The following is a 103670-nucleotide window of genomic DNA, read 5'->3' as shown; positions in this document are numbered from 1 at the left end:
TTCTATTATAAATCAGTGAGATGAATTTTAGCTGTTTTTAAAATTCTTATATTGAGAGATTTTTCTGTGCAAGATTAAATTTACAGTGGTGCTTGAAAGTTTGTGAGCCCTTTAGACTGTTCTAGACTTCTGCATAAATATGTCCTAAAACATCATCAGATTTTCACACAAGTCCTAAAAGTAGATAAAGAGAACCCAGTTAAACAAATGAGACAAAAATATTATACTTGGTCATTTATTTATTGAGGAAAATGATCCAATATTACATATCTGTGAGTGGCAAAAGTATGTGAACCTTTCCCTGCAAACAGGGGGGTTTTTTCTTTAAATTTTTCCCCTCGATTTGTCCCATATGGTACAATACACTAACATATCTTGAGTTTTGATTATTTCTGTATATTTCATTTTTTTCGTTAATTTTACTATTTTTGTTTTTTTTTTCTCATTTCTCATGACTTTTTTTTTTCTCTTTTTTTCTTTTTAATAGGGTGTCCTCCAGCCACACAAATGTAAATAATACTATTGGATGTATATAGTTAATTTGGCTGACAGACTATTTGTCTTTGGGGGTCACCTCGGAATCGCGTTTTGTAAATTTTATGTTCAGATATATGTGTAAATATGAATTTCGAAATAAACCATCCATTCATTCATTCATTCATTCACACATACAGTTGGGGCCCACATGGGCCTCATTTGGGCTAGGTGGGCTTTGGCACGGGCGCAGATAGAGGGGGGGACGGGGGGGATTCGTCCCATCCAGATTTAAATTCACCTCGTTCGGTCCCCCCCACTTATAGGGAGGAAAAAAGTCTATGCTGTCTTTCTTTGCATAAGGCAAACCTCACGGAAAAATCAAAAGACTAATTACCATTCGGTTTATTGAGGTGCACAGCAGTACAGACATAGTTGCAACAACTCGCATAAAACAAAAAGACTGATATTCGGTTGGTTGAGCTGCGCAGACTGCACAGGTTGCGAGCTCGAGCTTGGTTGCTATGGTTACCCACAACAAGTTTGACAGGCATATCGGGGACAGCTCCTCCTAGTTCAGGACCCCAACACAACATGATGAAGGGTGCCAAACCAAAAAGGCAGAAAATGATTGCATCATTTTTTCAAAAAACAACGACTGTAAGTAAACTGTGCCTTACTTTATCATATCACCTTGCAATTTTTTGATGGTCTGTTCAAAGTAATGTCGTAGTGAAAATAAAATCGTACGGAGTAGAGATGCCTTTCTGGTAGCCTCCTTCTTTCGGTGGCAGCCTGTAGATACAGTGCTCAGAAGGCAGTTTTAATGTTTAATCTGGCGTTCCCTGCCATAATTTCAGCGAGCATATTGTTTCATAAGGAAACTTTGCGAAGAGTTGTTGACTGACTGCTGCTCACGCAACACACAGGCATAGTTAGAAAGTCAGGATGCACTGGTTTACACTTTACACACAAACACGTAGCCCAGCCTCTCGCTATGGTTAACAGTTGGAACTTAGCGGTTTTAAAACTAGTTTTGCAGTTTCTGTGCGTGATGATAATGTGTAAACTTTGGATTTCCATAGGCTATGTTAAATGTTATCATCATCAAACAGTGTTTGCATACGGCATATGGCATGCTTGGGGAGTGATTGGAATCAGTATCAGAATCAATAAGCTTTATTTCTTTCAATGATGGGTAATTTAGTTTGACAGTCCAAGTCTCACTACATAGGATACACAGACCTAGATGCTATAGATAAATGCAAAGGGTAGACAAAACAGTCAGCAGTCATCCAGAACACACACACACACATTCAACCCACATGACATCCTGTCGTTTCAGTGGTAAATAGCACGAGAGCACCAGACATCACAGGTGTGCTCTATTCCTACGCTTTATTTATTAGTAGGCCTAAGCTAACGGTTGCAGGGATGAAGGAGTGATGTTTTTTTTTGTCTTAGCTGAGTAATGTCGCCACCCTGAGGGCATCAGAGTATATTCCTCGCACAACACATGTTGGGGGTGGGGTTGGTTTGCTGGCAGCTTTGTCCCCCCCAGTTCAAAAAAACGTATCTGCGCCCCTGGGCTTCGGCTGGGCATGGGCTTCGAGTGGGCTTTGTTGTTGGGCCCCACATGGGCAATGGGTGGGCATTAAATGGGCTAAATTAAGCATGGGCAATAAGTGGGCTTTGCTGTTGGAGCCCACATGGATAATAGGTGGGCAGTAGATGGGCTAAACTAAGATGGGCTATAAGTGGGTTCCAGCAAGGCTCCAATTCAACTCCAATTCAATTCAATTCAAAAACACAATTTTACTCTCATACCTACCAGTTGAGATGTAATAAAATAATCTTTAAAAAAACCGCGAAATTAATTACAATTAAAAATAAAATTTCTCAATTTTAGAGCATAACAGATAAAGTTTGCTATAACCTAAAAGAAAGCATGCATATTCCACTGCAAGCCCAAGGCCGTAGGCCTTGTAACAAACTGATTGGCTTTTGTTCTCTCTCACACTCTTGTAAGAACTGTTATGGTTGGCTATCATGCTCTCGCCAGCGATGTTTTGGCCAGTTACATTGTAGAAAAAAAGGCCTTATTTTTCAAAATTTTCCTGGGGGGGTATCCCTCGGGTGCCATCTTGTTTTCTGCTTTTTTTGGTGACCACCCACTCTCATCCCTGGTTAGAAGAGCGTCTGGACAAGCATGTGTTGTGTGGCTGAACAAAAGGTTGGTAAAATCATTCTGCATAATAATACGAGTATAGACTCTAGGCTTTGGCAATATCTTTTTTTACTGCATGATATGTTAACCAAAAGGACAGGAACTAACTGGCTTTAAGTGAATGTAAACGAGTGAGGTGGCTGCTAACATTGGTAATTAAACCCGGTGAAACCTTGATGTTGATTCCGATCTTTAAGTCAGTATAATTCGTGCTTATTTCAGTATCTGGTGTGACCCCCTTGTGCAGCAATAACTGCAACTAAACGTTTGCGGTAACTGTTGATCAGTCCTGCACACCGGCTTGGAGGAATTTTAGCCCGTTCCTCCATACAGAACAGCTTCAACTCTGGGATGTTGGTGGGTTTCCTCACATGAACTGCTCGCTTCAGGTCCTTCCACAACATTTCCATTGGATTAAGGTCAGGACTTTGACTTGGCCATTCCAAAACATTCACTTTATTCTTCTTTAACCATTCTTTGGTAGAACGACTTGTGTGCTTAGGGTCGTTGTCTTGCTGCATGACCCCCCTTCTCTTGAGATTCAGTTCATGGACAGATGTCCTGACATTTTCCTTTAGAATTCACTGGTATAATTCAGAATTCATTGTTCCATCAATGATGGCAAGCCGTCCTGGCCCAGATGCAGCAAAACAGGCCCAAACCATGATACTACCACCACCATGTTTCACAGATGGGATAAGGTTCTTATGCTGGAATGCAGTGTTTTCCTTTCTCCAAACATAACGCTTCTCATTTAAACCAAAAAGTTCTATTTTGGTCTCATCCGTCCACAAAACATTTTTCCAATAGCCTTCTGGCTTGTCCATGTGATCTTTAGCAAACTGCAGACGAGCAGCAATGTTCTTTTTGGAGAGCAGTGGCTTTCTCCTTGCAACCCTGCCATGCGCACCATTGTTGTTCAGTGTTCTCCTGATGGTGGACTCATTAACATTAGCCAATGTGAGAGAGGCCTTCAGTTGCTTAGAAGTTACCCTGGGGTCCTCTGTGACCTCACCAACTATTACACGCCTTGCTCTTGGACTGATCTTTGTTGGCTGACCAATCCTGGGGAGGGTAACAATGGTCTTGAATTTCCTCCATTTGTACACAATCTGTCTGACTGTGGATTGGTGGAGTCCAAACTCTTTAGAGATGGTTTTGTAACCTTTTCCAGCCTGATGAGCATCAACAACACTTTTTCTGAGGTCCTCAGAAATCTCCTTTGTTCGTGCCATGATACACTTCCACAAACATGTGTTGTGAAGATCAGACTTTGATAGATCCCTGTTCTTTAAATAAAACAGGGTGCCCACTCACACCTGATTGTCATCCCATTGATTGAAAACACCTGACACTAATTTCGCCTTCAAATTAACTGCTAATCCTAGAGGTTCACATACTTTTGCCACTCACAGATATGTACTATTGGATCATTTTCCTCAATAAATAAATGACCAAGTATAATATTTTCGTCTCATTTGTTTAACTGGGTTCTCTTTATCTACTTTTAGGACTTGTGTGAAAATCTGATGATGTTTTAGGTCATATTTATGCAGAAACATAGAAAATTATAAAGGGTTCACAAACTTTCAAGCACCACTGTAATTTATTTAACAATTAATTTAAAAAATGTATTAATTCTCTGTTTGGCTCAGAGGTGGATGGCCAGATGACTGGATGAATAAATGAACCCAGTGTCTCTGCTTTGGTCACATATTAATTATGCATTGTGTATTAAATAAATATGATAAGCGCTTTCTCCTGATGATTATGGAATTAAACCGTAAACACGTCATCAAACCTGTGTGGAGCACCTGGGTTTTAAATTTTAAAAAAGCTTAAAATAAATGTTATAATAATAATTTATTATTAATATTATTATGGCGGCATGGTGGTGTAGTGGTTAGCGCTGTCGCCTCACAGCAAGAAGGTCTGGGTTCAAGCCCCGGGGCTGGCGAGGGCCTTTCTGTGTGGAGTTTGCATGTTCTGTCCGTGTGGGTTTCCTCCGGGTGCTCCGGTTTCCCCCACAGTCCAAAGACATGCAGGTTAGGTTAACTGGTGACTCTAAATTGAGCGTAGGTGTGAGTGTGAATGGTTGTCTGTGTCTATGTGTCAGCCCTGTGATGACCTGGCGACTTGTCCAGGGTGAACCCCGCCTTTTGCCCGTAGTCAGCTGAGATAGGATCCAGCTCGCCTGCGACCCTGTAGAACAGGATAAAGCGGCTACAGATAATGAGATGAGATTATTATTAATCACTGTTGTTGAGTTTGTTGTAGTTCCTCTCACCGACCAGCAGGGGGCAGCATTCCACCCTCAGTGTGTCCTGTTGGTGTCACTGAGTTCCACGTCATCATTAAAACCCAACAGGAAGCTCCTGGAACCGTGAGGCCCCTTACTTTTAATAAATTAATATTTTTCCAGAGAGTTTTACAGCAGTGACGTGAGAGATAAAGAATTAAATACAGTGTGTGTGTGTGTGTGTGTCTTTGCTCCACTCTGCCAGAGTTCTGCGGATTTTTAGGCTTCAGTGATTTTTGTGGTTCAAACATTCAGGCTGCTGGAGTCTACTTTATGGAAAAATGTCCTGCAAAACACACACACTGCATGCCATTTTGATTATATTTCAATCTTTAATTTTCTCCCTGTCTCTCTCGTCTCTCTCTCCCCATCTCTCTCTCGCTATCTCTCTCTCCCCTGTCTCTCTCTCCCCTGTCTCTCTCTCACTGTCTCTCTCTCCCGTCTCTATCTCTCTCTCTCTGTCCCCTGTCTCTCTCTCCCATCTCTATCTCGTTCTCTCTCCCCTGTCTCTCTCCCCTGTCTCTCCCCTGTCTCTCTCTCTCCCCTGTCTATCTCCCTTGTCTCTCTCTCCCCTGTCTGTCTGTCTCTCGCGCTCTCTCTCCCCTGTCTGTCTGTCTCTCGCGCTCACTCTCCCCTGTCTGTGGTGTTTGTTCAGACTTGGTGCACTTCCTCATATTGTCTTGCAGTGACAGCAGGAATTCTGGGTAATTAAAGGCTTGGGGTTAATGGTGTGATTGTGAGTGAGGGATAAGGAGAAAGTGAGCAGGAGTGTGTTTTATGTTCAGTGTGTTCAGTAAGGATTGTGTTGTTAAGGTCATGACCCTCCCCTGTGGCGCAAGTCATTAAACTCACACTTTCACTTACTTTGGGGAAATGTAAAGCTTAGATTTAATATGCATTAAATCAGTCGTGCCCTGTCCTGTAGTCTGCTCCACCCTGAGCGTGGGGCAGCGTGGGTCGTGCCCCAGTGGGCTTCTGTTAGTGCTGGTTGTAGTTGCTGTGTTTGACCACTGGGTGGAGTCGGAGCTGTGTGGAGCTGAATGGGGAAGTGAGCCACTCCACGCTGCCACTCCAAGATGCTCTTTTTATACCCAGTCATGTTAATGACCTATTGCCAATTGACCTAATGAGTTGTAATTTGGTCCTCCAGCTGTTCCTTTTTTGTACCTTTAACTTTTCCAGCCTCTTATTGCCCCGTCCCAACTTTTTTGAGATGTGTTGCTGTCATGAAATTTCAAATGAGCCAATATTTGGCATGAAATTTCAAAATGTCTCACTTTTGACATTTGATATGTTGTCTATGTTCTATTATGAATACAGTATCAGTTTTTGAGATTTGTAAATTATTGCATTCCGTTTTTATTTACAATTTTTACTTTGTCCCAACTTCTTTGGAATCGGGGTTGTATCATCTGGAGTGAATTATGGAGATTAAGACTTGTTGAAAGACAAAGCACTGAGGCTTTTAATAACATTGTAAATACACTTCTCAAAAAAATTACAGGAACACTTTTTAATCCAAGTATAACATCAAGTCAGTTCAACTTCTGTGATATTGATCTGGTCAGTTAAGTAGCAGAGGGAGTTGTGAATCAGTTTCAGCTGCTTTGGTGTTAATGAAATTAACAGCAGGTTCACTAGAGGGGCAACAATGAGACGACCCCCAAAACAGGAATGGGGTTTACAGCTGGAGGCCACTGAAATTTTTCCCTCCCCGTCTGTTCTGACTGATTTTTCACTAGTTTTGCAGTTGGCTTGGGTCAGTGTCACTACTGGTAGCATGGTGCGGTACCTGGACCCTACAGAGGTTGCACAGGTAGTTCAACTCCTCCAAGATGGCACATCAATACGTACCATTGCCAGAAGGTTTGCTGTGTCTCCCAGCACAGTCTCAAGAGCATGGAGGAGATTCCAGGAGACAGGCAGTTACTCTAGGAGAGCTGGACAGGGCCATAGAAGGTCCTTAACCCATCAGCAGGACCAGTATCTGCTCCTTTGTGCAAGGAGGAACAGGATGAGCACTGCCAGAGCCCTACAAAATGACCTCCAGCAGGCCACTAGTGTGAATGTCTCTGACCAAACAATCAGAAACAGACTTCATGAGGGTGGCCTGAGGGCCCAACATCCTGTAGTGGGCCCTGCGCTCACTGCCTGGCACCATGGCACGATGCTGCCAGGTTGCACTTCAGACTGTCCAGGGGCTCAGTGATGCCCTGGTCCAGATCTGGGAGGAGATCCCCAGGACACCATCCGTCATCTCATTAGGAGCCTGACCCGACATCATCAGGCATGTGGGGGCCCAACAAATTACTGAGTACCATTTTGAGTTGCTGCAATGAAATTTCGGTAAAATGGAAAAGCCTGCCGCATCATTTTTTCGCTTTGATTTTTGTGGTGTCTTTGAATTTGGCAATCTGTAGGTTGATCATTTTCATTTGCATCAAATGACATGGCACTCTTTCGTTCCTAACACATTACCCAGTCCATATCAGGAAAGATATCCAGCATGATTTTTTTCCCCCATTGAGATCTGATGTGTTTTCAAAGTGTTCCTTATATTTTTTTGAGCAGTGTATAAACAGAGAGAAAAGGTTTAATGTCAGGGGAAACAGACGAGGACCCAAGAGCGCAAGTTAAATGTTGAGTTTTATTGATAACAGGGGAAAGGGAGGATGTGCGAAGTTCAGTGGCAGGAGGACTGAGAGGCAGGGATGGCTGGTGGGAGCATGGTGGTGATGTCTGTGGTCTCCCATCCAAGCACTGGCCAGGCTCAACCCTGCTTAGCTTCAGAGATCAGACAGGATCAGGTGTTGTCAGAGTAGGGAGGTTATAAGCTGACAGTACTAGGTGTTCAGGCAGTCTCCCAGCGAGCAGTCCCTCAGCGGACAGGCAGGAGTGGGGAACAGGCTGGAACACAGACTCACAGATCAGGTAGCAAGATAAGGGACAGAAATGCAGGGTCAGGTTACCAGGACTGAAGAGTTGATGGAGTCGACGCCTAGAAGACGATCTGACACTGAAGCTTGGGAGGACAGCAGCTTAAATACACACAGAGGAGGAGCAGGTGATAGGCAACAGCCAATGACAGCCACTGAGAGTTAATAAGAGGAAGTGTATGCGGGCGTGGCCGGTAATGCTGAGTGGAGAGGAGTGGAGATGTTACCTGAAGAGAGGAAACCCACAGGTAGGACCATGACAGAACCCCCCCTCAAGGGACGGCTCCAGAAGTCCCTAGCCCCAGATCCACCAAGACGGGCGGGAGGAGGGGGAATCCCGGTGGAGGGTCAGAATTCCTCTGACCGGTCAGTGTCCATAGCCTCTGCACCATCTTCACTGTCGGAAGACTCGTCATCCAAGGGCCCCCGCCCAGGATTCGGTTCAGTGTCAGGCTCAGGCACTGGAGCAGGGGCAGGGTCCGGAAGGGGATCCGCATGGTGAGAACCCCTATGTCGACCCCGTCGGATGGAGGGCTGGTCAGGGTGTAGTCGATGGAAGTCGGCGATGAGGGCCGGATCCAGAATCCTTCCAGCAGGGACCCATGCCCTCTCCTCAGGACCATAACCCTCCCAGTCTACCAAGTATTGGATGCCCCTACCCCTACGTCGTGAGCGGAGCAGTCGCCGGACCATGTAGACTGGTCCACCATCAATGAAATATTGAGGAGGAGGCGGCGGTGTTGCCGGGACCAGGGGGCTCTTGTGCACCGGTTTGAGTTTGGAGACATGGAAGGTGGGATGTATCCTCATGGTCTTGGGCAGCAGCAGCCGAACTGCCGTGGGACTGATGACCTTCTGTACGGGAAAGAGTCCGATGTAGCGAGGCGCCAATTTGTGTGACTCCACCCGTAGTGGTAGGTCTCGAGCCGACAACCATACCTTCTGGCCGACATGGTAAACAGGTGCAGGGGTCCTCCGCCGGTTAGCCCCAATAGCATAGCTGGTACTGGACTTCAGGAGTGTGGTGCAGACCTGGGCCCACGTGCGGCTGCAGCAGCGGGCGTAGGCGAGAGCAGACGGGCAGGTGGCTTCTCCCTCCTGGCTGGTAAACAGAGGTGGTTGATACCCATACACACACTGGAAGGGGGAGAGTCCGGTGGCCGAGCTGGTGAGGGAGTTGTGGGCATATTCCACCCAGAGCAGATGTTGAGCCCAGGCGTGGGGGTTGCGCGAAGCCACACACCTAAGTGCCTTCTCCAGTTCCTGATTCATGTGCTCAGTTTGGCCATTTGACTGTGGGTGAAACCCGGACGACAGACTGGCAGTGGCCCCGAGGAGGTGGCAGAATTCCCTCCAGAAACTGGCGGAGAACTGTGGGCCCCAGTCGGAAATGATATCCCTGGGCAGGCCGTGGACCCGAAAGACGTGTTCTAAGATGACCCGGGCAGTCTCCTTAGCAGTTGGCAGTTTTGGGAGAGGCACAAAGTGGGTCATCTTACTGAAGCGGTCCACGATGGTGAGGATGACCGTATTACCTTCCGATGGAGGAAGACCAGTAACAAAGTTCAGGGAGACATGGGACCAGGGACACATGGGTACTGGCAGGGGCTGGAGTAACCCAGCTGGGGGCTGCCTGGGGGACTTGTGCTGGTTGCAAGTGGGGCAGGCTCTCACAAAATCCTGGATGTCCCTCCTCATCGACGGCCACCAGAATCGCTGAGACAGCAGATGGAGGGAGCCTGTGACCCTGGGGTGACAGGCCAGGCGGGAGTCGTGTCCCCATTGAATCACCTGAGACCTCAGGTTGGCTGGGACATAGAGACGGTTGGAGGGGCAAGCGCTGGGGCCTGGCTGGTCCCTGATGGCCTCTCGAACCTGCTCCTTGATGTCCCAGGTCAGGGCAGCAATGACACAGGGGCTTGGGAGGATGGGTCTTAATTCCTCCTTGGAAGCCTCATCCCTCTGAAACATCCGGGAGAGTGCATCCGGCTTGATGTTGTGGGAGCCAGGACGGTAGGAAAGGACAAAGTTGAAGCGGGTGAAGAATAGTGACCACCGGCGCTGGCGGGAGTTTAGCCTCCTGGCTGTCCGGATATATTCCAGGTTTTTGTGGTCTGTTCAGACCACAAATGGAACCTTAGACCCCTCCAACCAGTGGCGCCACTCCTCGAGGGCGAGCTTGACCGCCAGTAGCTCGCGATTGCCGATGTCATAATTGCTCTCTGCTGGGGTCAGTCTTCAGGAGTAGAAGGCGCAGGGGTGCATTTTTCCATCCTCAGCTGCCCGCTGGGAAAGCACAGCCCCGACTCCCACATCCGAAGCATCTACCTCCACCACAAACTGCCGCTCGGCTTCAGGCATCCGGAGGATAGGAGCTGAAGTGAAGCGGGCCTTGAGGGTTTTGAAGGCTTTGTCAGCTGCTGCTGTCCATTGGAAGGGCTGTTTGATGCTGGTCAGTGCGGTGAGTGGGGCTGCCACGGTGCTGTAGCCCCGGATGAACCTCCTATAGAAGTTGGTGAACCCTAGGAACTGCTGCAGCTTCTTATGGCTCTCTGGGACCGGCCACGATGTCACTGCCGACACCTTCGCAGGGTCCATTTGTATGCTGCCCTTAGTAACCACATATCCCAGGAACAAGACAGACTGAGCGTGGAACTCGCACTTCTTGGCTTTCACAAACAACGAATTCTCAAGCAGGCGGCGCAGGACCAACTGGACGTGGTGGGTGTGTTCAGAAAGGGTTTTAGAGAAGATCAAAATGTTGTCCAAGTAAACGAAAACAAACTTGTTGAGCATGTCTTTGAGGATGTTGTTTACCAGCGCCTGGAACACTGCTGGGGCATTGGTGAGACCGAATGGCATGACCAGATATTCATAGTGTCCCGTCGGGGTGTTGAACGCAGTCTTCCACTCGTCGCCTTCTCTCACTCGCACCAGATGGTAAGCGTTCCGGAGATCTAGCTTGGTGAACACTGTGGCCCCTTGCAGTAGTTCAAAGGCGGAGGAGAGTAGTGGCAGAGGGTACCGGTTCTTAACCGTAATGTCGTTCAAGCCCCGGTAATCTATGCATGGGCGAAGAGAACCATCCTTCTTCCCCACGAAGAAAAATCCAGCTCCGGCAGGAGAGGACGATGGACGGATTAGGCTGGCAGCCAGAGAGTCGTTTATGTAGTCCTCCATGGCCTTTCTCTCCGGGGCTGACAGGGAGTAGAGACGGCCCTTAGGGGGTGCGGTGCCTGGCAGGAGGTCGATGGCGCAGTCGTATGGTCGGTGTGGGGGCAACGACGTGGCCTTGGACTTGTTGAACACCTCCCTCAGGTGGCGATAGCAAACAGGAACCTTGGATATGTCGGGGGTGGAGCTGGTGGTCTCCTGGTTGGTTGGCAGGACGGCTCCCTTCAAGCAGGTCTGATGGCAGCCCCTTCCCCACTCTCGTATGGTGCCAGTCTCCCAGTCGAGTTGGGGGTTGTGTAGACGGAGCCACGGGTACCCTAGGATGAGTGGTTGGCCGGGTGAGTGTAGGAGGTGGAATTAGATGGACTCCTGGTGGTTTCCTGACAGCAGCATTGTCACGGGGGCTGTGATGTGTGTAACTGTGCCGAGACGATGTCCACCCAGCGCTCGTACAGGAACGGGTGGAGTAAGATGGTGGCACCCCACACCCAGCTGCCATGCGAGCTCTGTGTCCATGATGTTAGCTTCGGCTCCAGAGTCCACCAGGGCGGCCAGGGCACAAGCGGTGTCAGGAAGCTGAAGGCGGAGCTGAAGCAGGGGTTTACGGATGGGGGTTAGGCGGCGCTATCGCTCCTCGGGGGTGAGGGAGGCACGGCCGATCTCCATGGGCTCAGACTGATTATGTCGACTTTGGAGCATGACAAGTGGGAACTGGGCAGCGGAAGACTCACCCCGAGTGCGGGTGGCAGGTTGACTAGGACGCCCCTTCTCTCGTCTGCGGATCTGGATACGGTGATCGATGCGTACGGCGAGGGCAATGGCCTCATCGAGTGTTGGGGGTTGCTCATGGGAAACGAGCTCATCCTTGACATAGTCCACCAAACTGTGGAGGAAGGTGTCCACCAGCGCCGCCATGTTCCACGAACTGCGCCTCGCCAGGGTGCGGAAGTCGATGGAGTAGTCTGCCACCGTCCGGTTGCCCTGACGGATACTCATCAGTGCTCGTGACGCCTCTGTTCTTGACAAGCCCAGGTCGAACACCTTTAACATTTCCTCGGCGAAGGCACTGAAGGAGGCACAGGCCGGGGTCTGCCGGTCGAATTCAGCTGTCCCCCACAGCCGAGCCCGGCCGGTCAGGTGAGTGATGACATACCCCACCTTGGCTCCCTCCGTCGAGAAGGTCCTGGGCTGCAGAGAGAACTGGATACGGCAGCTGGTCAGGAATGGCCAGACCTGGTTTGGGTCACCATTGAAACGTTCCGGATCACCGGGAGCCAGAGCAGGTGGAATATGAGCGGATGGAGTGGTGAGAACTTGCAGGACCTGGGTTAGCTGATGCTGCTGTTGTTCAAGCTGAAGCAGAGATGCAATGTCGCCGGCCATCCGGTTTATTTCTCCCTCTGTACGTTCCAGTCACTGCAGGCTCAATCACCATGCTGGTCGGGGAGGGCACTGGGTCAATGATGGTCAGATCGTTCTGTCAGGGGAAACAGACGAGGACCCAAGAACTCAAGTTAAATGTTGAGTTTTATTGATGAAAGGGAGTTGGGAGGATGTGCAAAGTTCAGTGGCAGGAGGACTGAGAGGCAGGGATGGCTGGTGGGAGCATGGTGGTGATGTCTGCAGTCTCCCATCCAAACACTGACCAGGCTCGACCCTGCTTAGCTTCAGAGATCAGACAGGATCAGGTGTTGTCAGAGTAGGGAGGCTGTAAGCTGACAGTACTAGGTGTTCAGGCAGTCTCCCAGCGAGCAGTCCCTCAGCAGACAGACAGGACAGCACAACAGGCAGGAGTGGGGAACAGGCTGGAACACAGAGTCACAGATCAGGTAGCAAGATAAGGGACAGAAATGCAGAGTCAGGTTACCAGGACTGAAGAGTTGACGGAGTCGACGCCTAGAAGTCGATCTGACACTGAAGGACAGCAGCTTAAATACACACAGAGGAGGAGCAGGTGATAGGCAACAGCCAATGACAGCCACTGAGAGTTAATAAGAGGAAGTGTATGTGGGCGTGGCCGGTAATGCTGAGTGGAGAGGAGTGGAGAAGTTACCTGAAGAGAGGAAACCCACAGGTAGGACCATGACATTTAATACATGATCAGTTTAAGAAGAAATAAATACCAAGTGTGTCACTTTATAAAAATGATGTCACAGTAGGCGGGGTTAATTCCTTAAAGCAACTCGACAACATAATAATAATAACAGAAAAAAATGTCAAAAGAAATAATGGCATTATTAGACCACAGATTTCTCTCTCTCTCTCTCACCCCCTCTTTCTTCCCCCCCATGTCTCTCTCTTCTTCATCTTTCTTCTTTTCTGTTTTGCAAAGAGTCCTGTTTCCTATTTTCCTTGACTGGGTGATGATTTGATTTCCTGTTTTCAGTTTTTCAGATTTTTTGCTCACAATGTTATTAAAGTTCATCTGTCAAATCATTGTATAGACACAGAGTGACGGTAAAGCAGGCCTGTGTGTGTGTGTGTGTGTGTGTGTGCGTGCGTGCGTGTGTGTGTGCGTGCGTGTGTGTGTGTGTGTGGACACGGTGCTTTTTCAGGTTAAATATAACCCTCTGCTTTTCCGCCTACACATTTAGAATGTCAGGAAACACATCAGTTCCTCTCTCTCTCTCTCTCTCTCTCTCTCTCTCTCTCTTTCACTTGCTTTCTCTCTCTCTCTGTCTCCCCCTCCCTGTCTCTCTCTCTTTCTCTCTCTCTCTGTCTCCCCCCTCCCCATCTCTCTCTATCTGTCTCCTCCTCCCCATCTCTCTCTCTGTCTCTCTCTCCCCCCTCCCCATCTCTCTCTCTCTTTCTTTCTCTCTGTCTCCCCCCTCCCCATCTCTGTCTCTCTCTCTCCCCTCCCCGTCTCTCTCTGTCTCCCCCTCCCCATCTCTCTCTCTGTCTCTCTCTCTCCCCCTCCCTGTCTCTCTCTCTCTCTGTCTCCCCCTCCCCATCTCTCGCTCTCTGTCTCCCCCTCCCCATCTCTCTCTGTCTCTCTCTCTCTCCCCCTCCCTCTCTCTCTCTGTCTCCCCCTCCCCATCTCTCTCTCTGTCTCTCTCTCTCCCCCTCCCCATCTCTCTCTGTCTCCCCCTCCCCATCTCTCTCTCTGTCTCTCTCTCTCTTTCTTTCTCTCTGTCTCCCCCCTCCCCATCTCTGTCTCTCTCTCTCCCCTCCCCGTCTCTCTCTGTCTCCCCCTCCCCATCTCTCTCTCTGTCTCTCTCTCTCCCCCTCCCTGTCTCTCTCTCTCTCTGTCTCCCCCTCCCCATCTCTCGCTCTCTGTCTCCCCCTCCCCATCTCTCTCTGTCTCTCTCTCTCTCCCCTCCCTCTCTCTCTCTGTCTCCCCCTCCCCATCTCTCTCTCTGTCTCTCTCTCTCCCCCTCCCCATCTCTCTCTGTCTCCCCCTCCCCATCTCTCTCTCTGTCTCTCTCTCTCCCCCTCCCCGTCTCTCTCTGTCTCCCCCTCCCCATCTCTCTCTCTGTCTCTCTCTCTCTCCCCCTCCCTGTCTCTCTCTCTCTCTCTGTCTCCCCCTCCCCGTCTCTCTCTCTGTCTCTCTGTCTCCCCCCTCCCCGTCTCTCTCTCCCCCTCTCTCTGTCTCCCCCCTCCCCGTCTCTCTCTCCCCCTCCCCATCTCTGTCTCTCTCTCTTTCTCTCTCTCTGTCTCGCTCTCCCCCTCCCCGTCTCTCTCTTTCTCTCTCTGTCTCTCTCTCCCCCCTCCCTGTCTCTCTCTTTCTCTCTCTGTCTCCCCCCTCCCCATCTCTCTCTGTCTCTCTCTCTCCCTCCCTCTCTCTCTCTCTCTGTCTCCCCCTCCCCATCTCTCTCTGTCTCTCTCTCCCCCTCCCCGTCTCTCTCTGTCTCCCCCTCCCCATCTCTCTCTCTGTCTCTCTCTCTCCCCCTCCCTGTCTCTCTCTCTCTCTCTCTGTCTCCCCCTCCCCGTCTCTCTCTCTCTCTCTCTCTCTCTCTCTCTCCCCCCTCCCCGTCTCTCTCTCCCCCCTCCCCATCTCTGTCTCTCTCTCTTTCTCTCTCTCTGTCTCGCTCTCCCCCTCCCCGTCTCTCTCTTTCTCTCTCTGTCTCTCTCTCTCCCCCCCTCCCTGTCTCTCTCTTTCTCTCTCTGTCTCCCCCCCTCTCTCTCTCTGTCTCTCTCTCTCCCCCTCCCTGTCTCTCTCTCTTTCTCTGTCTCCCCCTCCCCGTCTCTCTCTCTCTCTCTGTCTCCCCCTCCCTGTCTCTCTCTCTCCCCCCCTCCCCATCTCTGTCTCTCCCCCCTCCCCATCTCTGTCTCTCTCTCTTTCTCTCTCTCTGTCTCGCTCTCCCCCTCCCCGTCTCTCTTTTTCTCTCTCTCTCTCTCTCTCTTCCCCCTCCCCGTCTCTCTCTTTCTCTCTCTCTCTGTCTCTGTTTCTTTCTCCCCTCCCCTCTCTCTGTCTCTCTCTCTCCCCCCTCCCTGTCTCTCTCTTTCTCTCTCTCTGTCTCTGTCTCTCTCCCCCTCTCTCTGTCTCTCTCTCTGCCCCCCCTCCCTGTCTCTCTCTTTCTCTATCTCTCTCTGCCTCCCCCTCCCCCTCTCTCTATCTCTCTCTGTCCCCCTCCCTGTCTCTCTCTCTGTCTCTCTTTCCCCATCCCTGTCTCTCTATCTCTGTCTCTGTCTCTCTCCCCCTCCCCGTCTCTCTCTCTCTCTCTCTGTGTCTCTCTTTCTCTCTCTTCCCCCTCCCCGTCTCTCTCTTTCTCTCTGTCTTTCTCTCTGTCTCTCTCTCTGTCTCTCTCCCCCCTCCCCCTCCTCCCTCAGTTACAGGACATTTTGTGGTTTTGCATGTTGCTGAAACAGCACAGTTCATCTTTAGACACTCATCTGCTCAGAACACAAGCTTAATACTCTCTCTCTCTCTCTCTCTCTCTCTCTCTCTCTCTCTCTCTGACCCAGTTGTTCTGTGTGGGTTTAAGTGTATCTTAGGTTACAGCACGGCGAGACAGAGAGAGATATAGAGGTGTGTGTGTGTGTGTGTGTGTGTGTGTGTGTGTGTGTGTGTGTGTGTGTGTACAGTCTGTTGCTACATTTCCTCAACCACTGGAAATTAACTGAAGACGTTATGGTGAGATTTTATTCATCGCTGCACAGTTGCTCATGTTTCAGGTTATAATGCTTCATTAGAGTGCAGAATGAGCTTTAACAGAGCAAAGCGGCAACAAACAAACAAACAAAACATAAAGGAAATGCATTCTTTGAAAAATATATTACAGGGAGATGTAACATTATTGTACAGGTTTATAATGAAATAAATAATACAATAAAATATTATTGTTGTACATAATATAATTACCTTTTTGATCAATCAGCTGATGGACGGGTAGCAGAATATTTGAATGTTTATGGTCAGAGTTGGTGCTGTAAATATTTTCAGAATGAAGAATTGCAGATGTGTGTGTTGGAGATAACAGATTCATGTTTTTTATTTTTTCACTCATTACAGTAACAGATTGTCATCACGTGCTGGACACACACACACACACACACACACACACACACACACACACACCTGTGTTTAGGATGTGGGTTGATTCACTGCAGATGGAACAGGAAATAGTGAAGACGTTCATAAAGAGACCTGAGACAGACCAGAGACAGAAGCAGGTTAAAGCAACATATTTTTTACTGCATGACTGCTTTTCTTCAACTTTGTAATAATGTGGGTTTGTGGAGATGACTTCATGACCATGGCCCCCAACACACACACACACACACACTGAACCAGTGCCTTAAGACAGTAATCACTTCACACAGAGATGATTTCAGTGTGTTATTCTTCAGACACTTTCGATCTTCTACCTTTTACTTTCATGTCCACATCAATATTAATCCAGTCCACAGGAGGGTGGAGCTTTAAACCCTTCATTTAGCTTTATGTTCTCTCAGCATCGTTCATGAGTACTCATATATAGGTAATAATAATAATAATAATAATAATAAAGTAATCTATGTAATGGTACATAATGTTCATGTTATTGGTTTGGATCGGTCACCAAGCAGGACAAGAACAGACTGCAACGGACAATAAGGTCTGCAGAGAAAATTATTGGTGTCAGCCTGCCCTCCATCCAAGACCTGTACCTGTCCAGAGTCAGGAAACGGGCAGGTAACATCTCTGCAGACCCATCACACCCTGGTCACAAACTGTTTAAACTTCTCCCCCCGGGAGACGCTACAGATCACTGTACGCAGAAACAACCAGACACAAGAACAGTTTTTCCCTCAGGCTGTCTCTGTGATGAACAGCTAAAACCGGACTCAAATATCAGCAACATCAACTGTGAAACATCTGCACACTCATCCCGTCATTCTGTGCACACTGTATATTTATATTTACCAATTCATCCTTGCACTATGCTGTCTATGCATATATTTCCCCTCTACATGTACATAGCTTTTTGTTTTTGTCTACGCTTTTTATCTGTTTGTACTGAGAGAGCGAAGTGAAACTGGAGTCAAATTCCTCGTGTGTGTTCAGGGACGCAGATAGGATTTTTGAACTGGGGGGACTGAGCTGTCAGCAAATGATTCCATTTTGTGTAAATGCATATATATATATATATATATATATATATATATATATATATGTATGTATATATATGTATGTATATATATGTATGTATATGTATGTATGTATATATATATATATATATATATATATATATATATATATATATATATATATATATATATATAATATATATATATATGTATGTGTGTATGTATGTGTGTGTGTGTGTACTGAAGCTTCAATATACATTCGAATTGTGAGTTTTCTAACTGAATGAACATTGGTAGACAAAGGCCTACCTGGTCAACATTGCTCGGTTTTTGAAAAAACGCTGTAATTGTTTTTTGTTTTTTCATTGTTGACCCCACCAGGGATTGCCTGCAGGCCAGGAGGACAATGTTAACATCTTGAATCTCATAATTTCAGTTAACAGTTGCTGCTTACTAAAATAACATTATACATAAAAATAACAACATTAAAAGATATTCACCTACAGCCTAGAATGCTGTTATTTTACATTTAGCCTCCTTCAGGTAAGTCCAAATTCCTTCTTATTATTATCAGACGAGCTACTCAACATTACAAAACAAGTATTTGTCACATCTGGGAAAGGCAACAGGCAGAGGATATTTACATCTTTTGGTTCTTGAAACAAACGCTGTGATTTTTTTTCCCTCTTCTCTGGCTTAATGTGGCAGAAAGATCACCAGCTCGGTCATTAGACAGTTGTTTATGATCACTATGGTTACCGTGACAGGCAAAGTCCCCAGCTCCCCTTAGGACCCCGGGGTCGAGATGGTGCATTACATTTACATTGGAAGTCGGAACTTGGAGCTCCGAGCAACATAACCTCAGAACTGAGTGCTTCCCAGTTTAAAAACTGGGACATCATGGAACATGGAATTCAAAAAAATGGCCAGTTAATGAAATGAAACGAAAACCCCAACGTTTATGCTGGGAGATGCTGGATTTCAATGCTTTTCCGACTTCAAACTTCCAACTTACGAGTACAACTGAACGCACCATTAGTCGCAGCAGAAACACCGTTGCGATCAAATGGATGAGCTGTGCAGTGTTATTAACCGAGAATTATGTGGAAAATGAACACCTTGCTTTCCCAACTCTGCAAGGATCTGCTCCAGCCTACACCGGTTCAAGAAGGGGAAAATGTGGATTGATCACAGACAAGGCTGCTGCTGCTGCCATTTCAACTTTGTGCTGCAGTGTAAGTTAGTCTAACTAACGGAACATTAATCCTCACTTCTTCTACCTATGTGTGGCACCTTACGTAGGGACGGTGGGTGGGGGGGACAGATGGGGGTCACTATAAATCTGGGGGGGACATGTCCCCCCTGTCCCCCATGCCATCTGCGCCCTTGTGTGTGTTCACATACCTGACAAATAAAGTTTTATTATTATTATTATTATTATTATTATTATTATTATGTTATTGATGTAAATACTAAAAGACATTTAATTGCAATAGTTCAGATAACAGTGAAAATAAAATCAGCTAACACTCGCTGTTCTCTGGAACCAAAGGACCAAATTTTAGTTTTAAAAAATGTATTGCTGTAACTACATACACACGTCAGTGAGCTCTATAAAAATCGCAAATCAGTGTATTTATTGACGATTAACTACCAAAAATCGCAGTTCTGTCTCTCTGTATTTACATATTCAAATTACCTGCTAAGAACTTCCTGTAACTGACATCTCCATGAATGATGTGATGATCGAGTGTGTTGGACCTCCGCTGTTGAGACTCTCTCCTCATGGCTCTGGTTTACCCCCCACACCCCGGGTAAAGTCTCACCTTTCACCACTAACAGGCTTAAACAGAGTTAGCACAACTAAACAGGAATAACCATCTTCATCTTCATCAACCCGGAGATGAATTAATAAATAAAATTAATGAAGCTGAAGGTGAATAAAATAAAACATGAGTAAATCATCAAGTAGAAATGTGTCCTTTTTTTATTTCTACATTTTGCATTTATACATGGGTGTGTCTGCAGTAGGTGTCTGCAGTAGGCGTGTCTGCAGTGGGATTACCCGTGTATTTGCATTTACACATCTATCTACTGTGGCACCCTCTAGCACCACCGTTGTCACAGTACAAAATAATTATATTAATTATACACTAATTAACATCTATTATCCATCCATCCATTATCTGTAGTTGCTTATCCTGTCCTACCGGTACAGGGTCGCAGGCGAGCTGGAGCCTATCCCAGCTGACTACGGGTGAAAGGCGGGGTTCACCCTGGACAAGTCGCCAGGTCATCACAGGGCTGACACATAGACACAGACAACCATTCACACTCACATTCACACCTACGCTCAATTTAGAGTCACCAGTTAACCTAACCTGCATGTCTTTGGACTGTGGGGGAAACCGGAGCACCCGGAGGAAACCCACGCGGACACGGGGAGAACATGCAAACTCCTCACAGAAAGGCCCTCGCCGGCCACGGGGCTCGAACCCGGACCTTCTTGCTGTGAGGTGACAGCGCTAACCACTACACCACCGTGCTGCCCCCACATCTATTATAAACTTATTAATGTTAATTATAGATTTATTACAATCCCATGTTTTTTATTGTCCATTGTATGTAATTAATGTTCATTATCAACTCCTTACTGCTCATCATGCACTCATCACTAATTGTTGTACACTAATTAATATTCATTACAGACACATGAATATTCATTGTATGATCATTGATATTCACATTCTATACTAAATCTTTGAAGTGAATAGTAAGTTTATTAGTAAATTAGGAGGCGAGTCACCGCAGTGCATGATGGGTATTGTGTATCTGCTTGAGGCGCCCCTTTGTGAGCCTGAGCCCCTGCAGGGCATTGTGGGAGATTAGGAACCAGTGGAGGATGAACCCGTGCTTTTGGATAGAAATAGTAGAACTCCTTAAATAGTGCAGTATGTAGTGAGCAGGGTCGGGTTTCAGACACTTCGAGAGTCAGAGTTAAAAGTAGCCTCAACTCATTCCTCACACACACACACACACACACACACACATACACACTTTTCTCACACTTCTACTCAACACTACCTTTCCTCATCCACCCTCTGAACTTTCCTCTGTGTATTCTATCCTCTACACAAACACTGTCTCTTTTCCTCCTCCTCCCTCACTCACTTGTGCTCTCTGTCTCATACTGGTTGGGTGTGTGTGTGTGTGTGTGTGTGTGTGTGTGCAGTAGATAGAGGAAGTGTTACTCGGCGTGTCACTCTCTCTCTCTCTCTCTCTCTCTCTCTCTCTCTCTCACAGTTGTCTTCTTGTGCATGGCGACATAACCCACACTCAACGAAACAGGTCAGAGAATGGAGGTTCTTTTTAACTGTGTGTGGTGTTTGTTGATATATGTGTGTGTGTGTGTGTGTGTGTGTGTGTGTGTGTGTGTGTGTGTGTGTGTGTGTGTGAAGAAAACGTGCCACCTTTTGCTTAATGATTAGCAGAGATGAAACAAGTCTGAGTTAGTTTCTGTTTGTTCGCTCCACTTTGCCTTGTGTTCCTTCCATCCTGTCTTTGGACACTGTGTGTGTGTGTGTGTGTGTGTGTGTGTGTGTGTGTGTGTGACTTGCTGGAAGAAAGAAAGTTTGGCTAAGCAGAGAACAGAATGTCTGAGTCAGCTCTGTGTGTGTGTGTGTGTGTGTGTGTGTGTGTGTGTGTGTGTGACACATACATTTACTTCTTTCCATCATAGCGACCCCCAGCAGTGACATCATCATGCTCACATAATGGCGTTGTGGGTAAGCTCTAGTGACTGCAGCAGCATGGACTCAGCAGGTACCAGTTCTGGTTCTGAGTTTTATTCACAGTTTATAAACGTGTTATTATCACTTCTCAAATGAGTTATAACGAGATAATTAATGAATGTGAGATTTGAGAGTGTGGGTGTGTGTGACGTGTTTTCAGAAGTTGCGGCTCTCGACTCAGAAATCTACCGCAGCCTGCAGGCCATCCTGAGAGAGCTGGACACCTCACAGCCCGCGGCGAATAAAGGTAACACACACACACACACATACATACACACACACACCTGGATGGAGGAGTGGATTTCTCCCGCACTCCTACTGAACTTCTATACTCCCACTCACTGTGTGTGTGTGTGTGTGTGTGTGTGTGTGTGTGTGTGTGTGTGTGTGTGTCAGCATGGTTATGAAATGACCCTCCTGGATGTATTAGAGTGTGTACAGGGTAAACTGTGGTGTAGATGTACGTAGAGCCCACACTTACCTGGATATGTGTACGGAGAGCGTGTGTGTTCCTGAGATGTTCAGTAATGAGGAGCTGAGCGCTCGCTCCCCCTGAGTGTGGAGTAAAATGGAGCAGATGGTCATTTGGAGGATGCAGTAATTTACAGTATGTACGGATGAGGATGTGGTTACAGCCTGTAGACTTTAGAACATACACTCGCCTGGAGTACACACCTGCCGAGAGTGTGCAGTAATTGGAGTGCATACTTTTATACTGTAGTATATATTTGCCAGCATACTTACTGAAAGTATGTACCCCCTGGTGCTCCTGCCATCTCATGCTTACACACGTAAACTCGAAGTGTTCTCAGGAATACAAACTTCACAAGCTGGCCAGCAAACGTATGCTATGAGTTACAGCACAGGAACATGAGGCATCTACAAAGCTGCATATTCATGAATATTCAAAGGTCATGAGCATATCGATGATCCCAGACCTTTTGTAAATGTAGCTATGATGTTAGCGAGTGATGTTCACGGTGTGCGTGGTCTTTGTGTTAAATGAAATGATAGCGAGAGTATGTTAAACATCTCACACACCTGCAGGATAAACGATTCAGACTTTTACTGAGGAATGATGATGATCACTGTTGCAACTACACACACACACACACACACACACACACAGAGTATCACTTCTGTGGTCTCTTTCTGCTAATGAATATAGTAATTCTGTGTGTGTGTGTGTGTGTGTGTGTGTGTGTGTGTGTGTGTGTGTGTGTAGGAATGCTGAGATGGACTTTGCATAAGAAGGTGCAGCGTGATCCTCAGAAGAGTCTTGCTTTGGTTCGAGTGACCATCAAAGAGCTGGAGAGAGTAAGCCTCTGTGTGTGTGTGTGTGTGTGTGTGTGTGTGTGTGTGTGTAGGTAGTGTAGATAACAGCAGAATGACACTGGATCTTGGATCTGTTTAATTACTGTATATTTAAAGGTTGTGGGGGGAAAAGGAGGCGGAGTCACTGAGTTTTTATCCGTTTATATTTACATTTAATGTAGTGATGAAGCAAGTTGAGCTGCTGCTATAGAAACAGCAGTGCAGTAGAACAAGTGCATTAATAAAAATCTGTCATTTACAGAATTCAAATAAGTGTGTGTGTGTGTGTGTGTGTGTGTGTGTGTGTGTGTGTGTGTGTGTGTGTGTTCACAGGCTGAGAGAGTGGACCTGAAAACACACATCATCCCACTGTTACACACTCTCATGTATGCCGTCTTACAGGTGAGAACAGTTTATTATTAAAGAGTGTATTAATATTAAATGTGCATATCATAACGTGTGTGTGTGTGTGTGTGTGTGTGTGTGTGTGTGTGTGTGTGTGTTGCAGGCAGTCTACATCCCTGATGATGTGTATAAAAGGCTTTACGAGTCGTGTAAGAGGATGCTGACTCTGCCTGAGCCGTTCTGCTCTGTAGGACTCAATTACACGAGACAGTTAAAGACAGAGAGAGCCACACCAGGTACACACACACACACACACACACACACACACACACACACTCTCAATCATTTAAAGACATATTAGGTGTGTTTAGTGTCCAGCTGTGGGTCTGTGACATTAATCACAAATAAATTCATCATTAAATACTTAATAAATGATTTAAAAATAGCTTTTTGAACATCTTTTAAACAATACACACTTCCGTTATCATTTTGTTTTCACAGTTTTCTATTTTTTATGGTTCTACACAGTCCTGTGCAAAAGTCTTAGCCCTGTTACTTTTTTCCATACAAACTTTATTATAGATTTCTATTTTATGATTTCTACATTATTGAGTCAAAACATTACAAAACCATTTTAGAGTCCAAACATTTGGGTTTTTTCCAGCACAAAATTAAATGTTACAGGAAAAAAGTTTGTATCTGAGCAGCATATTCCATAAGAGAGCACTTTTCAGATGAAAAAAGAAAGCATAATGAAGGCTGCTGGGTTTTGGTGTAAAATGAAGAAGTGAGTGTGACAGTCAAAGTGTCCAGAAGAACTGTGGCTGGTTCTGGAAGATGCTCAGGAAAACCTACAGATCATTTCCACATAAAACTGACCTCACTGGACCTGAGACGGAGATTTTTTTTAAAGTAAATGGTCATCTCACACCAAATACTGACTTTGTTTCAGTTATTATGGCTCACTGATTACTGTTATAGTATTTTTTTTTTATGTTAAAACATCTCATTTCATTATTTTTAAGTAATTTTTACGTGACTAAGACTTTTGCACAGAACTGTATATATAAAACTTTTTAATGTTTATTATTTAACCTAACCTTTTTTACTGTTTAATATAAGTAATATACAATAACATTTTTAGTTTTAGAAATAAAAAAGAAATATTCAACACTGAAAGGAGAAGAAATGTCACAGAAAAATTAGAAAAAAAGTAATATTTGTTCATTTTAAAAATCAAGTATAACATTTTATTATCAGTTAATCAGCAGCCCCCAGTTAGTGTGTAATTATTATTTTTGTACAATTAATTAAAATATATCTCAATATGTTAGGAAATTGCATTGTGCCATAAATTATTGCAATATTGATATTATTTCCTTGTATCACCTTCCATTAGAAGAACCGTGGGTCTGTGTTCCAGATGTGCTTCAACAAAATTACATTCATTTACTCACACACTGTAAGCTTCATAAAGCAGAAGTGCAAAGCACTAATTAGGTGTGTGTGTGTGTGTGTGTGTGTGTGTGTGTGTGTGTGTGTGTGTGTGTGTGTGTGTGTGTGTGTGAAACAAGGACTACTGTATTTGAAGAAGCTTATGGCTGAACACAATCTGAAGAATGAAAATCATCCTGTACAGGAGCGGTGAGTACACACACACACACACACACACACACACACACACACACACACACGTTCCCTACAAAATAACTGGGAGTAAAATACATTAAGGACTCAGACAGGTTGGGCCTGTTCACCTGCTTGTGGACCTCGAGGGTTTTTTCCCGTCACCTCACTGCACTCCATGAACACGTGAAGGAACTTCCTTCTCAGAAACACTTCATTTTATCAATGAAGTTCCTGTTTCTGTCTGTCATCCATAACCACACCCCTTACCAGACACACCCACAATGATCACTCTTTCAGCACTCCTACTGTAGCTTCTGAATAAATAATAATAATAATAATAATAATAATAATAATAATCTTGCGAATGTTAGTCAGTGGAGTATGCTATATAAGGAATAAAAGACGTGATGGTGTGCTGAAATTAATCAACACCAGGGTGGAGTGAAGAGGCAGAGTTACTGTTACCATCCTGAAGGTGATTATTTTCCTCTAACAGCACGTCTTATTCCTCTTCTAAACCGTAAACAACACGGTTTATTCCTCTTACACCACAGCAGCTTAATGACAACTACAGTTTTTGTTTGTTAAAAATGATGTCATACCGTATCTCTGTTTACGTTTTACATTCTGGAACGTTCCTGTGTCAGACAGAACGCTGTGATGAACACACACACGCTTAAAACAGCACAGCGTTACTCTGAGTTGCCATGGCAACCCTGCAGCATACAGCATGAACACGCCGAGCACATTTCTGTTATTAAAGTTCACATGTTCAGGACAGTGTGTCTCATGTTCTGCACACACACACACACACACACACACACACACACACACACACACACTGTGGTTCACTGCAGGTCAGTAATGTGATGGTCACCTGATACTGTCTCAGTTGGACTTTAAATGAGAATTGTGTTAACCCTGCATGTGTGTGTGTGTGTGTGTGTGTGTGTGTGTGTGTGTGTGTGTGTGTGTGTGTGTGTGTGTGTGTGTGTGCAGTGTGTTTGTGTTTGTAGACCCAGCAGTGTTCTCAGAGTCTCTATGCTTGGTGTTGAAGGAGGATCTGGAGGCTGAGGGTCGGACGGAGACGCAGCTCGACTACATGCGGCATGTGGTGCAGCACCTCCTACAGGCCACACTGGGAGAGGACAACTGTCACGGACCAACACTCGCACGCGCCTTGGAGGTCTCTCTCTCTCTCACACACACACACACACACACATACACACACACACATGGACACACACACACACGGACACACACACATACACACACACACACACACACACACGGACACGACTTCAAAGAATCATGAGAACCCAGAAGTGGGACTTGAGGAGGGATCAGGCAGGTGGTTATGGTGTGGTTGTACATCCTGTAGGTCTGAGAAGATATTAAATGAGCAACACAACTAACGACTGATCCTGAGGAAAGGGGATTGATCACAGCAGGCGGCACAGGCGTCTTAATTTGGTGTATTAAAGTCTCAGAATTGTAGAGTGTAGCCCTGCGAGTGAACAATGGAAAAGTGAGAGTGCATGTCAGTGTGTGTGCGCGTGCATGTGTGTGTGTGTGTGTGTGTGTGTGTGTGCGCTCACAGAATGAATGTACACTCGCACACACAAGACCTTTCCAACGGCACTAGTTACTTGTCTATGAGCTGAAGTTTTAGGGAGAAAAATCATTGACCTCTAATTTAATCTTAGTTACAATCTGCATTCAGGACTCCGAACCCTAACCCCTAACCCCTACCCCTAAACCTTACCCCAACCCCTAACCCCTACCCCTAAACCTTACCCCAACCCCTACCCCTAACCCCTACCCCTAAACCCTAACCCTAAACCACAAACCCTAAACCATAACCGTAAACCCTAAACCACAAACCCTAACCCTAAACCCTAACCATAAACCCTATCCCTAAACCACAAACCCTAACCCTAAACCACAAACCCTAACCCTAACCCCTACCCCTAAACCCTAACCTCTAAACCCTAACCCTAACCTCCAATTTAATCTTAGTTACAATCTGCATTCAGGACTCGGAACCCCTACCCCTAAACCTAAACCCTAACCCTAAACCACAAACCCTAACCCTAAACCCTAACCCCTGACCTCTAATTTAATCTTAGTTACAATCTGCATTCAGGACTCCGGATCCTAACCCCAACCCCTAAACCCTACCCTTAACCCCTAACCCTAACATCTAATTTAATCTTAGTTACACTCTGCATTCAGGACTCCTAACCCCAACCCCTAACCCCTAACCCTAACCTCTAATTTAATTTTAGTTACAATCTGCATTCAGGACTGCAAACCCTAACCCCTAAACCCACCCTTAACCCAACCCTAAACCCTAACCCTAACCCCATACCACAGGGTAAACAGTAGAACTTACCCTTTCTGATTTCACTTTCTCTGTGTGTGTGTGTGTGTGTGTGTGAAAAGCTCATCTCATCTCATCATCTCTAGCCGCTTTATCCTTCTACAGGGTCGCAGGCAAGCTGGAGCCTATCCCAGCTGACTACGGGCGAAAGGCGGGGTTCACCCTGGACAAGTCGCCAGGTCATCACAGGGCTGACACATAGACACAGACAACCATTCACACTCACATTCACACCTACGCTCAATTTAGAGTCACCAGTTAACCTAACCTGCATGTCTTTGGACTGTGGGGGAAACCGGAGCACCCGGAGGAAACCCACGCGGACACAGGGAGAACATGCAAACTCCACACAGAAAGGCCCTCGCCGGCCCCGGGGCTCGAACCCAGGACCTTCTTGCTGTGAGGCGACAGCGCTAACCACTACACCACCGTGCCGCCCTGTGTGAAAAGCTGTTGTTCAGTAATCTGCTCTAATCTGCTTTGTAATTCACAGTAAATAAAACAGTGTCCTGATTTCCCTGGAGCTCTGAACACACACATTACTGCAGATTGCTCAGTCCTGCAGTTTCCCTTCCTCATGGACCTGAGCTTCCACATTCCACATGTTCTCTTCCACAGAGTTATTAATGTACTGTATATCTCCACTGACAACATTTACAGAGAGAGAGAGAGAAAGAGAGAGGGGTGAAAATGTGCAAGTATCATCTTATTAAATATGGAAGACCTGGATAGACGAGACTTCTGAAAAAAAGAAAACAAAATAAAACAGAGAGAGCGTGTAGAGCTTTATAACGACTGCCATGGAACGATACAAGTTCAAAGTAAATGTAGTTCAAAGTAAATTCCACAGCTCGGGGTTCAGATGGTTCAGTCGGGTTAGGGTTATGGGGAGACTGACCCACTGCCCCCCAGACAGCACATACATGTCTGTCTGTCTGTCTGTCTGTCTGTCTGTCTGTCTGTCTCTCTGCCTGTCTATATAACAAACTAACTAAATATCTGTCTGTTGGTCTAATATACCTCCCTCAACATTTTTCTCTATACCCTGAACCCTTTGTGTGTGTGTGTGTGTGTGTGTGTGTGTGTGTGTGTGTGTGTGTGTAGGAGCTGCAGCAGGATGTAGAGATTTATTTCTATGAGGTTTTAGACTGTGTTGAACAAAACGAAGAAAATGACCGAACACAGCGACTCCAACAGCTCTACACACAGCTGCTGCTCAGCACCGGCAAAGGTACTCTCACCAACTCTGTTCAACTCTGCACTACTCTATTCATCTCTACACTGCTCTCATCAACTCTACACTGCTCTCATCAACTCTACAATGCTCTCATCAACTCTACAATACTCTCATCAACTCTACACTGCTCTCATCAACTCTACATTGCTCTCATCAACTCTACAGCGCTCTCATCAACTCTACAATATTCTCATCAACTCTACAATACTCTCATCAACTCTACACTCCTCTCGTCAACTCTACAATGCTCTCATCAACTCTACACTACTCTAATCGACTCGACACTATTCATCTCTACACTACTCTATTCATCTCTACACTGCTCTCATCAACTCTACACTGCTCTCATCAACTCTACAATGCTCTTATTAACTCTACACTACTCTAATCAACTCTACACTACTCTATTCATCTCTACACTACTCTCATTAACTCTTCAACTAAGTAATCAATGATCTAATTCTGTACTAAACTTTTTTCTACTTTACTCTCAGCAAAAACTATTCTATTCTAATAAAGCTCTATTCTGGATTTTGTTTCACATTCCTCATCACTCTCTCTCTCTCTCTCTCTCTCTCTCTCTCACACACACACACACACACACACACACACACTGAACTTTGTTCTCAGAAGGAATGGAAATTGTGTTTATTTTCAACATTTCTGTGTGTGTGTGTGTGTGTGTGTGTGTGTTTGCACACATGTGTTTCAGATCCATTGTGCCATGGTTGTCTGGCTGATGTTTCACTTCCCAATCCGGATATGAGCTTCCACGTGTGGTGGGAGGAAGAAGACCTCTGTGAGTCTGATCTCTTTCAGAAGTGTGTGTGTGTGTGTGTGTGTGTGTGTGTGTGTGTGTGGTGGTGAGGGGGGGTGGGGGGGCAGGATGTTGAGAGTTATTTGAATGATCATTTGGAGTGTAAAGGTATACAGACTACACTCTGGTATTGATTTGGGTTGGATCCCATCTTTTCTTCCTCCTTCAGGGAGACAACTGGCGAAATTTGTGCGCAGCAGCTCCACCGATAACTTCTGCATCTCCATGGAGGATTTCGACATGTCTGAGTTTTCACCCTACATGGACTTGGACATGCCACGTCACTCCATCCTCTCCACAGACAGCGGGATCGAACGTGACTTGCCACAGGGCTCAGACTCAGAGACGAAGGGCACATGGCGTCTGTTGAGGCGCGGAGGGATGAAGGTGAAGCCCTCGGTGACGGACAGCATGGCGTTCTTACAGGATGCTTTAGTCAGCGGGAGCACTTTCCTCAAACAGCAGCAACATCAGAGACACTTCACCGCTAACATCGTAGTGATGGGGGACGACCGTATACTCGGGAGACTCGCCAGGGCGTACTACAGACTCAGGTGCACAATACACACTGCACTAATGCACTACAGAGGGTCCAGTAATCTGAGGGCACAGTGGAGGCGGAGCCAAACGTACACTGTGAATTCCATCTCCACAGATCTTATCTCATCTCATTATCTGTAGCCGCTTTATCCTGTTCTACAGGGTCGCAGGCGAGCTGGATCCTATCCCAGCTGACTACGGGCGAAAGGCGGGGTTCACCCTGGACAAGTCGCCAGGTCATCACAGGGCTGACACATAGACACAGACAACCATTCACACTCACATTCACACCTACGCTCAATTTAGAGTCACCAGTTAACCTAACCTGCATGTCTTTGGACTGTGGGGGAAACCGGAGCACCCGGAGGAAACCCACGCGGACACGGGGAGAACATGCAAACTCCACACAGAAAGGCCCTCGCCGGCCCCGGGGCTCAAACCCAGGACCTTCTTGCTGTGAGGCGACAGCGCTAACCACTACACCACCGTGCCGCCCATCTCCACAGATTATTTATGGAAATAGGGTTCTGTTGTTTTTACAAACTCACTCGACCCTGATATCTCCCCCAATATATTTCCTTATGATAAATGTGTATTATAGGAGTTATTTAATGATAAATAAAAGGACGTGGTTGATGAGGTGATTGACAGGTTTGGACATGACAGTGAACGTGCACGTACTTTCCAACACACACCTGAAGATCTTTCTGAGACTCCAGTAACGTCATTTAACATCTTTAAAATATGATACCAAACCTGTACAGTGCTGTAACATGCTCTAACAAATCTGCAGGGTTTTTAGTCCGTTTTGTTGCCTAAACTAGCTTGGTAACTAGCTTGCTAGCTGCTAGATAGCATTAGTGAACTGAAACACCATGAAAATGATGAAAATGACCTCACTAGTTGGATTTAATAACATTAATTGGATTTGAATATTAAAATTGCCCAAGTCACAATCAAATTGCATTCTGAAATAAAGAACGTGAGCGTCCTGTTCATTTACACAGCGAGGTTAGCAAGCCACTCCCTTTAGAACACGAGTGGAGCACTTTTATATTCAGATGTGTAACTTACACCTGGTACGAAGAGAGATATGTCCAGGACCAAAAAGGGTGGAGCAAGAGGCGGAATCACTGTCCAACCAGCTGTATCTACTGCACAAACTCACTCAAGACAAGTCATTTTAATTTGTCCAGAAAAGGCTTCAAAACTTCACAGTGGGAGTCAATGGCACCATGCTGTCCACTGATTCTGTAGGGCAGGGGTGTTCAAACTGATCCATAAAGGGCCGTGTGGCTGCAGGTTTTCATTCCAGCCATGCAGCAGCACACCTGACTTGGCTCATTCAATCAACTGAACTGTCTTCACACAGTCAAATACTTGCAGCCACACCCACCCTTGATTAAAGGGTGGGTGTGTCAGTTGATTGAATAAGCCAAATCAGGGTGCTGCTCCATGGCTGGAATGAAAACCTGCAGCCACACGGCCCTTTATGGATCAATTTGAACACCCCTGCTGTAGGGTGTGTGGTTTGGGACACGCCCACAGTGGACCCATTATGCTGCTTGTGTGGCCTGTATAGTGTATAAGCCATTTGGTTTGGGACACACCCACAGTGGACTGATGATAGTGTTTTTGTGGCCTGTGTAGTGAACGGTGAATAGGGCATGTGGTTTGGGCCACACCCACAGTGCACTACTGACTATACAGTGAGTAGGGCGTGTGGTTTGGGCCACGCCCACAATGGTGAGTTGTGAGTTATTAAGCTGCTACCTGTACAGCACTGACATTAATGAAGAAGGGTAGAGTCTTCACACATTTGTGTTTTTATTCTGACAGGAAAAGAGAAGCACGGAGACTTTTTCTGACCATCAAAGTGAATATACAGATGTTTTATATCCCCGTGTCCACGCAGCAGCTGTCCTCTCCCACCACGGTGAGACACAACATCTCACACACACTTCATATATACAGAGCTGTGACAATCAGAACTCTGCTCTTGTAGAAAAAAAAATCACTTGCTTTCTTTTGGGGATTTATAAAAAATATATACAAATATATCATAAATAAACCAGAAGATAAAGGGTGAAGAGCAGGTTTACAGAATAATCTACATGCTGTGTGTGAGGCTTTAGAGAGCTATTTACTGTATGTATAAATAAGTGACTGTGTGTGTGTGTGTGTGTGTAGGAGAGTGTGTGTCTGCTGGACTCTAACCCGTGTGTGTTGGGTTCGTATCTGGGGAAGGTGGACCCCTGGTACGAGTGTAACATCATCAGTCTGGGTCACATGATCCCCAAACTCGCCACCGTGGTAATGAACACATCACCTGATTAACATGTAGTACATCATAAAAATGATCGTCATTCATAATTATCCTAGATGATGTGTGTGTGCGTATGTGTGTGTGTATGTGTGTCTCCAACAGTGTGACTCCAGTAGACCACACGAGCCCAACCCTTTTTTAGCTGATGTCATTTCCTATTATGTGCGAATGGGACAGCAGCCAGTTTACTTCACCATCTACTACATGAAGGTGAGCGCTCACTTCCTCTCCGACACTTTAATGACATGAAAATACTTATCTCATAAACATTACATTAAACCAACTCCCCCACACACACAAAAAAAGATTTATGTTCTGTAAGTGGAAATTAATCTCGACTGATTTGATGATTATTATTAAACTACACAAAAACTGTTTTTTCTTCCATCATTGTATTTAATTTAAGTGTAAAATTTCCACGTTAAATAAAATTCAGACTTTTATCTCAGTCTCCTGCAGCTTTAGCAGAATAAAACCTACATTACACTTTATTTTATTTTGTATTTTTAAGTGTTCAGGGCTGTAAATGGAAAAATACTCTTCATTATCCTCATCATTGTCTGTCAGGAGGAAGATGCGAGTGCAGGGTTTTGATTAACAACTAAACACAGAAAGACAGAACTTAATTAGGGACAGTAATTAGGATGAAACGTATAAACAGATGAGAGTGATCAGGACGGTGTGTGACAGGCTCATGTGTTTGTTGTAATTTTTATTTGATGTTACGTCGTAATTCATTTGACAGCAAAGAATAAAAATACTAGTTCCTTCTTCAGTCCTTATTTTCTATCCCTGATGATTTTTTTCCAAATTTAAAGGTGAAAGGTGGTTATCTAGACTCTATTGTAAAAGCCCGTCTTGGACACTTCTTATTCTTCTCAAGAGAAGTGTATCAGAGGTGTGACACACACAGGTGACTTTAATAATCTGAACGTAAAGCTCAGAAAATCCACATAAGCAGCTGCAGAACGTGACTCTGAACACCCGCAACTTTCACCACAGACTACAGCACTTTACGAGCACAGGTTTACACAAGACTCACACCTATGTATGTACCTCTGTGTGTGTGTGTGTGTGTGTGTGTGTGTGTGTGTGTGTGTGTGTGTGTGTGTGTGTGTGTGTGTAGATTGCATTCTGTAACCCGACCAAAGAGTCAGTTGAAGACGTCTTCCTGTGTCACGCCAGTATCAAGTTCCCCGAGTTCACACAACATCACACCACCAGAGGTACCAACACTTCAGTGTGTGATGTCACAGCTATGACATCGTAAAACCTGTTCAGGTCACATGACCATGTCACTTCCTCTTACAGACATGACTGTGAAACAGAAGAAGCAATCTGCAGAAGTTTGTGGCGCGCTCGTCTCACTAAACTACAGGAAGGTGATGAGTTTGGATCACACCTACACCTAAGCCCCGCCCTCTCACTCATGCAACACAGTATTGTATTGATCCAGTATATGTGGAACAGTGTACAGTAAACTGTATAAAGTGCACGGTGTTTGTAACTGGGGGACTTTGGGATTAACATCTCATTTGAATTTGTTTGCTACAGTATTTAACGAAGTTTTTGTGCACATTAGATGCAATTTCTACTGCTTTTGTACCTTAAAATCTGTAGACGTGAATATTTCTGTTTCTGTACACAAACTGACACAAACTTTATGACCCTTATGTCTCAGGTGTCACTGAGCAGCAGAGAAGAAGAGAGAGGCATTGCATTACGAACAACGAGAATTCAGATTTCAGCTGTAACCTCCAACAAAAGCCAAGGTACATTTCAGCCAATCAGAACACAGCGTACTGCTCTCAGCCAATCAGAACACAGCGTACTGGACACATTAATAGTGTATTAACGAGGTGTTGTGTTTAAGTGTCCTGATTTCTGTCTCTCTCTTAGATGTGAACTGTCTCATGGTGGACTTGTGTGACGTGAAGCCCAAAAGTGTCTTGGTGAGATTTCATTCTTTGCATCTTTAATACATTATTGCTTGTTTGTTTATTTGTTTGTTTGTTTGTTTGTTTGTTTGTTCGTCTGTTTATTCAAATATATTTTTCTCAGGAGTCCAAAATCAAAACATGCAGCATGAAGCTGAAGACGACCGAGAGGTCAGGGTTCACGCTGTGTCTGGATAAAGACTCACGCAGAACCTTCTATGAAGTTCAAAGGTCAGAGGTCACTCACTGTGCCTTCAGAGATCTCCCTCTTTCTCCTGGACATCATGATTTAATTTAATATTTAAAAAATAATGATGATGAAACATAATCATGATCAAATGAAATAACGGTTATGTACTGTTCCGTACATATTAAAATGTGTTTAAATTATTTTGATGCTTGTGAGGGAAATTGATTCAGAAAACATTTTTGAGACTTTTTTGTTTTTATTATTTACAGTATCGAGATCAAGCCGTGTAAAGATCCGGGATATTACATTCAAAAGTCCATGAGGTCAAAGTTCACAACAGGAGACGACACCGACTCAGGACTGAGCAAGTTTATGAGTCGAGGACTTCCTCTTTCCATAAACACCTTCTCAGGCATCATTTCCTGACAGAAAAACAAAGCAGGAAGAAGAAAGGCACTTTGGTGGACACTGAGCTAACCGCTAACTGCTAATTAACTGTGGCCGTTATATTGTGTGGTTATATTTAACATTATGTTCATATCATACATGATATGAAGGCCACGGTTTCCATGCTGCTAAACACACACACACACACACACACACACACACACACACACACACACACACACACACACAGAGGATACAGTAGTTTTCCTCAGCGTGTTTAACAAAAAAAAACAGACAATGGAGCTGTGTGTGTTTAAAACCACAACTATCAGAATAACTTCCTCTTCCCTTCTCAGAAATAATTTTCTGACAAATGAAGAGGAAAGGAAACGTTTAGCTAACTGCTAACTATTAGCAACATGCTAACACACTCCATTGATAGGCCAATAATAAAGAGTGTTAATAACAACTGAACAAATGTCAGGGAGTGAAATGTTCACCTCATTCACTTGTTGATGTTTTCAGTCATATGTTCGATAATATGGACGACACGACATGTGTACAAACCTGCAGCGAAAATGATTTTATGCTAACTTATAAACGGTGGGCATTTTCTTTCTGACACGCACATCATGTCACATGGCTGTTTAACTGGAAAGTACTATTAAGTGTTCAAAAAAATTAGTAAAAGTTTGCATTAACTTACTGTTACATATACCGTTGGAATGTCATTGGAGTGTGTTAGCTAAGAATAACACATACTTGCCAACCCCTGAGAATGAAAAGCGGTAGATCAGATTGCATGACATAGTCATAGTGGGTCCGGGGGCATGGCCAACTGGGAAATTTTGAAAAAAAAATGTGTTGTAAAACTGTGTTCTCTGCACTCTGAGAGCCATATTTGAAGAAAACAGATGGAGAAATTGGACCGACGTATTGCACATAACACTGCTTTTCACCTCAGTGCTTTGATGCTGATGAGCCGATGACCAAGTCGCCTTGAACTTGTCATAGCGAATCTTTTTTTCTTCAGAGTTTTATTGTTCGTGATCACCAGAGCGTGTTTGGTTTTTATGAATATTGGTGTGATTTGTTGTAACATGTGACCTCATTGCTGATTGGCTAGAACCGTAACGAGAGTCGATGGAACGGCGCGATAGAGCGATACGGTTTAGAGTCAATATCATTATCGCCGTTCCACTGGCTCTCGGCTTCACTTCATATGACTATCTGACGCTGTAGACTCGTATCCTCTGTGCTGAAAACAGATGAAGTGAGAGCAGAAGAGCAAATCCAACAGTGTTCACTGATTATTTTGTAATGCGGTAGTTTTCAGAACTAAAAGCAGTCGGCGGTGTTCACCTGTCAGAATCAGTAGACTACCGCGTGAATCAGTCGAGTTGGGAATGATGTGTAACTGGCTAGGAGCACGATAAATGATTAAATACAGCCACGCGGCCAGCATTACACCAAACAGATGTCTGTAGAGTAAACAGCTAGTCAGCGTTTACATAGCTACGTTTACTCTATAAAATAAGATATAAAACACAATAAGGTATTAAATTAAATAGATACTGAGCTCAAGCTTAGATCTTATCTTTAAACGTTTAATGTATAACAATTAGCAATTTCATTACCACTGAGTTTTATCACTCCAACACTAACACAGTGTGACAATCAGCTAATTTGCTGAAGCGTTGGTTTGCTAAATTGAACACTTGCTAATTGCCTTGTTTGCTAACTATCTATTATGCTAAATAACGACTTTGCTGCTGAGCTAGCACAATAATTAGCTCGCAGTGTAAAGTATCAAAGCAATAAAACGCAATGGAATATTATTGGAAATCGGAACAACTTTATCGCTCCTGATGATATGTTGTTTTTTATTTTAAAAATGAAAGCATCAAGGGGACTCAATCGAGGGGAAGTGGATGAGTGCACATTAAAAACAGCACTGATATCAGTAAAATATATTAAATAATCCATATAAAATACTAAGGGGAATTTTTAAAGAAGAAAATAAAAGTTAAAAAATAACAAATTGTTTAAAGGCAGGTGTTACACTAGTGCAGTGGATTTTAACTTGAACTTTTTTCTTTTTTTTCCAAATCGTGACAGATTTGATTTGAGTTTCGAGCACACTAGTTTCACTGTAAAAGCTGTAATTGTAAATTGTGAATATTTGTATGATAGTTGATTTGGCTTTTATTTTTGTACGTCCCCGGATGTTGTGATTAAAGTTTAGTCCTGAAAATGAAGCTTTATTTACGAACTGTATGTATATGAATAGAAATAGCATAAATGTCTTCATGTATGATTTATAAAAGTATACTTTTTATAAACAGGTCCTTGTTTGTTTGTTTGTTTGTTTGTTTGTTTGTTTGTTTGTTTGTTTGTTTGTTAACTCACTATTACACCGCATAACTGAAAATCACAGTGATGGAAATTTTTAACTCCAAAACATTTGATTTTTTTAATTACATTGAATATCTATCAATCAATCAGTCTGTCTGTCTGTCTGTCTATCTATCTATCTATCTAGTTTTTATATTGATGTATAAATGATAATTGTGTAAATTTGAATTCTTATTTATTTAAAACATGTTCACACTGATGAATCCCAGGTAGATGTCGATGTAGACGCAGTTGTAGATGTATCCTCCTGACTCACACACACCTCCATCTGTTCATCTGTTATTACTGGAGAAGGGTGTGGTGTGGGGGGTTAAAGGTCACTGCCATGGATACAGAACCACTTTTACCATGGCAATGCATTCATAATTAAAGTTAACATGAAGATAAAAGTATATACACTGAGAGTCATACAGTGCTGAGCGTAAATGAGTGCACCCCCTTTGAAAAGTAACATTTTAAACAATATCTCAATGAACACAAACAATTTCCAAAATGTTGAAAAGACAAAGTTTAATATAACATCTGTTTAACTTATAACGGGAAAGTAAGGTTAATAATATAAACTTAGGTTACACATTTTTCAGTTTTACTCAAATTAGGGTGGTGCAAAAATGAGTACACCCCACAACAAAAACTACTACATCTAGTACTTTGAATGGCCTCCATGATTTTTAATGACAGCACCAAGTCTTCTAGGCATGGAATGAACAAGTTGGCGACATTTTGCAACATCAATCTTTTTCCATTCTTCAACAACGACCTCTTTTAGTGACTGGATGCTGGATGGAGAGTGATGCTCAACTTGTCTCTTCAGAATTCCCCACAGGTGTTCGACTGGGTTCAGATCACTCATTTACGCTCAGCACTGTGGCTGAGGATTTGTGGCTCCCAAAACCAAAACATTCAGAAACAAACTGATGGTACAGAGACGAGGGGTTTAAACACAAAGTGAACAGCATCACCTGCTGGAAAAATGCACACCACACGCACACACACAGAAAGTAAAATATAATCTTAGTTTGAATTATTTCAAACACGGAAATTATAGTATTGCCTGAAATTATAAATAGTTGAGTGTAGTGCTGTATTCTCGTGTTTATTAAAGTTTGATAACGTGTCATTCACACTGCTGTAAATGTAAAATATTGCTATTCAAGTGCACCACTAACATCAGCTAACTAGTTAGTAGCTGTTTTCAAATCTAGTCTAATACCCTATTAATATTTTAGCAGGTTACAGGTGTTTAGAACACAATCATCACAAATATACGAGCCTTAAATCAGCATCAGTTTATTATCATCTAAACACAATTCACAGTGGTGCAGTGTTTATCACTGTTACAGTGAGAAGGTCGTGGGTTTGACCCTCGCGGCTGACTGGGTTCTTTCTGTGTGGAGTTTGCGTGTTCTCCTTGTGTCTGTGTGGGTTTCCTCCAGGTTCTCTGGTTTCCTCCCACAGCCTAAAGATGTGGATTCGGTAAACTGGCTCCTCTCAACCCCGCACAGGTGTGAGTGTGAGTAAGATGGTTGTTAGTCTGTGTGTTAGTCCTGTGATAGATTGGAGCCCCACCCAGGGTGAATTACATCACTGTCAGCTGCGATGACACGCCCTCCTCCACCTGGATGAAAATAGGACGTCGGTCCCTCCCCTTCCACTATGTAGCCAAGATGGCGAGTGCTGAGGGTGAAAAGTGTGCAGCGTTGCACACTCAGTATTTTGCCTGTTTTGAGTCCACCATCCGGGTCTCTCAGTGCACTGCATGTTGCCGTAATTGTCAGTGTGAACACATTCATGCACTCAGAATACCAAGTGTAAGTACAGAAGTACACAAACTGAGACACAGTTAAAGATTCCTGAATAGAAATATATAGGAAAAGTTTGTAATACCAAAGATGGCGGTTGTATGCACCTATCCCTCACCTCTCCACAAAAACCAGTTGTCTGCTGAACCAGGAAACAAATGAAGCCAACTGCTTTGTTGCAGTGACGCAACACACAGTTGCGCATGTGTGTGGTAGAAATATAATCTGTGGAGGGGGAAAGCTTTTAAAACCTTATTTTGGGGCAAAGTCATCAAATTTTTAAGCTTTTTTTTAAAATCAGATTTGACTGATGATTCTATACCTGCAGTTTTTAAAGTACAGTTATGGCTCTCTATCCCATTCATTCAGACAGGGCCCTGTTAGCCCCATAAGGACCCGAGGGTTGTCAAAATTAAAGTATTGTTCAGTATTTCGACAAAATTCCTTTAGGAACAAATTGAAATACTATCTATTTGAAGTAAACATTTATTTTTTATCATTAAAAGATGTTTAGATGGAATGAGTCTTTTGTAAAATGGTGAAATGTAAACAACATGCAAATATGGAACTGAAGTGAGTGCGTGCAATTGACTGGACCGTAACAGGCTAGGATACGCTAAGAATCTATTTACAGCTTTTGATAATATTTTGAAGTAAAAACAAACACACACACACACTATTTATACTTGTTTTTGTAATTTTAGTTTTTTTTTTTTTTGCAGTCTTATAAGAAGCTGTAAGTATTTGCCAGTTTGCAAATAAACTATGAAATATTTTCCAGGTAATATGGTCATTGAAACTGTGTCACTGTTATTGCCATGTTATTATAAGCACAGTCCAAAGCAGTGTGAGTATTTGGTTATTCTCAAGGGTAATTTCATTGAGTACGATTAAAATTTTTAAGGAAAAAAATAATTTCATCAGGGAAAATTAGATTTTAAAGTACATCCCATTCCATATTGTTGCCATATGGCAACAACTTACCAACTACTCCATTTAAATGATTTTTTCCCCTTATTTAACCCATATTATGCAATAAAAACACATTAAAATAGTAGAGGGTTTTAAAAAATACTTTGTTTTATTTGCATCTTGTCATGATCAACAAGATCAAGTGTGTCGTTGTGCAAAAAATTTTTTGTCTGAAGTAATTTAATTTTGGCAGTTTCAACCATTAAAAACAGTATTTCAAAAAGAAGGAGGAGAAAAAGGAAATGGATTATTTGTTGCCACAAAGAGATTCTTAATTTTAGAAGGATTTAAGAGCTAGCATCAGCTTTAGGGCTAAACATTTACCTCAGAAATCCAAGCTAACATTGTGTTCTACTATCAGGTTGAAGCCTTTATTCCAAATTAGCAGCTAACGACTAGTAGGATTAGCTTCCAGGCTAACAGGGGAAAGGTTCGAGGCACTGAGACATTCTTTGTGGTAAAAGGGAAATGAAACAAAATGTAATGCCATTTTAACAAGATCTTACCCAATTCCTGGTAATATTGTATATAAATAAACATTTTACTCTGAATAAGTGTGTTAGTGAACAGTATCTAATTAGCAGAGGTAGTTAATGCTAGCAAGCGTGCACGTTGCTTAAATATAACTTTGCAAATAAGTAAATAAATAAAACGTTGTTTAATAGTTGACTTTATAATTCAAGAAATTACAATCTTTCTCACAGAAACTGATTTTATTTTTATTGAGAAAATTTAGTTTATCAACTCGAACATGTTATATTTATAACCACAAGAGGGAGACATTTCTCTGCGTAGCCTACGATGTCAAATTTATTTATGATTTTGATTAGATTTATTTGAAATTGACTCATCGGTTATACAAAAGAACAAAACTGTGATGCATTCATTTCCTAAATCGAAGGGTTTATTTTTATTTTTTAACGAAGGTAAAATGCTTTTTCTCTCTTTTCTCAACCGAACCCTCAGTGACCAGGGCTGATTATAAACCAATGACCAGCTGTCACGCGCTAATACTAGCCAATCAGGAGAAAGTGGGCGGGGTTACAAGTGGCGCCAAAGAAGCGTGAAGAATGAAGGCGCGAGCGCGAGGCGAGCGGGGATCAGGGTTCTGGTGGGGGAAAAATGTGGGCGGGGCCGGAGTGTAACGGATAACGCTGGTTTGGTTGGAGTGGGCGGGGCTGGTATAAAAGGGGGCAGTGCTGTAGTTCGGTTGAGGCAGCAGCATCAGTGCGGACTGTGAGGGGACAGAAGGCGCGAGCACCCAGTGACTCTCCCAGCGGACTCGGTCAGCTCTTCACAGGCGGAGCGCTCAGCGCCAGCTGCCCTTTGTAAGTCGGGGGTCTGTGTGGTGTTGTGTTTCCGCGCAGGATAAGCGGCTTGGCGGATTATTAGTGTCGGTACTTTTTGGGGGTGATGATAGAGAGGGGGAGTCTGAGGCCGGCCCAGCCCGCCAGCTCCTCTCCTCTCCTCTCCTCTCCTCTCCTCTCCTCAGCAGCAGCATTCTCTTCAGTCTTACAGCCGTTTACTGCGTTATATTTATCCTCATATTGTGTATCTGTGCAGTTAGACTCGTAACTTTAGTGAGCCTCCATCCCTGTGGGCCGAGGCTATCTCTGCAGTTAACGGTAGCTGATAAAGCTAGGCGGGTTTTTTTTTTCCTCTCTCTTTCTCTCCACCTGTATTCTGACGCGAAATCCCGCCTCAGGCGCCCTGGATTGACAGTTTGTTCGCGCACGCAAGCGGCGCCGCTGATTGGACAAACCAGTGGAATGTGCGCGAGGGTGAGCTCCTAAGCCAATCATGGCATAGTAGGCGGGAAAGTGTTGGCCAATCAGAGCGCAGCAGGCACGGTGGCTAACGGTGTCGTCCAGAAATGCCGCATTAAGTCCAAGTTAAAAAGGAATTTATTTATCTTTAAATAAAAACTAATGATCTGATTTCGGTTGCCTGTTTGGCAATTAAAAAGACAGCCTATGTCCCCTCTTGTGTTCGTTTGTGTGTGGGGGTTTTCTTTGTTTTTAATTTATAATTGTATTTTTTTAAGCTGGCCTGAATCGCTGAAGCGGGGCTGCGTCCCAAATGACTCCTGACTTCCCTATAGCGGTGCCCTACATAGGGTACAGGCGCCACAACGCGCCCTTCTGTGCCTCACCTGATGTAGTGCATGTTTAAAAGGTTATAGACTCCTTTCTGAGTCCGATTAAGGGTTTAGGGTAGATCTGCAGTCAACACGCCCGCGTGTGTGGCCCTCTTCTGTTCGGTTCGGTTCTGTAATGATCTGTTCTGTTCGGTTCTGTTCTATAATGATCTGTTCGGTTCTGTAATGTTCGGTTCTGTTCTGTAATGATCTGTTCGGTTCTGTAATGTTCGGTTCTGTTCTGTAATGATCTGTTCGGTTCTGTAATGTTCGGTTCTGTTCTGTAATGTTCTGTTCTGTGGGGTTTTTAGGGCAGGAATTCAGGCCTCTGGGTTTTGAGATGATTTTCTGCAGGAAAGTGTTTGTGGTTTCATTTTTAGAAGTGTGTGTGTAATTATTATGAAAGCAGCCCACACTGGTGTTGGGAGTCACTCGTGTGTGTTGGAGTTAGCACTTCTGTTGTATAATCAGTGTACTGTTAAATATGATTCTGAATTAAAGCAGTAAAGGTGAAAAGCTCATGTTCTCCTAATTATTTAAAAAAATTAATTTTATCTGGTATGTAGAGTAATTACAGGCTTTAGACGGGTTTAGTGGTCATGGTGGTGATTAGTACTGAGCGAGGTGGTGGTGATGTCAGGCTTGTGTGAGTGTCTCGAGTCGTGTGTAAAACCTGAGCGCTCTGTACATGAGCGGGATTTAGTCCAGTTACAGTAACTGGTCCGGTCACATCACCAGATTAAGTCTCAGAACAACTAAAAACATAGCTCAGGGAATGGTTAAATGGTAAGAGATTTGCTCAAAATAGTATTGATAAAAAAAGTAGTTTAAAGGTTGGTTAAAAAATGGAGTAAAACTCTGAAAAGTAGTGAAAATGAAGTAAATTCTTAATGCAGCTCAAAAATTGACAAGTCTCATGTTGTGAAATTGTCAGAGTAGCTCAAGAATAACATTTAGCTCAAAATGGTACAAAATTGAAACTATAAAAAAAGAGCGAAACCCTCATGGTGCAGACAGCTGAGGAACGGTAAGGAAGGTTAAATGAGGTGGGTAAAAGTGGTGACTGGTTCTCCTGGGTTTCTTCTTTAGGTGGCCTACTTCTTTAGCCCCCAATGCCAGAGATGGCTCAGCGGAGCGGGCAGGAGGACCCGGAGCGGTACCTCTTCGTGGACCGGGCCGTGGTCTATAACCCAGCCACGCAGGCCGACTGGACCGCTAAGAAGCTGGTGTGGGTTCCGTCTGAGCGGCACGGGTTTGAGGCGGCAAGCATTCGGGAGGAGCGAGGAGAGGAGGTGCTGGTGGAGCTCGCTGAGAACGGGAAGAAGGCTCTGGTGAACAAAGATGACATCCAGAAGATGAACCCACCCAAGTTCAGTAAGGTGGAGGACATGGCTGAGCTCACCTGCCTCAACGAGGCGTCCGTTCTCCACAACCTCAAGGACCGCTACTATTCTGGGCTCATCTACGTAAGTGTCATGCCCATGGGGAAGGGGCGGGGCTATGTAGCTCTCTCTCTGGTGATGTACTGTTTTAGGATTTACAGTTTTATTAGTGATCATCAAACACGGTGAGAGACAACTTAAACTCAGATATAATTCCATAGGAACATGAATAAAGTCCAAGTTTAAAAAAGTGTGAAATATTTGACGTTAGGATATTTATAATTTTTTTGTTTTAGCTTTATCAGCTGTAGTGCAGACAAGTTGCATGAAAAGAACAGAGAGAGAGACAAGGAAATAGTTTAAGCCTGATAAAGGACGAGTGCAGGAGCGTTGTTTCTGTCGTTTTTTTCACCTCACACTGTGAAAACTGGAGGCCAGGAGTGATGAGGTCATCATGGAATGTTAGTGGCCTGGGGTTTCTCTCTCTTACACACACATACTTGTGCTTTATGGTGGTTTATTATATTATACTGACTGTAAAAGTGTCCCTTGTGTGATGAAGAGAATTACGGATTATCTTCAGAGAGAGGGAGGGAGAGGTCACATGGTCTTTATTCAAAGTAGAAACTTTATGAAAACAGCTGTCTTCGTCCTGGTGTCTGGGGAGAACGGAGTGTTTGTGAGGCGTTACTGTACTGGTTGCGTATTGCAGTGCCTTATGATGCCGTATAGAAAACCGCGAGGCAGCAGGGACGTGAACAGCCAATCAGCCCTCAGGAATAAAACCAGTTTGGTCTCATGTTGCGCTTTCTTGTGTGTGGGATTAAGTTTAAAGCCCTTTATCAAGTCATTTTCATGATTAGCTTCTTCCTCTAGGACTGACTGAGTCTTATTTATCACTCGAACAGATTAGTGTAACTCTTTCTTCGTGTTTACACCAGAAATGTGGTGATGGAAATACAGGAGGGGGAAAAATGTTGATATCTTGCTGTGTGTGTGAGGGAGAGAGAGGAGACTCGTTAGCGTGACCCTCGACTGATTGTTTAATTCGAATTGTACAATTGCATAGATTAAAGTTTTCCGTTGTGTGACGGATTTCCGTCAACTGAACTCTCCCAAGGCCAAATGTGAGGTCGGTGCTGATCCGAGGAGAATTAAAATGACGGGTGGTTGGGTAGAGATTGGGTTATAACACTGATGTGTTGCAACACCATCAACTATCAGCAGGGTTTATTTAACTTTTTTGTTTTTGAGCCATGCTTTGTGTTCATTTCCTGTGTTTGATCATGTTTAAATGTTCGCTGTCTACGGTGCGGCATTAAAAAAACATGCGCTGTCAAAATTGGCAAAATACATTCCCATGTGCTTGGCATGCTTGTGTCTGACCATTTCAGTTTTGTATTAAATTAAATCTTGCCAAAATGACTTAGTTCAAACCTGCACATATAGAAATAGAGCATGTTAAAAAAATAAAAAAATAAAAAATAAAGCCCGGAAAGCCCGCTCCTCTGCTTCAGCCGGACTTGAGGCCCGACGGTGCAATGCTTGCAGACTGTCAGAAGTAATTAGAACTAAATTTATAGCTAACAAATCAGCAGACACCCCAACAATTATTTTCGTTAGGCCAGTGTGTAAGGTATGTTAGAACCGTGCCTTATAGCCTACGTTATATCACAATTTAAAGGACGTTTGAGGAGTTGGAGGCTGCGAGCGCAATGATGTTCCGACATGCGCTGAACTTTATTCCCTGAAAATCATCCACCAGCGTTCAATGCCCCAAACAGTCAAAATGTCTAGAAGACTACGGTTAAATAATAATCATAGCCTACTCAGTTAAATTATGTCAAAACATCTGTTTCTGGCCGATGAAATGATGGAGGAAAATGAGAACGAACGCAAAGTAGATAGCAGCCAACTTCACGCAATCTTTTAGGGAACTTAACACTCGTGTTGGCCACAATATTTCTCTTAATAAAATCTTGAATTGTTTTTGAAGTCGTATTCAACACAAAGTAAGGTCAAATTATAATTTAAGCGAAGATCCAAACTTTTTTCTATATTGACCGAGCATAGAGGAGCATGTCATTCTGCTTTCGGTTTCAGCAGCATGGATGCGCTTTACATGAAAGAAGGCACTGATGTGTCTGCCATCGATAAAGGTGTAAAAAAACAAGTGGAGGTGGGCTTGGCTGTACGAAATGGGTGAAAACGGAAAGCCATTTAGTTCATGGTGCAAGAAACTAAACGTTCCAGGCGCTTGCATTTGTGTGGTTTGCCACAAAAAAGTAATATACGGAAGCAATGGAAAGAGAGTGCAATAAATTGAATATATTAATCCATTAATTAATTGATAGTTATCAGTTCTAAGTTAACCGTTCTCAGAATTTCATCGAAATCCACCCATAACACCCCCCCCCCCCAGAATTTCATCGAAATCCACCCATAACACACGCACGTAAATTTTCAGTCAATTTTTTTTTTTGCTTTAATCCATGCAATTGTCAGATTTCCTGTGGTTTTATACACCGATTACACCATGTTTAAACCACTTACTGATCTCCATGAAAGGTTTCTGAAACTCAGTTGTGAAGGAAACTGATTTCAAAACGACTCCATAAATCAGTACTCACTGTTCAGTTAGGACAAAAGTAATGGCACCCCGTGAAAGGATAATCCAATCTGAATAACTCTTTCGTCGCCACTTTCAGGTCCTTTTGCCTTTTACGGAGGTGTGGCATTGTGGACATGCTTAGTAATGTACAGCTGGTTGGTGTTTACCAGCATAGATGTATGATTATGAAGAAAAATTGGCAAAATTTGAATTTTTAGCATGGTTTAACCACAAACATGCTTATACGCAACTTAACCAAGAGAGAGATGAATGATTTGTTTTGGAAATATTAATTGGAATTGAAGGCTTTAATCAGCAGACAATGAGAGGATGCACTGACTGGGCTTTGAACATTACTAGGAGATTCAACAGCTGATCGTTATGTAATCTTACTGTTTCAGAAGACACTAAATGCTATAGACTAATGAAAGGGGACAGGAAAGGAAGGAGCTGTAAGTCCTTGCCTGCTCATAATGGTGTGTGTGTGTGTGTGTGTGTGTGTGTGTGTGTGTGTGTGTGTATCACACACCTGTGCTAAACAAAGCCCAGCAGTCAAGTTGTTAAACTTAGCACGGTGACTCAGGATCTGATCTGCTTCTGTAAAACTGAACACTTTAATATGAAACTGAACAACAGAAACATCGACTGCATGTTGGACAGTTGGCTCACGGTGGTGTCGTGGTTAGCACAGTCTCCTCACAGCAAGAAGGTCCGGGTTCGAACCCAGTGGCCTCCACACAGAGGGCCTTTCTGTGCGGAGTTTGCATGTTCTCCCCGTGTCTGCGTGGGTTTCCTCTGGGTGCTCCGGTTTCCCCCACAGTCCAAAGACATGCAGGTTAGGTTAATGTGGGGTGGCCTCAGGCTGAAGTGCCCTTGAGCGAGGGCCCCTAACCCTGACTGCTCCCCGGGCGCTGTAGTGCGGCTGCCCGCTGCTCTGGGTGCGCGCGCGCGCGCGTGTGTTCACTGCTTCAGATGGGTTAAATGCAGAGGATGAATTTCACTGTATTTGGTGTGCATGTGATGAATAAAGGTTTCTTCATCTTGTTGCGAGTTAGCAAAAGGACTAGCTAGTTATATAATGGACAGTGCAGGGCATAAACCCAGGATGCAGATGCTCAACATGTGCCTTCCAGCTCCACTCTCCAGGTTACTTTATATTTACGCTTTCGTTACAGTTTGGTCTGCAGTTACATGTCATGCAAATTGTGTGAGGTGGGCTGGAACATCCCGTCCTTAGACTTTGCCCAACTGGTGTGATGTTTACAGATTAAAATGGAGGGGAGAGTTTGAAATTATATATTGAGTGTGTTCCTGTCTCACTATGGGCTCTGTCCCAAACCACATTCTGTACTACATGGTGCCAAAACAGTATGTGCCACATAGAGAGCACCATTTCCTCCAGTACAGTGGGGTTTATCATGAACCAGCACTCGCTCGCTTATAAAGGGGAAATGCTTTGGGTTCTGGTTTCCTAGCTAGCGAACACTGCTATGGAGCTTATTTACTGATTTATACATGTTTAGTATCTGGAATGGCACTGTATACAGTAGTTATCATAAACAAATGTTCCTAGGTGTCATGGAATTAATAAAGCACTTCTGTTTATAATTACTTTTCCCTTTTCCAGACATATTCCGGACTCTTCTGTGTGGTGATAAACCCGTACAAAAACCTGCCCATTTATTCAGAAAACATCATCGAGATGTACCGTGGTAAAAAGAGGCACGAAATGCCACCACACATCTACGCCATCTCTGAATCGGCCTACAGGTGCATGCTGCAAGGTAAGGGGGGGTTTTAAAGCGTTGCTTTAGCTGAAACTGCCTTTTCGCTGGTCAGAGGTTTTCTTTGTGGAAAACTAATGTTTTGGCTAAAAACAAAACCCAGTTCTGTAGCTTGTTCATTTTTAGCTGAAATTCACAATTCTGTACCTGGAACTAATAAGTAATTGGTAAAGATTATAAACGTCAGACAAAAGAGAAATTCTGTATAAAGAAAGCGAGTCCCTGAAAACACAACGTTTTGGTTAAAAACAGGAAGTCCTTGAATTGTAATTTTTAATGACTAACTTTTCTGAAAACTTTTGCTTGAAGTAGTGAGTATTTAGTAAGAATTGTACGCAGGTAAGAAAAATAACTTGGGTGACCAGTTTTGTAGCGTGGTATAGGACCTTGATAGGAAGTCCGGGTTTTAGATAAGATGATGCATCCGTATCAACAGGGAAATGTTTTTAACTAAAAAACACCATGCTCTGGGTAATAATTTTGTAGTTGGAAATGTGTAGTACTTGGTAAAAAAAACCCGAAAGGTTTGGGGTATAAACACTTACGTTGCTTTTCTGAAGAAGCAAAGGACCAGTTTTGGTTAAACACATGAGCATAATTTTCTAGCTATAAATACATGGGTGCAAGTTTTCTGGCATGTGCTGGAAGCTCCGGTTTTTTTGGTTCTGAAAGTCATTTTCCCAAATCGTGTAAATCCGTTGAGATTTTCGGGGGGTGTGGCCCTCTCACTGTCTCACTCTCAGCGTATTACCGGGTTACTGCGGTACAGTCTCTGCACGAGACAAATCTTCATCTCGTCTTGGACACAAACCTCATTCAATTTATACGCTGCTCACCGGCGAGCGGTCCTGACTAGCCCGTTTCACGGTGTTATACATGTGATATGTTTCACGCACGTAGCATGTTGTTCGACCAAATCAACACAGCTATTCCCATGAGTCACCGTTTCTTTTGGTGCAAGTTAGAACGGTGCTTTTAATTGGCTCACTGTTAACTGCCATCCAGTGAAACTTCAGCTTTTATAATAAGCCTTATTTCGCTTCCCTCCCTTGCGACAGAACCATGTGCTTTGCCTCTGGTTGCTTATCAAAATGTGTCAAAATGAAGTTTTTATCAGAAGGCTCCATTAGAAAAGACGTCTAGAAATAAACGGAGATGGGAATGGTTAAGCGAGTGTGACAAATGGGGAATATGGCTGAGAAAACCGGACGTCCCGGGAGTTGCGTATTGTGACTGCTGTTCAAAGACCATCAAGGTAGGTCTTGAAATAAGTTTGTTAGCTTTTTTTTAATCATCTTTTCTAATGTGGTTGTTGGGTTGAAAACTCATTTGTAGTCAGTAATGGATTATAAAATAGATATTTTTGTATATGGAAAAAGCTGAATCTTATTTGCTAAAATCCAGGCGTTTCTGAGGACATGGACACGTGGCCCCTTATTTTAACTCAAGCTGTGTATATATTGTAAAAACGGTATCGCAGCAAAAGCATATTAAAAATGGTTGTTTCAACATTTAAATTAGTAGTTGCTATATGTTTTGAAGTGTTAAGTCTTGTACTTGAAATGTTATTTCAGATGAATGTATTAAACATTTGATGTGAATATGCAAATCATATTACTATATTATAAATGTTTGCATGAGAGGCGACCATTTTAACTTGTAATTTAAATTTTTTTTCGAGCCCTGGGGGGGACTCAAACCCCACCCACACACACACACACACACACACACATGGTTGCGCCATGTACATCTGACACTGTCAGACTTTTCAGGTTTTTGAAAATTTTATACTTGCACCCATGTAAATAACTGTTTATTGGGTAAACTGATTTATTAAAATAACACTTATAGGTATAAAAAGCGTTTTTAGATACAAATGAGCAGCTTTTAAACTTAATTTTAAACTGCAGTGTGCAATAAAATTAACTCCATTCCTGTTCGTTGGAGAAATGTCACTAATACAATCGACTATTTACAGTATCTGGGGTATTTTTATTTATTTATTGATGTGAGGACTAGAATTGAGCTAAATTGTACATAATGCATTGTTTTGAAAAGGGGCAGATTTTATTTTTGGCTTCATCACAGACTAAATGTGCATGCCAAGTTCATGTGTGTGGGTTTTCTTTTTCTCCCCGAAGAGAAATTCTGCTTTGGTTTAAAAAAAAGGAAAGTGTTTTTTCCGTTAAGTGTTTCAAGAAGCCTGAAATTGTTGTGCACAGCTCCACTTGGTGTTTTAGCCTTTTTTAGTTATATTGGCAGTTCGGGGAGTTTTTATTGTACATGATGTAAGCAGCAGGAGAAATGGAAAGTATTTCCAAAGGTAGCAATTATATATTTCAGACCCTGGAGATAAATTAATTTTGCTCGGCCACATCTGGAATGCAGGGAAAAGGTGTGTCTGTTTGGTTTTTTTGTCTCCCCCCCCCAGCTTTCTCTGTGGTGGGCCTTTGGGTTTCTGCATATTTTGAGGAATGAAGGCCCAAAAAGTTCTGCAGTGCTCCTGACTTCTTTTTTTTTTTTTTTTTTTAAATATATAAATAAACTGTTAGCTCTTGCTTACTGTTTGATTTTCCTTGTAGATATAACGCATACATACATGATGATTAAAAATGAGAATTTTAACATTAATAGTACTTTGGTGACCTTACTTACACTGCAAGCTTTACTTTGTGTTCTGAGTCAGAAATGCATCTCTGTGCTCAGATGCTCTGCATTTTATAGATTAACTTAAATTTTTATTTGATGAATGATGCTTCGAAGAGCACTGATAAAAACGTACAGTTTGTAGTTCTGTGGGGTTTTTTTTTTTTTTCCCCCCCTCCACATGCACACCTTCCATGAGTTCCTCATGGTATCAAGCTAGGGTTAGTGTTCTTTGTTCTTGCGCTACTCATTATTCCAAGTCTGAATTTTATGGAGTCCTTTTCATCAGCCGGGGACTCACTTGATCATTCAGTGACCTCACACTCTGTCACTTCTTCAGCTCGACCGAAGACTTGTTTTAACCGTGTCATAAAATGGCTGCTGTAGATTTTATGCAGCATTAGTTGGTATTATTGAAGCATTAGCACATCTGGCCCTGATGTTTCACAGAGCTGAATCAGGTGGTGTTTTTATGAGAGCTGGTAACATGTTTGTAAAATGATGTAGCTTTCTCACTTCTGGGTTTACTCAGAGAAATCGGGGCTGTCCAAAATCTCCTAAAACTGATTTATCTCCTCTATGATTGATGTCTATCAGAAGCTGGGAATTAATAATAATAATAATAATAATAATAATAAAAACCCTTCTTTAGTCTGTTCTAGTCCTTCCTTTTAGACATGTGACTTCAGCCATCTTGAACATTTGGAGGAAAGTGCTATCCTCCCTCTTCCACATACATGAGCTGACAGAACCTGGTGTCTGTGATTGACAGGGGAAAGACAGTATGCCCCTCCCACCCAGAGAGAACAGGCGGTTTTGCTGTCTCAGGATTCGAACTTGTGACCTCGTGCTGACAGGCTGAACTCTTTTCTGTTGCATCAGTGAAGTGAAATCAGTGCTGTTCCTCCTGGAGACGAGTCATTAACATTTCGTTAAGCAGGAAACAGACTTTAAAAGAAGTGTTAAGTGTAACTGACGGTCAGTGCGGTGAGCTGTTGACGCATCTGGGTGTGATTTTGAGTCATCTGGTGTGTACTGATCTTGGTTTTGTGCTTTCCTGTTTTTTTTTTTGGGGGGGGGGGTTGAAAATCTTTCTGTAGAGAAAGCAGCTGTAATGGGTTTGTGTTCACTACATGAGTAAAGAGACCAACTCCAGACGCGATTCATGTCTCGGCTTTCATCTGCTGCCTTCTGGGGAGAACAGAAACTGCATTTCAGACCCCATCCACACGTAGCCGGGTATCTGCTAAATCGAAGATATTTTTCTACGTTTTGTCCTGTCATCCACATGAAAACACATCGAAAACAAATATTTTAAAAAAAAACTCCGGGCAAAGTGAAGATTTTTGAAAACTCCGTGTATGCCTTTTCGTGTAGACAGAGATAACCGGAGGTTTGCGTTTTAGAACGTCACAATCTGCGCCAAAAAAATGACGACAAATCTGCCCTGACGACAAATGCGTGTGACCTTTGTTTACTGCAGAAGCCAGATTAAGCATGAACAAAGAGTAATGGATCAGAGTAGTGCCTTGAAAGCGTTAATTATTGTGCAGGTGCTATTTACATGTTTAATTTTAGAAGCCCAACTACTGCTCCAAGAGCACAGGCGACTGACATTGCGGTCGGTGATTTACCCCATCTTAACCACTCCACGTAGGCATGTTCCTCGCCGAAATCGTCAACGCCACTTTTGGATCAGACCGGGGCGCACTGCCAGCTGGTGGGAAAACTTTGAGATGGAAGTCGTACTCCCAGGGGAATGGCGTGACAATTTCTGTGTATCCCGGTCCTCACTCCTGTCGCTGTCGGAGTTATTACGTCTTTATATCGAGGGGCAGTCCACTGTTATGCGATCACCCGTCAGTGTCATCAAAAAAGTTGCGTGCACGCTTTACTATTTAGCTGACGAGGGCAGATTACGGAAGACAGCTAATGCTTTTGGTTTGTCAAGACAGGTCGTCTCAAACATTGTCAGGCAGGTGTGTAGAGCTGTAACAGTGCACTTGGGACCCCAGTTCATACAACTGAAAGTGCAGTGCATTCACTAGTGGAAAAATTTGAACAGATCCATGGCCTCCCTCAGTGCATGGGTGCAGTGGATGGGACCCATGTTGGGATAAAGAAGCCTTCAGCAAATTCCACTGATTACCTGAACAGAGAGGGTAATTTTACCTTAAATATCCAGGCAACATGTGACTATAAATACTGCTTTATGGATGTGGTAGTGAAATGGCCGGGAAGCGTCCATGACGCCCGTGTCTTTTCCAACTCAACCATCAATGACTTTCTCAAAAATGGAAAAATCCCTCCTTGTCCAAAACAAATTGTTGACAATGAAGCACCCATTCCAGTTTACATTTTGGGTGATCCCACATACCCATTACTGCCATATCTAATGAAGGAATATGCTAATGGAGGAAGCACTGTTCAGGAGCAGTATTTTGGACGATCTTTGTGCAGGGCACGCATGGTAATAGAATGTGCCTTTGGGAGGCTAAAGGCTCGTTTTGGAGCTTTGAGGAGAGCCATGGATATAAATCTACATGACCTGCCCTTTATTTATGCATGTTTTGTGCTGCACAATTATTGCGAGGCCTCTAAAGACACAATAGATGACAACTGTTACTGAAGCCATTCACCATAACGGGGACAACCAGCCAGACTCGGAACCAGTTGTCGTCAGAGGAGACAGCTTGACAGCTGAAGGAAAAAGAGTCAGAAGAGTTCTAACCCAGTACCTGGATCCATAAAGGGGACAAAGCTGTTTAACTGCTAAGTCGCATCATTTTTTAAAATTATTATTCTTGGTTATAACATCACCTCAGATGTTCACGTTTTGCACGGTTGTGCACACATTTTCTTGAAAATAGAAATCGTATAGTTTTGAAAAAATAATAGCACTTGTCAAAATAAACATTGCACTTGTCACTGAACATTTGGAAATGTGCAAATACACTTTTGATAAAGCAAATAAGAGCTCAAGTTATTACAATGAAAGTAAACAAGTTATACTAATTCTGTATTCTGCTGAAGTATGTTTCCCTTCATTCCTCACAATATTTTCTTTTTATCTGTGGCTGATATTATGGCCCTTTTCCACTACCCTTTTTCAGCTCACTTCAGCTTACTTCAGCCCGACACGGCTCGCGTTTCGACTACCAAAAACCGGCACGACTCAGCTCGCTTCAGCCCTGCTTAGCCCCTAAAACTCGCACCGTTTTGGAGTGGGGCTAAAGCGAGCCAAACCGAGCCGAGTGAGGCTGGGGGTGTGAGCAGACACTCCCCTGTGCACTGATTGGTGAGGAGGCGTGTCCTCACATGCCCACACACGCCCCGCGAGCGCGCTGGGATCTGTAAACACCGCAAACCCGGAAGAAGAATAATTATGAATTACGAGAATTTCTGAAGCCTTATGCGCCTCGCCTCATCTATACGCTCTTGCCAGTATCTGTTGGCGTTGTCGGTGACAACAAGCCACAGCACCAAGACCAGCAACACTAACGACTCCATGTCCTCCATGTTTATTGTTTACTATTCGGGTCGTGAGACTACCGCTTAAAAGATCACTGAATCAGTGACAGACAGAGCATCGTGGACGAGTTCGCGGAGCGCAAGGCTCGTCGTATGCCCTTCAAATAATGCGCGCAGTAGGCTATTGATGTTTTATTATGAGCCATGTACAGTATGTCGCCGAATGTTTTTTTGTTTCTGAGTTACATGTTCGTTTGAAGGACTTAATGTACAAAATAACATAGTTGCACCCGGTAGTGTTGAAATTGGTAAACACAGTGCATTCAGTGAGGTTTGCACCGCCCTCCTTTTATTTCTGACTCTTCCTGTCACCGTTGCAACCTCTGAGTGCTCATTCGTATGCCCTTCAAATAATGTGCGCAGTATAGGCTATTGATGTTTTATTATGAGCCATGTACAGTATCCTAATGTTTTTTGTTTCTGAGTTACATGTTCGTTTGAAGGACTTGATGTACTAAATAACATAGTTGCACCCGGTAGTGTTGAAATTGGTAATCACCGCAGTTGCGGACATTTTGTAGCCTAAAATGATGTTATGATAAGCTTTAATAAAGGGCCCGGTCATTTGCCCCGCCCCCGGCCCGGCTCTGACTTGTTCCGCCACTGTCACTGATGTCACTGTTTGCGCTGCTTAACGACATCACGTGACGTCCACCCACTTTCGCTAACTCCACCCAATGTGTCCACCCACTTCCAGCCAGCACGGTTCAGCGCGGTTGTAGTCGAAATGCAACTCCAACAGCCCCACTCAGCTCGACTCGGCACGGCACGGCTCAGCCGCGTTTGTAGTGGAAAAGCGGCATTACTTAACATTGTGTGTATGAGAGCCGCTGCCATCAGTATTGCTGCAGAAATAAAACTGTTGAAAATCAATATTGCCTCGTGTCACACTTGGTATACTCAAACAGCATGAATAAACAGGTATTTAACTGTCATACTCAAGTCAAGGTAAGAATTTTCAAAGAGAATTTGCTAGGAAAAAGGATTTAACAAAGAACAATGCATTTTAAAAACATGCTACAGAAAATAACTTTGCATTTTCAATGCAAAAAGTAAAGGAACAGTCCACCGTACTTCCATAATGAAATATGCTCTTATCTGAATTGAGACGAGCTGCTCCGTACCTCTCTGAGCTTTGCGCGACCTCCCAGTCAGTCAGACGCGCTGTCACTCCTGTTAGCAATGTAGCTAGGCTCAGTATGGCCAACGGTATTTTTTGGGGCTGTAGTTAGATGCGACCAAACTCTTCCGCGTGTTTCCTGTTCCACTGTGTTCCTCTGACAGGAGGTGAGCTGTTTGCGAATGACTGAAAAGCTTGATTGGGATGTGCTGATTGTGTATATGGTGTGCGTGACATGTGCCCTCTTGCTTCGTATGGCATGTAGTGTGATGGCTGAGGGGGTGGAGGCTGCATGACTTGTCTAAGGACACTAAAACTTTCTGACACGGTTTTAGTCAACATGTTAAGAGTTTCTGAAAGTTTAGCAAAGATATCAGATGCTTGCTTCTCTGATGTCTCCAAAAGGTCCACCAATCTCTTCACACACTGGTCCTCTTCCACTGCATTAAGCCACTGGGTCTCCGTGGGCAGCTTTCTCCTCATTCGGCTGTGCCGATGTCCTTTCAATTTTTCCTTTAAAGAAGAAAATAAAAAAAGTTCATGTTTGAATGGTTATTTCAGTGCAACTATAGCGTCCAGATGGCATCTGCATGACGTAAACTTCTACATACTGTTAAGCAAAACTGCAAATGCTGTACCTGCAACAAGTGTCTTCTTTCCTTCACTGAGGATGTCGCACTGCTCTCCTGCTCGGTATCTGAAGTAGTATCGGATGGCTCCACGGTGGACGAGGAGGACGCAGTAGGCGAAGGAACAGGGAGGCTGTCATTCAAATCACTTGTTTCTATGCCAGACGGCGTGGTTGTGGTCGCGGGGGAACCACCCCATGTCTGTTCGCATAATTCGAAATAGAGAAGAACAACTCTGCCAAACCCGCTCCTGCGTCCGTTGTCAACAGCCAACCGATATTTACCCCTCACAGCCTTGATTTTCGTGGTCAGGATACTCCGCGTTAGCTCGCCCCTTTCATGAGGGAAGTCGTTAGAACTCTCCGCGGGATACTGCTCCAAAAACAGGGTCAATATGTCCACATATTTGCTTTGACAAGATTCCTAATGAATGTTTTCTTGCGTCTTTTTCAAGTTTATACTCCAAAATTTTGTTTAAAAGCAATTCTGTCTGTCTGTCCAGACGAACGAGCTTGGCGCCATGTTTTATGTTTAGGCGGAAGTGACGCCAACAGAGGGCTATTCTGATGTGATTAGGGGGTAGGATTTGGGGAAATAATGCCATCTACAGGTTTGGAATGCTTATGAATGTGATTGAAAACGCAGATGTTCGGTTATGTGCGGAAGGGATTTTTTTCGAAGACGAGGTGGTGTGGATGAAACATTTTTATAAACGGAGGGGGGGGAAATGTTCGGTTTTAAAAATACCCGGCTACGTGTGTACATGGCCTCAGTTTTAACCAAACTTTCACTTTACTCACGTTATACCTTACTTATTTACGTACCTGTGTGTCGCAGTACTGACTCAACATCGTGTGTGTAAGTGCACACTGTGAGATGCCACTTCACCATCTGTTTGAGACACGCCCTAGTCCAGAACAGCATATTATCACTGTATTAATTATTCAAGCTGGATTGTGTGTACACAGCTGCAGTTTAGTGTCCTGTTGTGTATTTAAACCTGAAACCTGGTTGTTTTTATCTGAAGTGATCACATCATCTCTCAGGTAAAAGTGTGTCCAGCAAGTGAAAAGAAAGTGGGAGGACTTATCTTCTGGAACATTCCACATCTCCTTCAGCTGTCATGTTTCAATCAGGCCTTACAGCAGGAGATGCAGCGCACATAAAATGGTGGCTTTCGGAGTGTCTGACCCTCGTTGTGGGGTACAATGGAGCCTTTGTGTAAGTGTGTGAGAGAGAGACGTACTGGGGGGAATTTCCTCACACTCGCTGTGTGTACGTGTTACTACGTCTGCTGGCACAGTGACGAGCATCAAACATGCTGTGATCACCGCACTCTTCTACACTGTGCAGAGTTTACATGAATGGGGGAGAAAGTAACTTCAGTACATTACACTCTGATTGGGCAGAAGGTGTTGATTAATTCTCTCTAACAGCAGCTCTGACAGTAGTGCAGGTTTACATTAATGCATTTGTCATGGTTTCTATAGTAACTGCTCATTCACAGGGGTGTGTCCAGCAGATAATACACAGGTTGTAGTGTGTGTGAGATCTCTGGAAGGAGTCTCCAGTGTGAGCGCTGTGTAGTAGTTGGAGGTGAAGCTGGAACTTTGTTTTCTGATGTCTTCAGGACAGAGTTTACACTTCTATGGTTTCTTATTAACATGATGAGGGAGAAAGTGAGGCTCACTCCTGTTTTTGTATGCTAACTGCTTATTAGCGACCAGGCGGTGTTTGGAGTTAAGTGGTGATCTCTGTCCTAGTGATGGTTTTGTGTTTGGGACACAGCCCTGATTTTACCAGACTGGTCCGAGATGCCACTGTACAGCCACAACCAGCGTTGGATGTGGTTTGGATTGAACAAGTGCTGCATCTACACACACAGACACAGAGGCGCATCTACCTTTGATGGCTTTTCCAAATATTTTCCATGATCCCCATCACTGGCTGTTGACTGCAGTAAGTTTGTAATTATAGCGAGTGTGGAACGCGTGTTGAAAGGATCGCTTGCTTAAATGAAAACGTATGTTTAGGGGGAACGTGGCTCCCAGTGCGCTTTAGCAAAACCACATACTGCAGGGGAAATACGAAATGAAAGTATAAAGCGTTGGGGTCAGAAGCTGAAATTTACTGTCTATTTAAAACTCTTTTTATAAGTTCTGCAGTTGAGACTGTTATGGGAACCGAGGAATAAATAATAAAGAAGTGATGGCAAGTGCCGAGAAGTGACTCACCGATTCCATTTTCAATCCCGATATCAGCAACACCACCCGGTACCTGATGCTAACTAGTAATTTACGCTAGTTTAGTTAGCTGATGAAAGGAAGCTAACAGGTGGAGCGTGATGGCTAGTGTTCGAGAGAACATCTGTTTTAAAAATAAAATAATCCTGAATGAAGCAGCACTGTGCGTGTTCATGTTCTCTCTGGTGTACCATTTTTAAAAAGCAATGTCCACCAGACAGCTCAGCGTTGAAACAACTCTGGTTTCCATGGCAACCTGTTAACGTTTCAGCGACTTCCTGCTGCTATTCTGGAACTGAGATACACACTTTAAAAACACACACGTGAGCTGTTGGCTTCTCTCTCAAAATTTTCTTTCCCTGTCATTGTGAGTGTCTTGAATCTGTTAGTTGATGCGTTTACTAATCTGGAACATCCTGAAGATTGCTACTTTAAAGACTTGAGTCAGGCTGCGTGATGAGGAAATCTGATAGTGTTACTACTTAAAAGTGGTCTAGATTAGAACTGAAGTGTGGGGTGGGTGGGTTTTTTTTCTTTATTTTTTTAAAAGGACGCTGGTCTAGTTTGATCAGTCTGATGCGTGACATTGCCATGTTGCTCGATACTGCCCCTGCTGTTCACGCGGGTGAGTGCAGGATAACTCCAGTGTGTTAACGTTATGTCTGCTGAAATGGTACATTCCAGCACTTTAACGCAGTGCAGAAAGAAACAAGAAAAACGAGTCCTGGCTATTCAATACTGATCATTTAAAAGTGGTGTGTAAAATGAATGCAAAACTGCTCATGATGAGGAAATGAGTAAAACGTCTGACCTTTAAAAGGTCAGGACCTCATGCAGTGCAGGTTTAATATCTGCTGAAGCTTCATCTTCCATTTATTTTTCTCTCCATTCAGTGGAGGAATGCGAGCGTGTACGTGTCGTCTTTCTTCTCCTGGGCTTTGGAGGTTGTGTTCCTCCACCTGGTCCTAATAAACCCAAATGAACAGTAATGTGTTTCAGCACTTTGTGTCCTTCTGAAGTGACTCCAGGCCTCTCTGCTTTCACCTGGACTGCAGTGAATCTGCTGAGTTTCGAAGGAATTTCCATAGCAGGAGCTCTTTACTCACAACATTCTGAATTTTTGTGCTGGATTTCCTTCAGAATTAAACCTTACTGGTATTTATTACGAACGGTGTTCATGGTTGATCCTTTGACAAAAGGGAATGAATGAATAAATGCATAAATTTGTTCACTTGCCTGTCATCAGGTTTAGGTGTCCTTGTGACCTATTAAATACTAGAATAAGTGCACACGAACACTAATTTAGGTAGCTAGCTAGCTTGAATGAGTATTGGAATTCCTGAGGAAGACCTTTTTGTTTAGATTATAGCTGTTACTTGGTCTTTTAATCCTGATGTAGAATATTGCGCCTGAAGTTTTTTTTTTTTTTTTTTTTCCTCATCACTAATCAAACCCACGAACTTGAACGTAATCTGCAGAACTTCTCCAGCCGAGTGCCCCACGCAATAACGTTCCGTTTAGAAAAGTGAGTCAATCAGATTGCATCCTGAAGCTCGTGACCAGAAAAGTGCACAAAAGTGTATGACCATGTGGATCGCTTGGGTGGAGCCTCCGAGGCTAACATTCGGATGTGTGTTGGCGGTTTCCTGTGACTTGTGTTGTGTAACGTTAGATGTCGTGTCTAAGTTCACCTTGTAGTTAATCTCTGGTCAGAGTTCTTGTGACTGAAGGCTTGTGTGTGTGTGTGTGTGTGTGTGTGTGTGTGTGTGGTGTATAATTGGAGCATTGACGTGATTCTTGTTGCTCTGAAACGTGTTATGTTTAAATGTACGTGACACACAAACCCTTTATTATAGAACTAGATTAGAGAAGAGTCTCCCCCTCTGGAAACCCTACTGATCCACCAGGCGACTGCAAATAAGCAGCGAGCGTCCCGGACACGTAATCTGCTTGGGCTGCTGGTTTATGTGTACTGTGCTCTGATTGGTCGATGTGGTAGTAACAGTGTTATTGTCCCACACCTGCTGTGTAATGCTGCGTCAAAACATTGGGTCCTGCCCCATCAGCCTGTGATCGGAGATTGGATCTCCTCCATTTTCCATTGATTCTATATTCAGCAGTGTTTCCTTCCCTGCTGGGAATCGGAGGAATTCGCCGCAGAGAGGCAGCTGCCTGACCTATCCCATGATGCAGCAGTGAGTGAGCGAGCATGACCCAGCAGTTGGTGATGCTGGTTTCTGAGGACCGTGAGTCACACGCTTTATCCTGGGGATCTGAGAGATGGATTTTATTCACGTCTGAGTGTGACGTGAGTCACTCGGCTGATTCTAGCAGACTGACGCCGATTCTCTGTTTCTGACCCGCGTGTCGTCCGCTCCACCCACCCCTCCCCCGCAAGGACAACAGAGCGGCCCATACAAAGGCAAAAGGTCTTCGCTCAGTGAATCTGGAGGAGGAATGACATCACAGTAAACTTTTCAATAATAAATACTATACATTTAACACAGTAGTTTGTTTCTCACTAGTTACAGAGCTGTTGTGATTGTGCCTCGTGCTGTTTCAGCTACATTTATTTTATTACACCATGCTGCTGCTGAGTTCCGGACTCTGATTGGTCAGAAGGTGTTGATTTAATTCTCTGACAGTAGCACAGGTTTGTTAATGCACTTGTTCTAGTGCGTTATTCACAGGGGTGTACAGCGGACGCTCCACTGGTAATAAACAGACTTTAAAAGTGTGTAGTCGCTGATCTGACGGATGTTTTTAATATTTTATGGAAGGAGTCTCCAGTATCAGAGGTTAAACTGTAACTTTAAGTAGCTTTAAGTGAGACTGATCTTGGACTAGTTGTTCCACTAGGGTTTATTTTGCCCCATTTGTGTGTGCGTATCCCCCCCCCCCCCCCCCCCCCCAAAAGAAACCCTTTCTGCCCCTCCACAAGATTAACGAGCCACAGCATTCCTCACATACCAAACCACATCGGCAGCAGACGACAGACGGAGAGAGACTGGAGCCGTGACTCCATTCACACGTTCACTGAAACATTTATACTGATTTATGGAACAAGAGAAATTCAGATTGGGTTTAATTCTGAATTAAAGATTTGGGTTTTTTTTTCTCTCTCTCTCTCTCTCTCTCTCTCTCTCTCTCTCTCTCTCTCTCTCTCTCTGTGTGTGGTATAAAAGGTCAGAGGTTCTACACCCAACATCCAGCTGTCTGTAGGAATGTAGCACAGAGCGCGCGTGCACAGACCTCAAGAAGTTCTTCAGTCTAAATGTTCAACAGGATTTATGATCTAGAATTTGCACCTTTCTGTAAAAATTAAGTAAAATGAATTGAATTGTGTAAAGTGATCGGAAGGTTGGGTGGGGGAACAGTTAAATGCAAATGAGCACATTTGCCTGTTTTGAAGAGCCTGATAGTTTTGAATATTGCAATGTGTCGAACTGGTTATAGGTGTGGGTGTGTGTGGGGTTCTGTTTATTGGCTCTAAAATCAGTGTAGAGATCTGATCTGAGATCAGTGCAGCACGACTCCTAAAGTAAACGACTTCTCACACACCGAGGCCTGAACTTTAGCGGATAAAACTCTCCATGGAGAGGATTTACGTGGAGTTTTAATGATTCCTCGTCATACTGTACGAGCTCCTGTATAGTAAACTGTGATGGCGTGCGTCTCTGTGTCTGCAGTACGATACACAACCCGTGAAGTGACTGACTTATTGGAGGATGAGAAGCTCAGGTGAAGATCCAGGAACAGCAACGCCAAACAGATTCCAGTGCACTTTTACCTTAAGTGATCCTCAGACTTGGTGCCAACAACCACATCTGTGTTCCACTCAACCACCTCAAGTTTTATTTATTTTTTAACTTTGTCACTGTCTGGGACACTGCCCCCTAGTGCTTGGTCACTCACTCCGCTTTAATAACGGTCTTTAAATACTGGAAGTGTGAGAGGGGGAAACCCAGTGTGTTAGGAGTCTGAACTGTATGAAGGGGTGATGACGGGATTGGAACACAGCCTGTAAAGTGTGTTGGATTCCTCAGGTGTGTGTCGATAAGCACGGTGCTCTTGGGTATGATCTGAATTACGCTTCGGTGCAGGAATGAATGACGTTATTAGCCTGGTAGGTTTTTTTTTTTTTTTCCTCCCCCTCTGAAGATTCCTGAAACACATGTTCCACATTTGTCCATAAAAGGAGTAAGAATGGCGCTGTGATGTCACAATCCGTATGAAATGACATGGAGTTGGTCTCTGCAGGCAGTGGGGAGAGTGGTGATGTTTTAAAGTGTCCTTGATTACATGGGCCTGTTTGAATATCATGTAGAATAATTTTATGTAGTACCTTTCAGTTTGTCAATCTTGAGTGTATCACAAAAGTTAAGACAACATATAACGGTAAAGTATATAAATAATCCACCTTTTAGTGAAGTTGTGTGTAAGTGTTCAAGACAAACGGAGCTAAATTTCTTCCAAATTTACAAACGCTGATTTTCGTGTGTGTGTGCTGATTGCCAGTAAAGTTCATTCCTGATACAGTTCATTTTTATATCGTGACTCCCACAGGACTCCATAAAAGGTAAAGTACACCGACAGCTGTGAGCAGGAAATGAGTGATCAGGGTAAAGGCTGAAAAACAACTGGAATTTATTTTGCCTCACTTTTATGCCAACACTAATTTACTAATATAGTAAATATTAGTAAGCAGTAAATCCTCAATCAGCTCTGTTTTATGGCTGTGCGCAGACAGAGCAGCCCTCCTCCGCTTGCAAACCGCCATTTCTATCGTCATAGTTAGTTCTATTCATCTCTGCATGGGCACACTTTTTTTTTTTTTTTTTTTAAATGTTAGTAAAATAAATCAACTGGTTTTCAGAAAATGTTCAGGATGGTTCTCTTAGTTCCTGATCTAGTGAACTGGTGTGAGGATGTGTTTTTTGATCGAGACTCTAAAGCTCTTCTAGAAGTCTCTCTGGATCGGGGTTTTGGCTAAATGCTGTAAGTGTCAGTTTAAACTCCACAGTGTGTTCCAGATATAAAGGTTGCAGTAATCCATGTGGATTAAAGGATCTGAAGTCGATCAGGTCAGAGTTTACATTTGTGGTGGTGTGTGTAAATTTGCACAAGAGTAGGATGTGAAGTTTATTTTTCCTGAATTTATGCCATTTTTCTTTCACAAATTTCTTGTGTAAAAGCTCATACAACTTGCACACAAGTCTGTTTGCATCCAACTTGAGAAATGAAAAGTTTAAAATACTGAATTTAAAAAATAGTTAGCAAAAGGTCACCGTGAAGAGAAGTGTTGATGTTTTTAGATGAATAGTGACCCTTGTTGGAGTTCTGTCTCTGCAAAGTATTGTGTTGTGGTTTATAGACGTCTTTAGCGCTCTATTTTCTGATGTTGGTGTACATGATGCTCAGAATCCATTCATGTTATCCTGCAGTTTTATTAGGGATAAACAGATGCACTGTTGCCCTTGGGGTTCAAGATATCTATTTTTAAAATGTTGAAATGAGAGCCTTCTCTGATGCAGCTTTTTCTCTCCGTAGCTCTGTTTAATGTCCGCGCTTGGCTCGGTGTGTCTCTCCGTAATCTGCTAAAAGGAAAGTCAAGAATGCGTTCCCCCCCCCCCCCCCCCCCCATATCCCAGAGTTTAGAGATGGATGAACACCAGGCACCCTTCTTCCCAATGCTGATGTCTGAGAGTAACACACACACGCTGTTCTTCCTCCATCACTTATCAAATTCCTCCTGCATCTCAGTGTAAAGAACTTCAGCCTCGTCACAACACCGCTATGTGTCCTTACGCACTGCATGTGCTCTCTCTCTTGCGCGCGCACGCTCTGTGTGTATAAATGGCTGCGTGTTACACACAGCCCTACAGAAGCAGTGTGTTGTGATTAAAGAGGATATTGTAGTGATGTGTTGTAATAACTTCACCTCTCGAGTGTCAGGAATGTTTAAGCAGCATGATATAATTAGAATATTGCACACAGCGCAGGTGGTAAAGGGCATTTCTGTTTATCCAAGTGTGTGTGTGGGGGGGGGGAGCGGATTACTGAGGTGTGCACTTCTTCTGTCAGATTAATCACCATGCTGATTGACACACTGCATTTTCACACAACCGTGTGTGTGTGTGTGTGTGTGTGTGTGTGTGTGTGTGTGTGTCCTCCCAGCCCTTCACAGGAAGCCTGCACAGGGAGTGAGTGCTGAGTGTGTTCCTGTGTGTGAGGGTCAGTCAGAGGTCTCTGTGAGGCACAGCTGTAATATCACACTGATCTCAGATCAGATCTAAGCTTGTATAGTTGATATGATGCTGTATGATGTTGGAACAGCGTGTGTAAAGGTGTGTGTGTGTGGGGGGGGGGGTATTGTATTTAGTTGCTCATACAGGAGTTTCTTCATCCTTTAACATGTCATTATGCTGTGTACAGCGTTCTCTAAAGTCATCACCTATAATTCAGAATAAAGGATTAATTGTACTGTTTTATACATATTCACCTCTCTCTCTCTCTCTCTCTCTCTCTCTCTCTCTCTCTCTCTCAGATCGTGAGGACCAGTCCATCCTGTGCACGTAAGTAATCCAGTCAGTGTATTCAGTAGGGGTGGGTATTGGCAAAGAAGTCACGATTCAATTCGAATCACGATTCACATGCTACGATGCGATACTATCACAATGCATCACGATTCTTGAATTATTGCGATGCATTGCGATATATTCAACATACTTCAGTGAAAATGTAAAAAAAAAAAAATAGAGCATAATTACCAGTGGCTGTGTACGATCTGGATAGTGTCTCCAATTGATGCATAACTCGGAGCAACTCAGTTCATAACTGAATTTAATGAAACGACTTTGGAGGTAGTTGCCATTAAAACAAATACTGTTTCCATACTTAACGAGTGGACACACTAATGACAAAAATTGCATAGGATTTATAAAACTAAAAATAATAAAAGAAAACTAATAGCAGCAGTTTTCAATTTCTTTGCAGCACCTGCAGTATGGGAGGACAAGGCAATAATAAATATCAAAATATATATACTATATTACTCAGTACATTAAATTATCATCATTATATTATTTGTTACATTACTTTACATTATATTTAAATGCCTTATGCATTTATAGTTTGTGGAGCATCCTCAAATTAGGAAACAATACACTCATTTAGCATATTTCTTTTAGCATGTTGTAGTACCGCAGCAGTTATGTCAGACTCGGTGAGTGTGCAGATGTCCTTCTCAGATTTACGTATTTCTGCAGACAGGAGTGCAGCGTGGATGGCAGGCTGTTGCTCTAAAAAGCGCTCAAGCATGTCGTGCGCGCTGTTCCAGCGAGATTTGTAAACAGAGTCGCAGTCGCATATGATGTCTATGCAGAATGTCTAGGTCGCAGTAGCCCGCCGCCGGAAATGCCACTGGCATGAAGGCAGCGGGTGTCAAAGACTCCACGGCGACATCTACAGGACTGGAAGTTGTATTCTACTTGTTTTTGGCTGATGTTCGCCAACCATTCATACAATTTTATTTATTCATTTTTTAAAATTAATAATCGATATTTGGCGTCAAGAATCGATGCAGTATATCGTGAAAGTTAGTATCGCGATGCATTGTCATGACGATTATTTTGCACACCCCTAGTATTCAGTGATGTCTCCCCTATATCAGTGGTGTTGTAAAAGATTTGGTTAATTTATTTTTAATTATTTACTTTTTGGGGGTTTATTTAAATATTGATTTTGCACACTGGTCCTCAGACTGCCCTGTGGTGCTCCTGTGAAGATTCTGTTTAGCTTTTATTTCCGATTGCTGTGTGTGATCTGATCGAGTGTGTAAGGATGTGAGCATGAACTAGAACAGATTAATATACACTCATGCGAGCACACATCTGATTTATTGGTGTAAACTCCAGGCGTTATCAGATTTCTGGGTCTTAATCTGATTTATGATCTCACAGCATGGAGTTTACAAGAAGAGTGCTGCAGGAAAATCGGATAATAATGGGGTTGGGGGGGGCTGCTATCAGTATCAGTGTGTCAGAGCTCTGATATCTGATCTCGGATCAGAAACATTTCAGTTAAAGTTCTCTGCATTAATTGGCCATTAATTTCATAAATCAGCTGTGAGGAGTGTCCTACAAAACATCTCTTCACTTTTAAATGGTGTGGTTCTCTCTCTCCTCAGAGGTGAATCTGGAGCAGGAAAAACTGAAAACACTAAAAAAGTGATTCAATACCTGGCACATGTCGCTTCCTCACACAAAGGAAGGAAGGACCACAACATTCCTGTGAGTTTTTATTTCCAATCTTTACTCTCATTTTATTATTGTTTTAAACTGGTGATATTGGGACAGAAAAGTGGGGAAGTGTGAGCTCTGTCCCAAATGCATTAGATTTTGAGGATGGTTGGAGTTTAAACGGGAAAGAGTGACTGACTGAGGGGAAATGTTAATTATAGACGTGGGGGGGTTAAAAACCAGGGGTTTTGTCCTGAACAGTCGATCCCTGGTTGATGGAATAATCTACAGCGTGTCCTGAAACTAGATTAAACTACTAAAAAGTAGTTTGTGTGCTGGTGTGTGCAGCTGTGCCCCGTTCACTCTATCGTGCACCATTTTCAAGCTGTGCCATTTCATAGGTGTCTAAAAGCATAGTGAAGAAAACTCCGTGCACCCTTTCAGTCCCACAATGCACTGCAGCGTTGGGTTTGATTGGTACACGCTCCACTGAGGGGGCGGACCTCTTCAGTTTGTATGAAGTAAATTAATCCTTTAGTGAAATTATGTCCAAAATGACAATTTATTATAATGTTCAAACATGAAGTGAACCAGGTTCATATGAAATAAGAACCCGTCTGCATTTGGGACACAGCCGTGTAGTGTGACTGCATCCTGCTGTGCTAAAGCGGCTAACAGTTAGCATAACTACCGTTTTAGCGATTCTAGCATAATGTTCCTTTAATGTTAATGCATAGACGCAGTACTGGCTGCTGTGAACTTTTAGCCACTAACCCTTCAAACTGACTCCGTCTCAGTCCTGAGAATGAACACACACCTCTCTGTGATGGACTGGGTCTGCGGTTCGCTGCTCTAACACTGTGCATTTGTTTAACAGCCAGAGTCTCCTAAAGCTGTCAAACTCCAGGCAAGTTCCTCCTGCATGCAGCACTAACACACATCTCACACACTCTAGCTTTTCATCTTCTCTCTCAGTACACACACCTTTCTCTCGCTGACTCTCTTAGATTTCTCATTTTTATCATTGTCTCTCTGTACACATCTTTCTCCAGATGTGCCTGCCTTTTGCTCTCTCCCCACTTATCTGTTCTCCCAAATCTCTACACATCTGGGTTGGGGGTTTACGTTTTTTTTGGGTGCGCGTGTGGACAAAAAAATAAGAGGTCATCTGGGGAATGTCCCAAATCAGTGTGTAAACTCGAGTCACTTGCTGTTTCCTCTGGGGTGTGTGTGGGTTGGGACACGGCCCCACTCACGGTAACTTTTGGAACATGATAAACACTTCTGAGGGGCTCATTTTATTTTGGCTCCCACACTCCACTTTAGTTTAGTAGTGCGTACTCACGATAGGGTACGGTTCAAACACTACTTCATACCCTAAAATTTGATTTGGGATGCCACCCATAACTATTCATTACTTCTTTTAAACATCTTGCCTTTTAAATGTTTAACTGCTTTCAAAAACCAATTAATTATGGAATATTTATCATTTTATAATATGTTGAAATTATTCCTGCATCATCTTTTTAAAATGCAGCTCAGTCTAACTTTTTTTCATTTTGAATATTTACTTTTCCTGTTTATGATCAGTAATTATCAATCTGATTTTGCCCATTAATTTCAGATCCTGCTGTATGTAAGTAATGTGCAGTGTCTCTCTGTGGGCTCAGGAGCACTTGCTGTCTCTGTGTCTCTGTCTGTCTGTCTGTCTGTCTGTCTGTCTGTCTGTCTCACAATAAATCGGCTATAAATGAAAAAAAATTGCACAGGAAATGTGGCTAAATTTTGTCCACAGATTTAAACACCCCCTGCTGCTTGTAGCTTCACCAGCGCTGATTGTTTACATGGGAACCTCCTTTTCAAAAACTTGGTTTTACTACTTTGGTGCTTTATACTGTATGTGCACTCAGACAGGGTTGGGGAAGAATGCAGACCAAAATAAATCAATAAATAAAAAGGAAAGACTTTTACTTTCCTTTCTTGCACAGAACTCTGCTTTTCCACACACTTTTTAGTTCTGTGTGTTTTAGTGTTGTTTTTTTTTTTTTTGTGTGTGTGTGTGTGTGTGTGTGTGTGTGTGTGTGTGTGTGTGTACAGGGTGAGTTGGAGAGACAGCTCCTGCAGGCTAATCCCATCCTGGAGTCATTTGGTAACGCCAAGACAGTGAAAAATGATAATTCTTCACGTTTTGTAAGTTTATCGATCATCTCTCTTAAAGGGGAATAATTAATGTATACATAAGTGGGTGTGTCCTAAATTAGTTTTTTTTCCTAAAATTTTTCTGTACAATGGTTATAAAAAAATGACTTATTTATAAAGTAAAATATTTGTCCATCTTCCTCTTATTTATAATTTTCCTAATTTTTTTTTCCTCCTTCACACTTGTGCTTTTTTTTCTCTTTCATTACTTTGTTGCTTTTTTTTTTCTTTTTTTCCTTTCCTTTTCATCTTTTCTTCCCCCCCCCCCCCCAGGGGAAGTTTATCCGGATCAATTTTGATGTGACTGGGTACATCGTGGGGGCCAACATCGAGACCTGTATCCTGCTCCCATTTACAGATTCACTTTTTTGGGGGGTGTTGGGCTAAGTTCATTTTAAATTGTGTGTGTAGGTTGATTTAAAGCCACAATGTTGTGATGAGAGGCAGCAGGTCTGTGTGGTGATCAGTAGATGATCAAATGCAGTGTGTGAGGGGATGGTGCTGTGTGGTGAACTGTAATCCTGTAAATAAGTGGTGTGTTAGTGTCACTGTGATGCAGAGAAAGAGGATTAAATATGAGCTCCTCAAGTCACTGGTGTTTCCTTACACCTTGAACTTCAGATCTGCTGGAGAAATCCAGAGCTATTCGTCAGGCCAAAGACGAGAGAACGTTCCACATCTTCTACCAGCTGCTGGCTGGAGCAGGAGAACATCTGAGATGTGAGCCTCGCCTCCCTGCTGCACCTCACATGCCCAGTGTTCCCTTCTCTCCTGTAATTTAGTGTGAGAGGGAGAATTGAGATTTAACACCTCATTGTTCTTCCTGTAGCTGATCTCCTGCTGGAGAGTTTCAATAACTATCGCTTCCTGTCCAACGGATACATTCCCATTCCTGGCCAACAGGACAAAGACAACTTCCAAGAGACCATGGAGGCCATGCACATCATGAGCTTCTCCCACGAAGAGATCTTATGTGAGCGAGAGCGTGATAATGGAGACTTGTACACATGGTTTTGTGCAGTCACTACTGTGATGGAGTAGTTTGACACGTGTGTGTGTGTGTGTGTGTGTGTGTGTGTTTACAGCCATGCTGAAGGTGGTATCAGCTGTGATGCAGTTCGGCAACATTGTGTTCAAAAAGGAGAGAAACACAGACCAGGCCTCCATGCCTGAGAACACAGGTACACGCGTGCGCACACGTACTGTACGTTCTGGTATATTTATGGTATATTATTGACTTCCATGCTGTGTGTGTGTAGCTGCACAAAAGCTGTGTCACCTGCTGGGGATGAGTGTGATGGAGTTCACTCGTGCCATTCTGACCCCGAGGATTAAAGTGGGACGAGACTATGTTCAGAAAGCGCAAACTAAAGAACAGGTAGCACCTTCAGATCAAACGAAATGATGCTAATCAGTAAATATTATGTCTACAATACAAGTAGATGCAGAAGTGCTCAACAAAATATGGAAAAACTGAGAAACCGTAAAATGGAGCATGGCTGGATGAAAGTAGGATGGAAGGATTACAATAAACAAGTTGTGTTTATCATCATGGATGACTTTCCTCCCATTTTAATTCCTCAGGCTGACTTTGCCGTTGAAGCTCTGGCCAAAGCAACATACGAGCGTCTTTTCCGTTGGCTTGTCCACCGAATAAACAAAGCTCTGGACCGAACCAAGCGGCAGGGGGCCTCGTTTATTGGCATCCTGGACATCGCTGGATTCGAGATCTTTCAGGTGAGGGCTGTGCGCTTGTTTAAGAAAATTGGAAACTAAAACCCTGTATGACTAGGTTTAAAAATGTTTGTTTGATTATGCTTTAAAGTGCTCATGAAGTTTAACCTAAAAACACAACCTTTCTCTTCACACTGGGAGATGATGCACACTAGCTAGGGATGGATCCTAATGGAGTGTTTTTCTCTCACAGTTGAACTCGTTTGAGCAGCTGTGTATTAATTACACTAACGAGAAGCTGCAGCAGCTCTTCAACCACACCATGTTCATCCTGGAGCAGGAGGAGTATCAGCGCGAGGGCATCGAGTGGAGCTTCATCGACTTCGGTCTGGACCTGCAGCCCTGCATCGACCTCATTGAGAGGCCTGTGAGTACAGGGAGAGTCGCTCACACTTGCACACTTAATGCTGCGTGTTTAAAAATGAGTGACGTGAGAATGTGGCTTTAGTTGGTGTGGTGGTCTGTAGTCGGGTGAGAAAATGGCGATCGCGCTCGGGTCTGAGAACACCTCAGAGACGGTCTTAATCCACTTCCAACCGAAAACCAACGCAGACTCCGCCGCGTGTATGGCTGAGGAAGTGTACATGTGGTGTCTGAACGGAGCTAAAGCACGCAGCTGTAGAGCTGCTGTATGTTCTGGAGATTTGGATGTCAGGTTTTAAACTCGTGCTCTGATATTTTCATCCCTATATTTAGGGTTCACTGAAGGTGTGCAGTCACATTTATAATCCTCACAGCGGAGAGGAAGGGCTTTAAATTGTTTAAATCAGAAGAGCAGATGTTTCATCCTAATCCAGTTGTGGCTCCCTGGTGAAATTCTGCTCATTTGTGTTTGAGTGACATGTGCCTCGGATCATTCTTATTAAGGCAACACAATCTTCTGAAACTTTTTTTTTCTTTTTAATTAAAGTGTGTGTGTGTTTGCAGGCGAATCCTCCAGGCGTTCTGGCTCTGCTGGATGAGGAGTGCTGGTTCCCCAAAGCCACAGATAAGACGTTTGTGGATAAGCTGGTGCAGGAGCAGGGTTCTCACGCCAAGTTCCAGAAACCACGACAGCTCAAGGACAAAGCTGACTTCTGCATCATCCACTACGCTGGGAGGGTACAGTACACACGCCACACACTCGTACAGCGTTCTGACCTGCTCTTACTGGATTATAGGGCCATAAACACATAAACTGAGCTACAAAGTAATGTTTGGAATTTTTATGTAAATGTATATAACTTTTTAAGTATCAGATTTTATACTCTTCAGCTTGGCTATGGCTCATGTTGGAGCTTATCTGGGTGTTTATGGTGCTGTGTAAGGAGTTGGCAGTGTGGTTTGGTTTGTAACTCTGATTAATTTATAATTGTTTGTTTTTCTACACAAACCTCCTCGCGTGCCTTGTTTTTAACTCCTGCAGCCGGAATGTTTGGGTTCAGTCATGCGTTTTCTTTTTTTTTCCACTCTCATTCCACATCTGTTTTACATTAGCAGCTGTTTTGCAATCGAAATCAAATACTGCCTTCAAGAGGACACTGTTTCTCGTTTGTGTCCCCATGGTAGAGAGAAGGGCATTTATAGGACGCGTTACTAAGTCATTTTACCAAAAATGAAAAAAATGTAGGTTTAGACTTGATGCTGCATTTGTCAGCATCAAACATGTGGGTGGTACGCTCTTCTGAGGTCACTTCATTAATAGAAAAACACTACATTTAATGAGGCGTAGTTTTTATTTGTCAACCTGATATTAATGTTCTCTCCCTCAAAGGTGGATTATAAAGCAGACGAGTGGTTGATGAAGAACATGGACCCTCTGAATGATAACGTGGCGACGCTGCTGCACCAGTCCACTGATAAATTTGTAGCAGAGCTGTGGAAAGACGGTGAGCTGCACCCTCTCTGTAGCACACTGTAAAGACGTGGGGTTTTTTTTAAACGTCTGCTGAGAAACTGCAAACGAAAACAGTAAATTCCACAGTAAACACTAAATCTGAGGAAATATGATCTACATTTCATTCCAGTGTGTGTGATATTTCTGTCCACCAGTGTTGCACTAACCTGTGTGTTACTGTGTGTGTGCTTGCTGTTACTGTTTTTATTTCTTTTTTTTTTCTCTTTTGTTTTTTCTTTCCTTCCTTTCTCCCGCTCTCGTCCCTCTCTCGGCCCGGCCTGTAGAGATACAGAATATTCAGAGAGCGTCTTTCTATGACGTCTCTAGCCTCCATGATTCTCCGGGTGAAGGTACTGCGGTTCTTTAAGGGCACACTGTGATTTTGAGACACTCCCATGCTGCTTCTTTTCTTCCTTTTTTTGGTCCCCCTCTCAACCCCCCTCCCCCCTTCCGGCTGGCTCGTGTCACATTTTGGCCAGATTAATACGAAATCTGAGTTCACTATTGAGATGTTTTTATTGGCTAAAGGTAGTGGGGTTGAATAAGTGTTTGCATCATGAGTGAAATATAACACAACTGTTTAGAGAAATGGTGAACGCTGAGCGGGCGGGTGAGGTCATGATGCTCGACAAAGTCACTCATTGTGTGTAAAATGTCCCGATACTGTTGGAAGTAGGTGTGTGAATTTAGAAGGTCCCCACTCTGGACAGGAATGGTTTGGTCCAGTAGTATGTACACAACTTCCTTCACTCAGTATTTTGTAATTCACTATCTCTTCCATAATAGTGAGGAGTTATTCGGTTAATTAACTGTTCATCTGGATTGAATGTGTTTTAAAACTCTAACAGTTATTAACAAACTAACAATTGCTTCTTGTACAACCCCGATTCCAAAAAAGTTGGGACAAAGTACAAATTGTAAATAAAAACGGAATGCAATAATTTACAAATCTCAAACTGATATTGTATTCACAATAGAACATAGACAACATATCAAATGTCGAAAGTGAGACATTTTGAAATTTCATGCCAAATATTGGCTCATTTGAAATTTCATGACCGCAACCCATCTCAAAAAAGTTGGGACAGGGGCAATAAGAGGCTGGAAAAGTTAAAGGTACAAAAAAGGAACAGCTGGAGGACCAAATTGCAACTCATTAGGTCAATTGGCAATAGGTCATTAACATGACTGGGTATAAAAAGAGCATCTTGGAGTGGCAGCGGCTCTCAGAAGTAAAGATGGGAAGAGGATCACCAATCCCCCTAATTCTGCGCCGACAAATAGTGGAGCAATATCAGAAAGGAGTTCGACAGTGTAAAATTGCAAAGAGTTTGAACATATCATCATCTACAGTGCATAATATCATCAAAAGATTCAGAGAATCTGGAAGAATCTCTGTGCGTAAGGGTCAAGGCCGGAAAACCATACTGGGTGCCCGTGATCTTCGGGCCCTTAGACGGCACTGCATCACATACAGGCATGCTTCTGTACTGGAAATCACAAAATGGGCTCAGGAATATTTCCAGAGAACATTATCTGTGAACACAATTCACCGTGCCATCCGCCGTTGCCAGCTAAAACTCTATAGTTCAAAGAAGAAGCCGTATCTAAACATGATCCAGAAGCGCAGACGTCTTCTCTGGGCCAAGGCTCATTTAAAATGGACTGTGGCAGAGTGGAAAACTGTTCTGTGGTCAGATGAATCAAAATTTGAAGTTCTTTATGGAAATCAGGGACGCCGTGTCATTCGGACTAAAGAGGAGAAGGACGACCCGAGTTGTTATCAGCGCTCAGTTCAGAAGCCTGCATCTCTGATGGTATGGGGTTGCATTAGTGCGTGTGGCATGGGCAGCTTACACATCTGGAAAGACCCCATCAATGCTGAAAGGTATATCCAGGTTCTAGAGCAACATATGCTCCCATCCAGACGACGTCTCTTTCAGGGAAGACCTTGCATTTTCCAACATGACAATGCCAAACCACATACTGCATCAATTACAGCATCATGGCTGCGTAGAAGAAGGGTCCGGGTACTGAACTGGCCAGCCTGCAGTCCAGATCTTTCACCCATAGAAAACATTTGGCGCATCATAAAACGGAAGATACGACAAAAAAGACCTAAGACAGTTGAGCAACTAGAATCCTACATTAGACAAGAATGGGTTAACATTCCTCTCCCTAAACTTGAGCAACTTGTCTCCTCAGTCCCCAGACGTTTACAGACTGTTGTAAAGAGAAAAGGGGATGTCTCACAGTGGGAAACATGGCCTTGTCCCAACTTTTTTGAGATGTGTTGTTGTCATGAAATTTAAAATCACCTCATTTTTCTCTTTAAATGATACATTTTCTCAGTTTAAACATTTGATATGTCATCTATGTTCTATTCTGAATAAAATATGGAATTTTGAAACTTCCACATCATTGCATTCTGTTTTTATTTACAATTTGTACTTTGTCCCAACTTTTTTGGAATCGGGGTTGTGTAATTAATGCTAATTAAGTAATTCAGTTATATTTTTAAGTGTAACTTCTAAACTGAATTGAATGCGTTATAAGTGAAACTTTAAAACTGAAATAAATACAAGAGCAAGTAAGACTTCAATCTGATGGTAATGTTGTTTAAAGCAAATTTAAAGCATCACCACATTAATCATTGATTTTAAAAAAAAATAATTAAAAATTTGTAAACACTGACCACAAATCCTTCCTGAAGGAGGCTCCAAGCATAAAATTATAATTCTTAACCCGTGTCTTCATGGAGATATTAACCCATGTAACAGATGGTGTTAGGGTCTCTGTAGTGAACTCAGACTGTCAGCTGTGAGAAGGAAGGACGTGCATGTATGTTTTATTTCTGTTGATAGATCCTCCACTTTGCAGATGTTTAGTGTTAAGTGCTGTAATGAAATCCTGCTCTGTTCCTTCAGTTTGCTTTAGTAATCCTGCGCATGGAAACCATGCAGCTTCTCCCCGTCATGCAAGCGCATAGAGAGCAGTAGCGTGGCTTATTAGACATGACCGACTTGACTACATGTACACTAGAATTTTTTTTTTTTTTAATATAAAGGGTGGGGTCCCCCCGACCTTTAACCCTCTGTGACATCACACTCCTAAGACTGTGCAGGTTCACTGAGCATTTCAAGTTGTTAAAATTCTGACGACTTAATTCCTGACGTTCTGAAGTTTCAAATGGAGCAGATGGGTTTGTTGCATTAGCAGTTGATGCTCCTGATGGTTCTCTCATTTTATTAATGTTGGTCTTTGGTAAGTGTCTGTATTTTCTAGTTGCCTAGAACCAGTGTTCTCAATTTGAACATGTCACGTGTGAAATTTTGATCCCTAGAATACACTGGGACTGGTTTCACAGGGGCACTACCGGGGGACTGGTTTCACAGGGGCGCTACCGGGGGACTGGTTTCACAGGGGCGCTACCGGGGGACTGGTTTCACAGGGGCGCTACCGGGGGACTGGTTTCACAGGGGCGCTACCGGGGGACTGGTTTCACAGGGGCGCTACCGGGGGACTGGTTTCACAGGGGCGCACAGCAGCAGTTGTTGACCTCACTAGCTTTTCTCAGGTTTTGTGAAAACTTCTATCATGAAGCTGACGTTCACTTTGACGTTTGTGAGCTCGACGCACTGACCATCAGGCATTACGCTGGGTAGCTGGAGGTAACAGTTAATTTGTGTGAAGTCGCTGAGAGGGTTCCTAAAAGTGTTCCTGTTTGAGTAAAATGCTGCTCATGAACATGGTGGGCTTTTTAAAGAAGGTGGATCCTCGTTTGCTGATTTGACGTGAAATAGTTGAGCTGACAGACTGTTAGGGGTGGGGTTTTGTTTTTTTTTTTTTAAATTTTAGATCTGCTTTAACAGTGTGCTTTTGTTTTAGATGTAGTTTGGATGTCCATGGTGGTTCTGCTTTGTGTCCTCTGAGCTATTTGGTGCTTTAAAAAAAAAAAAAAGGCAGTCAACCAAGCATGCATTACTGGGCTCAGGCTTTCTCATCAAAAATGTCAGAAATGAAGTGGTTTTGGGGGATTGGATCAGACCTGTTGGGGGTGTGCTGATTCTACTTTCAACCATTTCACTGCCACAGCTGAGCACGGGAGACATGTGGGTGTAAGAACTGTTATTGTTGCAGGATATATAGCTGATTATCAGCACACACCTGACCCTGGTTAATGTAAATATTCTATTTGGGGTAACATTAATGAATTGAACTGAGCCTGATTCTGCTGCAGCACTCGAATATCCACTCTCTCATTTATTGCTTTCCTAGGAGTGCATTTGTGTGCATGCTGTTTCACTAAAGATGTTCGTTCTCTCTCTCTCTCTCTTTCTCTCTCTCTCTGTGTGTTACAGTGGACCGCATCGTTGGACTGGATCAGGTGGCCGGAATGAACGAAACTGCATTCGGAGCAACATATAAAACGAAGAAGGGAATGTTCCGGACTGTTGGCCAGCTTTACAAAGAATCTCTGACCAAGCTGATGGCCACACTGAGGAACACCAACCCCAACTTCGTCCGTTGCATCATCCCCAACCACGAGAAGAGGGTGTGTGTACACAGTTATGATTTATTCTCTCTCCATAAAGAGATGAGATGCCTATTTTAACGTTATTTATTAATACTGTTCCTCTCCGTTCTCGCTGTCTCCCAGGCGGGTAAACTAGAACCTCACCTGGTCCTGGATCAGCTCCGGTGTAACGGTGTGCTGGAGGGAATCCGGATCTGCAGGCAGGGCTTCCCCAACCGCATCATCTTCCAGGAGTTCAGACAGAGGTGCACACATGATGTATTTTATACTAAACCGCTAGCTATAGCCCAGTCTGAGCATTACAGGATGTGTGTGTGTGTGTGTGTGTGTGTGTGTGTGTGTGTTCAGATATGAGATCCTCACTCCTAACGCCATCCCAAAGGGCTTCATGGACGGTAAACAGGCGTGTGAGCGGATGGTGAGTTTATAATCTTCCACTCTCCATGAGATTTCTTGCATCACTGAGTGAAAACAATGAGGAATAAATGATGTAAGTTGATAACCAGCTCTGTGCTGTAGTTAATTAAGTCCTGATGGGTATTTCTGCCAAAGAGACACAACACCAAGCAGGGTCATCATGGCAGTAATGCAGAAATTAATTTTATACAAATCAGTTCAAAGATTGACTTTCTCAACTGTCCACGCTTTCTTGTTTTATTCATAATTCCCTCCCCCCACAGATCCAGGCTCTTGAGTTGGATCCGAACCTGTACCGGATTGGTCAGAGTAAGATATTTTTCCGGACTGGAGTTCTGGCTCATCTGGAGGAGGAGCGTGACCTGAAAATCACAGACATCATCATTTACTTCCAGGCTGTGTGTCGAGGATACCTGGCTCGCAAGTGAGCACTTTAGTTCCCTAGTGCCATCTCTGCTTACTTTATAGTATCCATTTAAAAACTGTGTGTGTGTAGAGCCTTTGCGAAGAAGCAGCAGCAGCTGAGTGCTCTGAAGGTTCTCCAGAGGAACTGTGCTGCTTACCTGAAACTGCGCCACTGGCAGTGGTGGAGACTCTTCACCAAGGTGAGGGAGAGGGACACGTGTGCACACCTGTCAGTGTGTGTGTGTGTGTGTGTGTGTGTGCGTGCTGATGGAACCTGTTACAATACTGAGAGGAAGGTTAAGTGTGTGTGTGTCTTCATGTACAGGTGAAGCCTCTGCTGCAGGTGACTCGTCAGGAAGAAGAAATGCAGGCGAAGGATGAGGAGTTGGTGAAGGTGAAGGAGAGACAGGTGAAGGTGGAGAATGAACTGGTGGAGATGGAGAGGAAGCACCAGCAGGTATTCCCCCCCCCCCCCCCCCCCCCGTCTCAAAATCTGACCTTCACCTCACCTTCCTGTGCTTGTTCCCGCTGTCTAGGGTTTGTATGTATTTTATATATTTATTTCTTTGTGTTCCTCCAGCTGATGGAGGAGAAGAACATCCTGGCGGAGCAGCTGCAGGCGGAGACGGAACTGTTTGCTGAGGCGGAGGAGATGAGGGCTCGTTTAGTGGCGAAGAAGCAGGAGCTGGAGGAGATCCTCCATGACCTGGAGTCTCGTGTGGAAGAGGAGGAGGAGCGCAACCAGACACTGCAGAACGAGAAGAAAAAGATGCAGTCGCACATACAGGTCAGAACATGAATCATGACAGTTTATAATAATGGGGGGCAAACCTGAAAGTAGAGCACGATAAATATGCAGAAACAATTACTGGCTTATTTACATCAACTAACTGCCATCTTGTTCAGAATTCTTAGACCTCATAAATATTTTAAGTAATGTCCCTGTACTGTCAGTAATCAGTTTCACTGAGAATATTAATGCGTTGGTTTTAATTAAATCACTCGCCACTGTTTAATTGAATAAATATGAATTAAATGAGTTGATTAGGTGTAGGACTACAGACGTACTACGATGATCACTGTACTTAAACACACTTGGGGGCAGATGGGAGAGAGCTAGCTGTTGGCTTAGTGCTAAAGGGACAGAAATAAAGTCTTTACAGAGGAGATGATAAACTGACTTCTCACAGCTAATGTGATGCAGAGGAAAATCTGATTAATCATGTGTGGGTGTAGGACCTAGAGGAACAGCTGGATGAAGAAGAAGCTGCTCGACAGAAGCTGCAGCTGGAGAAAGTAACTGCAGAGGCCAAAATCAAAAAAATGGAGGAGGATCTGCTGCTAATAGAGGACCAAAACTCCAAATTCCTAAAGGTGTGTGGGGGTGAAACCATACTGAAATGACTAGCTACACGCACACTAAAGGAAAATGGAGGAAATCTTGTGAGCTTTGTTCTCAGTCTGACCAATCAAATGTAATTGTATCATGTGACCGGGGGAATGACTGCTGTCCCTCCTGTTATTCTGGCACAATCCTCACAAACTTGCACTGTATAAAAGAAATGGTGGTGTCGGTCCTTCAGTGAACGAGTGCACTAGTTTAGTTTGCATCACTGATGATTAATCAGAAAAGATCAAATAAAGTGTCGTGATTTAAAATGGTCATTGAGCACAATCTGACCTGAAACGCGGTTTTTTTTAATTAAAAAAAAGTTTGGATTTAAGGCCGAGTTAATAAAGCCTGATGTAATTTTTAAAAAGGGGCTTTTTAAATGAGTTTTTTTTTTTTTTTTTTTTTTTTTTTTAATTTTGTTTTCTGTGTGTGCACATGTAGGAGAAGAAGCTGTTGGAGGAACGGGTGGGTGAGATGACGTCTTTATTAGCTGAGGAGGAAGAGAAGGCAAAGAACCTCGGCAAGGTGAAGAACAAGCAGGAGATGATGATGGTTGATCTGGAAGGTAAAAAAAAAAAAAATCAAGTCTTTAGTCCTCTGCCATCTTCTCTAGTGGCTTTAAACAACAATCAAAATAAATAAAAAGCAAATTGACATTTTTAGTTCAACGGCTCCATGTTGCTTCACATCTTTGAGCTGATGTGTATATCCAGATCTGTCTTAAGCGGTCATATTAACTGCGTGTGACTCCCAGAGCGCCTGAAGAAGGAGGAGAAGACCCGTCAGGAGCTGGAGAAGGCCAAGAGGAAGCTGGATGGAGAGACAACAGACCTGCAGGAACAAATCGCTGAACTTCAGGCTCAGATTGATGAGCTCAAGGTCCAACTGGCCAAAAAAGAGGAGGAGCTCCAGGCTGTGCTGGCCAGGTAACGCATGCGCGCACGAAAAAAAATAATCCAGTGTAGTGTAATAAACTTTCCTTGCAGTCAGTGCCCTTCTACTACATGCTTATTCTGTGTGTGTGTGTGAAAAAGAGGAGATGAGGAAGTGGCCCAGAAGAACAATGCTCTGAAGCAGGTGAGGGAGCTTCAGGCTCAGCTGGCCGAGCTTCAGGAGGATCTGGAGTCGGAGAAAGTGGCTCGGAATAAAGCGGAAAAGCTGAAGCGGGATCTGAGTGAGGAGCTGGAGGCTCTGAAGACTGAACTGGAGGACACGCTGGACACCACGGCCGCTCAGCAGGAGCTCAGGTACGACACCAGTCTCTGGGTTACAGTCAAACTCAAAGGTATTGGACCTCGTCGTTAGTCCCAGAACTCTCGGGTTAAACAAACTGAGCACTTGCTAGTACTGAGCTCTTCTCCAGGCACTGTGGAGCTTTTAAGGCAGAACTCCGAAGTCTTGTGTTGAGTTACAGAAGTTTGAAGTAGAACTGTTTGACCACGTTTGTACACAGCAGCATTTCAGAAACTGAGTTACTTTTGTCTTTTAAAACAGTCAGGTTTGATTTTAAAGCTCATTTAAAGGGTAACTTCTGGTGAAAAGCAGTGAAATTACTTTGTTTACAATTTGTGAACCTTTTCTGCTTCAAAGGTAAATCTAAATGTAGATGTTTAGTCCGTGCCTAAAAGCAGAGCTCCTGATGAGTTTGAGTAAACTATTTACGACGGCACAAAATCAGTCTGAATAGAATATTACAGCATATGAACCCATCTCTGATTGTAAATAAAGATAAATGTTGTCTGAGATGCGTTGCCTTGTGCTTCTGATCGGGTTCCCTGTGGTAGCACACGGGTCGTTCATACTGTATGTACAGACATCGTACAGTCACAAAAGCCATTGAAAATCAGGTTGATGCATTTCTTTAAGAGAATACATAGTTTTCACTGACGTCACGGCATTCCGGGGAACGCCCTCCAGCCGCCATCTTGTGGGTCAAACAAAACGGACCATCACCATTACCGGCTACGTTATCTCGGACGAATTTATGAAGTTATATAGTCAGTTTTCTAAAATAAAGATCAATGTCGGCAAAATCAAGCAAACAGAAGTATATAGATACATTAGACGACATCTCACGACAACGGTATGCAGCCAAACTGGCCTTGACTGGGGGAATTGACCCCTATGAAGTCGACAAAGATGCATTTTCATGTGACTATGCAGGGCTGCCAAAGCCTGAAACTGACTTCATCAAACTTTAACCCTTTGGTGACTGACCCCTTGAAAATGGTTCCTCCAGGAACGATGACGTTTCAGTTGTCAAGACAACGGAAAAACTAAAATACAAAAACAGAAAGATACGTCACAATGCTCTTGTGCACAAAACAAAATGCTCTTGTATTTGTATTTTAGTTTTTCCGTTGTCTTGACAACTGAAACGTCATGGTTCCTGGAGGAACCATTTTCAAGGGGTCAGTCACCAAAGGGTTAAAGGCTGTCTGATATATACAACTTTATATATTCTAGCATTAGACTGTTGAATGTTATGCAACCGTAATAAGTTGATTAAACACAAATTAAATCATACAGAATAGACCTAAAATGTTTTTCAAAAATGACCCTTGTGTGAGTGAAGTGACAAGTTTCAAATAGAAACGTGACAAACGAGCGATATTAAGTGTACATTACACTGTAAACGTACACTCAGCGGTTCCAGTTAGGCATTCTCCAGAGAGTGTTCACATGATGTTTTGGTTTCCAAAAACAAACTTGAACACAGTTGTTTATTTATTTAAACAACTTACCACTTATAAAATGATCGGAGCAGACTTTGCTGTGTTTGGAAGGCTGATAATCCTTGCGGTTGATTCTCGCAAGCCATAGATTTCTCCTTTGTATGCCGAGTTTGTTTGCTCGCCTTCGTGCTCCCGTACAGTGGGAATTCCATAAAAGCTCTGCTTGACTTCATCTGACCTATTACGACAGCCGTGAATACAACAGGTGTGCACCATTGCTAGCTTTAAATAGCCTGCTTGGGTTCTTTTGAAGACTTTGTACTCGCGTGTTACAATGTGTGCTCAGTCACCCGTACGGTAAGCGTGACCCGCAAGATGGCTGCCACTAGGGGATCCCCGACTCTGTGATGTCATGTGCAAACTATGTACAAGTATGTAGCTTGAAAGCACCTGGGGAGCACCACCCTAAGTGTGGACACTATAGGTGTGTGTATGTATGGGGGGGGTACTGATGTTTCTGGGGGGCTTGTTTTTATTTAAGGTCCAAGAGAGAGCAGGAAGTGGCTGAACTGAAGAAGGCGATTGATGATGAAGCTCGGAATCATGAGTCTCAGATTCAGGAGATGAGACAGAGACATGGTACAGCTCTGGAGGAACTATCTGAACAACTGGAGCAGGCCAAGAGGGTCAGTCTCTCTCTCTCTCTCTCACACACTCACACACACGAGAACCCTGTAATCTTTTTTTTTTACTTTTTTTTTTATCAATATATTGTCATTCGACAGTCTAGGGTTTAATATTCAACATCATAAACCTGTACTTGGAGAACTTTGGCATTCTGTGTGTGTGTAGTTTAAGTTGAACCTGGAGAAGAGTAAGCAGACTCTAGAGGGCGATAATAAGGAGCTGAGTAGTGAAGTGAAGGTGCTGCAGCAGGCCAAACTGGAATCTGAACACAAACGCAAAAAACTGGAGGCGCAGCTGCAGGAGGTTCTCACTCGAGTCACTGAGGGCGAGAGGAACAAAGGAGAGCTGACAGAGCGCACACACAAACTACAGGTAACCTGCTGTGTTTTATTTATATACAATATGACAAGGCAACATGCAGCACCAAGATGGACACTGTACAAAACCCCCACTATTCGGGTGGGAGGTGGGGGGTTTGGTAATTTTATAAACGTGTATTTGTGGTATGTGTAATGTACATGCTATTTTACTAATAACATTGTGTGTCCAGACGGAGTTGGAGAACGTGTCTGCTCTGTTGGAGGATGCTGAGAAAAAGGGGATCAAACTGGCTAAAGATGCATCAAGTCTCGAGAGCCAGCTACAGGACACACAGGTAACGCTTTAGCGTGTGTGAGAGAGAGCAGGGAGGAATGTCATTCATCTGGTGTCACATCTACAGCAGATCCTCTTTTATTAATGTGTGTGTGTGTGTGTGTGTGTGTGTGTAGGAGTTGCTCCAGGAGGAGACGCGTCAGAAGCTGAATTTGAGCAGCCGGATTAGACAGCTGGAGGAGGAGAAGAACAACCTGCAGGAGCAGCAGGAGGAAGAGGAGGAGGCTCGTAGAAACCTTGAGAAACAGCTGGCAACTCTGCAGGCACAGGTACACACATGCACTTTCATCCCAGTGTAAAGCCTTTAAATATTGGCACCCCAGAATAATACATGCATGCAGTTCTTATTTCGTCCTGTGAGTGTGTGAGATTTACGTTGTGCGTGTGTGTGTGTAGCTGTTTGAGACGAAGAAGAAGCTGGAGGAGGATGTGGGTGTGGTGGAGGGTCTTGAGGAGGTGAAACGCAAGCTGCAGAAGGACATGGAGGCGTGTAACACACGGCTGGAGGAGAAGGTTCTGGCCTTCGATAAACTGGAGAAAACAAAGACACGCCTGCAGCAGGAGCTGGATGACCTCACTGTCGACCTGGACCACCAGAGACAGATCGTCTCCAACCTGGAGAAGAAGCAGAAAAAATTTGACCAGGTACACACGGGGGGGGGTTAAGCCACTGTGAAAAAAGTTTGTTTTGCTTTATTACTGTTAAAAGCTGACACGCTCTGGAGGATTTTCTTCCTTCATGAGGACTCTTCTCCCCCACCCTGCGCACACGCACTGTTTTTTGCTTGCAGGTTTTTATCAGACATTTTTAAGTACACACTTCCTTCCCAACACCAGCAGTCAAATATTTTTTAGGAACTTGAAATTACTCGTTAGTTGTGTTGTGTGCATGTGTAGTGTCTGGGGAGTAAACTTAAATACATGATTAAAAGGGTGAGGAAGTTTGAGTGTTGTGAACATGTTTAGGGATTTTTATTAGTTTTATGGAAGTTTTTCTTTATGAAATAAGTGAATCTGAGGTTGATGCAGCACATTTTTGTGTAGATGCTGGCGGAGGAGAAGAGTATTTCTGCACGTTACGCAGAGGAGCGAGATCGAGCAGAAGCTGAGGCGAGGGAGAAGGAGACGAAGGCTCTGTCACTGGCGCGAGCGCTGGATGAAGCTCTCGAGGCGAAAGAGGAGTTTGAGAGACTGAACAAGCAGCTACGTGCTGAAATGGAGGATCTGATGAGCTCGAAGGATGATGTGGGCAAAAATGTGCGTCTTTAGTACATTACTCCATATTTATGTATTTCATTACCTGATCACATGGTTATCATTTAGATGAGCAAATAAATAAAGCAATGGTTTCTCAAATCACATGGTTTCAGTGCACATAACTGTAGCGCGTGTGCACAGGTGCACGAGTTGGAGAAGTCGAAGCGCACCCTGGAGCAGCAGGTGGAGGAGATGCGCACTCAGCTGGAGGAGCTGGAGGACGAGCTGCAGGCCACCGAAGACGCCAAACTGCGCTTGGAAGTGAACATGCAGGCCATGAAGGCACAGTTTGAACGCGACCTGCAGGCCAGAGATGAGCAGAACGACGAGAAGAAGAGACTTCTGGTCAAACAGGTGAGTTTCACATTCTCTAATCTGTGTGTGCGCGCACAGCATGCACTTCATAATCATTTACACTATTGATGGGGTGAAAGCTGCCTGCAGCCCTGTATTAGTGCACTACAGAGGAACCCTACTCTCTAAAGGGTGTGTAATGAGGACTTCCACTCATTACTGCCTATACAGGGATTCTCTCAGGTCACTCTTTCTCCTCTTGGTGTACTATTCCTCCTTTAATAAGTGTACTGCATAAGTTTAAATTCAGACCCCGTCATGTCCCCTGTAGAACAAGTGGGGGGCCTGACAGAGGGCACTAGTCAGGGTGCATTTTGCTGCTTCTATTCGTACAGAAAAAGGAAAGTTAGTCTTTACCATCATAAAAAGAATCCTCTAGGATGATGCACAGTGGATGGGAATTACTTTCTGACCTCTGCCGTGTGTGTAGGTCCGTGAGATGGAGGCGGAGCTGGAGGATGAGAGGAAGCAAAGAGCTCTGGCTGTGGCTGCGAAGAAGAAGCTGGAGATGGACCTCAAGGACGTGGAGGCTCAGATTGAGGCGGCCAATAAAGCTCGAGATGAGGCCATCAAGCAGCTCCGCAAACTCCAGGTGTGATATCGCATGCTTGTGCACCTGCTAGACACACCCATTACATACCTGGACACTGTACTGTAGTGTTTGTGTGCGCACATCAGGCTCAGATGAAGGATTATCAGAGGGAGCTGGAGGAAGCTCGTACATCACGAGATGAAATCTTTGCCCAGTCCAAGGAGAATGAGAAGAAGCTCAAGAGCCTCGAGGCTGAAATCCTGCAGCTGCAGGAGGTATGTGTGTACACACACACGCACGCACGCACCCATAAACTGACCTACAGACATGTTGATCCTCAGATGCGCACTAACCTCCTGTGTGTGTAGGACCTGGCTGCATCAGAGAGAGCACGGCGTCACGCTGAGCAGGAGAGAGACGAGCTGGCTGACGAAATCTCCAACAGCGCCTCTGGAAAGTGAGTTTATGCCTTTAAGCTGCCTCAAGAGGGCAGTGCAGACGTGTTCATATACGTGTGTGTGTGTGTGTCAGGTCTGCTCTGCTGGATGAGAAGCGGAGGTTGGAGACTCGTATTGCTCAGCTGGAGGAAGAACTGGAAGAGGAGCAGAGCAACATGGAGCTGCTTAATGATCGCTTCCGTAAAACTGCTATGCAGGTAACTTACCACCCTTTAATTCTGGAATTAGACACTGCAGGCTGTGCTGTAGGTTTGTGTTGCAGAGGGGTGTGTGTGTGTGTGTGTGTGTTTTTAGGTGGACACTCTGAGCACGGAGCTAGTGGGCGAGCGCAGTGCAGCTCAGAAGAGTGAGACTGCTCGACAGCAGCTGGAGAGACAGAATAAAGATCTGAAGGCCAAACTGCAGGAGCTTGAAGGTTCCGTCAAATCCAAATTCAAGTCCACTATTGCTGCTCTGGAGGCCAAAATCCTGCAGCTGGAAGAACAACTGGAGCAGGAGGCCAAGTACATCCATCTTTTTTTTTTTTTTTTTTTTTTTTTTTTTTTTTAAATCGCCTCTCACTGCCTCAAGCTTTTTCACACTAACTTCTTTGTCTATGGACACTTTACACCCAATCAACTAATCCCACAACTCTCGGCATGTAATTAACTTCATCAGGAGCATTCCCTCAGGTCCACAATGCTGTTACAATAACGGCTTAAATTCACTTCCTTTCAGACCATAGAGAGAGAGAGAGAGAGAATTCAGAAACTGAGCGTAAATCTTTATTCAGATGGGGATTAGTTTTCCATGTGGAGGAGTGTAATAGAATTCCTGGAGTATCATTGGAATTTTAGCTGGAGTCAAGAATTTTTCGTGGTCATGTGACCTACTAATCAAGTGTGGCCACGCCCCTTATAACAAGGGCTTTATAATAAAGATCTAAATGTGTATTAAAACGAGGGGTGTTAATGTTATGATGTGCATTTTGTTTGTTTGCAGGGAGCGTGCAGCAGCCAATAAGATTGTGAGACGTACAGAGAAGAAACTAAAGGAAGTGTTCATGCAGGTGGAAGATGAGCGTCGTCATGCCGACCAGTACAAGGAACAGGTGATCCGTCCCCTTCATGTCACACAGGTCCATGTGGGTGGCCATCCTGAACAGCAGATAGAACGTACACACTTAAAACGTACGTGTGTGTGTGTGTAGATGGAGAAAGCTAACTCGCGCATGAAGCAGCTGAAGCGTCAGTTGGAGGAGGCGGAGGAAGAAGCAACGCGTGCTAACGCCTCCCGCAGGAAGCTACAGAGAGAGCTGGAAGACGCCACAGAGGCCAGTGAGGGTCTCAGCCGGGAGGTTAACACACTCAAGAACCGCCTCAGGTAAAAAAAAAAAAAGGAAAAACACGCACACGTGAGGTATTTCTATCCACTAGTGCGTGTTTGATGCTCAGTAAACTTAAACATGGCCACAGAATCCATCTGAGTGTGTGTGTGTGTGTCAGGCGTGGGGGTCCGGTGAGTTTCCCCTCAGGCCGTTCGGGTCGCAGGCAGCTCCAGGTGGAGGGCGAGTTCTCAGACGAAGACGCTGACAGCAAAGTGAGCGACGTGAATGAGGTGCAGCCACCACAGAACGAGTAGAGAAGAGGCAACAGACACAAGCCCCACCCCTAAACCCCACCCCCCCACCCCTGTCCTGCAGTGACATTAAACCCTCCACTTCATTCATCTTGAACGAACACACACACACACACACACACACACACACACACACTGCTCAGTCTATGAAGGGAAACAGCTGTAAGATGGAGTGTCTGTTTACTGGAACACTAACAGTGAATGTTTAAATCCAGAATCGGATATTAATCTGGAATAATTGCTCTCGCACACCATCGGTGTCGTATTGGGACTCTTGACTCGTACAGATGTTTTCCTCATCAGTGATGTTCTCGCTGCTTATAATGAAAACACTATATTAAACACTGCGTTTTTACACTCGCAAAATCAAACACCAGTAAAGCATCGCTTCACTTTCTTCTAAAGCGAACGGGGAAAAAGTGGCAGGATTTTCACAATATTCTGACCAGACCGGGGTGCACGCGCGTGATGCATGGGCTGCTTGTTTCCTCCTTCAAAAGACAACACTAGAATAAACACTAATACCGCGCGCACACGCGCAGATCAGCTGACTGGAAACCCAAACTGTGACGAGGCGTTAGCTTGAACATGAGCATATCTCCATTCCATTCGATGCTTTAGTTAGAAAATAAAAATGCGAATACTGGAACACTCTGCTTGGGAGAATTCATTAGAAATGTTTGGGAGATTACTTTGATGAAATGAGATGTGACTGCAAAATATTTTAAAACTGCACATGTTGGTGAAAAAGCCATACACACGTCTGACTGGAACAAACGACGCGAGGGGAAAATGAGCGCATCGATTCAGAAGCGAGGAGACGGCGATCTGTGGACCTTTTCATTTCCGTTTGAGTAATAAAATAAAACGCTGCTTTTTTTTTTTTTTTGAATATATATAAAGTGTTTTGATAAGGAAAACTGGGAATATTATGAAGGCTCTGGTTTAGACTGGAACACTAATGTGGTGATTTACCAGGTGCTTGGATTCATTAGCGATTAGCTCATTTACAGTTGTAGCCCGGAGTAATGAAGTCACTACGCCGCACACCTCAGTATTACACGCATTTAAAACCCTAAAATCACCCACTAGCATGTTTACACGTGCCCAGACACCACGCCTTCACACTGTTAGGAAAACATTGGCCTGCTTTCAAACCTCCATGTGACGTCTGTAGGTTCTGAATTTTGAGCTATGAGGCTAATGTTGCTAACAAGTATTGGAAGCTGATAGCAGGGTGCACTAAATACACCGGAGTAAATTACCTCAACGTTTAATTTCACTTACTGCCTTCTTTCTCTGTCCATCTTTCACACTCGCCTCAAAACATCTCATTCGGAGTTCATTTCACTTGTATACGTTTATCTGAATTACTAACCTACAGACTCCGCCTTCAGACCTTAGGCCACGCCCTCCTTAGTCCAATCCCCCCGAGTGTATTCGTGCTCCATGCTGGACTTTTCCTGTTGAATTGGAGGCTGTAGGAATCCATCACTTGTTTAGCTCCATCAGCCTCACGCGCTGAATCTCCGCTGGTTTGCTCAACATCGAAATAAATTTGCGTAATATTTTAAGGCTTAAAGTTCCCTCAGTAATAAAACATGGTGTCTGTGGCTGTGTAAATATCAGGGTTTAACGATCTTACACTTTAAAAAGTGCCTTAGAGTCACTAATGAAGGGGAAAAGCTCCACTCGGCACTTTGTGTTGACAGGTGAAGAGTTTAACGTCAATGTGAACTGATACGAGAATAATGATAATGAAACATTAACCTTTTTTTTATTTTCTTTATTTGGTTTGAGGGTTTTTTGTTTGTTTTTGGGCGCTTCGAGTCGTATCCGCTCTGCATTTGCTCTTTGTTGTAAACCAGCTTCAGTGTTACTGTAGGAGTTAAAAATCCTCCTCACACACGAGTTCCTTTGGTTTAAAGCTTATAACTTCTGCCCATCATCCAGTGACTATTATCCTAATTAATCTTATTATTATTATTATTATTATTATCATCATCAGACTGGCTGTTTGATTACCAGACGCTCTGCTGCAGATGCGCTATAATCCTCTCCTTTATTCCTCGCCCTTGTATACTGTTACTGTATTTCTAGACAAGTGATTTTTTTTTTTGTAAAGGAAAAAAATAAAAGCTTCATTATAGAAGAAACCTATGCTTTTTAATGTCTTTTTTTTTGTGTGTGCTTTTTTTTTTCTTTGCACCTTTTTAGGTGCAAAGAATAGTAGTTTTTTCACTCACTCCCCAATTACACACCAATCTTGACCAGCTCAGAGACTCTAAATCCTTCATGAACCCTCCACTGTGATGGGATGGACCTAATTTCCACTGTTGGTGGTGATTTAGAAAATGCAGGACAAAAAACACCACACATGCTGTTTTTGGCTGAAAATTGTGATGTTCAGATCACCAAATTCACACTACGCGAGGCAGATAAGTGATGCAACTATGGCTGAGGACTACAGTTGACTTGCTAACTTTAGGACTGCAGTTGTCATGAACAGTTTTGCACTCAAGTTTCCATCAATGAAGAGTTTATAACATCAACCAAACTGACTTCATGTTAAAACTGTTAATATTATAGTCAGGCTGTCTGTTGTTGCCCAAATGAGGGTGGGTTCCCTTTTGAGTCTGGTTCCTCTCGAGGTTTCTTCCTCATGTCGTCTGAGGGAGTTTTTCCTTGCCACCGTCACCACAGGCTTCATCATTGGGGATAGATTAGGGATAAAATTAGCTCATGTTTAAAGTCGTTCAAATTCTGTAAAGCTGCTTTGTGGTGGTGTTTATTGTTAAAAGCGCGATACAAATAAACTTGAGGTAGATCAAGACACATGCACTTAATTTTGTTCAGTCACATTTCAGACCAGTGATGGAGAACATATTTATTTGTAGTATAAATATAATATGGAGTAGTTGATGAGCATCACAGTACAGTGGTAAGTTTTAAAATATAGTATGTAAAATACTTTATACTACAATACTGTAGATAAAACTTACAAAGTCAAGTTTTTGTATCGTGCTTTAAAGATCAGACATTATTGCAAAGCAGCTTTACAGAAAAATAGACTTTAAACAGATGCACTAATAAATTAATCCCTGATAATCAAGTTGGAGGTGACGGTGGTGAGGGAAAACTCCCTCAGACAAAACCTCGAGAGGAACCAGACTCTAAAGGGAACCCATCTCCATCTGGGTGATGGTGAGATTTTATAAATAACTCTCTTTAACTGTGTCCTGTAGAGTCTCGCAGTACAACTGTGTAACCAGGAAATTCATTATAGTTTAACAGGAAGTCTGTGTTGTAAATTGTTCATGACTGCAGTCCTAAAGTGTCCAGTGTCTTTAGACCGTCCATACAGGGCCGTCCTCCACAGGAGCAATGAGACTCCAGAAGTAGAGCATCAGGATGGATCAGGCAGTTCTGCTCTCAGCTCAGAATATGGCTCAAAACTAAGTGCACCCTGTGTTAATCTGGCTTCCCTAATGTATGGTGTGACTTTGGTGATGACTGGAAAAATAAACTTGACCTCGGATCTTCAGCAAATCCAGCCGATGCCTTGGGGAGGTCGAGCCTATTGTTATATTTCAGCACTGAGATGGTGTACTAATGTCAGCAGGGTTCAGTTGACTGAACAGGTTAAGTTGGTACAATATTTTACTAAATTATACATTTTAACATTTATCACACAACATGGTCGAGTATTTTAAATATTTACAATCTACTACAATACTGCAGCTAAGTGTGGTGTGTGTGGAGTTTAAAGATTCAGATCAGAAACTGATAACATGATCCAAACCACACTCAAGATGGCATTTTTTATTTTATTACAGAAGCACAGACAAAAATAATCTACTTCAAAAAATTTATTCCATGTCTCTCTTTTGGGGGGTTAAAATTCTGTCCACGTTATTCACAGACAGCTAAGTTAGATCAACTACGCTACAGTGGTTAGTTAGCATGTTCAGTATCTCTCTCGCACACATCTTTGGCCATCAATCAGTTCAGTTCAACCCTAAAAACAAAAGTTTAAAAAATAAAAAGGAAAAACAGACTTGAAAGGAAAAGCTGATACTAAACAGAGGTATTTATATCTCTCTCTCTCTCTCTCCTCTCACACACAGTTAACAGTTGAAGCACATGTTCTTTTTGCATTTAAAGCATCCTGCATAGTTTTAGATTATAATCTCTCACTCGAAGGTGTTTGCAGTCATGTGACAATCAGGATTTTTGTTTTTCTCGGGGACGTCGTTCCCCTTCTGTAGACTACTGTAAATACAGAGTGTAAAATCTCTCACTCCCTTCTTGGATACAGTGCACAATGTAGAAGGGTGGGGTTTTTGTACTTGCAGAAGTCATCCCTATGTAGTGAACTAGTGTGGTGTATAAAAGTGGCATTAACATCACACCCTATCTAGGGCACTATGGCTAGAGGTAGGCCTTTCTCTGTGCACTTCATATAGTGAACAATCCTAGAAAGGATTTAAGGTGAATATATACCCTATGTAGTGTGCTTAGGAGTGAGTGGGAAGTGTAGTGCATGCCACAGGGTTCCAGGCACTACACACTCCCAACATGATTTAATGGAACTCTGCTGTAGTGTACTGCAGGTTTTAGGGACTACACACAAGCTACAGCACTAAAGTCGCGCCCTACAGAGGCACCTTACTGCCTACAGAAGCAAGCTGTGAGATGATTCACGGCCCACTTCCACTGTAGACCTGATTATCAGCACACGCCTAAACATCCTTCAGGAAAGAAACGTTCAAGTACAAGCTCACATTTCTCCCTCACACACACAAATAAAAGCAACTTCAAGTTTCATAAGGTCCAGTGTGAGTCTACAGCACTGAAACACTGAGGGATATTACGGTCTCTCTCTCACAATGTTTGCATTTCTGTCTCCATCTATAAACTTTTGTATTAAATCATGACTGGGTCTGAAATGTCACCGTGTTAAAGCTCAAATAACTGAAGCATTTATTAAAACTTTAAACAACATCGAGTCACTTTAACGTTCAATGGAATAGAGCGAGTGTAGAACCATCTCTCTCTCTCACACACACACACAGCACAAACTTAAATACAAATATAAATTACGTCACTTCCTTCCACAGTGATTAAGGTCTTATGTAAACATTGACAAAATCAGAAATGCTCTAAACCCCTTCAGACCCCACAACTGTGGTCACATGACCTGCACAGTGTCTCCAAAAAGATTTAAAAAGCAGACTATTTTGTCATTCAGTGTTTATAGTTGTGCACTCTGGCGCCCCCTGGTGGAATTTCTGGGTTTGCACTCTCGGAATATTTATTCTTAAATTATTTAGTAAACAAAAACAATTCCCAGTAGACAAACTGAACACAGGGGTCGACGGTGACACACTAACTCCTCCCACACGGACTCACGTTTGTATTATTTATTTTTTTCAGGGTCTGAAGGGCTTTAAAGTGAAATTGTTTACTGGAGGATCATTTCGTTCCAATCGATTAGGTCCAGAAGCTTCACACACAACAGAAGCAAAACCACAGTTCCTCATGACTACAGTCATAACCATTATTATAATAATGTGTTGTATATATTTAATAACAGCTCTGTGAAGGGGGTTTTGTGATTACATTCGTGTCTCATCTCATTTCCGCTTCATGTCTCCTCCCTGACTTTGGTTCGACTCTGAAACAAACAAAAAGAAAGTGAAATGTAAACGAGGCCACGTCGTATCTGTGTGAAGTTTCAGGAAACACAAAATGTGCCAGAAGTTCAACACACTTCATTAGGGATAAAATGATCTGCTGCAGCTGTAGTCTGGGGTTTGAGAAGCAAAATGGAGAGAATGAGTTGACTAAAACAAGTAAATAACTACTATGAGTAAAATTTATGCATCACTACAAAATCCAAACTAATGAGCTAATGGTTAAAATGAAAAATATTTATAAAATCAAGTGAGTGAGGAAGAGTTAGTGCTCTAATCAACACAGGAATCGTCTGCTTATTGTGCTGCACGTCACAAAACCTATTTCACTTGCAAATGTTTTTAAATCACACTGATTTCTTCAAGCAGTAAAACAGAGAGAGAGAGAGAGAGAGGAAACAGAGGAAGATGAGGAAGTGCACACTACCTGAGAGAGAGGGAGGAAACAGAGGAAGATGAAGGGAGGAAGTGCACACTTTACCTGAGAAAGTGAGCTGCAGGTGAGGTGGAAGAGCAGCCTGCACACCTGACTGCAAACTCTTAAACAGGTCTGATGTACAGAGAGGAAAAATAACAGCACAGAAACCCGAGGGATCGGGAGCACGTCAGCAGGAGGAGAGACACACAGAGAGAGAGAGAGAGACACACGATAAAGGAAAAGAGGAGAAAACAGTTTGAAACTAGGCTGTGTCCTAAGTGTCTCCCTGCATCCTAAACTGGACAATTCACAACACAAACTACACAAAGCAGCAGCGATGCTGCAGTGCATTGTGGGATGGTGTGAGGGCACTAGGGTAGTGCACACGGTGCAGTTTGGGGCACTAGGGTAGTGCACACGGTGCAGTTTGGGGCACTAGGGTAGTGCACACGGTGCAGTTTGGGGTGTAGCACTCACTCGGCGTCAGTGTGTATCCTGAGTTGGGGGTGTGTGTGGCTGCTCCAGGCAGGGCAAAGTTCAGCAGAGGGAACTGGAAGGGCAGCGAGACCGGTACGAGACCCCCGAACATCCCCAACGGCACCGACGACACCTACAGAGAGACAGACAGGTGCAGACAGACACTTCATCAGTCCTGTAGGATGAACAGACGCACAGCAGAAATAAACAAACAATCAGCACGTGATCTGCTTCTGTACCTGGTTTAAGAGGGCGGAGTCAGACAGAGACAGCAGTCCCATGGCTGAGGCACGAGTGGCTGAAGTCTTGTTGCTCTGACTGGCTCCTCCCACTCTCTGCCTCTGTCCGTGATTGGTCATTACAGATGAGGATGTGACATTACAGTCCTGGAAGCTCGAAGTGGGGGGCGTGGCTACAGGGGTAGGGCTGAAGGGTGGTTTGAATCCTGAACTCTTAGGGCTGTACGTGGGTGGAGTCGGGACAGATGGGCGGGAAGAGGAAGGGGCAGGGGAGGAGGAAGGGGCAGGGGAGGAAACAGAAGGAGGTGTGGCAGCTGGAGAGCGGTGAGTGAAGTTGGGAGGTGGGGTGGGAACAGACGGGCGGTAGGCGGAACACAGAGGAGTCTGTACAGTTGAGCGGTGGGAGCTCGGAGAAGGCGGAGTTGAAACTGAAGGGAGGTGGGTGGGGCCAGAAGGAGGAAGTGTAGAGGCAGGGGATCGGTGTGCAGGAACAAGACTTTGAGGATTTGAGGTTGAAGGGTGATTACCAGGACCAGAAGAGGGTGTGGTAATAGTAGGGCATTGGGTGGGGCCAAGAGGGCGGGGTGCACAGCCAGAAGGCGTGGCCTGAGCAGAAGGGCGGGGTGCACAGCCAGAAGGCGTGGCCTGAGCAGAAGGGCGGGGTGCACAGCCAGAAGGCGTGGCCTGAGCAGAAGGGCGGGGTGCACAGCCAGAAGGCGTGGCCTGAGCAGAAGGGCGGGGTGTAAGTTTAATTATTGGAGAGCTGCTACTTTGGGAAGACTTTGTAATCGTGGCTTGCATGGGTGTTATAAACCTCTGCTGGTGGTGTCCAGTGGGTGTGGCCTTTTTCTGGAGGTGGGATGATGACAAAGAGGGTGTGGTCACCTGCTGAAAGCTTTTAGGGTGTACAGTGTTCAAACTCCGCTGTGGTGTGCCACTGTCACACAATTTGCTCGATGGGTTTTTCATCTGAGCTGAGAGAGGCGTGGCTTGGCCAGGCTTCATCCCACTCGTGCCGCCCGGCTTCTGGAGAGGTGTGGTCGTTGGGGGTGGGCGGGGCTTAGCAGCAGGCATGGTGTTCATGCTAGCGCTGCTGGGTCTGCTAGCAGGAGTCACCGTCTGTCTCTGAACTGAAGAGACTTCTTTTGACATGGAAAACTGTGAGGAAGGGGTGGGGCTTGCTGTATGTGGGTGGGGCTTTGCTATGACAGGAGAGGAGGGGGAGGTGCTGGGGGGAGAGTCTGGGTTTACACCATTAGCAGAATTGTTGAGGAGAGTCAGAGCCTGAGCGATGGAGTCCAGAGAGTTTGTGGCCAGATCCTCATCCAGCGAATCAGACAAGCAGATTGGATCTGAGGGTGGGCATTTAGAGAGAGGGGCGGGGCTTACACCTGGCACTGTCCCAAGTTGCCATCCCATTTCCTAAAGGGGACACACGCACAATAATAAACTGTGGTCCAACACACATTTTTTATTTATATATACACACACACACACACACACACACACACACACACACACACACCCCTAACCTTTATTTTCGCAGGTCTCGGGGTGGAAATGATCTTCTTCTTCCCCCTGAAACAAACACAATTCCACACAACATGAAGCAGTGTGTAGTGATTTGCTAACATGGCTAATAATAACAAGCTAGCATTAGAGTACTTAAGCTAGTATTATGAGTACTTACAGGTCTGTGAGGTGACCGTGTACTGTACGGCTCTCCTTAAACAGCATCCTTTAACAAACACAGAACACACACACACACACACACGATTACTTTAGTACACACACACACACACGATTACTTTAGTACACACACACACACACACATGTGCACACGCACACACACACGCGCACACACCTGGCCTGCATCCAGCCTTTGGGCCAGAGTGGTTTGACCTCATTCTCCATGAAGACTTTGAGATAATCTTCTACAGAGAGAGAACTCCCCTCCTGCTCATAACACCTCAACTTCACCCGCACCAGGTTACACAGCAGAGTCCTGAAACGCACACACACACACACACACAATGGGTATGTGAATCGTGTGAATCATGTGATCAACGAAGAACACATCTCCACCTGAGTTTGTCATCCCACATGAACTTCTTCCTTGGCCCCACCACTCGTTTCCCAGGTTTCTCCTCCTCTTCATCCTCTGAGCCATTTTTCTCACAGTCCTCCATCTGCTGCCTACATGCACGCACACACACAGTGTATATCTGTACACACGTCACATAATTCACCTTCTCTGTATATCTGTTAGACAGTGAGACACAGGTAGTGTGTTTGTGCGAGAGAGAGAGAGACAGAGACACGGGTGTGCAAGATGTTCGTACTTTGCTGCTACTTTCGTCATACAGTCCATGTTGTATCTGGCTGTTTGTTCAGGCATCACACTACACACTGCCAACTTCAGCTTCAGCAGAGGAGTACGGAGACGATCATCCTGTCACACACACACACACACACACACCCCTACCTTACCAAGACCTTCAGTGAAGAAATGGATTTGTATCAGTGATAAAATGCATTGTGTGTGTGTGTGTGTGTGTGTGTACCTGAACGTTGAAGCTGAGTTTTTTCAGGCGTTTCAGTAAAGCCTCCTTGTTGCAGGGAACAAAAGCCTCGAGGTGAGAATACACAGCAGTGCGAATGGAGGGAGACTGTTCCTGTACCTGCAGCTCAATACTGCAGAGTGAGACACCGACAGAGCTCGTCTCAAATCATCTCCAATGCTTCCCCTTGTCCACTACCTTACACTCAGTGGGACAGTGTGTGTGTGTGTGTGTGTGTGTGTGTGTGTGTGTGTGAGTGAGAGAGTGTGACAGAGAGAGAGAGAAGTAAAATGAGAAACACAAACACTCATACTCACTCTAATAAAATATTGTTCATGTCCAAAGTGAAGAACTTCTTCCTGCCCTCCTCATCAAACTGCCTGGACGCCTGGAATTACATAAATAATAAAACATTAAGACGTAAAATAAAATCAGAACAAACCGTTTGTGATTCAGGACAGAGCAGAAACAAACATCCCACGATAAACTCACCGCACGCAGATCCTCGATGCGTTTGGCCAGTGGGGCGGGGAGACCTTCAGGAAGAGGGGGAGGACACACAACCCCCACCCCTTGGTTCAAACAAGTCCTGCCCACCGTTCTCAGTCCCGCCCCTGCATACATCAGTCCGTTTTCTGCGAGCTGAGTTTGAGGCGCCATGTCCAGAGCGCTGAACTCCAGGTCATTCAGCAGATCCTGCAGCTCGCTCTCGTTGGCTGAGGTGAGCAGTGACATCATGGCGGGGTCAGAGGTCAGGTCACCGAGCAGCACGTCACTGTGGAGGAGCTGTATGCTGTTAGTCGGGTTTAGTTTGTGCATTTCTTTCTTCTCGCGTGCGAAGCGTCTCAGCATTGCCGTCAGCATCAGCTCCTTCCTTTTCTTCTTCTCCGGACGACACATGCTGCAGAAACAAACCACAGAGACGCGTCACATGACCGCGTGACCTCATCACCACAACACACTCCTCTGCCTTTCCAACCAGCAGCTGACTGGCTGTTCTTCAAAAATATCCCAGTTTAAAAAAAATAAACAAACGAAATTCAATAATCAGTGTCCGTCCTGTTTCTCTCGTTCGGCTCGAAGAGAAAATTAAGCTGATGTTCACCGTCTGAACGTAACGAACTCTTGACTACTGCATCCCTGAATTCATTTAAAGTAAATTAAAATATATCCTGTGATGTTTCTGCTCATAAATCTAACACGTAAAAGGAGAATCTCTAGAATAAAAACAGCTCAGATCCGTTTCTCTGTGATGTTTAGGAGGAAAAAAAAAAGTTCATATCTTTCAGTCCAAATCTAAACTCTCCTACAGCCGTCTTACTGCGTTTGTCTTTCTCTCTCTTCCTGTCGCTCTCTCACACTCCTTTTGTCTGTCTCCATCTACAAACCTGTCTCTCTGTCAGTTTACTTTGTAAGACTGGAAGTTTCTCTGCACACCTGTCCTCCAGGTGGAATCCTGTACCACTGTCTCCTCAGGTCTTTGGAGAAAAAACACATCATTATCATTCAGACTAAACTACTGCAGATTTCACAAAACTGGCCTGTAAAATAACGAGTGCTGTCTTTTCTACAGACTCCGCCCTGCCTGGATTAATTACACAAAACACACGTAATGTAATAAACGTATATAAACTCTCACGCTGTCTTTGTTAGTTGGTTGTTCATCTCCTCCTCCTCCTCCAGCTCTGCTTCATCTCTCCTCCTCCTCTTCACCGCTGACTCTTCGTCACCCTGCACACAGACCACAACAGAGCAGCGCTGAGTCCCACACAGCACAGGGGGAGCACATGTGGGCGTGGGTCAGGGGCGTGGCCTCTCACCCTGCTGTCGTCGTGTCTTTCCATGTCGTCGCTCTCTGACTCCGAGGCGTTGCGGAACTGCAGCGTGCCAGTGTTGATGTAAAACCCTCCCAGTTTCGTGGTGAGAGATGCAGGAACCAGTTCATCGTACTGGACACACAACACACACAATTATTCACACTAATAAACACACACACTTCAAGATGTGTTTACTGGTGGAAAAATGCAAATTAGTATGAATATATACGCATACGAGTGTCTCTTTATTTCAGCTATGAAATAAAAAAAAGATAAACAAACAACTTAATTAATTAAAGCAGTTGTGAACTCACGGCCTCGGAGTTGTCAATGAACGAGTCACTTTCGTCATAACCAAACCCGATATCAATGAGATCCTGGGGCCGATCCTCACGCTTCCTCCTGCATCCTGAACCCTGCAAAGAAAATAAACAAATAAAATGAAACAGAGAATGTGTGAAATTATAATTATTTTAATCTGAATTAAATGATCTGCAGGACTCACATATTTCTCTTCGTACATCCTGGCCAGAATTTCCATTTCCTGTTTCTGTTGTTGCTCGTCATTAAACGGGTCATGTGTCTGTGTCACAGTGGGAGGAGTTTTCTTCGCCTGACAGGGAAATAAGACGGTGATTTTCACTACAACCTTTACACTTCCAGAAGCTCGGAGTTCAGGAGTCACGACTCGGTGTTTACAGCTCTGAAACCCATATCTGAGGTGTTAGCTGCTGAGGCCACGTGTAATTTTTTGTTACTTTCCAGGTCAGTGCCGATGTTCCGGATGGTTCTGCCTCGTTTCCAGCCTCACTGCGCTGTTACACTGTCTATAAAAGCTCGCTGGCTAAATCAACAACTTCAGTCATGCGCTACTTCATGCTCGATGTCTATATTCCCTTGATGGTAACCATGGTAACAGATCAGACTGCGTCTCTTTCCCACTGAATCTGAAATGTGAGTTTGAGCAGCCGACCGACCAGGAGCTTTGTCTGAAGCCAGAACACACAATAAATCAAACACTCTGCTTCCAGATGCATCAGTCACAACTCTGAGGACAAAAACAGTCTGAAAACACGATCACATCAGCACAGGGACGGTAAACCACACGGTTACGGCAAGAGTGGTAAAGTGGTGTGGGGAGTTTTACAGAAGAACAACACAAAACAATGCTGATAAAACCTGTAAAAAAAAAAAAAAAAAAGCGCGTGTGTGTGAGTGAACCACAGCAGCCCTTAGGATTTTAAACATTTTACTATAATTACCTATAAATTGCTTTTTGCACCTTTATATAAATGAACTTTTCCCCCAGACATCCCTCATGACGACCTACAAACCACAAAATCAAAACACCCAGAGCCCAAATAAACACACACACACACACACACACACACACACGGAGAAAAGAAGTCACAAAATATATATTAAAAAAAAGTAAATGAATGTATTTTATTGTTTAATAACACTTGTAAACAAAGTGTAATGATTCCAGATCACACACCAGATAATTAATTAACAAAACAAACAAACAAACAAACAAACAAACCAGTGTGTGGATGTGAACATCTGCCAAAACTACACAGATATTTGATATTTATCGATCCTGTCTCATCATCAGTTTCAGCAAATGTAAAAACCTGTTTTGCGCATATTAGTGCCAACACACACACACACTTCATTAGTGTTAATGTGTTTAACAGATCGCTGTGCTCACTGAAGAACATACTTTACAGAAAAATAACCAACAGCGACCATCACTGCAACTCATCATGTGTTTATGGATGTGCGTTTCGATGTCACACTGCATTCAGAACCAAAACTAAACTAAGTCGGACTCTGCTGCACAAGCGTGCAGATATAGAGCAGAAAATAAGAGCAACTAATATAATGTTTAAAAATAAATAAATAGAACTAAAATTCTTGTAGTTTCTCAGTTATCCCCTGAACCTCTGATCGCTGCAGCTCATCAGTCTGTCAATCACAAACCACGCCCCTGACAATGATGTCACTGTATGTGCCTGAAACTTTCTTGGAAGATTTCTTGCTAAAGGAACATCACCACCACCATCATCACCACACCACCATCACCACCACAACAACCTTCACCACTGTAGGGGTGAGAGGAGTTTCACACCCTGATGGGTTTTGTTAACCTTTCTTTAAAAAAAAAAGGGTTAAATTATCTAGCAATGAGTTTTAGTGTTGAATAAATCTAATCCTGGAGCTCAGCGAGGAGAAGGAAAGAGTTTGGAGAGCAGAACAGGTCTACCCACGTGAACTTTATTACTGAATATTTTAAAGATGATGAAGATGAGGAGTAAGATGGAGATGTAATAAAGTGTGAGCTCACAACTTATTTCTGACATGTTCTTCTGCACGTTTACTGAGGTGTGTGTGTGTGTGTGTGTGTGAGGTGGTGAGTGTGTGTGCGTGTGTGTGTGTGTGTGTGTGTGAGAGAGAGAGGTGGTGTGTGTGTGAGGTGGTGTGTGAGAGAGAGAGAGGTGGTGTGTGTGTGAGGTGGTGTGTGTGAGAGAGAGAGAGGTGGTGTGTGTGTGAGGTGGTGTGTGTGAGAGAGAGAGAGGTGGTGTGTGTGTGAGAGAGGTGGTGTGTGAGAGAGAGAGAGAGGTTGTGTGTGTGTGTGTGTGTGTGTGTGTGTGTGTGTGTGAGAGAGAGAGAGAGAGAGGTGGTGTGTGTGTGTGTGTGTGTGTGTGTGTGTGTGTGAGAGGTGGTGTGAGAGAGAGAGAGAGGTGGTGTGTGTGTGTGTGTGTGTGTGTGTGTGTGAGAGGTGGTGTGAGAGAGAGAGAGAGAGAGAGAGAGGGGTGGTGTGTGTGTGTGTGTACCTGGAGCAGGTCGCTGTAGCTGAATTCCGGGAAGCCCAGCTTGGTGCTCTCCGGCAGGGTGATGTTTATCCGCACGGTCCCGCTCTGCCCCGGAGCTCCACCCGAACCAGCCGCCTCAGGAGCTCCGAGTCCCGGCTCCCGGCTCGGCTCGGTGTCCGCGTCCAGACGCCGCTTCCTGGCCTCAGAGCCCGCAGGAGAAGCGGCAGCGGTGAAGGCCGAGACAGTCACAAAGGAGACTTTTCTGGGTTCGGCCATTTGGAGCAGGGCCACCTCACACCACCTCACACACACACCACCTCACACACACCACCTCTCTCTCACACACACACCACCTCACACCACCTCTCTCTCTCTCACACACACCACCTCACACACACACACCACCTCTCTCTCACACACACCACCTCTCTCTCTCACACACACACACCACCTCACACCACCTCTCTCACACACACACACACACACACCACCTCACACCACCTCTCACACACACACACACACACCACCTCACACCACCTCTCTCACACACACACACACCACCTCACACCACGACTCTCACACACACACACACACCACCTCACACCACCTCTCTCACACACACACACACCACCTCACCTCTCTCTCACACACACACACACACACACACACCACCTCACCCACACACCACCTCACCCTCACTCACACACACACCACCTCACCCACACACCACCTCACCCTCACTCACACACACTCACACCACCTCTCTCTCACTCTCACACCACCTCACCTCACACCACCTCTCTGTCTCACTCACACACACACACACACACACCACCTCACCTCACACCACCTCTCTCTCTTTCTCTCACACACACACACACACACACACACACACACACACACACACACACCACCTCACCTCTCTCTCACACACACACACACACACACACACACACACACACCACCTCACCCTCACTCACACACACTCACACCACCTCTCTCTCACTCTCACACACACACCACCACCTCTCTCTCTCTCTCTCTCTCTCTCACACACACACACCACCACCTCTCTCTCTCTCTCTCTCTCTCTCTCACACACACACACACACACACACACCACCTCACTCACTCACTCACAACTTCCAAACAACCCGCTCTAAACACACTCCACCCAGATACTCCACAGCTTTCACACTGCTCTCCACTCCTCCTCAACGGTGGGTTACGGTGAATAAAGATGGCCGGCCACACGGTCCCGCTGTCCGCTCGTCCATGTTCGGTGTCTATCGCTGCGCGGCGGGGAGCGCTCCCCTCACAGCAGCCATCTTGGATTTTTGGAGAAGAGTAAATAAAATTAACACGGAGACGGTAACTGCGCATGTGCGGAATGGCTGCTCACGGAAGTAGGACAGCAGCGCATCCAATCATGACCGAAGTCACGTAATCATAACCACGCCCCTCCTTGAAAGTCCTAAACGCGTGCCGACGTGATGACGTTGTGCCCCGCTCCCGGAAGTGACTTCCCTTCGTTCATTCATTCAGTTTATTTTATTTTACAGCTTACTTTTTTTAACGTATATCATATCTGACTTAATATAATAATTAATTGTTATAAAGTTTTATTCGTGTTGCTATTAAAGTATTCTATATCCAACAGCATTTTATAGTTTACGCTGTGCAACAAAGTTTTTACTGGCTTTAAAAAACATCCTGCAATCCCCGGATGAAAGGGCGCGATCTGATTGGTCTAACGGATAATTAGCTCCTGAGCTCTAAAAATAAAACTAAACGTTTACAAAAAGAAAGATATTTCAGAGATTAATCACGAAATAATAACAGTTTTAAGAAATGATTAAAGTTTATATTGTAGTTTTATTACAATTTTATGCTTACGAAATCTGAAGATTTTTACCTCCAAAAAAATTAATTTATTGTATTTTTCTTTTCTGTTATCAAATTCAAATTGTAAAGTGTTATTAGACCTGAATGAACCTCTTTGTTTGCTACAAAATTATAAATAATTTTTATTCGGAAAGAAATTACTTTAAAAATAATTATTTCATTTTTAAATAATAATCTTCAGTTGCATACTAATATATATATATATATATATATATATATATATAGAGAGAGAGAGAGAGAGAGAGAGAGAGGGAGAGAGAGAGTAAAAAGTCTCTGTCAGCCAACAACCAGTCTGTCCAAAAGGATCCAGAGGATGCCACGGCTCCCAGCAGTGCAGATATAGATAATGTAGAATAGAAAAATTTCACTCTGGCACCCAACTTTTGAACATTATTAAAAATTTATTCTCAACAAACGTTTCGGCCTTCTTCAGTGTCATAAAAAACTACATAGTGCTATGGGCGTGGTCTTATTGTGAATTCTATACACTTCAAAATAAAAGACAAAAATAAACTATTAATTACAAAATTTAATAATTAAACATCATTAAAAAGAATGCAATTTTTAGATTTATATTCTTTTCACTTGTAACCCATAAGGGGCTAAAGTAAACAATTGTGACATCCAGTACGCTTCCCTATTTAGAAGCAAGTTGTCTAAACTATCTTGAGCGGCGTTAACTATTGTTTCTATACAAATGAATTCAAAATCATTCAAATTATGGGGAGACTGATTAAAATACTTGGCTACTTCAGGTTTTTTTTTTCATACTAGATTTATGGTTACGAAAACGTACTTTAAACTCTGTAGTACAAGAGCCAACATATTGGAGATTACATTTACGGCAAATTGCTAAATATATTGTATTGCGGCAAGTACAAGAAAGATGTTGGTGAATTTTGTATTTCCTTCTGGTTA

General features: G+C 43.8%; 3 protein-coding genes across 7 annotated transcripts; 2 read left to right on the top strand and 1 right to left on the bottom strand.

Annotated features, from left to right (window-relative positions):
• Window positions 1-13166: 13166 nt before the first annotated feature.
• Window positions 13167-36820, top strand: LOC132884692 (phosphoinositide 3-kinase regulatory subunit 6). Of its 2 annotated transcripts, XM_060918550.1 has the most exons (21): window positions 13167-13184; window positions 20924-20968; window positions 21360-21442; window positions 21572-21658; window positions 22637-22728; window positions 23059-23127; window positions 23234-23366; window positions 24645-24714; window positions 25699-25885; window positions 28187-28313; window positions 29032-29118; window positions 29306-29690; window positions 31516-31612; window positions 31867-31989; window positions 32105-32212; window positions 33129-33228; window positions 33314-33384; window positions 33684-33774; window positions 33902-33954; window positions 34064-34170; window positions 34399-36820. In XM_060918550.1, exons 3-21 carry the CDS (start codon window positions 21394-21396, stop codon window positions 34553-34555), a joined length of 2193 nt encoding a protein of 730 aa, XP_060774533.1. In that variant the 5' UTR covers window positions 13167-13184; window positions 20924-20968; window positions 21360-21393; the 3' UTR covers window positions 34556-36820. The 2 variants fall into 2 exon arrangements, with proteins under 2 accessions (XP_060774533.1, XP_060774532.1); XM_060918549.1 differs by lacking the exon at window positions 13167-13184 and having other exon boundaries at window positions 20615-20968.
• Window positions 36821-40897: 4077 nt separating this feature from the next.
• LOC132884689 (myosin-10) lies at window positions 40898-88979 on the top strand. 4 transcript variants are annotated; one of them, XM_060918545.1, is made up of 45 exons: window positions 40898-41033; window positions 42932-43308; window positions 47463-47619; window positions 64336-64363; window positions 65977-66079; window positions 66906-66935; window positions 67653-67664; window positions 68126-68218; window positions 68501-68564; window positions 68849-68947; window positions 69057-69200; window positions 69313-69408; window positions 69487-69605; window positions 69812-69964; window positions 70155-70328; window positions 70889-71062; window positions 71715-71829; window positions 72122-72187; window positions 72366-72368; window positions 76199-76392; window positions 76498-76619; window positions 76723-76792; window positions 77055-77215; window positions 77288-77396; window positions 77522-77653; window positions 77777-77983; window positions 78433-78570; window positions 79031-79154; window positions 79344-79515; window positions 79624-79836; window positions 81806-81950; window positions 82117-82323; window positions 82502-82606; window positions 82722-82874; window positions 83002-83250; window positions 83650-83862; window positions 84004-84216; window positions 84647-84808; window positions 84895-85023; window positions 85117-85205; window positions 85280-85403; window positions 85501-85709; window positions 86188-86296; window positions 86396-86568; window positions 86691-88979. In XM_060918545.1, exons 2-45 carry the CDS (start codon window positions 42955-42957, stop codon window positions 86824-86826), a joined length of 6042 nt encoding a protein of 2013 aa, XP_060774528.1. In that variant the 5' UTR covers window positions 40898-41033; window positions 42932-42954; the 3' UTR covers window positions 86827-88979. The 4 variants fall into 4 exon arrangements, with proteins under 4 accessions (XP_060774528.1, XP_060774525.1, XP_060774526.1 ...); XM_060918542.1 differs by lacking the exons at window positions 72122-72187; window positions 72366-72368; XM_060918543.1 differs by lacking the exons at window positions 67653-67664; window positions 72122-72187; window positions 72366-72368.
• Window positions 88980-90610: 1631 nt separating this feature from the next.
• ubn2a (ubinuclein 2a) lies at window positions 90611-102219 on the bottom strand. The gene is made up of 16 exons (XM_060918546.1): window positions 100869-102219; window positions 98537-98644; window positions 98346-98447; window positions 98035-98163; window positions 97854-97945; window positions 96707-97115; window positions 96532-96602; window positions 96218-96347; window positions 95996-96105; window positions 95739-95849; window positions 95518-95658; window positions 95344-95391; window positions 95186-95231; window positions 93654-95075; window positions 93415-93547; window positions 90611-92500 (listed from the first exon to the last, which is right to left on the bottom strand). Exons 1-16 carry the CDS (start codon window positions 101121-101123, stop codon window positions 92460-92462), a joined length of 3348 nt encoding a protein of 1115 aa, XP_060774529.1. The 5' UTR covers window positions 101124-102219; the 3' UTR covers window positions 90611-92459.
• Window positions 102220-103670: the final 1451 nt, after the last annotated feature.

The sequence above is a fragment of the Neoarius graeffei genome, chromosome 4, assembly GCF_027579695.1.
Source record: "Neoarius graeffei isolate fNeoGra1 chromosome 4, fNeoGra1.pri, whole genome shotgun sequence".
NCBI classification, from domain to species: Eukaryota; Metazoa; Chordata; class Actinopteri; order Siluriformes; family Ariidae; genus Neoarius; species Neoarius graeffei.
This window is presented reverse-complemented; position numbering and strand designations above follow the sequence as displayed.

Bases quoted from the DNA above. Each gene is read 5' to 3' on its own strand.
- LOC132884692 (XM_060918550.1), top strand. From the start codon at position 21,394: ATGGCGTTGTGGGTAAGCTCTAGTGACTGCAGCAGCATGGACTCAGCA. The intron at 25,886-28,186 runs GTCTCTCTCTCT...GTGTGTGTGTAG, and splicing joins CACTCGCACGCGCCTTGGAG to GAGCTGCAGCAGGATGTAGA. The intron at 29,119-29,305 runs GTGAGTCTGATC...TTCCTCCTTCAG, and splicing joins GTGGGAGGAAGAAGACCTCT to GGAGACAACTGGCGAAATTT.
- LOC132884689 (XM_060918545.1), top strand. From the start codon at position 42,955: ATGCCAGAGATGGCTCAGCGGAGCGGGCAGGAGGACCCGGAGCGGTAC. The intron at 77,654-77,776 runs GTATTCCCCCCC...GTGTTCCTCCAG, and splicing joins TGGAGAGGAAGCACCAGCAG to CTGATGGAGGAGAAGAACAT. The intron at 79,155-79,343 runs GTAAAAAAAAAA...TGTGACTCCCAG, and splicing joins GATGATGGTTGATCTGGAAG to AGCGCCTGAAGAAGGAGGAG.
- ubn2a (XM_060918546.1), bottom strand. From the start codon at position 101,123: ATGGCCGAACCCAGAAAAGTCTCCTTTGTGACTGTCTCGGCCTTCACC. The intron at 96,603-96,706 runs GTGAGTTTATCG...ATGTAATTCCAG, and splicing joins GCATCGAGGATCTGCGTGCG to GCGTCCAGGCAGTTTGATGA. The intron at 95,392-95,517 runs GTGTGTGCGCGT...TGTTTGTTAAAG, and splicing joins AAAGGCTGGATGCAGGCCAG to GATGCTGTTTAAGGAGAGCC.